Raw genomic sequence first — 144,179 nt, forward strand, 5'->3', positions numbered from 1 at the left:
GAATACCACAATGATGTTTAAAAATAATGGGTAATAATGCTAATTAGTGGTAAAAATTTCACTTTTCCAGTCACATAAAACCTAACCATTATTTTTTCAGTAATGCTCTGTTAAAGAAATGTGTGTCAGAGTTTTAGTTGCTAGGGAAACCATCTTCTATGAAACTGAATATAAAATATAAAGTTTTGGAAAGTTATCCAAAGGGCACAATGAATATTTTGTATTAGTTTATTTTGAGTTTGTTGTTGGTATTGGTGTTTTTTGGGATAAACTTTTAATAGAAGTTCCAAAAATTTTTATCTATAGCACTAAAAGCATGTAGTAGGATTTAAAATTTTGCTAGTATAATGGATATGAACCTAAAGATATTTTGTGAAACAAATGTTTTTAAACATTGTGAATTTAATTGTGGCAAAGTATGCTAGGACAAAGTTCTTGTAGAAGAGTTTATAATATTTCTGCATTTTCTGTTCTTTATAATACTAACTTCCTTAAAATTAGTACTCCTATTTATTCATGTCATTTATATTCTGAGTTTCATGTCTAAATACATCATAATTATTATTTAAGTAAAGACGAGACTAACATTAAATTGAAGGCACAACTTTGGGTTTAATCTTTTTGAAATTGCAATTGATTTGTGAACACGTTTTTTATTCTTTTTTCCTGGAGACTATAACTATAATGAAATAGATAAGGCTAAAAAAGCCTTCAATTTACTGTTAGTCTCATCTTTACTTAAATAATAATTATGATATATTTAGACATGAAACTCAGAATATAAATGACATGAATAAATAAGGCTATCAATTTAAAGAAAGTTTGTATTAGAACAGAAAATGTAGGGATATTATATTTTGTCCTTAAAATTTTAATATTTTGTTTAAAAAGTGCACATATAAAAATATATTACTTTGTAAAAGAACTCAACAGTGTGAGTAAAGATATATTGCTCCTTCTTGACTAGCCCAATATAATAATAATTACAATAATCATATTGTTATAATACAACATAGTAATAGAAGTAGTAGCCTAAAGTGTTTGCTAGTAACAAAGCTCATAGCATTTCATATATAATTATATTCACAAAATTCCATTAGAGAAGATGAAACATAGATTATCCTATAGAGGCTGAGAGAGGTAACAGCTGGCCAACCCCTTAGTTTTGTTCCAGGAAGACTCATTTCATAATTTTGACCTTCATTATTTATCTATATCTACACATATATATTGTATATACATAGTCACATTTTATGTTATGGCTACATATATATATATATATATATATAAACATCTTTTTAGATATACATGTTATATATTATCACTATTTTTATATGTTATATATATGATCACAATTTTTATCCATTTATCTGTCAATAGGTACTTAGATTGTTTTCCTGCCTTGGCTATTGAGAATTATGCTGCAAAGAACATGGGGATGCAAATGTAAATTAGTGCAAATTAGTACTACTCAGTACTAATTTTATTTCCTTTTGATACATACCCAGAAGTGGAATAGCTGAATCATGTGGTAATTCTATTCTTAATTTGTTAAGGAATTCCATTTTGTTTTCCATAACAGCGGTATCAACTTACATTCCCATCAACAGTGTATAAGAGTTCCCTTTTCTTTGCACCCTCACCAACACTTGTTATCTATTCCTTTTTTGGTAACAGCCATCCTGGTGTGAGGTGATATCTCATTGTGATTTTGATTGTCATTTCCGTGATGATTGAAAAGAAGGCAATCTTGTCATGGATCAACCTGTAGTATATTATGCTAAGTTAAATAAATCAGACACAGAAGGATAAATACTGCATGATCCAACTTATATGTGAAATCTAAAAAAGTTTAATGTGTAGAAACAGAAAATACAATGGTTATCAGGAGCAATGCAAGGGGTGTTACAAAGAAATATTTGTCAAAGGGTACAAAGTTGCTTTATACAGGAAGAATAACTCTAGAGGTCTGCTATACAGCATAGTGACTACAGTTAATATTTTATTGTATACTGGAAATTTTAAAAGACAGATTTTAAACTTTCAGATGTGCTTACTACACATATTCACACACAGACACACACATGCAAGTAACCATATAGGGGATGTATATGTTAATTGCTTTACTCTAGTAATAATTTCACTATTTATATGTATGTATATTAAAATATCATGATGCACACCTAAAATATATATAATTGAAAATATTCTGACATTCAGATCTGTACAGTAATCAGTATGTGTTGTTTTAGCCTACAGAATTTGTGGAAATTTGTTACAAAAGCAATAAGAAACTAACTCACTACTTTCAATATTGTTACATTATATTGCAGTGTTCATATGCTCCATAAACCATTTTTAAAATTTGCTCATGTCTAGTTAATGCTTCCTAATTATTAAATCTTGGGAAAATCCAACAGACACTTCATAGTTCAGAATAATTTAACAGTAAAATGATGCTTTCCTTGGAAATTAGATAGAAATTTGTAAAAGCATTTAGACTTGGTGTCCCGTGAAGAACAAATAATTTTGATGATCATTTCTTCTTTTTTTAAATATAAACCTTTCACTTGAAGCAGTTTTAGATTTCCAAAATTGATACAAAATACTTCAAAAAAATTTCATACCTCCCACAACCAGTTTGCCTTATTATTGAAATCCCACTATGATACATTTGTAACATTTGATGAACAAACATTGACACATTATTATTAATGAAAATCCATACTCTATGATGATTTTCTTAATTTTTCACTAATATCCTTTTTATGTTCCAAGATCCCATCCAAAATGCCACATGACATTTATTTGTCATGTGTGCTTAGGCACTACTAGGGTGGAACAGTTTTTCTAACTTACCTTGCTTTTGATCAACTTGACAGTTTTTTTATTTATTGATCAGATGTTTTAAGAAGTCCAACAATTGATATTTTCTAATATTATTCTCGTGATTAGATTGAGGTTATGTGTTTTGGGAGAATGAGTACAGTGATAAAGTACCCTGTTTATCACATCGTATCAAGAGTGTACACTATTAACATTTCTTGATCTTGATCTCCTGGATAAAGTAGCATTTGGCAGTTTTCTCCACTGTTACTCCCCCATTCCCCTTTCTGTGCTATACTCTTTGGAAGGAAGTCATTCTGTGCAGTTGTCTCCTATATCCCTTTAATATATTCTCATCATTATGAGTTGTTTGCTTCTTGTTGTTGTTTTTTTTTTTCTTTTTGAGCACTTTCGCAGTTTGTGGCATAATAAGATGCTTCTCCATATAAATGTTTATCTTGTATATTGCCTAATGCAGTTTTAGAATTAGCAATTTCTCTAAGAAATTCTGGTTTTATCCATTGGAAAATGGTATTAAAAACTCCAAGATCTGGGTACATCTATTGAGGAATTGTTCCATTCCAGTATATGCTTATAGTGGTCCCAGAATTAACTCACACCCTCCTGGCAAACATCTTTTCACCTAGGGTAGATTTCTTATGTGCAGTTTCTATTGCATTTGTTGTTACAGACTTTAATCATATCCAAGGTTATTTGGGTCAATACCTTTAGCCTTTGCCCCCTTCTAATAACAGTTTGATTATTCTGACAATTTCTACCTTTTATTCTGTGAAACCCCAGCTTCCTAAATGAACTGTTGAATTTTTGCCTGTCCTAAAGTTTAATGTCTGTGCTGAAGATTCTTTGGGTTTTTGCAAATAAAGAGTCATTATTCACCATTACAGTCTCATATAAAATTGTTTCACTGTCCTAGCATATTCCTATACTTCATATATTCAACTATTTGCCTTCACCACAAATACCTGGTAACAAGTGATACTCTTATCATCTCTACAGTTTAGCCTCTTTCAGAAAGCCATATATAATTGAAATCATGGAAGATGTAGGCTTCCAGACTGGTTTTCTTCACCGAACAATTTGAATTTGAGATTTGACTGTCTTTTCATAGCTTAAAATAATTTATAAATAATCATCCATTTTATGAATATATCATGGCTTATCCCTTCACCTGTCTAAGAATATGTTGGTTACTTAAGTTTTGGGTGATTTTGTATGACACTAGCACCAAAACAGGAGTTAAGAAGACATTAACTTAGGCAGATGGTGAGGGTAGAGGAGTCCTCAGTAAGGGTTTTCTTTTTAATGAAAAGCAGCCCCAAATTATTTTTTAACAAAGAGCAGCCTGTAAAATCGAGCTGCAGACATAAACAAACAAGCTAGAAGCTTGCACAGGTGAATGCCCATAGGCAAGAACTACCTGGGACTAGGCATGTTCAAAATGGTGGCTCTATCTTCCATGTGTACAGTAAGGAGCAGACAAGATGGAGCTGGTCCAGTGGAAAGCCCATTTGCAGAATAAAATTAGGGTGGGGTGGCCAGACTTCTTCTCACGCAATGTAAACATCACACCTGGTCAAATCAACCTATGGCCTTACATAAATCAGACACCACCTCCTCTAGCCTGTCTATACAATCTACTGTGGTCCACCACCTTCCACTCCTTAACCCACTCACATGTTTCTGTGTCCTGAATTATTTATCTCTCTCTTGCAAGGAATTACTGTCCTCTCTCCTTTCTTCTATTAAGCTTTCCACTCTTTAACCCACCCACATGTTTCTGTGTCCAGAATTCTTTCTCAGAGCCAGAAAACAAACATGGGTAAATCCCCAGACAACAAAATTGTTTCTATGTTAACATTCATGTGCAGGGTTTTAGGTGGAAAGAATTTTTACAATAACTGAATAACTAGGCATATTTATATAAAGATATGGCATCATATCATTATAGGTCATATGGTGGGACTATGTAGAATTCATAGGAAACTGCCAAAATCTCCTTCAAAGTGGTTGCACCACTTTGCACTCAACCAGCAATAAATATGAGTTTGTGTTGTTTTGCATCCTCACTAATAATTGATGTCAATATTTTAGATTTGACATTTTTAATAGGTGTGTAGAAATATCTGATTGTTGTTTTATTTCAAAAATCTTTACTGAAAAACACTGTTGAGCATCATTTCAAATGCTTATTTGCAACCTATCATCTTTGGTGTGGTGTCTTTTCAAATCTTTGGCTCATTTTTTAACTGTTCTGTTTTTTTTTTCTCCTCATTGAGTTTTAAGTGTTCTTTGTGTATTTACATGAGAATCATTTGTTAGGTATTTATTTTGAAAATATCTTATCCTAGTATAATGTTGGTCTTTTGATCTTCTTGACAGTATTTCCATAGGGCAGAAGTCTTAATTTTAATAAAATCCAACTTATCATCTTGTTTATTTTATTGATCATGCTTTTGGTGTTGCATCTGAAAACATTCTCAAAACTGAGGTCATGCATTTTTCTCCTACATTCTCTTTAGGAAGTTTTAAAGTTTTGTATTTTATATTTAGGTTTATAATTTCTATTGATTTAATTTGTAAATGATATAAGGTCTGCATCTAGGTTCACTTTTTTGCATAAGTAATACCAATTGTTGCTTTTGTTGAAAGACTATTCTTTCTTTTCAGAATTTGTGTTGCTACTTTGTCAATATCAGCTAACAATATTTTGTAGTTCTATCTCTGAACTCTAATATATTCCATTGATCTATGTGCCTAATATTTCACCAGTTTCATGCTGCAGTGATTACTGTAGCTTTATAATACATCTTGAGGTTTGGTATTGCACACCTTCCTTCTTTGTTGTTCAATATCATGTGAGCTATTCTAGGTCTTTTGCCTTTTCAAATGAACTTTGGAGTTGATTTGAGAATAACTACAAAATGGCTGGCTAAGATTTTGATTGGGATTGTGTTCAATCTATAGATCTATTTGGGAAGAAATTCCATATTAATATTGAATTGAATTAACATGAAATATGCCTTCACATATTTAGATCTTTAATTTCATTCATAATTTTGTACTTTCCAGCATATGTATATTTTATTTATTTTATTTATTTTATAACTGTTTTCATTTTTGCATGTCATTTATTATTTAAGTTTTAAATTCTAGATGTTCATTTGCTGACTCATAAGCAAACAAATGACTTTTGTATACTATTCTTGTGTTCTCCAAACTTGCTTCTTAATTTCAGGAGTTTTTTGTTTAATTTTTTACGGAAACACCAGGAGTTCAATAACTTTTTAGACCCAGGAGTCAAAGCCCTATAACAACAGCCCAAGGATTAGTTAATAACATATTTATACTACAGAAAGTCCTATCATTCTAACATGTCACAAGTTAAAACACTGTGATATAATGTCCAGTAATTACTTCCTGCAACACTGCAAACATTGTGTTAGCTAGGTTACTCATTGCATATGTGTAATTGCTAGCTTTCTAGTGACAGAACTGTGACCAAAGCATCAAAAAGTGATAGATCATATGCCAAACTTATCACAGAAAGACAACTAACTTTTCTTTCCATCAAAAAAATGGTAAATGCAAATGTCAGTTTTGGAAATTCAATATAAGGATAAATAATCTTCTTTCACTTAAATATACCACAAAGCATGGGCAAAGTAAGAACAAGTATACAGTAGTTCTTTTTCAGTTATTTAAAAGAGCATCATCACACATTTCCAAGATTTGTTTCTAGATATGTACTGACAATTGATTAGGTTAACTTTTACCACTAAAATCTTTGAACCAGCAAAACAGTTGTACATATTTTGTTTTCAAGTATACACGTGAAGGCCCATCAGTGATAAACAGCTTTAAATCAAGAATCATTAGAAAGTCTCACCTTTTAAAGATTACTATTTAATCCTAGTGAATGCCTCTTAATTTTGTTAATGGTCAACACAACTCAATTTGAGAGAAATCCCACCAATATAATTAGGTTAATGCAAGGCATTGGACGTTGGAAGTTATACCCATATCAAACTTTCACCTCCTTAAAGGAAAAAAAATCTGAAACCAACTCAAATTATCAATGTAATTGAAATACCTTGAAAATAAATACTATTTAAACATTTCTACTCTCATATACTTTTCCAAAAAAACAAAACAATTAATGTACTATTTCTGCTTCACCAGTGATAAATATGAGTTTTTGTTTTTTTGCATCCTCTCTAATAATTGATACTGCCAGTATTTTAGATTTGGCATTTTTAATAGGTGTGTTGAAATAGCTCATTGTTTTAATTTAAATTATTTAGTGACAAATGCTGTTGAGCATAATTTCATATTTTTAATTGCAACATATCACCTTTGCAATATATCTATAAAAATAAGTCTTTTGTTTTACCCAAGAATATTAAAGCTCTTATAGTTCTCTAGATAAGAGGTCTACAGCATTACCCAGAGCCGTAAGGAAATACATGATAAATATTTTATTATGATGTACAATTTAATATGTTCAAGTCCACCGATATCACTATACATTTTGTGAAATTAAAAATTCTCTTTAGGTATGTGACCAGTATTAGTGCTAGGACTATCTATGAAGAATAGCAAATAGAATGTGAAAATGTAAGCATGTATGTGAAATTTGGCTCCATGCTAAATCTGCTTTCATGCTTGGCTATATTTAAAAAAATATCAAACTGCCAATGTATTTCTTTACAATTCTTCTTAGTTTACCTTAATCAAGACTAAGAACTTAAACTATGAGCAATGTTAATTAGCCAAATTTCTCCAATTTTGTATTAAGTTTTAAAGAATATTTTATTATCTGAATGTGTTCAATGTTCTATTTTCTTTGTATGTGCATGAAGATAGACACATTAACAGGAGAAAACTACATATGATTTACAGAGACCATCTATGACGTGCTTGAACTTTCTGTTTTGTCCTACTAAAAACAGTCATTTTACTTTGGGACAAAAATTTACCATAAAAGATCCTTTCTCATACAAAATTATTATCTTTTCTTTATAACCTTCCTTACCAAAAATACATCTTTATAACCATAAATTTCTTCACATCTCTCTCCTTTACTTACTGGTTCCTTACTACCTTGTTTCATGAACAATCTTTTCAAGTTCATAATTTGGATTAAATATTAGATAACTTCTGAATTAGAATTTTTTTTCAATAAGAATACATCTTCTTTGGCATACTTTCTAAACAGAATTATTATTAACTAGAATCTTATCCTTAAATTTTAGTAACCTTAAATTTTAGTGAAAACCTGAGAAGCAAGAAATCCTGAGCTGCCTATGAGATATCAGCATGTTATAGATGAAAACCATTCCACATTTTTTAGAAATATTTTCACCATGTCATAACCCTTTATTAATTGGAAATGATACAGATATTCAATAAGCATATTTTAAATTGCACAAAAATTTCACTTACAGCTCTAATACATTCACATTTTATTTATTTTTGGCAATTTATCTAGATTATTTATATATCACATTCTTGTTAACCATTTTATAACCTGTGAATATCAGGTGTTCATCTAAGTAAGAACCTTAAAAGTTAAATATATAAGTATTTCAGCCAATAATTCAAAAGTTTTAACTAGCAACATTAAATAAATCTCATTTGTAAAAGAAGGCACACAAACCAAGATCATTTCGCTTTAGCTGGATTTATAGTTTTATTTATAATATTAATGGTTTTTTAAGCATTTTCCATATATTAATGAATGTAGCATTACTTTTTTATTGATAAATCTTGTCACTTTTTAAAATAAAAAGTAAAATATAGAAAAAACTTTGAAACAATTTATCACAGGATCACTATAATGCTATTACCAATAATTTACAATATTGCACTATATTTACTTTACCACATATCTATTCATCTGTGTAGTTTTTCATCCATCCATCAATCAATTCATCTTAGATACACATCAACATAAACTGAAGAAATCAGTAAACTTCACCCCTAAACTGATAAGCATGCTTATTATTGATAGTAGTTTAATGTTTCTTTACAGTTTCCCTGGGGAAAATTTACGTAAAGAGAAATCCAGGAAACTTGTCTATACCCTTTGTTGAGTTTTTACAAATTTGTACATCTGTTAACACAAATAACTATCAAGATATATGACTTAAATCATCCCAGAAATTTCCCTCATGTGGATTCCCAGATAATCCTTCTTTTTCTGGACCAACCTGTGTACTTTTTGTTATGCCATAGATTAATTTTGCCTCTTTGGAATTTAATAAAATGTTAAAATGGAATTTAATAAAAATATTAATATTAGGTATATGTCATTTTATGTTTCAGAATTGCTCATATTGGTGAATGAATCAATTTTTATTTATTTGGCTTTTTTTTTTCAGTTGCTGGCTAGAATTTTATTTTGTGATTTTACTACTGTGTGTTTATCCAGACTCTTGTTAATTAACATTTGGATGATTTCCAGATTATAAATAAAGCTGCTAAAATCCTTCTTGTGAAAACATTGTTACAATTTTATATTTTGATTTCTTTTTTATAAACATTTGTTTTTATTTTTTGGTAAATACCTAGAACTGGAATAATTTTGTCATAGGACACTTTGAAAATTGCTAGGTGTTTTTTCACAGGATGTTTAAAAATGTGTGCATCTTACCAGTTTTTTTACAGCTTCATAAATACTAGTGTTGTAAGATTTTATAGTTTATATGTAGCATCTCAATGTAGTTTTAATTTGCATTTCTCTGGCTACTTGTGATGTTTCAATATGCCTTTGACCATTTGTATATTATTTTGTGAGGTATAAGCTCAAGTCTGCTCATTTGTTTTTTTTTTGAAATCGACTGTTTATGTTTTTGTTACTATTATAACTTAATATAGTCTGGATCCAAGTAATTCATCAAATATGTGTCACAACCACTGTATTCTTACCTGAGTCTTGATATTTCATAATCCTAATGGTTTGTATGTAAGGCCAATCCATCAGGTTATTTGCTTATTTTGGTTTTGTTCTATTTTGTGTTAGCACTTTTTGTATCCTATCTAAAATAATATTTGTCTATCTTCAGTTCATGAAAATGTTTTTCATGTTTGTTGTACTTTCCTTTGTGACATTTATATTTGAGTCTATAATCTGTCATGCACCAGTTTTTTTTGTTGTTTGTTTCAAGATAAAGATGATGTTCTATTTATATTTTTCAACAGATATTCCACTTTTCCATCACGAATGGTAAAAAGTTTTTTTCTTTCCTCATTTACTTTCTTTCACATTTTTATAACAAACCAAGATAGCATATGTGTGAGCCTATTTCTGATCACCTGTTCTATTCCGTTTATCTGTTTTTTTCCTAATGTTAATCTTGTTGTCATCCTTTATGCTAATCTCGTGTTATTTTATTTACTTCAGTTTTACATTGTATCTTGAAATCAAAGATTTTACTGGTTCTGCCATGTCCTTTAAATTTCCATTTAATTTTATGATTAGAGTATTAATGTCTACAAAATTTTGCGAGGGTTATGATTAGGGTTGTAGTGAATCTGAAGATTAATTTAGTTAAGAATTGACATTTTTAAACAATGAAAACTTTAATTCTACAAATAATGCTGTATACTATATATATATTTATTGTTCTTTAATTTCTCAATATTTTGTAATGATCAGAATCGAGGTTATAAAAAAATTTGTTAAATTTATTTCTAAACTATTTGTGTTTAATGCTAATTTAAATGGCATTGTTTTCATATCTTATTGTATTTTTCAAGTGTTAGTTTTTAGGATGTGGAAGTACATTTTTTGCATAATCACCTTGATTCTGTGATGTTACTAATTTATTAATTATAGTAATTTTTCTACACATAGTTTTGGATTTTCTACTTACATTCTCTCTCATCATTTTTCTTGGCTTTCTCTCACTATATATAGTGGCTATGATGTCTAGCATAATGTTAAATAGAGGTGGTGAGTTTAGACACCTTGATCTTATAGGAAAATATACGGTACTTCACCAGTAAGTATGATGCTATTTATAGTATTTTTTAAAACATTCTCACCTTCCTATTTCAATATTTCTGCTATACATATTTTTATCATGATGTGTGTTGAATTTTGTCAGTGTTTTTCCTGTGTCTGTTGATAAGATCATATTTTTCATTATTCTGCTAATATTGTAATTTAATTATTTTTAATATTAAATTAATATTGCTAAAATACCACAAAGTGATTACATTATTAAAACAGACTCACATCAATCATGGATTATTTCTAGTTTTAGAAAATAGTCAAAGAATTAAACACCATAGAAGCACCAACTCTAACATTTCTTTCTGGAGAAGGCAAACACATCCAAAACAACTTTCTAAGTGTTCTTTTCTCCAATATTGGAATGATAGAAACATGCAAACTTAACTATGTCTGCATGAAATTTTGTTACAAAAAACTGATTTTAGTACATTTACTCCATATGCTTGACAAACTTTCATTCTCCAGCTGGCTATGTTCCATAAATCCTTAAATTCCGGGTTTATTTTTAATAAGAGTCAGACAGCCATGTTGTTTCTTACCAAAATGAATTTATTTATAAGAACTTCCAATTATATTTTCATTAGTAAATGATATTAGCTTATTTACAAGGGTATGTGGTCTAGTTCAGTATTGCCTCTGAAATGCCCAGGTAGGAGAAAATAACTCATAACCTAACTTGTAGCTTTCCTTCCTAATCCACTCTCTGATTTTGATCAATATCTTCTTGCCAAATATTTCTAGGTGTCTTTTTATAATTTGTCTTAAAATAAATGTCTTAAAAATATTTCTTCCAATATTTTATTCAAAGATAATCGTAAATATTCCAATGACCCACAGAATTTGAGCCATCTAATAGAAAGTGTAAATTATTCTTTTTATAAATTACATTAGTAATGACTATATCTCTGTCCAAGCCATTTGATATTTTTCATCAGTTTAATTATTACATTTATCTGTAATCAAGAATTATTTAGACATATTTATTTATGTTTATTTTGATGCATTTGTGAATTTTCTCAAACCTCCTTCTTCTGGCCAATCTATATTCATATATACAAAATTAATTGAGGGCTTCAAATAGTCTCCCAAAATATTTTCTTAGTCTGATTGTAACAAAATATTGATTTTCATTTAATACTAAAGTAAACACAGTAAGTTAGAGATTTCAACATAACGATTAACACACTATACATAAGTTAAAATTATATACATTTACATATGTACAAAATGGTACACTTTTCCTTTCATACACTTATTTTATGTACACATGATTCCAGAGGCAGTAACTAGAGGCTATTTTTCCAAAAAAAGCTAGAGATTCCAGAGGCAGTAACTAGAGGCTATTTTTCCAAAAAAAACTAGAGATTCCATCTGGTCTTTGGACATAATCATAACTATATTTCTCATACTATGCTACACGTTCTTATTGACACAGACTTTCAGGTAACGCTATATAATACAACCTGTATTTCCCCACTAGAGATGACATGGGTTGATGTTTAATTCTGCTTTTAATTCTGCCTCTTTGAAATATGAGGGACATAATTTCACTTTTTATGTTTAATATTTGGATAATTAGAGAGCAATAAAAAAGGCTACACTGTCAGATATTGTTTTCTCTCAGCTTGGAATTGTAATATTGTTTCCACAAATGCATCTCCTTGGCATACACTTCTAACACTTCTGGCCACTGACCTTTAAGGAGATGAGAATCCCAGGTAATTACATTATCCAATCATCTGACCTGACTCATGATACAAAATTTTCCTAATATTGTTAACGTATGTGATGATCCATAAGCTAAGTGGCTTCTCTGGTTTACTCACAAATCTCCATCCTCTGGAGCTAACTCCTATTTCCAAACAATCTTTGAGAAAAGTATTCCTTTTATCATCCACATTTAGTTTAACAGTTATTTTCATCGTGACAGTGAGCCTACAGGAATATTATTACTACTTGATCTAAGTTTACAGTGTACTTTTTTCTTTCAGCACTACACACACACACACACATACACACACACACACAATTATTTCTGGCTAAATTGTTTTTGCTGAATGATAATTTTTTTTATTGTTCCTCTAAATTTAAAATTTATTTTTTCTCTGTCTTTGTAAGATGTTCTATCTAGGGGTTTTCAGAAGTTTTACCGTGAGGTTTCTAAGTTTTTCTTGTCAGTTATTCTGTTTTTCATTCACTGAGCTGAACTTCTTGGAGATGTTAATTGTGATTTTTAGACTAATTTGAAAAGTTTTCATCTATAATATGTTCAAAAAGTTTGCTTCCTTCTTTTCTATCCATCCATTTATTTTGGACTTTATTAATATTATGCCACTTGTTAGTGCCTAAAAAGTAATTGATGCTTTGCTTTTTATTTTCTTTTCTCTTTGTATTATCTATTGATAATTCCTATTGATTTTTACTTAAGTTTTCTATTTCTTATTTTTATAAGTACATCCAATAAATTTCTGATTTCAGTTACTTTATTTTTCAGTAGTTTACACTGCTTTTTAATTTAATAATTGTTTTATTTTTAGAGGATACATTGTTCCCCTAAAATGTTCCCAATCCTTCACGTTTTATATCTTCCTTCTTCAATTAATTTGTTAATACATTAATAATTTGTAAATATTTGTTTTGTAGTCCTCATCTAATACCTGCAATATCATAGTCATTTTTATATCTGTTTCTGTTGACTGTTTTGTTTTGATGGTGTATCATATTTTCCTGTTTCTTTGTATACACAATATTTTAACATTTTTCATATATTGGGTACAATGAAATCTAAACCTATAACTTTTGTGTTCTTGTTTATTACAGAACATAAGGGTCCTTCTTCTCTTTGGTAGCTAGGTTTAGGTGTTGATCACTCTGATTCTACCTTAAGTGGAATAAAGCTGGGGCTATGCCACAGCTTTAATTATAATAAATTCATCTATGGTTAGTCCAATCACAAACTTCCCAAGATGCCACCATTAAGGTCCTTAACTCTTCTAATTTGTTAGTCTTTGAGCTCAGGTGATTTGGATCTCTGCTTTTGATAGTTTTGATTCATCTTTGTATTAAACTGTAGTAGGGCCCAGATCCCATGGTCAGAGGTCCTTTGTAGCTTTTCCTTCACTACTGCTTTGTAAGCATATTTTTTAAAGCGGGGGCCGGGGGGAGTGGGTGGGGGGTTGGGAGGAATGGGATCGTCAAGACAAATGATTTATTTTTGTTTTTTGACCTTTCCATATTCCATCTTATCTCTCCAGCCTGTCATAAAGAGCTCATCGGGTTTCTCAGCTGTTCAATATTTCTCCGTCTATGGCAGGACCTCATTTTACCTGCCTATATCCAGTAATGGCACTTGTGCCTGTGATAGATGCTGATGTGTTTCTATGCTTACCTGTGAAATGCAGAATCCAAATTACAGATGGCTTCTTCAATGGCCACATAGAAAACGATGAATTTATTTATTTATTTTTTATTTTGTTATTATTGGGAGTGGAGGTCTTTAACATTCCAAACCACTCTAGCTTCAATAAGAAGTCTTCTCTGTTACTATATTGATTATTGCTAAGGAGAGGGTTTTCTCAAATATGGCTAATAATGGGAAACATTTTACATAAGGACAAGTATGAATATATATTAAAAAGTTGTCAATAGACATCTCCCCCTAAAAATGTAAAATTTTTTTCCTATCACAGTGGTACACATTTCTTTAAGATAATTAGAAACTAAGACAAATTATAGGCTTTCATGAACTACAAATTAAGAGTTAACTTTGAGATTAATGTTTTGTGGTCAATGTAACATCAGACATAGAAATATTTGAGGCTTTATACAAGCTTTTATTACTCACATAGCAAAAGTAAACTAAATCATATTTCTATAGGTGGTATAAAGCTTAGATGACTATCATTTATAAAGACAGGATCCTAAGAGAGCTTCGTGAGAAAATTAATTAGTTGATAATTTTCTGGAGGTTTTAAAAGGAGAATCCCAAGATATCGAGTCTGAATTGATGCTTCTTATTTATTGAAGGTACTCGATATAAAAAAATTATCACAAAAAGCCAACATTTCCTGATGAAATACCTCAATGATTTGACAGATACATATAAAAACCTTCTATACAACAGGATACATAATACTTGGAGACAAAAAAAAACAAAACAAAACACAAAAGTACAACGTAAACAAAAACCGTTCTGATGATAAGCTCATGAAATAAAAACCATTTAAGTAAATATATCACCATGAAAAATAAAGACAAAGTAAACAATAAAAATTAAGAGGGAGGCAGAGCAAGATGACCAAATAGAAGCCTCTACCAATTGTCCTATCTGCAGGAACACAAAATTTGACAACTAGCTATATAAAAAAGCACTTTCATAAGAAACAAATATCAGGTAAGCAAACACAGTACCTGGTTTTAACTTTATATTGCTCAAAGATGCACTGAAGAGGGTAGGAAAGACAGTCTTGAATTGCTGAGGCCACATCCCTCAGAATTGGCCACATGGCGCTGAAAGATAATCTGTGTGTTTGGGGGAGGGAGAGTGCAGTGATTGTAGGACTTTGCATTGGAACTCAGTGCTGCCAACACCAGGCAGAACTCAGCCAGCATTAATGGAAGGAGCATGTAGACAGGTCCTAGCCAGAGGGAAATCATCCATCCCAGTGGCTGGAACTTGAGTTTGGCCAACTTCACCATGGAGGGATAAAGTGTTCTGGGGTTCTACATAAACTTGAAAGGCAGTCTATGCCACAAGGACTGCAACTCCTAGGCAAGTTCTAGTGCTACACTGGGCTCTGAGCCAGGGGACTTTGTGGGCATATGATCTAGAGAGACATCAGCAGTAGCATCTGAGGGAGTGCTTGCACCACTCCTTCCCCAAGTCCAGGCAGTGCAGCTTGCAGCTCGAAAAGAGACCCCTTCCTTTAGATTAAGGAGACCATAAAAAAGAGTACATAAGATTTTGTCTTGCATCTTCATACCAGCTATGCCACAGTAGTATAGGGCACCAGGCAGAGTCGTAAGGTTCCCATTCCATGGCCTAGTTTGTGGATGACATTTCAGGACACAATCTGTGTCAGAAGAGAACCTGCTGCCTTAAAGGGAATGATCTAGTCCTGGCAAGATTCATCACCTGCTGACAAAAAAACACTTGATCCCTGAATTATCAGCAGCAGTAACCAGGTAGCACATGCCATTGGCCTTGGGTGAGACTGAAACTTGCTGGTTTTAGTTGTGTCCCAGCACATTCCCAGCTGTGGTGATGATAAGGAGAAATTCCTTCTGACTGAGAAAAGCAGAGGGGAGAGTAAAGGAGACTTCATCTTAAAGCTTATGTACCATCTATACCACAGTGGAGTAGAGCAATAAGCAGGTTCTTGGAGTTTCCATTTCCAGGCCTTGGCTCTTGGATGGTATTTCTGCACCTCACTTGAGCCCAAGAAGAGCCCATTGCCTTGAAGGGTGTGTCCCAGACCTGGCAGAATTCAACACAAGCTGACTGAAGAGCCCTTGGGCCTTAAGAGAACATTGGCAATAGACTAGCAGTACTCCATGTGGACCTGTGGTAGTGATGGACAAAGGGAAATACTCCTCTGCCTGGGGAAAGGGGAGGGAAGAGTGGGAAGGAATTTGTCTTGTGTCAGCCACAATACAATACAGCATCAGGTAGACTGCTAGGGTTTCTGACTCCAGCTTCTGACATCTAGACAGCATATCTGGACTTGCTTGGGACCAGAGGAATTCATCACCCTAAAGGGAAAGACACAAGCCTGGCTGGCTTTGCCACCTATTGATCATACAGACCTAGGGCCTTGAGAGGACATAGGCAGTAGCTAAGTAGTGGCAGTGGGTACAATTGGCCTTGCATGAGACCCATTGTCATGCTGGCGTCAGATCTGACCTAGCACAGTCTTAGTGGTGGAGGGGTGCTTGTGTCACCCCTCCCTTAGCCCCAGTAAGCTCAATCCTTAAGAGATTCAATTTTTGGTTAAAAAGTAAGGTAAGAGAACCAGTGACTCTGCCCAGTGACCCAGATAATTTTTCCAGATCTCATCCAAGACCACCAAAGCAGTACCTCTATGAGTCCGCAAGAAGCACCGTTTTATTGTCTTTGGGGTGTCTGTTAATGCAGATATGGCTGCAGTGACTGAAAATTGAGATCACAATACCCAAGTCCCTTTGAATACCTGAAAAGTCTTTCCAAGAAAGATAGGTAAAAACAAGCCCAAAGTGCGAAGACTACAATAATTACTTAACTCTTCAATGTCCAGAAACTGATGAACATCTATAAGCATAAGTAACATCCAGGAAAAAAATATGTTACCAAACAAACTAAATAAGGCACCAGGGACCAATCCTAGAAAAGCAGAGATATGTGACCTTTCAGACAGATTATTCAAAGTACCATTTTGAGAAAACGCAAATAAATTCAGAATAACAAAGAGAAGGAATTTGGAATCCTCTTAGATAAATTTAACAAATAAGTGGAAATAATTAGAAATAATCAAGTGGAAATTTTGGAGTTGAAAAATGCAATTGACATACTGAAGAATACACCAGAGTCTCTTTTTAATTTTATTATTATTAACTTTTATTTTTTAGTTTATTTTTAATTACTTACTTATTTTGTAAAGACATGGTTTCACTATGTGGCCCAGGATGGTCTTGAAGTCCTGGGCTCAAGCCTTCCTCCCCCCTCAGCCTCCCAAAGTGCTGGGATTATAGGTATGAGCCACCACACCCAGCTAGAGTCTCTAATAGCAGAATAGATCAAGCAGAAGAAAGAATTAGTGAGCTTGAAGATAGGCCATTTAAAAATACACAGTCAAAGGAGATAAACTAAAAAAAATGAAAAAGAATAAACATGCATACAAGATCTGAAAAATCATCTTAAAAGGACAAGTCTAAGAGTTATTTGCCTTAAAGTGAAGGTATAGAGACAGATAGGGGTAGAAAGATTATTCACAGAAATAATAACAAAGAACTTCTCAAACTTAGATAAAGTTATCAATATTCAAGCACAAAAAGGTTATAGAACACACAGTAGATTTATCCCAAAGAAAACTACTTCAAGGCATTTAATAATCAAACTCCCAAAAGTCAAAAATGAAAGAAATCATCCTGAAAGCAAGAAGAGAAAAGAAATAAATAATATACAATGGAGCTCTAATATTTCTGGCTGCAGACTTTTCAGCAGAAACCTTGCAGGCAAGGAGAGAGTGCCATGACATATTTAAAGTGCTGAAGGAAAAACCTTTCCTAGAATATGATATGCAGTGAAAATAGCCTTCAAACATGAAGAAAAAATAAAGACTTTCCCAGATTAATGTAAGTTGAGGGATTTCTACACCAGACCTGTCCTACAAGACATGCTAAAGGAAATACTTCAGTCAGAAAGAAAAGAATGTTAATGAGCAATAAAATGTCATCTGAATGTACAAAACTCACTGGTAATAGTATGTAAATGGAAAAACTCAGAATATAATAGCACTGTAATTCTGGTGTGTACACAACTCATATCTTAGGTAGAAAGATTAAAAGAAGAATCAATCAAAAATAACTATGACTCTTCAAGGCATAGTTCAATACAATATAGGTAGAAAAATAAAAGGCAAAAAGCAAGGGGACCAATGTAAAGTGTAGAGTTTTATTAGTTTTCTTTGTGCTTCTTTATTTAGTTTGTTTATGCAATCAGTGTTAGGTTGTCATCAGTTTAAAATAATGGGTTATAAGATGTTATTCGCAAGCCTCGTTGTAACCTCAAGTCAAACACATACAGTGGATACAAAAAATAAAAAAGCAAGAAATTAAAACATACCACCAGAGAAAATTGTTTAACTAAAAAGAAGACAGGAATCAAAGAAAGAAGACCACAAAATAACCAGAAAATCAAATAACAAAATGGCAGTAGTGAGCTCTTACTCTTCAATAATAACATTGAATGTAAATGGACTAAACTCTTCAATCAATCAGAAGGCAGAGTCACCGAATGAATAAAAAAAGACCCAATGTCCTGTTGTCTATGAGAAACATACTTCCCCTAAAAGATACACATAGACTGAAAATAATAGAATGTAAAAAGATATTCCATGCCAAAAGAGAGCATGAATAGTTATATATGACAAAATAGATTTAAAGACAAAAAGTATCATAAGAGACTAAGCAAGTCATTACATAATAATAAAGTGGTAAATTAAACAGGAAGATATGGCAAGTGTTAGTATATATGAACCCAACACTGGAGCAGCTAGATGTTCAAATCAAATATTAATAGAGCTAAAGAGAGAAAAAAAAAACCAAATAAAATAACAGCTAGAGACTTCAACACTGACTTTCAGCATTAGACAGTTTATCCAGATAGTATTAATAAATCAAAAAAGAAGCACTGAACTTAATCTGCACTATACCAAATGGGACTAATAGATATTACAGAACATTTCATCCAATGGCTTCAGAATACACATTCTTCTCAACACATGGATTATTCCCAAAGATAAGCCAGCATTAGGCCACAAAACACATCTTAAAACATTCAAACAAGTTGAAATCATATCAAGCATCTTCTCTGAACATATTGGAATAAAAATAGAAATCAATAACAAGAGAAATTTTGGTAATTATGTAAATGAATGGAATTTAAGCAATATGCTTCTGAATGACCAGTGATTCATGAACAGATTAAGAAGAAAATTTAAAAACAATTTTGAAACAAATGATAATGGAAAGACAACATACCAAAACCTATGGGGTACAGCAAAAGCAGTACTAAGAGGGAAGTTTATAGCTGTAAGTGCCTAGATCTAAGAAGTAGAAAGACTTCAAACAAATCACCTAATGATGCATCTTAAAGAATGAGAAATAAGAGCAAATTAAACCCCAAATTAGTAGAAGACAATAAAAAATAAAGATCAGAGCAGAAATAAATGAAATTGAAAAGTAGAAAACAGTATAAAAGATCAACAAAACCAAAAGTTGCTTTTAAAAAAAAGATAAATAAAATTGACTAAATATGAAAAAAAGAAAGAAGACCCAAATACATAAAATTAGAGATGAAAAAGAAGACATTATTACCAATGTGGCAGAAATTCAAAGGACAATTAGAGGCAAATATGAATAACTATATGCCAATAAATTGGAAAACCCAGAAGGAATGGATAAGTTCCTTGACACATACAACCAATCAAAATTGAACTAGATTAGAGATAAATCTATAATCTGAACAGACCGGCAATGAGTAAAATGATTCAAGCCATAATAATAAGTCTTCCAGCAAAGAAAAGCCAGGGACCCAATGGCTTCACTACTGAATTTTACCAAACATTTAAAGAAGAATTGAGTAAGATTTATATTAACAAATTCTACTCTAGCTACTCAGAAAAATGGAGGAGGGAGTACTTCCAAATTCATTTTACAAAGCCAGAGTACCCTGACACCAAAACCAGACAAAGGCACATCAAAAACAAACAAAAAGAGCAAACAACAACAAAAAACTACAGGTCAATATGCCTAGTGAACATTAATGAAAACATCCTCAACAAAATACTAACAAACTAATTCCGAAAATACATTAAAATAATTATTGATTATGAACAAGTGCAATTTACCCCAGGGTTACAAAAATGATTAAGCATATGTAAATCAACAAATGTGATAGATCCTATCAACAGAATGAAGGACATAAACCAAATGGTCGTTTCAATTGATGCTGAAAAGGCATTTGATGAAATTCAGAATTCTTTATGATAAACATCCTCAAAGAACTGGGTATAGAAGGAAATACCTCCACATAATAAAAACCATATATAACAGACCCACAACTAGCATCATACTAAATGGGGAAAAATTGAACGCTTTTCTTCTAGGATCAGGAATGCAACAAGGATGCCCACTTTGACCACTGTTATTTTACATATTACTGGAAGTTCTATCTGGAGCAATGAGGCAAGAGAAAGAAATAAAGTTATCCCAGTTAGAAAGGAAGAAGTCAAAATTATTGTTTGCTGATGACATAATCTTATATTTGGGAAAAACTCCACCAAAAAAAAAAAAACTACTAGAACTGATAAGCAAATTCAGTAAAGTTTCAGGATGCACAATTAACATACAAATATCTATAACATTTCTATATGCCAACAGTGAACAACGTGAAAAAGAAATCAAGAAAGTAATCCTATTTACAATAGCTACAAATAAAATTAAATACCTAGGATTTAATTTAACCAAAGAAGTAAAAGACCTGTACATTAAAAACTATAAAGCATTGATTAAAGAAATTGAAGAGGACACACAAAAATGAAAAACTATTCCATGTTCATGGATGGGATAAATAAGTATTGTGAAAATGTCCATACTATCTAAAGCAATCTATAGATTCAATGCAATTCCTATCAAAATACCAATGACATTCTTTGCAGAAATAGAAAAATACTTCTAAAATTTATATGGAACCACAAAGGATCTAGACTAGCCAAATCTATATGCAGGAAAAATTTTTAAAAAACTGAGGAATCAGATTAAACTGACTTCAAATTACTTCAAATTGTACCACAGAGCTATAGTAACAAAAAGAGCATGGTACTGGTATCAAAGCAGACACATAGATCAATGGAACAGTATAGAGAACCCAGAAACAAATTCATACATCTATAGTAAACTCGTTTTCAGCAAAGATGCCAAGACCACGCATTGGGGAAAGATCAATCTCTTTAATAAATGATTCTGGGAATACTGGATATCTACATGCAAAAGAATAAAACTGGACCCTTATCTCTCACCATATACAAATTCAAATAAAAATAGATTAAATACTTAAACCTAAGACCTCATACTATTAAACTACTACAAGAAAATATTGGGGTAAATCTCCAGGACATTGATCTGGGCAGATTTCTTGAGTAATATCCCACAAGCACAGGCAACCAAACTAATAGATAAATGGCATCACATCAAGTTTAAAAATCTTTGGTTCCCTATAGAAACTAAAGATAATATCTCAATATATGTCCCTGAGTTATTTTTCAGAAACCTGGACCCCTATTACATGGTTCTACTTGTGTGTAGTCCTCAGATAAGGAGGAACTGAGGACTGAGCTCTGATTAGCTGTTCTTTGTTCTAAATTTCTTCCTGAGTGACCTGGAGGAGGTCACACCCATGAGCCAGAGCTCACATTCTTTTCTGCTGATCCCAAATGTTTAGACAAATCTTTGCCTTCTTAACCAATTGCAAATCAGAAACTCTTTAAATCCACCTATGACCTGTGGGCCCCTGGCTTTTTAGGTCAAACCAATGTATAGCCCCCATGTATTGATTTATGGCTTTGTCTATAACCTCTGCCTCCTCACCTTTAAAACCCTTACCTGTAAGCTGTCAGGGAGTCTGGGTCTTAAGCCTTAGCTGCCCAATTCTTCTTGCTTGGTGCCCTGCAATAAGTGTCTCACTTTCTGTCACTGCAATCCTGATGTCAGTGTCTGGCTTTGCTGCGCTGGGCAGGTAGACTGAAATTCAGTTTGGTAACACTGTGGGAACACACCTCAGGCACCCTGTGGGGAGACAAGGCTCTGCTGCTATGTCATGGGGACTATTTTCTAGTACCACAATGTCTTTGGTACAAATAGAACTGCCTGTTCGCCTAGTTCAATCATTATTCTGGCATTTAACCATCAAATTCTGGCCTGTGTGAATCTGGGAGAATGTTTACAGAGACCTCCTGAGAAAACTGTGGGTCCTAGAGCCAGCAATGTAAAGACCATTATTTTTCAGAGCCTAATACCAATTCTGCTAATAAAAGATATGGAAAAAAAAAATCTTCTGCACAGTTAAAGAAACAATCAACATAGTGAAGAGACAACCCGCAGAATGGGAGAAAATATTTTCAAACTATCCATATGACAAGGGATTAATAACCAGAATATGTAAGGAGCTGAAACTACCCTGTAGGAAGAAAACTAATAATCTAATTTTTAAATGGGCAAAAAACCCTAATAATCTAATTTTAAAATGGGCAAAATAGATATTTCTCACAGAAGACATATGAATGGCAAACAGGTATATGAAAGGTTCTCAAAATTATTGCTCATCAGATAAATGCAAATCAAAACTACAATGAGATATCATCTTACCACAGTTAAAATGGCTTTTATCCAGTGACAGGCAATAGTAAATGCTGGCAAGGATGTGGAGAAAGGCAACCCTTGTACAGTGTTGATGAAAATGGAAATTAGTACAACTACTATGGAGAAAGTTTGGCGGTTCCTTAAAACTAAATATAGAGCTGCCTTATGATCCAGCAATCTGACTGCTAGGTATATACCCAAAAGAAAAGAAATCAGTAAATCAAAGTGACAACTTCACTCCCATGTTTATTGGAGCACTATTCACAATAGTGCTGTAACAAACCAATAGCCAAGATTTGGAAACAACATAAGTATCCATCAACTGATAAATGATTTAAAAAATGTGGTACATATACACAATAGAGTACTATTCAGCCATTAAAAAGAATGAGATCCTGTCATTTGCAACAACGTAGACAGAACTGGAGAGCATTATGTAAAGTGAAATAATACAGGCACAGAAAGACAAACATCACATGTTCTCACATTTTGTTGAAGCTAAAAAATCAAAAAAATTGAACCCGTGGAGACAGAGAGTAGAATGATGGTTACCAGAGGCTGGGAAGTGTATTGGGTTATCAGAGTGGGGAGAATGTGATTGGTTAATGGGCACAAAAAAAATTAGAAAAAATGAGTAAATCTAGTATTTTATAGCATAGTAGGGTGACTATAGTAAACAATGATTTAATTATACATTCAAATATAACTAAAAGAGAATAATTAGATTATTTGTAACACAAAGGATAAATGCTTGAGGTGATGGATACCCCCATGTACCCTGATGTTCTTATTACACATTGTAGGCTTGTATCAAAATATTCCATATACCACATAAATATGTACACCTAGTATGTATTCACAAAAAATAAAAAAGAAAAAATTATAAAAGAAACACTGTTTGGACAGAATTCTTTAAATTGACTAGTCTATGTTAAAATACAGAGATTAAAAGGATAGTGCCTTGGAATATTATGAATAAGACTAACAACAAGAGACAGCAATATTTTAGAAAAGGTGTTTTGATGGAATCTTTGCAGTCTGTTTGGAAGATATTTTTTAATGTTTGGGTGTTATGGAAGGAGGAATGTGGCCCCCAATGATGAATTAAAATGTAGCATGGAAAAAACATATCTGAAAGATGATTTTACATAAAAGCACCAAGAATTGTGTGCGTGCATGTGTGTGTGTGTGTGTGTGTGTTCAAGATTTTCCTCAAAATGCATGTGGGGAAATTCTTCAAATAATATTGCTGGATCGTATGCAGATATATGGAATCCTGTTGGTCGGATTGGGTTGTGAAAATGATAGAGTCCACTAGTGACATTAGCAAGCGTGGATGCTAAAGATCTGCAATGCAGGGGCAGCCCTTCACCATCTAGAAATTCTCTCATCCAAATTGCCAATAGTGACGCCCTCCATTGAGAAGAATAATTTTATACAAGTGCTACACCCATATACTACCACACTTTCTTTAGGGTATGTTAACTACTGGGATCCATAAATATTTCTCTGGTTATAAGCATGCTATCGAAATTTTCCATTGCTAATAGTATCACTTTATTTAATTGACAGTTGTTTTTTCAGTAATCACATACAACCATTTCAAGGTCAGGAATATATTTATGTTGTATTCTAAAAATCTATTTCTTATTCTTAAAGCATATTTTTATAAGAAATAGCAAACAAAAAGAAGGGAGAAGCCAATAATAGTTATTGATAAATTACAGATATTTTAGTTTTAAATGAAAGTAGCTGTCCGTGGTGACTCTGGACCACATGGGTCTCACTAGTCTCTGGTTGACATTGCCTGTACTTTCTATTCCTAACAACACAGTACTTTATCATATTGTTTTGCTATTGTTTAACCCATTGAGGTGAGCACAATTCTCATATTTTCAACAAGAATATAATTTCCTTGAGAGGTAAAAACATATCTTGTGCAACTTTTGTATCCCTCACATCAGCTTGCACATAGTGTTTTCTTTTTAATTAAAAATAAATAATAGGCCAGGCATCGTGGCTCATGCCAGCACTTTGGGAGGCCGAGGTGGGCAGATCACCTGAGGTCGGGAGTTCAAAACTAGCCTGACTAACTCCATGAAACCCCATCTCTACTATAAATACAAAATTAGCCGGGCATGGTCGAGCATGCCTGTAATCCCAGCTACTCAGGAGGCTGAGGCAGGAGAATCACTTGAACCTGGGAGGCAGATGTTGCAGTGAGCCAAGATCGCGCCATTGCACTCCAGCCTCGGCAACAAGAGCAAAACTCTGTCTCAAACAAACAAACGAACAAACAGAAAGAGAAAAAATATTTGAAAGTGAAAGAAAATAGGATTTTTAACAAAATCAGTTGTTCTTATGTTTATTATTCATGATATATAATGTCATGCTTATTCCATTTAAATGTATAAATTTGATAGCATTCAAGTTTTTCCAATACATTAAAATAATGTTTGTCACATATTAAGTATCATAAAAGAAACTTAATATCAAGACTTTCTTTAATATGTCTTCTTTCATATTAAACATATTTTTCCTGGCCAGGCATGATGGCTTACACTTGTAAACCCAGCACTTTGAGAGGCCAAGGCTTGAGGATCACTTGAGCCCAGGAGTACAAGGAGCTAGGATCATGCCACTCTATTAGAGCCTGGGCAACGGAGAAGACCTTGTCTCTTAAAAAATTACATAAATGAATAAAATAAAATGTAGAAACATGTTTCCTAAATTTACACACACACACACACACACACACACACACACACAGTGAAGTAAGAACAGTCACACTTATAAGAATGAAGGGATTAAGAATTCAAAAGGTTACATAACTCGTCAAATAGGAAACATCTAATAACCACCATAGCCAATTATCTCTGATTCTAGAACACAAACGTTATGTAGGAACTTTCATAGTTTTCAAAGAATGATTAATAAGAATCTTTAGTAAGAATGCGGCCAGGCGCAGTGGCTCACGCCTGTAATCCCAGCACTTTGGGAGGCCGAGGTGGTTGGATCACCTGAGGTCAGGAGTTCAAGACCAGCCTGGCCAACACGGTGAAACCCCGTCTCTACTAAAAATACAAAAATTAGCAGGGAGTGGTGGTGGGCGCCTGTAATCCCAGCTACTCAGGAGACTGAGGTAGGAGAATTGCTTGAACCCAAGAGGCGGAGGCAGCAGTGAGCTGAGATCATGCCACTGCACTCCAGCCTGGGCAACAGAGTGGGACTCCATCTCAAAAAAAAAGAAAAAAAAATATTTAGTAAGAATGATGTAATCGTGTCTACTCTTGAATACACTAAGTAAATCTAACTGAGATTTAAATAACCTGAGATTTAAATAATATTATTAAATAATATTATTAAAATCTAACTGAGATTTAAGTAATAATAATAAATAATAAATAAGTTAAATTATTTATTTCTACCACAGTCTTTCTTGTATGGATTTGCACTTCTGGCTCCTGACTTATAGATAAACACATAAGTGTTTCATTAGGTACCACAGACTAAATGCATATCTGTTGAAAGTTTTGGGAATTCTCTAAAATGTCTTCACAAAGACAATTTAAAAGTGAAACATTGTCTGAAATCCATTTAGTGCCCTTTAGGGATTTTTAAAATACTTTGAAACTTACTGTAAATTTTTTCGTATTTGAAACTAAGCAGATCTTCATTTATTTTCTCTCAACCGATGTTTTTACTTTGTCTGACAAACACACACCGGTTTTTTGCTTTGGCTAGAATTAAACAAACACAGGTGTTAAAATTTTCAGTTTCCTCATATTTTTTCTACTTACTTGTGCTATGGAAAGTCATTATGCTTCTGTAAAAGACACATTTTCCCAATTCATTACACCTAAAGGAACTGCCAGGCAAAATCTGCCTCCAGTATATGAGCCATTGCAGACTTTCCCATATGTATTTTGCAAGCAGGTGTTTCATTTGCAGTTTTCCAGAAGCAAACTGTTTTTCAGGTAAATAGAGAATATCATGTTTGTATAAAAAAGGAACAGTAATAAATACTCCTGGTAGAGCCTTGTTCAATATGAGGGCAATGTAAAGTTGTTGAATAAAGCGTTGAATTGAGCATATAATGTTTAGAACAGCCTAAGTGCACCCATCCAGTCAGGCACCATGTTAATTAGTCACCCCAGAATGGATGAAGATAAAACACGAGCACAGAGCCAGAAGATGGGGGTTAACACTGGTAAAATACCTTTTATTTAAAAAACACAGTACTTTACCACATCCCTGTGAATTAAGCTCTATTATATCCACTCAAGAAATACAAAATCATGAATAAAATTTTATGCAACTTTCTCAATGTCACACAGTTAATCAGGATTGTGCCAGAATTCAAACCCACATCAGTATAATAAGAAAGCCTAATTTTAAGTACCAAAATTCCGCTTTGGTTTCTGGTCTCTTATCTTGTTCCTGGAAGCTATACTCATATAGAATACTTCATATGAAATCCAAATAGTGAATACGACTGTGCCACTGTATGGAAAGACCGGCAAAAAAATGGCCATTTGCCTTTCTACTTTCCCAATACTTTGGATTAGAGACCAAATCATTCAGATACTGTGTCTTTGTTCATTTCATTTTTCCTTTCTTGCTAACCATGACCTTACAGCTAGGTTTATTTCATAGTTCCTATGGTAGCATAGAGTCTAATGGAAACTTATATATGGTTTTTGTTCTAAATATATGCATATTTCCATTAATAATTGTTATATTTTACAGAGGCTTTCAAGATACCAGTTAAATTATCTTAACCAAAAGTAGATTATTATTGTACCTATCTACAAGAAAAAGGCATTATAGTAGAACAATTTAGGACAAATTTCTGATTAAATGGACCTAATTTTTAACCCAACTCTACCACTAACTGGTAGTGAACATGACAAAATTACTTAATATTTTTATGTTTATTTTCATTTCCTATTTAGTGAAACTGAGTCAACCATTTTGGGCTCTTTTGAACATTAATGATATAATATATCTAAATAACTGATGAGACTACATCTTACTGGCTAGTATATAATGATGCTAATAAATGTTCATCATTTTTATTATAATTAGAATTTATATATTTAGATTTTATCTGCATTCTTGAGCAATATTAACAAAACCATGAGAAAAAACTGATAAAACTTAAATATTCAAATTTCTCAGTTTACCTCTCTGTATAACACTTCACAAATCTTTATCATTTAATATGGATTGTCAGTTTAAAAAATAAAATAAAAGGAAGTTTCTAAATGCCAAATTGAAACTGATGAGCCTTCTGTAAATACTATGTTCACAGTATCTGCCTCATTATTTAGGCTTGTGTTTTCCCAGATTCACAAAGTTGAAACTAGCAACCCAGGACAGAATACTTTTAGGTCCCCTAAGTCAGTTTTATTTTGGATTACCATTTTCCATAGAAATGAGAAACTTAATACTGCATAGTCCTGTTTAACACTTTTCTACTTTTTGTATTACTTTCTTCTTATAGTCTACTTGTCAATATTTTGCAAATTCCATAATAATTGTTATTTGCATCAAAAATCAATGTACATACATGCGTTTAAAACATAATAATGTTTATATTAGCCCACACATTTAGCATTTTCTTGCTCTTCATCTTTTTTCTATGAATCTGGGCTGTCCTCTGAAGTAATTTCCTTTAAGTTTAACTAATTTTCTTTAGTCAATTATTCATTTTGTCTTTTTCTCTTTTGAATTTTTTAGTTCTAGAATTGCCTTTGGTTTTTATTTGAAAAGAGCTGATTTGGCTCTCAACTTTATTGTTGGTATATGAGAATGCTAGTGATTTTTGTACATTGATTTTGTATCCTACAACTTTACTGAAGTTGCTTATCAGTTGAAGGAGCTTTTGAGTCAAAACTATGGGATTTTCTAGATACAGAATCATGTCTGCAAACACGGTTAGTTTGACTTCTTGTCTTCCTATTTGGATGCTCTTTATTTCTTTTTCTTATCTGATTGCTCTGGCTGAAACTTCCAATACTATGTTGAATAGGAGTGGTGAGAGAGAGCATCCTTGTTTTCTGCCAGTTTTCAAAAGGAATACTTCCAAAGCTTTTCCCCATTTAGTATGAGGTTGGCTATGGGTCACAGATGGCTCTTATTATTTTGAGGTATGTTCCTTCAATACCTAGTTTACTGAGAGTTTTTAACACAAAGGGATGCTGAATTGTATTACAAGCCTTCTGCATCTATTGAGATAATCATATGTTTTATTCCTTTAGTTCTGTTTATGTGATAAATTACATTTATTGATTTGTACATGTTGAACCAACCTTGCATCCCAGGAAGCCTACTTGATCATGGTGGTTTAGCTTTTTGATGTATTGCTGGATTCGGTTTGCAAGTATTTTATTGAGGATTTTTGCATCAATATTCATCCAGGATATTGGCCTGAAGTTATATTTGTTATGCATGTGTCTCTTCCAGGTTTTAGTATCAGGATGATACTGGCCTCATAGAATGAGCTAGGGAGGAATCCCTCTTCCTCAATTTTTTGAAATAGTTTCAGTATGAATGGTACCAGATCTTCTTTGTACATCTGGAAGAATTTGGCTGTGACTCTATCTGGCCTTATGCTTTTTTTGGTTGGTAGGCTATTTATTACTAGTTCAATTTCAGGGCTTGTTGCTAGTCTGTTTAGGGAAACTTTTTCTGGTTCGGTCTTGTGAGGGTGTATGTGTCCAGGAATTTATCCATCTTTTTTAGGTTTTCCAGTTTGTGTGCAAATACGTGATTGTAGTAGTTTCTGGTTGTTATTTTTATTTCTGTGGGGTCAGTGTTAACATTACTTTTGTCATTTCTAATTGTGTTTATTTGCATCTTCTCTCTTTTCTTCTTCATTAGTCTAGCTAGCAGCCTATGTATTGTATTAATTTTTTAAAAAAAAAAACAACTTCTGGATTCATTGCTCTTTTGAATGGTCTCAATTTTCATGCCTCAATTTTCTCCAGTTCAGCTCTGATTTTGCTTATTTCTTGTCTTCTGCTAGCTTTGAGGCCGGTTTGCTCTTGCTCCTCTAGTTCTTTAAGTTGTAATGTTATTATAGGTTGTTAATTTGAGGTGTTTGTAACTTTTTTGTTGTTGGTGTTTAGTTAAACTTCCATCTTAACACAGCCTTAGCTGTGTCCCAGAGATTCCAATTTGTTGTATTTTTGTTCTCATTAGTTTCAAAGAACTTCTTAATTTCTGCCTTAATTTCACTATTTCTCCAAAGGCAATTCAGGAGTATGTTGTTTGAATTTCATGTAATTAATTTTCATGTTGTAATGTTCATGTAATTGCATGGTTTTGATTCTTTAGTCTTGACTTCTATTTTAATTGGGTTGTGGTCCAAGAGTGTGTTTGGTATGGTTTCATTGTGTTGCATTTGCTGAGGATTATTTTATGTTGGATTATGTGGTCAGTTTTGGAGTATGTGCCATGTGGTGATAAGAAGAATGTATATTCTGTTGTTTTGGAGTGGAGAGTTCTGTAGAGTTCTATCAGATCCATTTGGTCCAATGTTGAGTTTAGGTCCTGAATATCTTTGTTTATTTGTTTTTTTGAGATGGAGTTTTGTTCTTGTTCCCCAGGCTGGATTGCAATGGCACGATCTCGGCTCACTGCAACCTCTGTCTCCTGGGTTCAAGAGATCCTCCTGCCTCAGCCTCCCGAGTAGCTGCGATTACAGGTGCCCAAGACCACGCCCGGCTAATTTTTTTGTATTTTTAGTAGAGATGGGGTTTCACCATGTTGGCCAGGCTAGTCTCAAACTCCTGACCTCAGATGATCCACCTGCCTAAGGCTCCAAAGTGCTGGGATTACAGAAGTGAACCACTGTTCCCGGCCAAAGTCTTGAATATCTTCATTAATTTTCTGCCTTGATAATCTGAGTAATACTGTCAGCAGACTGTTGTAGTCTCCACCTATTATTGTATGAGAGTTGAAGTCTCCAAAGTTATAAAAACAAGCAATGGTGAAAGGACTCCCTGTTCAATAAATGGTACTGGGAAAACTGGTTAGCCATATGCAGAAGATTGAAACCAGGACCCTTCCATTTACCATTTACAAAAATAAACTCAAGATGGATTAAAGATTAAAATGTAAACCCCAAAACTATGAAAACCCTGGAAGACAATTTAGGCAATGCCATTCTGGACATAGGAACTCAAAGATTTCATGACAAAGATGCCAGAAGCAACCACAACAACAGCAAAAATTGATAAATGAAATCTAATTATGTGTAAAAGTTTCTGCACAGAAAAAAAAAAAAAAACTATCAACAAAGTGAACAGACAACCTAAATAATGGGAGACATATTCCCAAAGTATGCATCTGACAAAGGTCTAATATACAGCTTCTACAAAGAACTTAAATTTACAAGAAAAAAAACTCCATTAAAAAGTTGGCAAAGGACATGAACACTTTTCAAAAGAAGACATACATGTGGCCAACAAGCATATGAAAAATAGCTCAATATCACTGGTCATTAGAGAAGTGCAAATCAAAATCACAATGTGATACCATCTCACACCAGTCAGAATGGTGATTATTAAAAAGTCCAAAATAACAGATGTTGGTGAAGTTGCTGAGAAAAGGGAATACTTATTTAGTTCAACCATTTTGGAAAACAGTGTGGTGGTTCCTCAAAGCGCTAAAAAGAAAACTAACATCCAATCCAGCAATCCCATTACTGGTTGTAGAACCGGAAAAATATAAAGAATTCTACCATAAAAAATGAATGTGAATGTTCATTGCAGCAGTATACACAATTAAAATCTCGGTATTGGTCCATATGTTCTCCATTTTAGTTCTCCTAAAGTATTAATGACAGTCCTCTGTGTATACATTGCAATTTTTCTTCTGCCGTATTCTAAGTAAAGTCAGTCAGAGAGCAGTAGCAGAGAAAAAAGCAGGAGAGATGAGGATGAAGCACAAAGGAATGTCAGCGAGATTTGAGGTATGAGGATTTGACCTGTCCTTGCTGGCTTTAACTATGACGCAGGAGACTATGAGCTGAACAATTCTAGCAGCCTCTGGAAGCTGAAAATAACCTATGTCAACAGCTACCAAGGAACCAGTGACCTGAGTCTTGCAACCACACAAAACTAAATTTTGCTAAAAAGCCAGATAAGCCTGGAAGCAGATTCTGCCCCAGACCCTCCTGATAAGATTCCAGTTTTGTGGGACTCACAGCAGAGAAACTAATGGTGGAGCTGACTGGATTTCTGCTCTACAGAAATGTGAGGTAGTAAATTTGCGTGGTTTGAGCCACTAAATTTGTGGTAATTTATTATGACAGTGACTTTTATGGGACAAAAAATAATTTGCGTATTTTTGTGGAGTAAAAACTTTGAAGGAAAAATAGGACTAAGTGGAAGAGGATAATTTATTATAGGATAATATATGTTACTGATGGTTTCTCCTTATTTGTACAAGAGCTATAGAAACAGAGAATGGGCTAATTGGAAATAATAAAAGGTATACTCAGAGAGTAAACTCAGCATTTAAGATAAGACCTCAAAGATTTTGAATAATAGCAATATACTATGATGCTTCAAAGAGAGAATGACTGAGGTGCAAATGAAAGTTACTCTAGTTTAGAAAGTCAAGAAAATATGAGACTAGATAAGTAGGTGAACTCAAAGGCTTGAACAGTGAAATACTCTTGATGTTGGGATAGAGAGGAAATTCTGAGATACTTGGCAAAGCCTCAACAAATATGTTGGAATGACAATTTTGGTAGAAAGAATCAGGAAGTCAGTGGTTGTAAAGTCAAATGATAAAATTCACAGAAGAGAAGAGTGATATTTACACCAGAGAGGATTTTTGTTATGATTTTTAACATTTACCATGTTTTAGCATGCTGTTGGCATTTTAAAAAATGTTTCCTAACTTCTACTTTATAAAATTTTTCAGTAGAAGAATAGATTTTTTTTACATCTTCCTATGTTAGTTTAAATTAAGTGATATATGCAGCAGACATATATTACTAGATATAAATATACTTTATAAAGACTTTAATATGGAGATTTTTACATTTATACAATTTTTAAAAGGAGGAAAAGTACAAATTCCAGGTCTTTCCTAACTGAACTTCAAGGTTCTATTTACCAGCTTCAATCCAAAGATTAGGAAACTACTATTAGCACCTAGAGGCCAGCAAAATGCAAAAAAGCACTGCTAACATCACAACTGCCTATAACTAATGAGCAGACAATGGAAAAATGGAAAATGGCCCTTACTAAATCTCATGCCCCTTCTATCTAATCCCCTTCTATCTTCACAAGTTTGTGTATGTACCTCAGGGACACATCCCCAACTATATCCAAAATCCCAGAAAAAAAAATTCTCCCATTGCTTCTCCAGTGTGATACAGTGGAGAGGAAACAACAGATGATGACAATGACAGTTAAGTGCCAAAAACCATGGTTATTAACCACCTCACACATTTAAATGCTTCTGTGATATATTTACTTGAGTTTTCAATAGGCAGATAAAATATGGCAAATTAAAAACAAAAACAAAAAACTTAACTTGTTTTCTTTGTTGTTCCCCAAAAATGCTCCACTTTTGAGTCATTTTTATCTTTGAATTTTTCCCTGCCAATGACATTTCAAGTTCATAATTTGTCACATTTCCTTTAAAATATAATAAACCATACTCTACTTGATATTCATTTAATATTTTCAACACTTCCATCAATCTATCCTCTACAATGATACCAGTATTATTTTTCTATAGCTTTTATTGCTCTCAGAATGCATTCAAACTTTTTTTTTGGCAGGGAGGGATGAATGGATGGATCAAGGTCTCGCTTTGTCACCCAGGCTGGAGTACAGTGGTGCAATCATAACTCGCTGCTGCCTCAACCTCCTTGCTCAGGTGATCCTCCTGCCTCAGCCTCCTGTGTGGCTGAGACCACAGGCACAAGAAACCACACTCAGCTATTTTTAGAATTATCTGTAGGGACAAGGTCTCCTTAACTTTGCCCAGGCTGGTTTTGAATTCCTGGGCTCAAGCAATCATCCTGCCTTGACCTCCCAAGGTGCTCAGATTATAAACATGAGCCACTGCACTTGGTCCAGACTTTTTAATTTAATTTTATTTTTTGTCATGAATAAACCTTCGTGATTTGGCTCTTGGTAACCTGCCAAATTTTATCTTTTGCCTCTCTTGTGCATCTTTCTATGCTGCATTCATATTAAAATACTTGAATATTCTCAAATAAGCATATCCTATATAATTATTTCTTGTGTTACCATGTGGCTTTCTCACATTCTGGTTGCTCTGGTTGTCCTGAGACCGTATCAGCATGGGTAACTCCCAAGCATCATTCAATAGTCATTAAATGAACCATCTTATCTGGGATATTTTTCTGTCTAGCCAAGTCTAGATTTCCTGCCCTTACTCTAGATATCTAGAGTTTCCCAACCACAACATCTACCTTATTATTTACAGGTTACTTTTTAAAATTCTGTTTATAAGCTCCATCTTCTTATAAAATTCTAGATATCTGCATCTCTAAAATTCATAGGATACTTCATGTTCCAGGCATATTCAAGTATGTCAACAAATAAAAAATATTTATTTACAATGATATCTGAAAACCTACAAATGTGGAAATACATAAACACTCATGAACATACACAAATGATTATTGAGACTGCTAAAATTGTTAAGATAGACAGCAATATCAAGTTTAGAATACGGAAGATAATGTGTCTAGATATGTTCTACTGCTAGAAAAAGAGAGATATAAACGCTGACATAGGTAACCTAAGTTTACATTATTAGCCATGGTGAACGTTAGTTAAAATTAAGAGAAAACATAATGTCCAGTCATTTACTGTGTCTGTAAAAAGTTTTGCCAATGTTGTGGCAAAGGACTGCTTCAGACTCTTGTGTCCACATGGGATTGAGGAAGAGGGATAAACATTGGTTGGTGATGATAGAATGGAATGGCCACTTGACATCAAAACATATATTATGAATTTGGCTATTTCATGGCTGCAGATGAATTGGCTCTCAGTTTTATTTCAAACATACAGTGTAGGACATTGATTTTAGCAATATGATTTTTAATGAAACTTACCCTCTAAATTAAATATCAACCCTGCATGTATTCTTTATGATATCCAAACTAGGTTTTACAAATACAAGTCTTAAAAAGGCCATTCAACATTAAGGAATAGTGACCACTGACAAACATTCTATTGATTAACAATTTTAAACGCTAAATTCCAATTTGCTTAAATATAACTCAAAAATGAATATAAGTGCTAATTATGGCAAAGCTACTTCAATTGCAGAGTAGTGCATAATAGAATTGCACCAATAAGTACACACAAGAGAAAAAATGGTTTATACCAAAGCTATAAAATTAAAATTTAATTAATTGTTTTGTACCATTCTATAAACTGCTGATCTAAAGTTAGGCATTGAAATACATTATATTATTATTCTTTAAAACCAATCAGAGCCAAGTGAAGTCAATAAAGAAATAACAAATAATATCACAGTTTTAATAAAAATTTCTAACTTTTAAAAATTTTCTATTGTATAATGAGAATATATTTAAATGGATTCTAAAATAAAATTTGATAGTATCAATATTTATGGAAAAAGAAAATAAAATGTGTATTTCCATTTATGTCAAATATTTTTGCAACCATTGCTAATCACCATAATGATAGCATTGGACCTCAGGAATCTGCATCTTCATGGATAGAGTGGAAATGATACTTTACATAAATCAAGTCCCTTAATTCAGGGAGTACACCAAGCGTAGTTATCAATGCCTAAAACTTTAAAACATAATATATTCAGATGTTGTAATTATCTATTATAAGTTCCTAATAACTTGTCAGCTTAAGCTGCATTTGATTTACATTTATTCACTGAAAAGCATTATCTTTTGCATAAATATTTCTGATCCTAATATTTTGATGGGCTTTCAGTTATCATACATTAATATTTATTATTCTTTATATGTGGGAATAGTTACACAGTCATTTTTTAATAAGTAAAGAAATGATTGACTATAGTCTCTTAACTTGGCATACATAGAAATATGCACATGCACACACACATACACAGACACACACACACAGAGCATATGTATGCCAAGAAATACTCATAAAGCAGAGGTTTAACAGATTGTGTTGTATCTTGCTTTTATTTACATCAGCAAATAGAAAGGTATGTGGGGTAAAATATTTAAAGAGTTTTAGGACTACATTACTTTGAGACTGAATTGTCAAAACATTCTCAAATAGGAGACATATAAGTATCATCTTTAACTAGATGGAAATTTGCTTGCAGTTAAAAGCACTAGAAAGTAGAAAGGTGTTTAAGACAATTTTAGGAGATAAATATGCCTGAAAATTAGATTTAGAGAGAAATGCAATCTTAAGATACTTAGAAGAACGCGTGTAATTGATTATAAAGTTTACATTTCAGCTATAGAAAACTATAAGCTAAGAGGTGACAAGTATATGCATATTTGTATGTTAGTTCACATTATAGGCCTCAGAGATTAACTTATTTTCCTAGCTATAATGGAGAATATTTTATACTAAACATAAATTTAATAAGTTGTTTTAAAAAGTAAATTTAGATTTTTTTTATTTGGAAAATGGACAAGTAAATATCTGAAATATATGTATGGCCCAATCGAATGAGGCAAGAATATCATGCAGTGTTCTTTTCTTATAATAAGGCACATTACTCTTGAATTCCAATCAAATTCAAACAACTATATGCAGATACAACTATATGAAAAAATTCAATATTAGTAATATTATAGTAATTATATTAGTAACAAGTTTCATTATTGACATGTATAACTATTATAAAATTGTGTATGATACCACTATTTCACATACGTATGTATATGTATATCTATCTATACCTTATAGACAGAAAAACCCAGTAATTTACTGATGTACCCAGTATATCCTATGTGTGTGTGTATATGTGTGTGTATATGTACATACATATGCATATTTATATAGCTACATACATATATTACTAAGAGGAAACTCTGCAATTATATATATATATAGATGCTTATATAGAGAAATTATATACTATTGACTATATGACTTCCTAATACATGCACACACATAAACAGGGAAATCCAGTTAACACATTCCACCAGTCTCAATATCAATTTTGAAATGACTGCTCGAAAAATTTCACAATACTCTACTTGATACTAGTGACACTGACCTGGACATTATCAGACTCATAATAGAGAAGGCCTAAGATCCTTCTTTGGTGTCTCCAAAAATACCTCTCCTTGACATCACTGTTCTTAGACAAAACATGACAGTATGCCTGAAAATATATCATCTAGGCTAATTCCCTACATTTCTGTAAATATCAGTCAAATAAAAGAGCTCCCAAATCCCAGACCCTCCCTCCTCTAATATTACTCCATACCCATGGAAACATAACATATAAAGAACACCAATCATATGTCCTCATCCGCTTCAACAATCATTCACACTGCCCAATTGAACTCTTGCTGTCTTTCAGTAGACCACCTTGTAAGTTCAACAATGTTCTCTCAAGGGGTTTGTTACTCTCTGCTATAACTGAAATCAGATGCTCCCCTAAGATAGTGTTTTTCATGTTTTTCTTCTTCTGCAGTTCTCTTAAGCAGACGTTATTTCATCCACTATGCCTCTTTTTCCAGTGGTTCTGATCTATGCATCCCTTGCTCTTCATTGTCATCTCCAAGCCATTTTCTTCTTCTCTCTTTTGGTATGTATTTATTTTGTCTTCCTTCCATTGTTACATTTTTTTTTCCCCTTCAGAATACTGTATGTGTCTGTTATACCTCCAAGTTTCTCATCTTTCATTTGAGGTAGTTTTTTTTTTTTTTTTTTTTTTTTCCATATAAGACTTTATTAAAGGAAAACAATATGTTACTGCAGGAGAAAGAAAACACAAGCAAGTATTAGGGCTTTGAGAGACTTACAGAAACGGCATCCTAAAGTGTATGCTTTGTCTGGAGTAGGATAATATAATACATATGAGAAATCTTGTTTGTAGAACTCCTACAAAAGTTTTCAATGGGGTCTTTTATGTCTCTCAAGTCAGGGAGTCAGGCCTGTCTAACAGATTACAGCAGGTAAAAGTCAGCAACGAACAAGGTCATCAGAGAAGGCTAAAACTTTAAACAACACAGTATAAGTTATTAGTTAGCTGACTCATCCTTATTTTGTCAAGAATCAGTATTAGATCCAGTCAGCACTATAGGTAAGCATATAGCTTTTCAAGGTCTGCTATCAAATAACTTGATTTTATACACTATCACATAGTAGGCACTCAATAAATATTTGTTAAATGCCTGAAATAGTGTAGAGCCTCACCAAGCAGAAACCATAGCCCCAATAGGTAAAATACATGCTTTGAGGCAAGTTAACTTTAATGCTCAAAAAAATCCCATTCTTCATTTTAACGTTTACTGTTTTTAAGTTCATAATTTTTTTCAAAACTCTTTACGTTTTAAATTTCATACAAAAGGCCTATATTCTATGAGCTGTTTCAGAAGCAAAGTTGAAAGTGTTGTTTCTATTTACAGAGGTTCGTTGTTTTCTTTTGTCTTTTTGTTCGTTGTTTTTTTGTTGTCTATTTACAGAGATTCGTTGTTTCTTTTCTTTTTGATACGTACTTAGCTGGGAACAGAAGAACATCTTTATTGACCACATCAAACCCCAAGAATTTGATACATCCATATGTACATCCATATACATCCATATACAAAAGTATGGATACATATGGATAGTCTTAAAGTTTTAAGGACTCTTAGTTTTATAGTCTCCTTCACCAGATATTCATTTTGCATTTAAATTTAACTGTGTTCCTGGTGGTTCAAAATGATTCTCTCCTATTTGAGTCACTTCAGAAGGTCAGTTATTATTCAATTTAGCTCTTTGAGGCTCAAGTATAGTTATTATTATACTCCTATTAGTAGGATTCCTGCAGGTGATTAAAAAAAAAAACAGTCATTCTTGGTTTGTGGCTTAAGACTTAAGTGTCAGCTATCAGTCCTCTTCAAAGAGATCTGCATGAAACAGTTCTGATCTCTCATCTCCTTGCAGATTCCCACTCTAATAGACCTGAAGATCCAGACCCCCAATGAGCTCTACCTGGCATTCATGGGTCACAAAGCTCTGATGTAATCGTACAGAGTTGACATAAGAATCATCCCTTGAAGTACGTATCCCGCAAATCTCAGACACCACCCAGGACACATTTTTTTTCCTTTTATTCTCTACTCAAGGTTCTGAAGACACACTCTTACTGATTTTCTAAGCCACGGGGGAAGTGCATTAATTCAGTTCTATAAATGTAATCTCCAAGGAGCTAAATGTGTCAATACCTATTTCTCCAGAGATCACAGCTGTCTGAATTAAGGAAGTCAAGTAATTCAGAGTTGGCGACATAGGACAAGGAAGTGATGCTCAGGTGAAATGTGATCAGGACTCTCAGATTATTGACTCTTACTTAATTTTGTGTTTTACTCATATAACATCTCTCAAGAATAACTGTTGACATTTGCACTTAGTATTTTAACTGTATTATCAAAAGTATTTCTCTTTGTATCTATGTTTTATTGCTTCAAATAGTAGCAGAAATTTGATAAAGTGATTTCTGTGATCTCGATTCTTGGGGTTTGTTGTAGTCAATACAGAAATTCTTCTGTCTTCAACTAAGTATGTATCAAGACAAGAAGAAAGGAGAGAACTGGGATAAACAGAAACAACAATTTCAGCTTTACTTCTGTGACAGCTCATAACATAGGCCTTTTGTCTGGAATCACAACAGGTTCCTAATACTGAACTTCAAAAGTAGACAGACTGATCCACATTGTCAGTGTATTTGTCAGGGTTATCTAGAGGGACAGGACTATTAGGACAGATGTATATTTGAAAGGGAGTTTATTAAGTAATAGTGACTCACATGATCACAAGATGAAATCCCACAGTAAGCCATCTGCAAGCTGAGGAGCAAGGAAGCCAGTCCAACTCCCAAAACCTCAAAAGTAGGGAAGCTGACAATGCAGCCTGCAATATGTGTCCGACAGCCCGAGAGCTCCTGGCAAACTACTGGTGTAGGTTCCAGAGTCCAAAAGCTTGAAGATTTTGGAGTCTGATGTTCAAGGGCAGGAAGCATCCAGCTCAGGAGAAAGACGGAGGTCAAAAGACTTAGCCAGTTTAGTCCTTCCAGGTTTTTCTGCCTGCTTTTATCCTAGCGATGCTGGCAGCTGATTAGACGGTGCCCACCCAGACTGAGGGTTGGTCTGCCTCTCTTAGTCCACTGACTTAAATGTTAATCTCCTTCTGCAACACCCTCTTAGACACAACCAGGAACAATACTTGGCATCCTTCAATCCAATCAAGTTGACAATGAATATTAACCATCACAGTCAGGCAGCACTGCAAAGCCACAATCTCCCTCCAGGAATCAGAATCTTATTGCTAAATTTACTGCATGCCCTAAAACAGAGGAAGAACACACTCTTTCTGCACGAAGAACCAGAGAAAAAGAAAAGGAGAGACAGGCCAGGTATGGTGGCTCACGCCTGTAATCCCAGCACTTTGGGAGGCCGAGGTGGGTGGATCACTTGAGGTCAGGAGTTCGAGCCCTGTTTGGCCAATATGGTGAAATCCCGTCTCTACTAAAAACACAAAAAATCAGCCGGATGTGGTAGCGGGCACCTGTAATCCCAGCTACTTGGGAAGCTGAGGCAGGAGAATTGCTTGAACCCAGGAGGCAAAGGTTGCAGTGAGCCGAATCACGCCACTACTCTCCAGCCTTGGCAACACAGTGAGACTCCGTCTCAAAAAATAAATAAATAAAATAAATAGGAAGAAAAGGAGAGAGAGAGGGAGAGAGAGAGAGAGAAAGAGAGAGAAAGAGAGATGAGCTTTACATAAACTGCTCTTTCTCTGGAAATCAATCTTGGTACAGAATTGGTAAGAGTGACAGAGAGGTCAAGAATGCAACCAGATCTGAAGCCCCTTCACAGTAAAAATATTGGCCAAGGGAACAAATACTTGGGTAAATTTTAAAATCTATATTATTGTCTTGGCAAACTTCTGTAGAACTGTGTAGTGACAAAGGACATTAATGTGCATTCAGGAAGTCTGGGTTCAGGTTCTGTCTCTGCCACTGACTAACTTGAGGACTTTGGATAGGTTATTGGAACTCACATGTCTCAGTTTTCTCATTGCAGTCACAGAAAGCAGAGCACAATTATGAGCAGCTAATTTGTAAACATTCATGAAGTCACAAATAACTAAGATGCTCATAAACTCATAAATGTTTATTCTTTCTCTCTCTTAGCATCAATGTTCTGCAGACAATTGAGTCTCTTAGCATCAATGTTCTGCAGACAACTGAGCTTATTGATTGTTTCCTCTATGAAGCAGCTTAATTTTAATAGTGGGTACTTTATATAATTGTTTTTGTCAATATAAGTTAAATGAATTACCAGACATGTCTAAATGTGTGTTAATTTTTATATTTTATTGAAAAATATTGTTACGTAATGTAAACATTCAGATACAAATGACACAACTACCCCATTTTGATTAATATTCAAAAGTTTATGTACTGTTGCTTTCCATTTGTAATGGGCGTTTCTTTGGTGATATCAAGCATCTCAAGTGCAGAATGACTTAAAGGCATGAATCAAGTATAAATTTGGAGAAATAATCTTCCAGACAGTGGATCCAAATGCAAAGGTTCTAAGGAAATGATGTGCTTGATGTGTTTAAGGAACAACAGAAAAATAAACATGGGTGGAGTAGAAAGAGAAGACTATTTTGGTAGCTGATCAGAATGTAGTAGGGCTGTTTCACCTCAGGCCCTCTAGGCCAGTGTAATGACTTCGGGTTTGTTTATAATGCGATGAAAAACCTTGGTAGTTTTTGAACGGCAGGATTATATAATCTGATTTCCATGTGGCTGCTATGTGGAGAATTAACTGTAGAATTGCACAAGTTAGAGTAATACATCCTGATTTCTCCTGATGCTTCCATTTTACATATTGTGTAATTATTAACAATGCTCATTTACTCTCAAAAGAGTCATGGTTTAGATGTTAAGTTATATGGTGACTCTGGCAAGAGTAGAGAGGCAAGAGGGTTAGTAGGTGACTATTAAAGAAGTCCAGGGAAGAGATGATGTGTGTTAATGTGTGGAAATGGAAGTGTTGGTGGGGGTAGGGGAGGATAGAAAGAAAGGTAGCTATGTTCTGTGACTCTGAAGAAGTTGCCTCTAGTAGATACGTATACAGTGAGTGTTCTCACATGTACAAATACGCATATGTGTGTGCATAATATTTGATAATACTTCTGCATATGCCTTTACTGTACCACTTTGTGTGTGAATACATACATACATATATATGTACATACATTTGTTTGCTTGTGTGTGCGCATGTAGAGTGAGCACATATGCATATAATGTACATGTATATATTATAATAATAATAAATGACATTTATTTTGTAGATTATGTGTTATATATTATTGTTTTTAAATGTTTGATTATAATTTCTTTTGTTATTAAAATTTTTAGGTCAAATATTATATGACATCTAATAATAGCTTTGACCTTTATAGAAATGTGAAAAAATTAACATTTACTTTGAATAATATTTGAGATAAAACAAGGATAATTTATTTGGATTGTAAAGCTTTACTGCTTAAGTATATTTAATCCTTAAATAAGTGTTGTTCTAAATTCTACTTTTGACTTCCTAAAAATAGTTTAATATTTCTTTAAATCAACATGTGTTAAATTTTTTTACTTTATTCTTACAATCAATTGCTATATAACATCAATCAAATCTTATAGAGCAGAAAACTTCTGACAGTATAAAGCTATTCTATACCTTGTATGGTAGTGCAAAATATGACTTATTACTACAAATTTAATTTCAGTAGAATTTGATTATTTTTTAGAAAAATACTGTTTTAGCCTTTTAATAATTATATATGAATGGTTAAATTAATATTATCAATTACATGTATTAAAGTATTTGCCTAAACTTAAAAAAGTGCTGTTAGAATAAGTAATCAACACATTAAACATTCATATTAAAAGTAATAATGAACTGTTTATTGATTATCTGCTATTTTAAATAATTATTCATGTATAGTTTTAAAATGCAGAAAATCATTTTTATTGACAATGATCAAATACTATAATGTCTAATTATTGCAATTAAAATTATTCACATTTTACAATTTAAATTTGAAAAATGGTTAACTTTGTAGGTTGCAATAGGATTACCTATATATTTTACAGAGGAGAAAACAAAAAGAATCAGCTTAATATTGAGAATTAAATATTGGTATCTCCTTTTTCTCCACAACTTATATGTTAGGGTTCCTTAACATTTTATCGCAGGTTTTTCTTCTTAGCTTCTACTTTCTTTAAAGTGCACTTATTTTAAAAGCTTTAATTAACACCAATATTTTCATGGCTCATAAATGTTATCTCCAGCCTTGAACTTTCCTCTGATCTACAGTTCATTCAATAGGAATTCTTAGGGGTTTCAAACATTTCTCAAGCTCAACCTGTGTGAGATAACAAGTCAATAATACTCCTTTTTTCCTACCAGGAAATCAGCCTTCATTTATTATTCTTTGTTTCAGTAAATGACACCATCATTTACCCCCAAGAAAACCTTGAAATTTCAGAGTCATCCCTAATTTATTTCTCTTTCTACATCTCCATATTCAATCCATCACCAATCCAAATCCAAGTGACCTTCTAAATATCTTTTGAATGTATTGATTTTTTTAATCTTGCTTGCCTTAACTTTGCCTTGCTCAGGCTTCAGCAAAGCATGCTTTAATTGATCTGTTCAATCCTCAGTAGCTGAAGTTATATTTTTGAAATCCAAATCATATTTTTCTCTCATCAGAAACCACTACCACCAACAACCCCTTTTGACTCCATCACATACTGAACTTTCTGAACTTGAAACCCTTTTATATCTTCATATTATTCTTTTAACAATGTACAAATAATGCAAACAAGCAACAGGGCCTTAAATAATCTCACTCCAACCTAATTCTATAGCTTAACATCTTTCCAAATTGCTCTTTCATCCCTTTGCTCAGATCAACTGACATCTTCATGCATCTTTAATTTAACATTCTTCTTCCCATCATAAAGCCTGAGCAGATACCATTTCTTCAGTCTGAATGGTTTTCTTTTTCATCTTACTATTCTTAAACTCTTAATTCTTTTTATATTTGCAATATACCTCCTCAAGAAAACATTTCTTAACTTCTTATTAAATTCTTTATGATAAATTCTTCAAGAACCATCAATTCTTTGCACGTTAGTTCAAATATTCATATATTTGCATGAATTGCATTTTTGGCAAGACATAAATCCTGTAAGAACAGGAAACAAATATCTTTTTACTCACAATTTCATTCCATGTGCCAAGAACACTATCTGCATTCAGCATGTCATTACAACGTATATGAATAAATATCTCCACTATAGCACTATTAAGTTCAAATATATACTTTGAGGAGAAATTGTTTGTTGAAGAAGCACTCATGGAATTCTTTGCGAAGGAAATACAAAGATAAATAAGAAACTTTGAATATTTTCTGATGATATTAATTATATCGACAAATAATTTTGAATACTATTGTTCAAGGATCATATTGGGTGTAAATTGGGTCCATTAGTGCAGAGAAGAACACAGTCATTGCTTATGTTTCAGTCAAGAACAAAGACGAATGAGCATTAATTTTAGAATAGATGTTAAGAGTTTTAGTAGTGTACTATAAAATTAAATAGGAAAAGAGTATCATATTATTTTGAAATCAGAGAAACTATCCTAGAGAAGGTGTTTTCAATATAAAACCTATGCAAAGAGAGAAAAATAAAGCAAGGGAAAGAGAGAAAGACTTCCTGGCAGAGAGAAGAGGACGTGTAGACTCTGCACATCAGAGAGAGTAAGAGACTTTTGAAAAAACTGAAGGAAATTTACTGAAACTGAGAAGAGATTATAGAAACAAACTGAGACTGAAGGGAAAAACAAAGCCTCAACATTGTCTGAAGATTAGAATGTGTCTCCATAGTATACTGCTGATGGTTGAATCTGGCCACCAAAGTTTCTATAATATTTGGATGAATATTTATTTATGCATTTGTTCATAAATGTCATTTGTATTACAGACCAAAATACAGTAGGATAATATATAGAGAGACAGATGAATACATTGAGTTGGAAAAGAAAAAAATAATACATTTGGAAAACTTCTAATTCTTATAAATGTAAAAAGACAAATAAAACATGAAAAGTACAAATTAACTAGTTGTGAAGGTTAGTAAGGCAGCATTGATTAAATAAATTCCATGAGATAAAATTATATTGGCAATTATGGGGATTTTAAAAAACTTTTTAACCTGAATTAACCCTGTGAATGAGCAAATGCTTGTCTAATTCTGCGGACAATGTTAGTTTCAGGACAGTATATAATTTTTTGCATGGTTTTAACATAAAATTAATGAGGTTGTCTATTTTCAAGTTTTCACCAAATAGAAACCAAATTATTTCAGATTGCTTACCAGCAGGCATGTTTAGCTTCATTTCTTATAAAAGGTTAAAATATTTAAAAGAAAATTAAATTAGTGATTTGTAATTATTGGCTAAGTAAATTTAATTCTAATATGCAAAACACGGTGATATTATAAGCAAACCTGAATTATACATAATACAATTTTAATGATTCTTAGCAAACCTTAGCCAACTGAGTTATGAATAATTAAAACTTATACTCCTAAGTAGCCTTTAGGTGTATAATGGTAACAAAAATAAATTGAAACATCTTTATTCTGTCACAAAATTTATTAATCTTTAAATGTCCATGTTCCACCTGAAAACTTTTTGATTTTCATGCTTTCATAATTTTCATGAATTCTTATATTTTATTGCAGTGATATATTGGAGTAGAAAATGGCTTCCACTTTGCATATGACCTTTTCTCTTTATTATCCTGGAAGATCCTCTGGCTCTCCTTGTGCAAATATCCAATCACACCAAATTATGTTAGGGTATATTTTCTTTAGTTTTGTGAGTACTAATTTCCCTGGTATAGACAAAAGCTAGACATAGAATATACCAGTAATAGTTCATGATTCTAGGAACCATTTATTCAAGAACTTAGAATCTAGAGGAGAAGGTAGACAAAAAGTCAATCTCTGCTTCATATATTAATGTAGAAAAATACAGTGTATTGGAGGGGCTTCCGGCTATGGTGAAGTGAAGTCAGGCATACATAGCCCAGCACTATTTATGTAAGTTTAAAAAAATGCAAATGCCGTATACAACAGTACACGTCTTAACAATTACAAAAAACAAGAAGTTTAGAAAAGTATTTCAAAACAAGCTTTTGATGGGGAAAGAGATGAGAGTGGTGAATGTATTAAATGTGAATAAATGAGGAAATGAGCCCAAGCCATGGGCTTGCTGAAGAACAACTATGAAAAGTTCAGTGAACTAAAGGATATGATTAAATCGACTTTCTGGATCTGAGGTCAGGAAATAATCAAAATAATTGCTTCTATTCTGGTTGAGTTTGTTTCACCCCTGATTACATCATTAATGTAACTGATGTTCACTTTATTTCTATCAGTAAGAACTTACTGAATTTCTACATGTACATAGTATTTTACTTTAACAGAACTGCTGATTCTTGCTATTACAAAATATCATGCACAACATTATTTTAAAAAAATGTTCTATTGACTAAAAAATTTATTAGCCAAAATGTTACATCGTCTAAGCAAAAGTCAATTTTCAAGTAAATGCAAGTTAGAGGAGTTTATTGATAAGAGAGGGCTATATTATAAATTTACACTGAAAATGAAAAAATTTACAGTATTAGAACAACAAATATATGTGTGCTGTACCCTGTACACACTTAATGAAAATTTAGTAAAGAATATACAAATAAAAAGCCATCATAGGGTTCACAACTTGGAAACAGTTATTAGTATGAACCCTATAAAATTACTGAACTTGAAGTTTAGAAATAATTGAGTATAACAGTGTCATAAGACTTAACACATTCTTTTAGGAAGAGTTCTAATGAACCAGAGAGTATTAAGACTGAAAAGCAAATAGCACAAAGATAGGTCAGGAAAACAGTAAAATGTGATCTGAACTGCTTGTGAGGATCTGTAATCATAATTAACAGAAAAGAAAACAATTAAATGAAAATCTTACTCCTCTACTTTAGGCAGATTTATCATCCTGACATAAGTCAGGTCACCAAAATGAAAAATACAGATACTCTTCTGCCTAACTCCCTGTTAAAATGACTTTGTTAAATTACAATGTAAAAATATGTAGTTGACATTGTATAATTCAAGAAAACAATTGGTATGTTGAAAAACAAATAGTATACACACACTTTAAAAAACCTTTCATGAATTTATTATATTAAATATTTACTTTAGAATTTTCTAAAATTTTGAACTGCTTTTATCCCTCAGTTTGTTTTGGGGACTTTAATTAGAGTCCTTTCCTTTAATTAGAGTCCATTCCTAAGTTGACTATTACCTTTATTCTTGCAATTACGGCTTTTCACCCCAGAAAACTTGGTGTGTGGTAAATATATTGAAAAATAATACCTAGAAAAATGACCTGCAAATACAAGATACTCAATAAAAGATAAATAAATCATCTTTGTAATAATCACCACATACATTTAAAAATATTTAACCCTAAATGAAGAAACAATTCTTGTTTCACAGGAAAATTTCAGTAAGATTTATAAATAGATTACATGTTCCACCATTGAATATACTGCTTTTCAGATCTGAGGTTTCAATAGAAGGTTTTCTGCAGTCTTACACTACTTTTTTATTTTTAATTGACAATAAGTGTATATATTTACTGGGTACAATATAATGTTTTGTTATGTATACATTGTAGAAATATTAAATCAAGCTAATTAACATATCCACTACCTCACTTACATTTTGTGGTGAGAATATTTAACATTTATTCTTTTAGCAATATGGAAATACTATATATATATATATATAAAATTAATATATATAATTTTTAACAATGGTCACCATGATGTGCAATAGATCTCTAAAACTCATTCTTCATTTCTAACTTGAACTTTGTACCCTATGAGCAACATCTCCTCTTTCCTTGATCCCCCCACATGTATACTCCGACTCTCTGGTGATCACCATTACATTCTCAAGAGAAGGTTTTGACATAGAGTTGAGACACAGGCCAATCCATTAATCAAATACGTTTCTGTACTTTGTAAACTTGTAAGAAATTAAGAATTGTGTAAAGATTACTTGCAAATTTTAAAGAGAAATTAGCAATGAAATATAACATTTAAGTAAGACACAATCTTATATTTGTGAGAATAAATAATGAATAAAGATGGATGAATATATGCATTATAAAATTGACAGTCTTATAGGCAATAATGATTGGCTATTTTTATTTAAATTATAATTTTCAATATTTAAGTAAATTGAAAGATTTACTACTTGATATCACACAAGTTAAAATCAGAGTACCTTAGCTTGATGGTAGTTTGCTTAGATGTTATCTTCATAGGACCTAAAATAACTTTTTTTCTGAAGGATTTTATACAAAATGATAAAAACCTGCATATGAATTACCAAAAATTTTGAATATGATAATGTTATGGAAAGTCTTCAAAGAAATATTGAATGACAAACATCAATTATCTTTAAATGAAGAAACTGACATTTAAAAAGTCATTTTCAAGTAACTCCAGGGACAGATGTGCTTTTCACATATCCATTGTTTTAAAACTCATAATAGTAGTACAACAAGTTAAATATGATAAAGAAAATCACAAATTTGGCAGAGTTTGGATGAGAATCTTCTAAGTTTAAAATATACAGCTATGAAAAAAAGATGGTAATAATGACATTTGATGAAATATCTTCTATGAAAGATATGTATGTTAGTGAAACCAGCCTCATTGTCCGGGGTGCCACCCAAAGTTCTTGGTCTCAGGACATAGGAAATCAGGGATGTGGACACTCCAAGGGTGAGGTTAGAGTAGAAGTTTAATAAGCAAAAGAAAGGAAGAAAGCTCTCTGGTGGAGAGAGGGGTCTCGAAAAAATGGGTTGCAGAACTGCAGTAAAATGCAAGGTTTTTATAGAAGAGCTATTGGGGGTCAGTGTCTGATTTACGTAGGGCATGTAATACTGGTTAGGGCTGGGTGTGTCATTTGCATAAGGTGAGAATTTTTGGCAGTCCCCACCCCAAACTTTTAGTGCACATGTGGGCTCCTTAACCTAAGTTACTCCATGTTGCTTATCTCTTCCTACTGCACATGTGTTAAGGGCCAGGGGCAGGACCCTCCAAGGTAGACATGCCTGTTCCAGGGTAGCTCTTCTACCTGTACCCCACTGTGCTACCCTGGAACTACAAGTACCCCACTGTGCAAGCCTCCTCATCTGAGTATTTCCAAGAAGAGAATGGAATGTGCTCACTAGGCCCCCTGTATGTCAGTGAAACACGTTGATTATACAGGAGGCCCCTTTCCATGTTAGAACTCACCTTCCTTATCTGTGTTTGAAGCCTGAACCTTCAACCTGCCTTTGTTAGAAAGAAATGCTTTGAGAGGCCGAGGCAGGTGGATCACCTGAGGTCCAGAGTTTGAGACCAACCTGGGCAACATGGTGAAACCCTGTCTCTACTAAAAATACAAAAATTAGTGGGGCGTTGTGGCAGGTGCCTGTAATCGCAGCTACTCAGAAGGCTGAGGCAGGATAATTGCTTGAACCCGGTAGACGGAGGTTGCAGTGAGCCGAGATCATGCCATTGTACTCCAGCATGGGTGACAAAGTGAGACTCTTTCTCAGAAAATAAATATGTAAGTAAATATTAAATAATAAAATAAAAATTGAAAATAAAAGAAATGGCTTATTGGGCTGTTTTTTGTTAAAAGAGAATTCTGCCAAAGATTCTTGCCCTGTCTGCTTGGTTGATTTATTTATTTCTCCTCTTTCATTAGTGCAGTAAAGGTAAAAATTTTCTTCTTTTTTTTTAAATTTATTTATTTATTTATTTATTATTATTATACTTTAGGTTTTAGGGTACATGTGCGCAATGTGCAGGTTAGTTACATATGTATACATGTGCCATGCTGGTGCGCTGCACCCACTAACTCGTCATCTAGCATTAGGTATATCTCCCAATGCTATCCCTCCCCCCTCCCCCCACCCCACAACAGTCCCCAGAGTGTGATGTTCCCCTTCCTGTGTCCATATGTTCTCATTGTTCAATTCCCACCTATGAGTGAGAATATGAGGTTTTTGGTTTTTTGTTCTTGTGATAGTTTACTGAGAATGATGATTTCCAATTTCATCCATGTCCCTACAAAGGACATGAACTCATCATTTTTTATGGCTGCATAGTATTCCATGGTGTATATGTGCCACATTTTCTTAATCCAGTCTATCATTGTTGGACATTTGGGTTGGTTCCAAGTCTTTGCTATTGTGAATAATGCCACAATAAACATATGTGTGCATGTGTCTTTATAACAGCATGATTTATAGTCCTTTGGGTATATACCCAGTAATGGGATGGTGGGGTCAAATGGAATTTCTAGTTCTAGATCCCTGAGGAATCGCCACACTGACTTCCACAAGGGTTGGAAAAAACTACTTTAAAGTTCATATGGAACTAAAAAAGAGCCCGCATTGCCAAGTCAATCCTAAGCCAAAAGAACAAAGCTGGAGGCATCACACTACCTGACTTCAAACTATACTACAAGGCTACAGTAACCAAAAAAGCATGGTACTGGTACCAAAACAGAGATATAGATCAATGGAACAGAACATAGCCCTCAGAAATAATGCCACATATCTACAACTATCTGATCTTTGACAAACCTGAGAAAAACAAGCAATGGGGAAAGGATTCCCTATTTAATAAATGGTGCTGGGAAAACTGGCTAGCCATATGTAGAAAGCTGAAACTGTATCCCTTCCTTACACCTTATACAAAAATCAATTCAAGATGGATTAAAGACTCAAATGTTAGACCTAAAACCATAAAAACCCTAGAAGAAAACCTAGGCATTACCATTCAGAACATAGGCATGGGCAAGGACTTCATGTCTAAAACACCAAAAGCAATGGCAACAAAAGCCAAAATTGACAAATGGGATCTAATTAAACTAAAGAGCTTCTGCACAGCAAAAGAAACTACCATCAGAGTGAACAGGCAACCTACAAAATGGGAGAAAATTTTCGCAACCTACTCATCTGACAAAGGGCTAATATCCAGCATCTACAATGAACTCAAACAAATTTACAAGAAAAAAACAAACAACCCCATCAAAAAGTGGGCGAAGGACATGAACAGACACTTCTCAAAAGAAGACATTTATGCAGCCAAAAAACACATGAAAAAATGCTCACCATCACTGGCCATCAGAGAAATGCAAACCAAAACCACAATGAGATACCATCTCACACCAGTTAGAATGGCAATCATTAAAAAAATCAGGAAACAACAGGTGCTGGAGAGGATGTGGAGAAATAGGAACACTTTTACACTGTTGGTGGGACTGTAAAAAAAAGTAAAAATTTTCATGACTGAAATTACAAATTCAGAATTAGAGTAACAAATACTTTTAAAATGTCTGATTCATTTTGTCTAAGATTACTATAATTAATAAACCTTAAGCATTTAAATTTAATACAATTTATTTTCAACTCATTGCCCAAGTCCATATTACTGAATTTTATATCAAAATACATCAAGAATACCAGACGTTTTTATATTTTTTCACTCTCCAATCTTTTTCTTTGGGAAACTGCCCTGCCCATAGCAACCAGTCTTGGTGAGGCTGCCAGTTGGCCCAAGGATGGGAGATGGAATTGTGAGCAAGCTAAAAGATGCAAGTGACACAGGATTGGGAAAAGTCAGAGTTGCTTCCATTTGGGGACGCATCCTGTGGAACTCTTTCAATATTGTGAGGTTTCTAGATTTCCAGAACTGCCTGGGTCCCATCCTTGCAGAGGTCTACATATGCATCTTTACCTTTGAACTTTGTGAATTCCTCTAAATCTATGAATAAGTTCCTTTTTTCTTTAAGTTAATCATATTTGTTTTATTTTTCTGGCACTGAAAGTAGCCTACCAATATAAAAATCTTTGCAAGCATTACATCTGTTAGAACTACATTGCTAAATATAAAACAATTAAAATAAAATGCAGTTTCACATTTTCATATCAAAGTTTTATAAGTTTCTCATTCTAATAGCTGTTATCAATATATCTAAATAACACTAAAATATGTGTGTTTTCTTATATAAATTATTCTAAAATATGCATATATTATCTCACAAAATGTCATTAAATATGAATAATGTTTTAAGTCTCAAACCTAATTATTATAAAACAACACAAAATTCTTTACATGTGTGCAGTTTTATTTGGCTAGCCTCACTTAATATTTGATATATTTGTTTTTTAGATTTTAAAAATATTATATTTAAAGTTATATAAACTGTTTCTTCATACTTTCCATCATGCATCAGCTGCTGAGGACTGAAATTTTATCACACAGATAGACCTTTTTCATCTAAGGGCAGGCAAGACTTAAGTTTGAAAACTTTAATAATGGCTCAACATTATTTAGTGAGTAAATGTATCATTAAACCTCTTCTTAATACTGTTTTCAATGGCATAGCTTCTTTTTTATTATATCTGAATGAGGTAGAAAGAAATTAATAAATACAAATTAAACAGCACTTTCTAAGAAAAGTAAAGTGTAAAGAAAGAAACATTGCTGTAAATTTTAATATAACATAATTATAGAAGTCTCTTTACCCTTTTCCTTTGAGGGGATCATTTTAAAAATGTATCTGGATATGTGACGAGGATTGCCTTTTTTCATATATGCTTGGTTTAGAAATTGCTTTTCCCCTCACCAGCTGACTTCAACTATATTTATATTCACCAGAAAGAAGTTTTGGAATACAGCCCATGAACTAACATTGAAATATTGCCTCTAAAAGCACAATTCTAGTAGGAGGGACAAATCTGATAAATGAATGACAGTTACATAGTTATACAAGTTGGATTTCGGTAATTGCAAACTAGAAATATTGAAATACTTAACAGATATCACAGAAAAACAGAGGTTTGAAAGTCTATGGACAACCATGCAGCAATTTCATTTAACAGAACAATTTGTCGTAAGTTATTTAGGAAAATTACTGCTGAAAGTGAATTGAGAGAATGCTTTCAGTGCATACTTAAGACAATGTCTGTATATAGTAATAAACTAGCAAACATTACAATTTGAAGAAAGTGGAAAGGACTGTTATTTGACTGACTCATATATTTAGTTTCTATTAAATATATATTAAATACCAAAGAATATCATTTTTATAAGAAAGGTGAAAATGAGTTGATTTTAATTGCAACTGCAATTAAATGAACATACAGGTACATATAATGCTGTCAGTGTATAATCATATTTTATTGAAATGCATGTTACAAAAATACTAATTTTCCTTCATCAAGTTTATGAAAATATGTATGATACTTAAAATATGTAACATACTTTCCTATAAAATACAATGCATTTTTATAATTATAAATTAAAAATGCAATAATTTAAAAATTAATCAATAGAAAACAATTTTCCTATACATATATTTTAATTCTATAGCATTATTAACATAATGATAGAATTTAGTGTAAAAAGCATTAAAAGAAATATAAAGTGATATGCCTTAGTAATGTTATTGTGATGAAAGAAATAAAAATGAAAACACAATATATCAAAACATATCAATTTCGATGAAGTAGTAGGCAATGGGAAGTTTATAGACAACTTTGCAATTTATAACCTGTTTAATATATGGAAATTTGAAAAACAGTGCACTAAGCTTCCAAATAAAAATGAAAATATTAAGTAACAAATTTATAAAAGTAAAAACCAAACAATGAAAAGGTATAATTTTAAAAAATTAAAGTCCAAAGTTTATGCTTAAAAATAAAAATAAAATAGACCAACTTTGGCAAGTAAGCTCAAAGAGAAGAGATAGATAGAATGTACTAATAAGTAGCTTCAGAAATGTTTTAAAAGAGTATCTAATTGCATATATAAAGGAAGCCAAAATCATTAAAAATACATTTTGAATAATTTTAGACCAAAAGAATTGAAGGCCTATATGAAATTGGAAATGTTATGGGAAAAAATAAAGAAGTATCAAAATTATTGAAAGAGATAGGAAACATTCATAATAAAACAAGATTGCAATGTAACTAAATTATCTATCCTACCAAACAAGTTACCAATCTCAATCAGATCAAAATGAACATGAAAAATGTACACTGAAGAAAATGGGAGTTTACCACCATCTGAGCAAAGTTTCACATTTTACAAGAGGAAAATAGGTTTATGCAGTGAAGTTAGCTGTCATTTTTTCTACATCATCCATTCATAGCATAAAATGCTTATAAAAACTCAAAACAAAAACTCTTGCCTTGGGCTGCTGTGTAACAATAAATTGTAGAGTGGCAACTATACATGCAGGGCAGCAGGTTAGAAGGACTCAAGGCAGAGTGTTCATTGAGGAGTTTTAATTCTATTTGTTCTTTCTTGCAAGCCTTTGAGAAAACGTTATTTTGTCAACGATGCCCTCATTGGCCACCATACTTAATTTTGCAACCTGCATCTCCCACACCATGATCATACAAACCCCTTATCCTCAGATACTGTCTCTTTCTAACATACAAAACACTTCCTTTGTTTATATTTTTTTCCTTTAGATATTCTGCTATTTACATTTAGTGTAGTTTCTGTGACATCAAGGATCATTTTCTGTTCTATTTACAAATACTTCTTGTTGAATAAAGACTACATTTGTATATCTCTATTTTTTCTTTTTCTAGATATTTCCATTTTTGCTGAAGTAAATCGTATTGAATATATCATAGTTAAAGCTAAGTCCTGTTTTGATTTTGCCTTCCTTTTACCTTCTGCCAATTTTCAAATAAGTGAATCTATATATGGGAGAAGAAAAACATATACAAATTCTAAATTTGAAATATAGTTTTATTGGATGACTCTAACAATGCAAAATATACAAGATGGGTTAAGAATAGTTAAGCAGAAGATATATTGAATGAACAACTGCTATTTATGTGCCAGATTGAAAAAATATAATAATTTATTTCAGCTACAGCTTTCAACATAGTCCAAATTATTGACATTTTAAGAAATAGTGTAAGTAGAAATTTAATTTCTAAGGAGTTAATAGCTCAGAATAAAATTTGTCTTTTTCTCTCCAAAGTTAGAAAAACACTGATGAGCATCCAGATGCCTCATCGCAGGCTAGATATTTCCTAGTTCTTATTTAGTGCCAGTAATATTCAAAACTGGTTGTAAAACTGGCAGAGGCTGATCTTACAAATTATGGACTCAGCACCTGCAGGAGATGAAACCTGAGCAGAAAGAACAGTGATTATTACTATGACATTAATCATTATGTATTTATATATCTTTACAATTTTTTAAAACATGTTTGTGTTGAATATTTATATCTGAACTAATTTATAAATCAGTTCCAACGCTTAAATAAAATTTTGATTGGTTAGAAAATATAAATTAATATATTAATATAGTAACTCTGTCCTCTGTTCAAGGATTGTAATAAAAAGTGATATATTTTCAAAAGATTAAAATATTTCTCAGATAGTTCCACTGCTTCTCATTTTATGGATTTCTTATTTCATGGTGTTTAATATACATTTAGAGCCATATGTCTCATCTGATTTGAAAGTCAGATGGAAAGAGTTGAATAAAAAGGCATTGGCATTTAGATGGTTATCTGCATATAAATTAATGTGTTAATTACACTTTCCCGAATCACATAGAAAGGCATTTGCACAGAAGAGTCAATGTTAATTTTGGAGAGTTGGATACATAATTATTGAGTATTAGAATCATACCTGAGTATATCTGTGAGAATTGTTTTTGAACGTGCACATTAAAATAGTTCAAATTTTCAAATGATTCCTGGCCAGAGCCACTGTCTGTGTAGAGTATGCATGTTCTCTCCATCTTTGTGTGGGTTTTCTCTGAGTACTCCTGTTTTCTCCCACTCTTCAAATTTGTGCATGATAGGTTCTTTGGCATGTCTACATTTGTTCTAGTCTGAGTTGGTATGGGTGTGTGAAGTGTGCCCTGCAGTGGAATGGTGGCCTGTTCAGGACCGGTTCCTGCTTTGCTCCCTGAGCTATGGGATGGGCTTGAGCCACCTGTGACCTTGAACTGGAATAAGCAGTTTGAAAAATTAATGAATGGATGAAAACACATTATTGTCACAAAAATTCATAAAGCATATGATAATCATACAGTTACATGATAATAAATTATGCAATAAGAAAGCACTCATTAAGCTTGCCATATATGTTACTGTTTCTGTTTGAACTCACGGTGGTAGGATGAGCTCCTTACAATTTTTGCTTTACAAACATTTATTCCTTGATTTACCGTGCCACCCTTTCAACCACTATTATTCACTTATTTACTAAAAATTGGGTAAGTCATGATTTTACTTGTTTTTATTACTCTTTCCTAAAAGTATATTTAGCTCACATTTACATCAGTGTTTAACATTAGAAATGTTTTGTTCTTTATTTAGAAGTTTGTTGATTGTTTTGTGACCAGGAATATGGCCTTAAGAAATTAACTCTTGTTTATATCAATTAGCCTACAGTAAAATTGGTTTCTTATACATTCTTTTGCTTTAAGTCACAGTTTTTAAGAATCTAACAGTGATGTTAAGTGAGGGCTTACTGAACTAAGTTTGATGAAGAGTAAACGTAGTGGGAAAATGTGATAGTTAAAAGGGGTATAAGCAACGAGTAGTAAACTGGGAGAAACTTAGCAAAGCCTATTGGGCTGCCTCTAGGCCTTTCTCCATCTTCAGAGATAAGGATGCTTCTTTCTTCTGGGTATAGCAAGGGAATATCTCACGTGAGCACTTATGACCTATTCAAGGAAAAGTCAGAGAGTCGTTCCTGCACCTGCCACTTATCAATTCGGTAGGCCTAGGCACAATATTTTGGTTTAGCATGTTCTGAACTGAATCAAGTTTAAGGACTAAATTTTAAACAAGATATTATTGATTTCTTTTTATGTGAAATTATAAATAAGAATAGTGCCCTAGAGTATAAATATTATATTTATAATAATCAATTATTGCATTACATAGGTAATTTAAATATAATCACAATACTTTTAAAATCATAATTGGAAGAATTATGACATGTTACATTAATTCGCATCTGGAACATAACATGCTATCTTTCTGAAAGTCCATGATAGGAGGTAAAGTATCTAAAAAATTGAACTTAGATCTTTTATTTTTCAAGTAATATATTACAAATACCCATAATTTAAAGTAAAAGCAAAAACTAAATTAAATTAAAAGAAATATGGTTTTATCAAGACACTGCTTTTACTGTTTATAAATATTGTATATTACTATGTACCATAAAGAACTTGTTGAGATTTTTGTTGTTGTTGTTTAAAAAGGTACTATTTACCCTATATATTGTTAAAATTATTTTCTATTTCTGACTTTAATATTCTTATTGCTAATTTTCTTACCATTCAATAAGAAGTTGAATTTGAGAATGCATTGGCTCTGTTGTGTAGAGTTAATGACTATTTTCCCAGAGGAATGTTTTCATGTTACTTATTTAATGTATTTTGTTTTTGATTTTTACTTATTTAAAAACCACTGATTTTTAAAACAAGAAAATACATCTGAATTTTGATGTGCATTGATATCTTCAAGCATTGTATCCAAATGTTATTTTAAAATTTGAATGTAGGCTCTTTTTAAAAATTCAGTTTCATAAGTTCCTTTTAGTTAAGGTGACACTAAATACCAGTTTAGAAGTATTGAATTTTCAGGAGTTCATTTTTTCATCGATTTACTTTTTAAGATTTTATCTTCTCCTCATATTTTATAAATCAAAGATTAATCTGGCATATCTCCCAACTAACTTCAATAACACTATGTGGTATTTAAAACTTATTAGCATATAAATGCCATCTGTTTTCAATTTAAGTATCACACATTGAGATTTCTAAACTTGTACATTTCAGGTTATCCTTCTTTAATTTTTTTTCTAGAATTTTCTTTATGTTCTTACAATTGCCTAAACATAATACAAGGATTCTATATTTCAGATCTGAGCTGTAATCTAAGTGAAAGTATATTATGAATATGGGACAATATGAATGCGGTGGTACTGTGAATAGAGTGAAGATTGGAGTCATGTAGAATTTGAAGTTTGAATCTTGACTCTGTCACTTACAGTTATCTGATTAGACACACACACACACACACACACACTTTCTGAATATGACAGTAAGTTACATATATCATTGATTATTAAGTGAAGGTATTTCATCTGCTTCACAACATTTGCAATGAAGAAAATAACTGGCAAGGTTGCTGTGTGGATTAATTATAATGAAATAATAATACTAATTAAAATTATTATTATTCCTAGCATCCTAATGTTTTACATTTCTTGACTTTTTTTTTATAACACCTCAAGGAGAATGATAACAATTATTTCCATTCCATAGATGACAAAACGAAGCAAAAAGAAGTAAACAACCACCGAATGTGACATAGCTAGTTAGTGACAGAAAGGATTCAAAGACAGATAATCTGGATTCTGGGTTCCGTTATCACGTTGTCTCTCAGTTTAGAGAAGAAATTATATTCCAATTAATGGCTTCTTAGTGCTTTACACGCTTTTCATTGTTTGGTACCTAGTATTATTTAAATTATTTATAAAGAATAACAACTATTACATTAAATTCAATATTACAGAATTGTATGTACTGTAATAATGAAAACTGAGTATTTACATTCTAAAACTAACTTTAATATAAAATCTAACATTACAATTTTAGCTTTTCTGCCATCACGTAATTGTTCTCGTGTTTCAAGACAATCACAAAAAAATTTTTTTGGATTTAAGATTCTCTTAAATTGATAAAATTTAAGTGAAAAGTTGTTTTATAAAAGCAAAAACATAAAAATTAAAAGACATAAATTTAGCATATGTAAACCCCAGGGTGGTTTTTGGGCTGAAATTTTGGCACAGAATGCCACCACTCCCACCATTTTGTTTTCATTTCCGATAAACATTGTAATGTTACTTAACTTTACTGAGAAACTGGAACAAATGAAAAACTGGCTCTGCCAGACACAGTGGCTGATGCCTGTATTCCCAGCACTCTGGGAGCCCGAGATGGATCGCTTGAGCTCAAGAGTTCAGGACCAGCCTGGGCAATATAAAGAGACTCCTGTCTCTAATAAAAATACAAAACCGTTAGCTAGGCCTGGTGGCCCGTGCCTGTGATACCAGCTACTTGCCTGGCTAAGGCAGGAGGATCTCTTGAATGCAGAGCGTTGTGGCTGCAGTGAGCCAAGATTGTGCCACTGCCCTCCAGCCTAGGTGTCAAAGTGAGATCCTGTCAGAAAAAGAAAGGAAGAAAGAAAAAGAAAGAAAGAAAGAAAGAAGGAAAGAGAGAGAGAAAGAGGGAGGGAGGGAGGAAGAAGAAGAAGAGGAAGAAGAAGAAGCAGAAGAAGAAGAAGAGGAAGAAGAAGGAGGAGGAAGGAAGAAGGAAGAAGAAGAAGAAGGAGGAAGAAGGAAGAAGAAGAAGGAGAAGGAGAAGAAAAGGGAGGGAGGGAGGGAGGAAGGAAGGAAGGAAGGAACGAAGGAAGGAAGGAACGAAGGAAGGGGTCTACGTAACAATGACCAGAAAAACAAAATCAGGCTCTATGTTGTGCTCGTTGTTTGCCAATCAATGAGCTATAGCCATGCCTTTTCCAACAGGGACTGGATTTCATTCCTGGGTGAAGTGGGTGAAACCTCTTCGATGTGTACTTTATTTCAGCAGTGGGCTGCTCCTTACATCTAAATCCCTACATTCTTTAGAGGTCTTTTTTTTTTTTTCCTTTGTGCTAGTCAATTCATTGCTACTCCAATCTCCTTTTATAGTTAATAATTGGTAAAGTTGAATTTTCTCTATTCATGTTACAGTGTGATTTCTGTTGTCTTCCTAGAGGCCTTTTCTAACCGTATTATATAAAATACCAATCTCTGTGGTTTTTACCCAATCTTTCCTGCTTTATTTGTCTCCAAGACAATTGCAACCATCTGATATTCTATATATCCATTTATTGTTTGCCTCCTTTCCCACATAGTAGAAAGCCTATGAGGCGTAAGTAGTTTGTTATTTTAATTTTTGCATCTACTGTACCTAGAACAGTAAATGATATTTAATAGGAATTCAAGATATATTTAGATAATGAATGAGTGAATATTGTGTAAGAATAACAATTGGAGAAATACTCAAAGCAGATACATCATAGCTCCATTCTGATAAGCGTTAAAGATTATGACAAATAAATAAATATTATAGTTTTTTAAAATCTATAGTTATTAAATATATTTTGTGTGTGCAAGTTTTCCTTAGTGTATAATAAGGTAATTACTGTGAAGTGGGAATAATTTTAATTTTTGATTAGCAAGTTTGATATATTAATAGAAATTGAAAAAGATTGGAAAAAAAATAACTTCCTGATGGAAACATATTTAGCCTATAGAATACATCGAGATACCAACTTTTCCTTTTCAAACTAAGAACAAAACTTAAGTTTGTTGAATGCTTACTTTTTCAAGGATTTGTGCTGATTTTCATTACAAGAAAGAGTTAACTAAGAAAAGATGTCTTTGGGGTCACCATAATTTTACATCAGGTTGTTAACATAAGACAAACACTTCATAGAAAATTTGGTTATACTGAGATCTTCAAGTGGGATGACAGAAAGATTTTACTGAGAGTTTCAAACTCTTCATGAGTTTTCTATTTTGTTCCATTGGTCTATGTGTCTGCTTTTGTACCAGTTCCATGCTGTTTTGGTTACTGTAGCCTTATAGTTTTAAGCTGGATAGTGTGATACCTCCAGCTTTGTTCTTTTTGCTTAGGATTGCTTTGGCTATTTGGGCTCCTTTTTGGTTCCACATTAATTTTAGACTAGTTTTTCTAATTCTGTGAAGAATGACATTGGTAAGTTCGATAGGAATAGTGTGGAATCTGTAAATTTCTTTGAACAGTATGGCCATTTTAATGATATTGAGTCTTTCAACCCATGAGCATGGAATATAGTTCCCTTTATTTGTGTCATCTCTGATCTCATTCAGCAGTGTTTTGTAGTTGTCCTTGTAGAGATCTTTCACCTACCCAATCATCTGATCTTCAACAAGGCTAAAAAAACAAGAAATGAAGAAAGGACTCCCTATTTGATAAATGGTGCTGGAACAACTGGCTAGCCATATGAAGAAGGATACTGGACCCTTACATTTCTCTATATAAAAAAATTACTCAAGGTAGATTAAAGATTTAAATGTAAGACCTCAAGCTATAAGAAAACTTAGTAAATACCATTGTGGACATGGGCCTTGGCAAAGAATTGTTTGCTAAGTCCCCAAAAGCAATTGCAGCAAAAACAAAAATTGACAGTCAGAACCTTAACTAAACTAAACAGCTTCTGCACAAAAAAAGAAAGTATTAACAGAGTAAACAGACAATGTACAGAATGGGAGAAAAATATTGCAAACTATGTATCCAACAAAGATCTAAAATCTGGAATCTATAAGGAACTTAAACAAATCAACAAGCAGGTCCAGTTGAATGGTGGAATGAGTAACTTATCAAGTCAAAAGAGGAGTCCAGACGTGGAAGCTCAATTTTTTATACCACTGACTGAGGAAGAAACCATATGGTGACTCAAGGATATACCAAAAACTGTATAAGACATTTACTACTATACCACATTTACAAATTTCCATGTTCTAGGTATAAAAAAATCTCCAGGCATTTTTCTTTTTCTTTTTCTTTTTCTTTTTTTTTGCTGAGTAATGAACTAAAATTAAAAGAAACTTAAAGAGGATCCGTGTCTTTAAAATAATCATTTTTAAGTTGATGAAAACTGAGGGAAAGACTTGATTATGGCAAGGTTCTAGTGTGTAAGCATAGTCCACTCCCAATATGTCTAACAAATATTTTGAGAAGTTCTGGTTAAGAGCTGTAAGCTAGACTCTTGTGACTATATCATGTAACTATTATAAATTTATTTTGATAAAGAAGATATGCCTAATTACACTGTTAGATTTTCTGGCTGTTGAATAGTTATCATAAAATTTCACCCTTTACCTTTCCTTTTACCCCCCTACATTCAAAGATAACTCTTTATGACCAATTTTAGCTTAAATATATTACATATTTTAAATATAAGTAGTCATGAAGGCTTCAAACGAATACGTGAAGTTGGCAGCAGCGGCTAGAAAGTGAATAAGAATTCTTCCAAAGCCTGCCGCGAACCATCTTGCACAGTACCAGTTAGTTGAGAGCTTAAATAAGAAGAGTTATTTTAATAATGTTAAAATAGAAAGTCACAATATTTTATTAAAGGAGCAATTATACTTATAACAAGCCAGTATCATTTGCAACAACATGGATGGGCTGGAGGTCATGATCCTATGTGAGTTAATGCAGAAATTGAAAACCAAAGACTGCATATTTTCACTTGCAAGTAGGAGCTAAACATTGAGCATACATGAAAAGAAACATGGGAACAACAAAAACTGGGGACTACTGGAGGTGAGAAGGAGGAAGTGTGATGTGGGTTGAAGAACTACCTATTAGGTATTATGCTCGCTACCTGTATGCAATATACCCAGGTAACAAACCAGCATATGTACCCTCTGTGTGTAAAATAAAATTTGAAATTAAAAAAAAATCTTTAAAAGAAACTTAAAAAAAACTCTTAAAATTAATCTTCATGATTGGCACTGGTAAAAAAATTCTGATTATCAATTTAAATTTAGCCAGATCTGTCATTTGTATGGAAAATGTCCCTTCCTTATCCTATATGTTTAACAAAAAAATTTAGAAAGCACTGTATATTTTTATCATGTACAACTTTATATTTTGAAGTATAAATTCATTGTGGAATGGTCAAATCTAACTAATTAACAAATGCATCACCTCACATACTCATTATTTTTGTGGTGAAAACACATAACATCCACTTTATTTACATGTTTTAAGAATATAATCAATAATATAATGTATCGTCATTAACTATAGTCATTCTGCTGGACAGTAGATCTCTTGAAAGGTATTCCTCCTATCTGACTATAATTATTCATCTTTGACAAATATCTCCCCATTCCCCACGTTCTCCTAAACACCCCAGTCTCTGGTAACCACTGTCATACGCTTCACTCTTATGAGATCAACTTTTTTATATTTCACATATGAGGGAGATCGTGAGGTGTCTGTGTTTCTGTGCCTGACATTTTACTTAACATAATGTTCTCCAAGTTCATCCGTATTGTTACCAATGGCAGGATTTCATTCTTTTTTTAACGGTTTAATAGTATTCCATTATGGATATATAGCACATTTTCTTTATCCATTCATCCATTGACAAACGTTAGATAATTCTATATTATGGCTATTGTGAATAATGCTGCAATAAACATGAGAGTGCAGATATCGCTTTATCATATTTATTTCTTTATCTCTCTGGATATATACCCAGTAGTGGTGTTACTGGATTATATATTATAAAATTGTAGGTATAATTTTAATTTTTTGAACAACTTCCTTACCATTTTTATTTTCCTTTTTTTCTTGAGACAGAGTTTTGCCCTTGTTGCCCAGGCTAGAGTGCAGTGGCACAATCTGGGCTCACTGCAACCTCTGCTTCCTGGGCTTAAGCAATTCCCCTGCCTCAGCGTCCAGAGTAGCTGGGATTACAGGCATGAGCCACCACACCTGGCTAATTCTGTATTTTTAGTAGAGACGGGGTTTCACCATGTTGGTCAGTCTAGTCTCAAATTCCTGATCTCAGGTGATCCTCCCACCACGGCCTCCCAAAGTGCTGGGATTACAGGCGTGAGCCACTGAGCCCAGCCTCCTTACCTTTTTTCATAATAACTTATTCCCATTTACTCTCCCACCAACAGTGTGTAAGGATTCCCTTTTCTCTACATCTTCACCAATACTTGGCTTCCTTTCACATATCTACATATAAGAGATCACATGAACAGTTTAATATACATAAAATCTTCTAAAATATAAACAATAAATAACCCATTTTTCTTATTTTCAGCCTCATTTAATATTTTTCAAAGATATTATTTTGTTTATATAGCATCAAAGAATTGAGTTTTTAAAATTCCTAGATTATTGTTTTATGTTTTTTTATTTCTCTGACACTGTGTAGAAAGAAATTGAGAAGTCAGTTGTTTTTGAGGATTCGTAGTATATCTCTATGCACAGCATTGATGAGCTGAATCACCCCACAAGAATACAGAAACGCCTATTTATTTCTGACACTTCTGGCTTACGAAGTTTAAGTCTAAAGCTTAAAAATAAATTAACTTTCAAAGTGTCAAAGGGAGAATGACATTCATTTTCACTCTACTGAACCTACATCAGTAGTAATTGAAGAAGAAAATTGTAATGCAGGTGTCAAGGCCCTCCGAGCAATAAGGATTCAGCAGACTACTTAGTGGAAAAAGACTATTGGGTCATAACTTTAATAACTCACACATATCTGGTTTTAATTAGTCTTTGGCAGATTGGATAACCTCTATAAAGCACTCAAGGAATATTTCCATGTTGTCAGGCCATTGAATAATACCCATGAGTGACACACCACTGCTCCTTTACCAAGAAAAACAAAATGTATTCTGGGATGTACAGGTAAAAGCCAAATTAATATCTGACCCTGGTACTTGTAGGCCTTATCCAACTAACTCAAGTTGAGGTACTTCTAAGTAAATCATCTATATCTTCATTACCACAGTTTCTAAATTGTAATTTCAACACAGGTCAATTTGTTAATCTAGATTTTCTCTCACCGCAGAAATAATACAATTATTATTACTATCTTTTATTATATGATATTGCTGTCTTTAACACATTAACTTTAAAAATTTATGTTATTAAATTTATTTAAAATATATCTGGGTTTTAATTTGTGTGGAATGGATTCTTTATAACATTATTTGTCATAAGTTTGCAATAGTGATACTAGTTTTATGTTTATATGTTTCATGATTATAATTACTACCCATGCCAAGTCTATGTTCAATTCAATGATATTTATCTCTTCACTATTTCCAAAAAGAAGTTCATACGATTTCTAAAAAACAAACGAAACAAGCACAAATAATACAAATAAGTAAGAAGAATTATAGAAAAATAACTTGTGACTCTCTTTTACTAAAAATTATCTTGGTGTAATTTCTAATACTTTTTTCAAGCTCTATACTGTAAGAAAAGTATCTGAAGTTACTATAAATTTTACAGGAAAAAAATTTCCTTGAAATCTTTTAAAATAAGTATGTACTTCTAAAACAATTCATGTTTTCTGAATAGATGCTTTAATTAGGTGGCTGCTTGATTCTTCCCTTTTATCTCCACATGCAGCTTGGGTTTTCAAGAGTGCTGCCTGCTGATTTTTTCTTTACAGTACATTCTGTTCTCTTTAATTCGTTTCCACAGACATGAAGTGCAAAAGGGAGAGTATTTTTTAAGAAAATGGGTATTTTTGTGAATATCAGAAAAAGTGAAGTAAAAAAGAACATAAGTGTTCAGCAAAACATTAACATCAAGCACTTCTTACTAATAGTGAATGGTCACATGATATTAACAAGTCTATGGTGTTTCTCACTCTATTTGCTATGTACTGACATGAATATTACACATCTATACCTGTCTATTATAATGATTCCTTTGTCTCTGCATTGAAAAATTAAAACTGTCATTTTAATCTAGTCAACCTCACACATCAAGTTTCATTTAACATGGGTAGATATATAGTACACATTTCTACTGATAATATATGCCAAATGACCATTGGGTAAAACTGACTACACACACACACACACAAACACAGAGAGAGAGAGAGAAAGAGAGACATATACATATATGTAAACTTTCTATGAAAATGTTTTCATCAAAGTGTACTTGATATTTTGTTTTGTTTTGATTTATTGCTAATATTATATAGATCAATCTGTAAATAATAAATAAAGGAATTCATGGAATAACTGATATAAGAAAGCCAGAATAGTGCCAGGCATGGTGGCTCACGCCTGTAATCCCAGCACTTTGGGAGGCTGAGGCAGGCAGATCACAAGGTCATGAGTTCGAGACCAGCCTGGTCAATATGGTGTAATCCCGTCTCTACTGAAAATTCTAAAATTAGCCGGGCATGGTGGCGCGCGCCTGTAGTCCCAGCTGCTCGGGAGGCTGAGGCAGAAGAATCGCTTGAACTCAGGAGGTAGAGGCTGCAGTGATCCGAGATCTCGCCACTGCACTCCAGCCTGGATGACAGTGCAAGAATCTGCCAAAAAAAAAAAAAAAAAAAAAAAAAGAAGCCATAATTTTAGAGTCATACAAATCTGTGGTATCTAGAAAACAGGTTTACAACATATGGAGTTCACACACACACACACAAAACCACATTTACAACACTTATAATTTTATATTCCTATGCAAGTCTACAAAATAGAAAATCAACTTTGTTAGAAATGTCAAGTCTGTCATGAAAGATTGCACAAAGGATGTTTCATATGCATACATATCCTTTTCTTTCTGTAAGTTCATATCAGCATGACTGGAATTACATACTAAAGAATAACTGAGCATCAGCAACAAAGCCCAGAAGAATATTAAATATTTTGGCTATATACAAACCCTATTTTCTAAGGCTATTTTGGTCTATGGTTCCAATTTTATAGAACTGTAGAATAAATCAGTAAAAATAGAAGATTGCTCATAACAAAGACATGAATGCTTTGTATGACTTTTTTAAGTTATAAGAGTTTAGTGACAAGGGGATTTTAATTTAACTAAATGGTCAGAGTTAATTCTTTGAAAATAAAAATTAAGAACTGAAACTTGAAAATGATCAAGAAGGAGGAACAACATCTCAGAGAACTGAACAAGAATGTGTATTCATTCTTTGTAGGAGATATGTCTGCAGCAAAGTCACTGCATCTGCTTATGAAAGTACTTTCCAGCCCTACCCAGCAGCTACCTTTTTACATAGGAAACTCTGGTAATAATTTCAGCTAAAAAGGCCATTTCCAGGTCTCTAAACAGACAGGTAATGAAGAAACATGTTTCAGACTTCTTCTTAAACACTAATAGTTTTACATCCTGTAACTTTTCTTCTCTTAAAACTCAGGACAGGCATGACACTTTGGTTTTAGTAGTTGCTAAATATTTTTTATCCAGTAAAGAAGATCCCTGACTCTTCTGAGGTGCTAATCAGTGATGATACTGTTCATAATAGTAATGATAATACTAATAATAATCACATAATGAGAAAGAAGAGAAGGATGAGGAAGGAAAAAGAGGAGATATGAAGGAAAACAAATAAGAAATGAAAAGTGCCAAGATTACTATGTGTAGCACATTCTACTAGATATCTACAAAAATGATTAATTCTCCCAGATCCTATGAAGAAAATTATAAAACTATCCTTTTTGACCAATTAATAAGTCAAGATAGCATTTTAAAGTAATCTGAGTGAGTTAAAATCCTTGAAACAGAATGTCTGCTTTCACCCACCCTTTTTGCCCCTAATAATCACACTCTTCATTTTTTGTAGAATATAATTATATGTTCAGTAAGAAACATAACCTTAAATTTTTTTTCTGATTTCCTAAATCTATTTAAATTGGTGGAAATGTAATTGGGTTTTTTGCCATTGAAAGTAACGGCAAAAATCACTATTACTTTTGCCCAACCTAATAAAACAAACTGAAGCCATAGAAATAAAGAATAAATACATTGAAATTGTCTTCTATCCAACAAAATTGTTTAAGAAAAAGCAAATATTTCCTCAGAAAATAAAGTGAAAATATGACCTTAAAATACATAAGTAAGTACCACAGAAGGTCAATTTAAACAAAACAGAAGGCTACATTATAAAAATGTATGATGACCAACTGTGATAATGAATTTTAATAGAAAAATATTCAGGGAGGTAGAGGTGTGACTACCACTAGAAGTTAGATGAAACAAGATAGGAATTATTTTCTGAATGGAAAGATAAAATAAAGGTAAGCTTTTGGACTTTGATGAAGGCACTTGTTCCAGAATATTGAGGTTCTTACAAATGAAAAAGCAGAAAAATGAAAAATAAAAAAACCTACATATAATGAAAGAATTAAAGCAGCATTGATAGGAATAAAGCTTTATTATTCAACCAGAAAAAAGTAATATTTAATACAGCTATGGTGCTTACTTCAAATTTCAATGACTAGTAATGAGCTTCTGAGATAATTCTATTGACATAGTTTTCTCTATTTCTTTCTTATTGTTAGTATGTTAAATTACTTAATAAATGCATTTCTTTCATTTGCAATTTTTTGGCTCATATTGTAAGTATGTGAGATAAATTAAAATATTGATTCAATAAAAGTAAATACCAAATACTAATAAATACCAAATCTACCACTTTCAAAGTATAACAGAAATATAAGGTAATAATTAAAAAAACAGCAGTAGATAATCAGTGACACAATACATACTTCCTAAAACAAATTGCTGAATTTGTATCCCAATAAACCCTTTAGCTGTCTTGTTAAAGTGTAGTCTATATTTTTACACTAGATGAGAGAAAGAATTATAGATACAAATATCTTACTATATCTCTCAAAACTTTTCAACATAACGATAAGTTTCTTGGATTAAAATAATTTTGAGTTGCAGAATTAACACATGTTGATTAGGTTAATTTAAACCTGTCACTAAGTCTTGGTGTCTTTATTCTGATAGACTGATAATAAAACATTATGCAGGTCATTTAATTCTGGTAGCACCTATTACAGCATATTCCTCATTGCAGTTAATTTTCTTCATTCTCCTGAAATCTCTGAAAGAAATTGAAATGGGCATATGTTATGCATAAGAAGAAGCAGCAGCAAAAAGCTTCTATTGAATAAAATTACTTTTATCATGATTTGAGAAAGTATTTATTCCCAAATTTGGCAGTTGTAAATGTAGAGTCTAATATGATTGTGTTTCTATTGTAGAAGAAGCTCATATTTACTGAATGATATTCAAAAATATCCAGTTTTTCTACTTTATTTTTCTTCACACACTTGCCACTACTTGACATTATGTATCTCCTATGTCCCTCTTCCTACCCTAGAATCTAAGCTCTGTGAGGGATGGGACTTTGTTTGCTGCTGTGAGCCAGTACCTCAAATAGTAGCTCAGGTCAAATAAGCATTCAATCACTATTTTATATTAAAATGATATTTCATTTGTTTCTGATGATCACTGTCATAAATAATAACATAGCAACCATCATTTTCTAAAACTCTTTCTAAAACTCAGGTGATTTGCTCAGGATGAATTTCTAAAAGAGCAAATATTATGCCAATATATTTAAACAATGTATGTGCGTGTGTGTGTGTGTGTGTGTGTGTGTGTGTATTTGCTTTAAGGTTTTTAAATTGATACTGTATGTAAAATGTGTTATTTTTCTTGGTGGCTGTAATATTAAATTTTTAGGCTAGATTCTGACAACTGTGCATTAAGAGAAGAATAAAGTAAACATTGCATGCAAGTTATTTTCTTCTGACAAGATATTATAATATATGTAAAAAGTAAATAAATAATAATTTATCTCTATATTATTATTTGGTATAATATCAATGAAGATGAGTTCAGGAAACAAGTTACTGCTTTTTCCTTTGTAGTTTGCATAATGTGCTCTTCTAAATATCTATTTGCAAGATGATAAATTACAAATAATATAAAATACTGAAAATAGCACAGTTATAGACTCTGATACAAATAAAAGACAAGGGAACATAAGGCACAGTGAAGGAAAAAACTCAGGCAGAGAAACAAAATTAGCTTTGAACCATTGACCTTCAAATGGCATAACTGAATGAATCCTAGCAAGTCACAGAACTAGTGTGTCAACATATGCAAACACATTGCAAAGGTGCAGGTGCGAGTCTTACATTCATAATTCATTCAGTCCAGAGTGAATTTAGTATTGCATGCTTGGCTTTTCCCTGCCCCACTCATCAATATAAAGTATCAATGTAGAAGATTATCTGAATATCTGACAGGACCATATCAAATGATTCTTTAATCCTCTCTTATTACAAATTCAATTCTTCTTCCTTTTACTCTTGTGATTATTTTAGGAAGAGAGAGGTAACAAACCTTCCTCAAAGCTCAGCATATAAATCCTTCCATCACTAGGAAGGATTTATGTAGGTCAAGGGCCCATTCCTGGATTAATTAACAGTTACCAGGGATTCCATAAACTGGTTGGCTTGGTCTAATCAGAATCTGGAGGTGTGTATGGGTGGATTCTTACAGGAAGGATTATGTGGGCAATGAATACCAGGTAAGCAAACTACCTCACACTCCATTTACTCTGAGCTGAAGGAGGACCGTAATTCCTCCCTTTCCTCAATAATAAGAGATGCCCTCTACAGATTCTCAGAGTAAATATCACTTCAGAAGAGCCCTTACTAAAACTTTTGTCTAAGATAATATTACCCTCTCACAGGACCTCATGGTTTTCTATCTTAAAGCACAGCTGATTTAAAATTTCATGATGATGTGTTTAATGTTTTCTCTCGTTCAGTATATTATAAGCCTCATAATAGCAGACATGTTGCCTCTTTTGCTCACTACTGTAGTCACAGTTTTTACGGTTTAGTACTTAGTGTTTAAAAATTATTTTTTGAGGCCAGGTGTGGTGGCTCACACCTGTAATCCCAGCTCTTTGGAAGGCCAAGGCAGGCAGATCACAAGGTCAGGAGTTCGAGACCAGCCTGGCCAATATGGTGAAACAGAGTCTCTAAGAAAAATATAAAAATTAGCCGGGTGTGGTGGCATGCACCTGTGGTCCGAGCTACTCGGGAGGCTGAGGCAGGATAATCGCTTGAACTGGGGAGGTGGAGGTTGCAGTGAGCCGAGATCTCGCCACTGCACTCCAGCCTATACAACAGAGTGAGACTCTGTCTCTCTCTCTCTCTCTCTCTCTATATATATATATATTTGTTGAATGAATAAACAAATAACTAATAGCTGAATAAATATATTCAATGATTTTGTATCTAGTATGCAACTAAATATTGTAATGAGTTATCTATTGCTCTGATAGTACCTCAGCAAAACAGTCAAAACTCAGTAACTTAAAACAATTATTTTTTTCATAGATCTTGGGATTGACTGGTCAGGGTTGAGCATATCGGATTCAAACAATGGCATCTGGAATGACGATGATTTGTATGCAGACCAATAGACTGATCAGCTGAGAGAACTCTATTCTTGAATTTGATGTTCATCCCAAAGGGGCAGAAGCTTTTTAGGCCACTCTTTGCAATGTATTAAGTGCAAGAGACCAAGCTCCATTTGCATAAACACACATAAAGCTCCGGTTTATGGCATGTCTATTAGTACCCTATGGACCAAAACCAGACAAATGGCCAAGCCAAATCAAAAAGGTGGAGAAAATTCTCTTTATTGTTTTTGGAAGAAACTGGAAAATCACATGGTCAAATATGTGTGGATATAGGGTAAGGTCAAGAATTTGGAGAAATTACTCAATCTGTCACTAACTATTCTATCATACAATCAATGTTATCTCTATATTATCCAGGGTCTTGGTTTCCACTCAATCTGTCATAATAGCATCCACTCTATCTAGTTTATGGAGAAAGAGGTTTATGGAGAATAACAAGGAACTTCAACATTTCTAGAAAAACCAGGACACAGACATGGATGCTGTATGACTTTTAACAACATAGTCTAGAAAAAGACTCAGTTTACTTCTAACAAAAAGCCCACTGCCAATGCCACCTACCACTGAGCACCTATGATAAAATGGTCTAGGAAGAACAGCCTCTATTATAGCTGTCCCAAAGAAGAGTATTTCTCCGTTACATATTACTTCTTCCCAGTCGTGGTTGCCAACTCACATCGTTCCCTCTGCACTATGGGTCTCTTGCTGGTGATCCTTCTTGGCAGAACATTAACTATATGCGAGAAGTCTAAGAAATATAGTTTCCAGCTTTCTATCCTCTTGGAAGAATCTCTAGAAGGGAGCTTCAGTGGTTACCAATAATTCAAAGTGCTTTTTATGCCTCAAGGCATTGTTAAATTCTCCCTTTTCCTCATACACTGAAATCTAATTCATTTGTAAAAGCTGTCAGTTATATCTACAAAATATATCTTGAGAGAATATAAAAAAAGTTCTACCACTTCCATTGCTAATGCTTATCCATTCACAGATATTTAACACCAAAATTACTTTAATATTTTTCTAAATAGTCTTACACTTTCGCCCTTTGCATCCATTCTCCATTTGGCAGTCAGAACATTTTCTTAAAATGTTTAAATCATGGTAGAGAATATGATTGTGGTCATAGTAACATTTCTCAAAACTTCTTGAATTTAACATTTAAAATTGATGAATTTTATTATGTATAAAATACCTCAATACATGTGATTTAAATACATGAGTCAATAAGATATCATTCTCCCATGCTTAAAACTTTGAAGGACCTCTGATTTTAGATGGGTCAAATTCAAAATTTTTGCCCTACCCTTTGGAGTAATACCTGCTCAGTATTTTCCTATTAGGATTCATAGCCCTGTTCCCCACTGAGGTCTTTTCTGGCCACTCATCTGCATTAACACTTTTACTCTCCTTCCTCAGGCAATTAACAGTTATCAGTGTGCTTATCACCATCTTGTTTATTCACTTGCATCCTCCTTTGTTATCTGTCTTTCCTTCACACAAACAAAAAATAAATTTCTCCAACGCTCTTTGTTTTGTTGACTACTACTGCATCTGTATAACCTAGAAGAGCTTATGGTATATGGTAGGTTCTGAGTAAGAATTTCTTGGGGGAAAAAAAATGACTCATGGGAGTGGAGCAGGCAAAGGTAACTTTCCCAAAGGAAGGAAATCATCTGCTGCACATCTACTTTGTTTAGGAGGCAAATATTAATTCTTTCTGTTTTTGGAAAACTCAGACCAGCTTCATCCTTGCCCAAGAGAAAGTGATTAAGGAATGCGATATATCTTAGATAAAATAAAAGTATTATATTTTACATTAAATTTAATTGCCTGAATATACATATATATTTATGAAATATTTTCAACAATTTTGTAAGAAATATAACATGTTTGTATGGATAGCTTCATTTTTGGAATGTTTGGTTAAATTCGTTCATGAGTCATTTCCTAGGATACATATATTATGCTACTAAGTTTCTGCACTATCATAGCCATCTCTAACAAGGACAGTGTTTCCTCTTCTGCTCAGATAACTGTTCTTACTACACTGGAAGAGTAGAGCTAGTAGTTTATTTTAATAATTCAGGTAGCATATATTCTGACACATTATAAATTCATGAGACAGCCACATGAATGTCCTAAGTATTTTTTAGATGACTTTCATTTCAACTGGTGTGTTTATAATGCGCTTGGACTAATAACTTGAGCGGTGCATTACTTAAAGGTTAGAAATCCCTTTAAATATGTCCTTGGTTGAGATATTTTTGAGATTAATGAATAAGAACAGTATAATACTGTATTTGAAGATTACAAGCATCTTGATCACTGGAAAAAAATAAAAAAATATTTAAACGTCAAATTTGATATTGAAGAGCTTTATTTTTTAAGATGACTAACAAATTTATGTTTTGAATCAATAAGATATCAAAATATGAATATAGATAAAGAAACAGATATAGCTCTGTGTGTGTGTGTATATGTGTGTGTATGTGTGTGTCTAGCAAACCGATGAAATAATTGAAGCCAAGTGATAAGCTCAGGTAAAAAAATTTATCAAATGGACTCAACATAATTTGTAAAATCTCTTATTTTGTAAACAAATTAATGTTATTTGATAATAAAATGGTTTTGTTAGTAGCTTGCAAACTTATTTGCACAATGAAAAGTTATAATATATTGTACATTTCTTTTTTCTTTATTTTTATTTATTTATTTATTTATATTTTTATTATATTTTAAGTTCTGGGATATATGTGCAGAACGTGCAGGTTTGTTACATAGGTATACATGTGCCATGGTGGGTTTGCTGCAACAATCAACCTGTCATCTAGGTTTTAAGCCCTGCATGCATTAGGTATTTGTCCTAATGCTATCTATCCCCTTGCCCCCCATCCCCCAACAGGTCCTGGTGTGTGATGTTCCCCTCCCTGTGTCCATGTATTTTGATTGTTCAGCTGCCACTTATGAGTGAGAACATTCACTGTTTGGTTTTCTGTTCCTGTGTTCGTTTGCTGAGAATAATGGTTTCCAGCTTCATCCACGTCCTGGAAATGGACATGAACTCATTCTTTTTTTATGGCTGCATACTATTCTATGGTGTATATATGCCACAATTTCTCTATCCAGTCTATCATTGATGGGCATTTGGGTTGATTCCAAGTCTTCGCTATTATAAATAGTGCTGCAATAAACATACGTATGCATGTGTCTTTATAGTAGAATGATTTATAATCCTTTGGGTATATACCCAGTAATGGGATTGCTGTATATTTCTTAAATATTCAGTATTTATATTAAACCATTTTTTTGTTAAAATGACCATTCAAATGCATTGAGACTTGTCAGGTAAAAATTAATATTTGTTTTCACATAACTTTACTCATGCTACTATAGTTTTCCTAAACGAATGCATTTACAGGCCAGGCACGGCGGCTCCTGCCTGTAATCCCAGCACTTTGGGAGGCTGAGGAAGGTGGATCATGAGGTCAGGAAATCGAGACCATCCTGGCCAACATGGTGAAACCCTGTCTCTACTAAAAATACAAAAATTAGCTGGGCAAGGTGGTGCGTGCCTGTAATCCCAGCTCCTTGGCAGGTGATGCAGGAGTTTCGCTTGAACCAAGGAGTTGGAGGTTGCAGTGAGCCAAGATTGCGCCACTGCACTCCAGCCTGGCAACAGAGCCAAACTCCGTCAAAAAAAAAAAAAATGCATTTACAGATTTACAATAAGTTAGAATAATTCACACAATAATAGAAGATGAAATTGACATCATACTGTTTCAAAATTAAAGATGATCTAGTCTAGCTTCCTCTTCATGGGATTATAAAGTGATTTCTGGGAATTCTCCTTGTGGTGGCAGAGAAATAAATACGTACAACTTTATGTCCTCTTCAGCTAGAAATATAAAACAGCTCTTTTATTTTTAAAATCTGTTTTAGATATTTTTCCTCTATCTATGTGTACAATTTCTTATAAGCAACAAAGGTAAGGACAAGGAAAAAAATGAAAGCATTCTAATCATTCAATGGACTTCAAATATTCTGAGGATATCAAACTTCTGAGATATTGAGTAATTTCTCCAAAAATCAGATAGCTCATCAAACTTCGGATTACAAAGCTTTCTACGAAGTTGAATGCCTTATATAATTTTTTAAAATATAGTTTAGTCTTTAGAACTCTAGCCTTCTTTCAATAAATTAATCCACATATTTTTGGCTTTCCGTACAAGTTTAGTGATATCAAGAACAATGAAAGGTCCAAAATCTTGCCCCACTTGTAAACTAACCTCTCAGTTTGCCACGATTTCAGGGATGCTGGTAGAAGAAACAAGACAACTGGATCAGAGACAAAAGACAGGTTGTTACTCACAGTAATAGTTATAACAAAAGTATCAGGTTATTTTGCTGGATATTAAAGCCTAAATTCTCAGTGTGATGAGAAGAAGGACAGATAAACAAGCATAGATAGAGGGATGTATTACGGAAAAGGCATCTGAATTAACAGAAACTGAGTTTTCTATTATAATGGGCCTATGTAACCTTTGTCCTAATCTTTATTATATTGTACAATCAGCATACTTAACACTTTTCCCTGGGGAGAGTGACAATGTCTACCAAGTTGTTTGCTATATAAACATATTTGAAAAGGTACCTCTCCTCACAAGAAAATATGCCAGAGATTCATAGATATTTGTCTCACTGCACATGGTTGCAGTTTTGTACATAATGATTCAATAGCCTTTTAGAATTGATGTTATAATTTTAATTTCAAGAAATATGAAGTTATACAGACTTCTACAGTGGTGAATTCTGCAAAAATGCTTTCCTGAACATTAAAGTGATAGTTTCAATTCTTAACAAGAACAGGCTTGAAGAAACAGATAAGTCCATTACATAATTTGCTTGCTTTCATATAAATATTTTAAACAGCTTGATTGGCTGGGTGTGGTGACTCACGCCTGTAATCCCAGCACTTTGGGAGGTCGAAGTGGGAAGATAGCTTTAGGTCGGAAGTTCAAGACCAGCCTGGACAACAGCATGAAATCCCATTTGTACTGAAAATATAAAAAATTAGCCAGGTGCAGTGATGCGTGCCTGTAGTCCCAGCTGCTCAGGAGGCTGAGGTGGGAGAATCACCTGAGCCTGGGAGGTCCAGGCTGCAGTGAGCCTTGATTGTGCTACTACACTCCAGCTTGGATGACTGGGTGCGGCCCTGTCTCAAAACAAAAACCAAGCAAACAAAACAAATGAACAAACAAACAAAAACAGTTTGGTTAAGGTGTATTGATATACAACAAACTGCATATATTGAAAGTGTATAATTTGATGAGTTTTATTGCATGTATACAACTGTGAATCTGTCACCACAATCAAAATAATACACAGATCCAAGTAGGGAGCATTTGATGGGTATACATTTAATTTCAATTTTATTTTATTTTGTTTTAGGCCACATCCCTTCTTTGTTTCTTACATGTTTAATTTCTTAATGTAGTTAAATTTATTATTTTTTTCCTTTGTGGTTAATGTTCTTTTCTTTTTTTTTTTAACTTATTCTAACTTCAGTGGTACAAGTGCAGGTTTTTTACATAGGTAAACTTGTGTCAAAGGGGTTTGTTGTGTAGATTAATTCATGGCCCAGGTATTAAGCCTGGTACCCATTAGTTATTTTTTCTGATCCTCTTTCTTCTCCCACCTCCAAAAGCCCAAACTCCAAAAAGCGTGTGTTGTTCCCCTCTTTGTGTCCATGTGTTCTCAATATTTAGCTCCCTCTTATAAGTGAGAACATGTGGTATTTGGTTTTCTTTTCCTGTGTTAGTCTGCTAAGGACAATGGCCTCCAGCTCCATCCATGTTCTTGCAAAGGATATGATCTCATTCTTTTTATGGCTGTATAGTATTCCATGGTATACATGTACCACAGTTTCCAAGGCAGTTGTACCATTTAAATTTACACAACTATGTAGGAAAGTTCCAGTTTCTTCATTAGATTATCAATATTTACTGTGGTTAGGCTTTTTAATTCTAGTCATTCTAAAAGTGTCTGGCTTTATACCTCACTGGAGTTTTAATTAGGAGTCTAAAGGTGTATGTGAGTGTGTGTTTGTGTGTTCAGTTTGGGTAAAGGTTTATCAATATTATTGATCTTAGCAAACAAACAGCTCTTGCTTTTAGATAGTTTGACTTTATATTTTATTGATTTCCTCTCTGATATTTATTATTGATGTATTATTTTCTTTCAACTACTTATTTTTGGCTTAGGATGTTTTATTTTCCATGATTTGAAAATGAAGACATTAATGTGAGACTTTTCTACACTTATTATGCAGGCATTAAATATGCATAATTTTCCTTTTCATTTTTTTTCTTTTAGTCATGTGGTATTTAGAGGGTTTTAGTTTCCAAATAATTGTGGATTTTATGGAAAATTTTATTTTAATACACTTAGATTGTAATTGGAAAAATTTTGTATGCCATACTTTGAAATTGTTTTTGTCCTAGAATATGGTCTATCTGGTTAAATTGTTCCATCTACTCATTTTCAACAAAAATTTTGATGTAATTCATATTTTAGAACTTCTGTAAATAACATCTTCTTTTCTGTGCCCTTTTTAAAAGTTATGTTTCTCCTATAACTGCTTTTGTACTATTTGATTATGGTGTTCCTTGTGGTTTTCTCTTCATTTTTCTTATGCTGGAGATTGCTAAAATTCTGAAATCTTATTGTGTATAGATTTCATCACATTTGGAGACAGGTTTAAGTGATAATTTCTTCAACGTTGTTTGGATTCTAACCTCGCATTTCTCGTTTCAGGACTGCATATTTACCAGCTTCCTTAAAGTTATCACCTACCTCAATAATATCCTGTTGCTTTGTTTTCTTTTTTTAATTTTCTTCTCTCACTGTGTTTATTTTGGAGAGTTTCTATTGCTATGTCTTCAGTTGCATGAATGCTTTTCTACAATGTGTAATCTGTCTTTCATCATATCCAATGTATTTTCATCGCAGACATTGTAATTTTCATCTCTAGAAGTTTGAAAGTTTAATTTGCATTATTTAATGTCATCTTTGTTCTAATTTTGAACACACGCAATTGAGTTAAGTCTTTTAATGTCTGTTTGTCCTACTTTAAATACTTGCTTCTTACTTTTTATTGGTTTTCAGACATTGTGAAGTTTACATGGTTCTGTCCACAGATATGTATTTATATAAATATTCCTGTACTCTATTTTGAGATTTATTTGAATTATTTGGAAATTTTTTGATCCTCTGTGTCTTCTTTTTAAGATTTATTAATGGGAACTTCTTCAATACTCTGCGTAATTATTTTCCACCACTGAGGCAATACTCTTCTGTATACAATACCAATGTCTCATAAATACTGATATTTTTTAGTTTGGATGATGAGAACATTAACCTATACTGACCCTGCATAAGTGACATGCTTTGTTAAATCTGATCCTTCTGATGTTTTTTTTCCCTGGCCTTAAGTGGTTACCTCCCACCCATGCACTGATCACTACTTACCTGAATGCTTGAAGGCACCTTCTGCAGATCTCTGGAATTCTCTTTGTGCAACACCTCTCTCTGATCCCCTGACCTATGGACATTAATCTTGGTCTCCCTGAACTCTCAGTTATACCTTTTCAACCCGTGCTCAGCTCACTGAGAGTCGAGATTAACTCTAACATGCCCAGCAATGCATTATCTAATGTAAAATTGGGTTTAAACATTAATTTACAATACAAATACTTACATATTTTAATAACACACAATGTATAGTATGTTCATAACACAATTTTTGCCCAATAACCAAGTCATTTCATATCATTTCTGGAGTAATTGTAAACATGTTAAATACTGTCTGCACTTCAGTAAGACTTCTATCTATGTAAGACATGGAATAACTTTCTTACGCATACATACAAACAAAAATGTATTTATCCTTTTTCTTGGATATATTTTATATAGTACATAAATTCTTTTTATTTTTATTTTTATTTTATTTGAGACTGAGTCTCGCTGTGTCGCCCAGGCTGGAGTGCAGTGGCGCGATCTTGGCTCACTGCAAACTCCGCCTCCCGGGTTCACCCCATTCTCCCGCCTCAGCCTCCGGAGTACCTGGGACTACAGGCTCCTGCCACCTCGCCCGGCTAATTTTTTTGTATTTTTAGTAGAGACGGGGTTTCACTGTGTTAGCCAGAATGGTCTCAATCTCCTGACCTCGCGATCCGCCCGCCTCGGCCTCCCAAAGTTCTGGGATTACAGGTGTGAGCCACCATGCCTGGCCATACATAAGTTTAAATATAAGATAACTGTGTCAATCTTTTGATCTTTATTAATCTCACCCTTTTCAATAAGATATATATATTTATCAATTGTTGTAATTAATTGCTTATTTCTAGTTTGAGTATATGTACTTAAACTAGAGATTTTAAGGTTCTTCTCCCACTGTGTTTATTTTAGAGAGTTTCTATTGCTATCCTTCATGTTCATGAATGCTTTTTTACAATGTGTAAGTATTTATACTTAAACTAGAAATAAGCAATTAATTACAACAATTGATAAAATGCTAATCTCAGGAAAATTAAAGTTTCTTTTTAAAAGGCATTTCCTCATCCCCTCTTTCAACACAAAAATTAGGTAATTTTATATTTAGGTCAGGTTCAAGATCAAAACTTTCAAGCATTTAGCCAGAGGATGTTCACTACCTTTTACATAAACTCCCTTTCATTCCCACAGGTGGTTCTGTACTGAAACCATTCTTTTGTTCCAATCTCAGAGTCAATTAACATATTAGAAAAATCTTGTAAACTGTATATCTTATTATTTCATAGTTCATGCTAGGGACACTACAAGTATTTCTGTAACCATTTAAAAACATAAGGCCTCGACCCAAGGATGGGAAAATTCCCAGAATCTTCAGTGAAAAGATTGATGCAATGACATATCACTTATTGAGAAGCTATCATGCAGCAGGCTCTCAGCTTATTTACACATCACAACAGCCCTGAAAAGCATACATGATTTTTTTTTCTATTTTACACATGAAGAACTGCAGATTAAAAGAAAGTAAGTAGCCTACTTTGGTAAGCAAGCTAACAAATACATTGCAGGCATTTTAATCCAGCTGTATTTTGAAGTTTGCAATTGTGTCTGATTTATTGTTTGAAGCTGTTTTAGGTTGATAGAAATTTTGACCAAAGTAATCCTCTAGCAGGAAGACAAATGTTACTGCCATGTCATCTGTCTCTCAACTACATGATACTTAAATTAACTCATATAAGGAAATTCAATAAAAAGTACCTGACAGTTTTTGCTTTCTGTTTTATTTTTTATATAACAAGATATTAAATATTTTATTGTTCAAAGCAGTGTGCTAAAGTATTTTAACAAATACACTACTCTTCTTATGGTTTGCTCTATACTTCTTATATTCTCCATGTATTCATTTAAATTCATAATCTGGTATTTGTATAATTTGTTCTTATTTCAGCATCAGACATAAGCCATTATTCTTAAAGCAATAATAGTTAAAAATTGGCCCCAAGTTACAATAAAATAGAAAACACAAAACTCTCTGCCCTTGATCTTTAGGAAAAGTTAAAAAGCTTTGAGAATAAATCTGAATGTCAGTATCAAAAGAATGTCATTTTGATAAAATATTTACATCAGTGTACTTAATCTAGTATTAAGGTACTTCTGATTTTCTCTTTTAATATAATGTTTCTAATTATCAATAATTTAAACTAATTTTAGTACACAGCTATTATTTAAAAAGATAAATGCTTAGCATGAAAAATGGCATGATCTTTTCATTATTGCTTTGTCAGGCCATTTCTTTAGAGATATTTATTCATTTCCAAAGCTCTCTGTGTCTTCAAAGAGCTCAGCAAAGTATAGTTTGTTCTTGGTGTGACTCCAAGCTTATGCATTAAAAAGGAAGATTTATGATGTAGGATATTGTGATGTGAGTTACATAACAAAGTAGAATTTTTTTTGTAGAAAGACAAATTGTACACATTTGAGAAATGTCCATTAAAGACAGGAAGAATTGTGTTTATGTGCAGTGATAATTTGGGATTTTATCCTGCTAAATACTCTCTGACTTGTTTATAGGCTTTAGAACTCATGAGATGAAATGTCCTTACTAAAATATTCACATTGAATATGACTAGATGATTCCATGTAGCACAAAAAAAATGGAAAGGTATGTTTGAAATTGATCATTACATCCCTAAGAATAATTGCTTAACTTATTGTCTTCTTGACTTAAACCTCAGGCATATAGAGGTAGATAGTGCCACTCGGGCATATTTAGGCCCTTCGACTAACCTTTTTTGCTCAAGTCATTATAATCTACTCTGTGATGATATTTTAACAAAATAAAAACTATGAAAAAATAGAGTGATTAATCAGAATGATTTGAATTCTTTATAAGATTATATGAAAGAGTACTTATATTCCTACCCAGGAGTGGTTATCAACTCAAATCTTTACGTGCAGTAATTATGGAACGATTATCTTGAATGGGAGAGAAGCAGATTGGCAAAAAAGTACATTGTATTACCTTGTGTTTATTTGTAGACACTGCTCTTTAACAATTTTTAACACAATAACACCAAAAAAACACAATTAGCGATAATGAAAACAGAAACTGAGTACCTGAAGCCTCATTAAAAGAAGGCTGTCTAATCAATGTAATCATATATAATGGCAGACTTCATTGCACAAATTTAATATAAAAAAGTTAGTTGTGGGGTTTCTCTTCTTTCTCCGATCTCTATTTCAACCACAGAACTACTATTCTCTCGGGGCTTTGTGTTAGCTTTGCCTGCCAATGGTGATTATCCAAAACCCAGCATCTAGGGCAGGGCCCTGAGATCTGGATTTCCAGCATCCCCCTTTCCCATGGGCCTTGCTTACTACATTTTAAAATATTAGACTGTTCTAATTTCAATACCAGGTAGTTTTATGCTTTCCTACAAAGTTAAAACACTGAGTATATGTTACTGCTATTAGAAAAAGGCTTAACAATACTATATATGATATGGTGACATTTATGAAAATGAAAAGATATGCATAATAAGTTATTTGTGGAAACACATAGGAAAAGGTCTAAAAGAACACACAAGACTCAAGGAATATTCTTAACAGAGAAGTGAAATCTAATGGGGTGAAATGGATTTTTTTTCCTCCTAAGTATGTATTTTCTAAATTAAAACATATATATGCAATTTTAAATTAAAATATGTAAAGCAAAAGCTATGCAAAAATCAAATGCCATAAAAACAAAAGTAATGTTTTAATTTTAGTTATAAAATGTGTCTTTAAACATCAGAAACTCTTAAAATACACCATGCCTATTTGTACACTTAGGTATGATTGCTATTTTAACACGCTCTCTAAAAATTTAAGAATTGCCATATAGTGTTATGAATGTTTTATCTCTCAGATATAAGTGTAGGTGATATCATTAAACAAATCAAATTCAGTGCTAATAAACTATATTTATTTCAGAATTATAAAATGCTTTAATCTTTTAAAGCAAAATCAATACGAGAACTGTAAAAATCAACCTGGATTCTGATGTTAAGTATACACAGCTGGAAACACTAAAAATAAAAATAGTGGCCTGAAGCATTTTTGTAGGATCCATTTTTCTGAGCTTCTGGCCAAAAGAAAATACTTTTTTACCTTATTACTGAAAGCAATAAAGTTCCCAGGAAAATGGAGGAATGCTATTAGGTAGATTTTAATTTTCTTTAGAGGAAGGCTTCTGGTATGCTTTTTCTTGTTGTTGTTTAATTTCCAAAAATACAATGATTTTTAAAGGAGATTTATTTTCATTCAATTGTTTATTACTGAGTGTTATATTATTGAATGGGTCCTAAATGTCACTTAGTTTTTTGGAGTGATGGAGCTGTGCAAAAATTCTTACTCAAGCCACACTATTTATTTTTAATACATGGAAGATTACCAAAAGACAACAAACTCTATTTTAAAGTTAACCATAAAATTCTCATCTTAAATAAAATTAGCTGCTTAAAAAAATATATATAGATGTATTCATCTTTACACATTAACATGTACAAAATATATATGTGTATCTTAGAATTTCTATATCTACTTCTAAATCTGTGTTCATTTCGTTACATGTCCCAAACAGGGGGAAAAAAATGGATGTAGGCATGTAAAGTTACTGTTAACTGTACGTAATATTAGGAATTTATTAACAGCCTTAACATTTACCCATGTGCTGGGAAAACAGGAATTTCCTATTTTAGACACACATTCATTTAATTAAAAATCACTGTTACATAGAGAGAGACTTGATATATAGACATTTTTTTAAGGTCAGCTTTTATCATGCACCCCTTTTTAAGGTCAGCTTTTATCATGTACCCTTTGGTATGAAGAGTTTGGGGCTCTATCTTAAAGGTTAAAACAGAAAGATAATTCCAATGTCCAGAGAAGTATAAGAAGTAAAGTCACCAAGGCAAGAAAAGAAAATAAGATGAGGATATTCGAGGTTTCAAAGCATATTTTGAGGAGTAATCCTATTATAAATTTTTAATGTTGCTCTAAATAGTTAAGAATTATCTTTCTGAAAGAAGAGAATTTCAACAGCACTATAGCTTAATTATGAGTCAATTTTGTAATCATTTTACACTGCTGCTATCATACTTTGTTTTTACCAGAAGAGTTATAAGAAATTTTTTGCAAGAATTATTTTTATTTTAATCCAAAGAGGGAATAAAGGTAATTTAACGCAATGCAGAGTGGACAATAATTCAAGGAGAAGAAACTGAACACAAGCCTCCTTGGGTAATTTCTGTTCTCTATGTATTCCGTATTCTTACCTCTATCTTTAGCCTTAGACCTATGTTCGATTTCATACATATTGTGGTATAGTGGAAGGAACGTGTACATTGGAGTCTGAAAGTAAGTAAATTCAGTTATATTATTTAATAGCTCTGTGATTTTTATGGACTTAATTGTGCCCCCCATATAAGTCATATGGTGAAGTCCTAACCCACAATACCTTAGAATGTGACTGTGTTTGGACAGTGGTCCTTTAAAAAAGTAATTAAGGGGTAAATGAGGTAGTATGGGGAGCCTTAATCCATCCTGACTGGTGTACTTATAAGAAGAGAAAGAGACACCAGGAAGGTGAACACACACACCTTAAAGGCCATGTGAGGATACAAATAAAGCAGTCAACTCCAAGCCAAGAAGAGAGGCCTCAGGAGAAACCAACCCTACTGACACCTTGATCTTGGACTCTCAACCTCTAGACTGTGAGAACAAAAATGATTAAGCCACCCAGTCTGGTATTTTGTTATGGCAGCATTAGCATGCTGAGAGAGTGACCTTGAAGAAGGTCATATTACACTATTGAGTCTTAATTCCCTTAGCTATTTATGAATTGTGTAGGATAATTGATCGTATTAATGAAAATAGAAATAATCTAAAGGATGGAATGTGCAGTGGCGCGATCTCGGCTCACTGCAAGCTCTGCCTCCCGGGTTCACGCCATTCTCCTGCCTCAGCCTTCCAAGTAGCTGGGACTACAGGCACGCGCCACTACGCCCGGCTAATTTTTTGCATTTTTAGTAGAGATGGGGTTTCACCGTGTTAGCCAGGATGGTCTCAATCTCCTGACCTCCTGATCTGCCCGCCATGGCCTCCGTATGTTTATGCTCTCATTTCCACCTCCAATTATTACTCATTAAACTCATTCACCCCAATTGTTCATTGTATGAAACTAAGAAAGGGCAGAGAAAGTGGGAGTAGGATAAAAAGTTAACGGGCAAGAGCATCTACAGAAATTTTGTTTGCATAGAAGTCACAAAATATTTTCCAAATAATATGTTATTTTGTTTCTATTTTACTCAAGTTCCGATAATCGTATTCTTGGTGAAAGAATGATTTATTTTTCTCTTAAAACAAAAAAATTAGGCTGGGTGTGGTGGCTATCCCAGCACTTAGGACACTGAGGCAGGTATATTAAAAATTATAATTAAGTCCTCTGTTTCTTTCACTTCCCACATCCATTCCATAACAATCTCCTGATATTACTAGCTTAACCTTCAGAATTTGACCACTGTTCACCACTCCACCTCTGCTAGGTCTAGTGCTACTCTTTCCTGAACTATTTAAATAGCATTTATTACTCTCTTTCTCTCTCTCTCTCTATATATATGTATATATATGTGTGTGTGTATATATGTGAATAATATATAATATACAAAATGTATTTTATATATTATGTGAATGAGCTTTCATAAAATTAATTTAAAAAATAAAAACTAATTATAACAATTCTATCGATGTATACTTATACGTTTAACTGCTTCCCTTGGTTTAAAAATGAATGAAACTGTTTTATCCAGATGAAGGACTAAAGAGTTTACTATGGGCCAGATACTGTTATCATTATTTTATGACATATCTTAATTATAGTAACAAATCTAAATGGTAGATGATATTATTATCTCTATTTTACCTGTCAAGTTACTGAAGCACATATTGAATAGTTACCCTATTTTTTCTTATGTAGTAAGTAGTATATTTGAAGTTTGAGTCTACAAAATTTGTTTCTAGGACCAAAGCACTTAGCTGCTAGACTATGTCTAAATTTCCAACAAAATGGATTAGATTTGGGTTCTAATCAAAGTAAAAATGAAATACTAAAAATATATTTTTGTTAAAATAATAATTAATTAAGCTCCAAAATAAATAATTAAGCTCCAAAACACACCAAAAAACTGGAGAAGATATAGAGCAATAGAAATTCTCATTCATTGCTTTGGGAAAGCAAAATGATACAACCACTTTGCCAGATAATTTGGCTGTTTCTGACAGAGATAAACATAGGCTTACCATATGATCTGGAACTCTCACTATTAGTTTTTTACCTAAATGAGTTGAAAACATCAAAATCTGCATACAAATAAACTTGAAGCTTTATTCAAATTGACAAAAATTGAGCTCAATCAAGATGTCTTCCATAGATGAATGGCTAAAATACAACTGTGGGTACATTTATACAATGTAATATTATACAGCAACCAAAAGGTATAAGCTATCAAGCCGTAAAAAGATTTTTAAAAACCCTTAATTATATGTTATTATGTACGATAAAACATTACTGAAAGCCTTCATACTGTATACTTTTAACTATATGATATTCCGAGAAAAGCAAATAAGATAGTTGCTGTCAGGGAGTTGGTGGGTGGGGCAGAAAGTGGGATGTTCAGGGTAGGGAAACTACCCTGTATGATTCTGTAATGGTGCATACATGGTATTAAGTATTGGTAAAACCCATGGAACTGTAAAAAAAAGTTTAAATGTTAACATAACTATGGACCTTAGTTAATAATAATGCAACAATATTCATTCATCATTGCAAGGAATGCACCGTACTAATGCAATATGTTAATTATAGTCTAAACTCAAGGAGGTGGGCACGGAAGATATAGAGGGGCAGAATGTACATAGGAACTCTGTGTTTTTATGCAATTGTTGTATGCCTAAAACAGCAATAAAATAGTCTATTGATTAAAATATGAAAATTGTATTTCACTGGTGAATTTCAAAGATAATTTCTAATATCACATATTAATTTTTGCACAGAAATTCAACAAAAATGTATTTCGTATTTTGGACACTTGATTTTTTTTATGTCTAGGCCAATGTATTTATTTGGTAGGCTACTGGAGACATTTGATTTTGTGATTATTTTTCTAGAAAAGATTATGTTATGTTTAAAATAAAATTATGAATCTTCAAAGTTATCTCGGCAAGTTTGTAAGCTGTACACTTCCAAAGGAATAATAACTACCCCAACACTGGAGCTGACTTGCTCCAAATCTCTCCTTCTGTCTGTGGACTATGCTTCCTACATGTGAGCTTGTTAGGTTATGAAAAGCTTAAGTTCATGAAAAGTTACTCATCAAATTACAATGGGGTCACATCTCAGTAAACTCATCATAAATTGAAAAATTGTAAGTCGAACCATCATTAACTTAGAGATCCTTTTATATGTAAAATAAAACAATTGCTTTCACATGGAAAGGTTTGACATTTGTAGTTCTAGATGTCTATACTTGAAAAGAAAATATAATATTGTCTGCATGGTTAGTAGCAACAAAATTTCCAGACTGATGTGTATGTGTACTCACTGATATACCGAAATGCCAGTCCAGCATAATTAAATGTTCACTTGTTTTCAAATGCATTTTTTGCCATTGAATATGCAAATAAATTATATATATATATATATGCTGTATGATTGATTTTTATACTTATTTAATTTGGGTATTTATTTTATGTTTATTTCTGAATATGTATGTTTTTACATAAAATACAAGAAAATTATTTTTATAAAAGATGAAAGGATTTTAGTTATATACATGACTAGGTTTAATGATACTGTAAATTGTCTTATGTTTTTATAATAATTTAATACAAAAATTAACGCATTTTGATTTGCATTTCTCTGATGGCCAGTGATGGTGAGCATTTTTTCATGTGTTTTTTGGCTGCATAAATGTCTTCTTTTGAGAAGTGTCTGTTCATGTCCTTCGCCCACTTTTTGATGGGGTTGTTTGTTTTTTTCTTGTAAATTTGTTGGAGTTCATTGTAGATTCTGGATATTAGCCCTTTGTCAGATGAGTAGGTTGCGAAAATTTTCTCCCATTTTGTAGGTTGCCTGTTCACTCTGATGGTAGTTTCCTTTGCTGTGCAGAAGCTCTTTAGTTTAATTAGATCCCATTTGTCAATTTTGGCTTTTGTTGCCATTGCTTTTGGTGTTTTAGACATGAAGTCCTTGCCCATGCCTATGTCCTGAATGGTAATGCCTAGGTTTTCTTCTAGGGTTTTTATGGTTTTAGGTCTAACATTTAAGTCTTTAATCCATCTTGAATTGATTTTTGTATAAGGTGTAAGGAAGGGATCCAGTTTCAGCTTTCTACATATGGCTAGCCAGTTTTCCCAGCACCATTTATTAAATAGGGAATCCTTTCCCCATTTCTTGTTTTTCTCAGGTTTGTCAAAGATCAGATGGTTGTAGATATGTGGCATTATTTCTGACGGCTCTGTTCTGTTCCATTGATCTATATCTCTGTTTTGGTACCAGTACCATGCTGTTTTGGTTACTGTAGCCTTGTAGTATAGTTTGAAGTCAGGTAGCGTGATGCCTCCAGCTTTGTTCTTTTGGCTTAGGATTGACTTGGCGATGCGGGCTCTTTTTTGGTTCCATATGAACTTTAAAGTAGTTTTTTCCAATTCTGTGAAGAAAGTCATTGGTAGCTGGATGGGGATGGCATTGAATCTGTAAATTACCTTGGGGAGGATGGCCATTTTCATGATATTGATTCTTCCTACCCATGAGCATGGAATGTTCTTCCATTTGTTTGTATCCTCTTTTATTTCCTTGAGCAGTGGTTTGTAGTTCTCCTTGAAGAGGTCTTTCACATCCCTTGTAAGTTGGATTCCTAGGTATTTTATTCTCTTTGAAGCAATTGTGAATGGGAGTTCACTCATGATTTGGCTCTCTGTTTGTCTGTTATTGATGTATAAGAATGCTTGTGATTTTTGCACATTGATTTTGTATCCTGAGACTTTGCTGAAGTTGCTTATCAGCTTAAGGAGATTTTGGGCTGAGACAATGGGGTTTTCTAGATATACTATCATGTCATCTGCAAACAGGGACAATTTGACTTCCTCTTTTCCTAATTGAATACCCTTGATTTCCTTCTCCTGCCTAATTGCCCTGGCCAGAACTTCCAACACTATGTTGAATAGAAGTGGTGAGAGAGGGCATCCCTGTCTTGTGCCAGTTTTCAAAGGGAATGCTTCCAGTTTTTGCCCATTCAGTATGATATTGGCTGTGGGTTTGTCATAAATAGCTCTTATTATTTTGAGATACGTCCCATCAATTCCTAATTTATTGAGAGTTTTTAGCATGAAGGGTTGTTGAATTTTGTCAAAGGCCTTTTCTGCATCTATTGAGATAATCATGTGGTTTTTGTCTTTGGTTCTGTTTATATGCTGGATTACATTTATTGATTTGCGTATATTGAACCAGCCTTGCATCCCAGGGATGAAGCCCACTTGATCATGGTGGATAAGCTTTTTGATGTGCTGCTGGATTCTGTTTGCCAGTATTTTATTGAGGATTTTTGCATCAATGTTCATCAAGGATATTGGTCTAAAATTCTCTTTTTTTGTTGTGTCTCTGCCAGTCTTTGGTATCAGGATGATGCTGGCCTCATAAAATGAGTTAGGGAGGATTCCCTCTTTTTCTATTGATTGGAATAGTTTCAGAAGGAATGGTACCAGCTCCTCCTTGTACCTCTGGTAGAATTCGGCTGTGAACCCATCTGGTCCTGGACTTTTTTTGGTTGGTAAGCTATTGATTATTGCCACAATTTCAGCTCCTGTTATTGGTCTATTCAGAGATTCAACTTCTTCTTGGTTTAGTCTTGGGAGGGTGTATGTGTTGAGGAATTTATCCATTTCTTCTAGATTTTCTAGTTTATTTGCATAGAGGTACCATCTCACACCAGTTAGAATGGCAATCATTAAAAAGTCAGGAAACAACAGGTGCTGGAGAGGATGTGGAGAAATAGGAACACTTTTACACTGTTGGTGGGACTGTAAACTAGTTCAAACCTTGTGGAAGTCAGTGTGGCGATTCCTCAGGGATCTAGAACTAGAAATTCCATTCGACCCAGCCATCCCATTACTGGGTATATACCCAAAGGACTACAAATCATGCTGCTATAAAGACACATGCACACGTATGTTTATTGCCGCATTATTCACAATAGCAAAGACTTGGAACCAACCCAAATGTCCAACAATGATAGACTGGATTAAGAAAATGTGGCACATATACACCATGGAATACTATGCAGCCATAAAAAATGATGAGTTCACGTCCTTTGTAGGGACATGGATGAAATTGGAAATCATCATTCTCAGTAAACTATCGCAAGAACAAAAAACCAAACACCGCATATTCTCACTCATAGGTGGGAATTGAACAATGAGAACACATGGACACAGGAAGGGGAACATCACACTTTGGGGACTGTTGTGGGGTGGGGGGAGGGGGGAGGGATAGCATTGGGAGATATACCTAATGCTAGATGACGAGTTGGTGGGTGCAGCGCACCAGCATGGCACATGTATACATATGTAACTTACCTGCACATTGGGCACATGTACCATAAAACCTAAAGTATAATAATAATAATAATAATAATAATAATAATAATAATAATAAAAGAAAAAAAAATAAAGTGATGGGGAAAGAAAAAAAAAATTAACGCATTTTAATTCTCCACCTATTTACAGTTATAGAGTTTCTTTTCATTTCACTGCCTCCCTTATTCCACAGATATCAAGGCCTTTATTATCATATTGTCAGTTATACTTTTTTTCTTGGCAAAATATGTGTAAACTACCTATTTTGTTCCACAGTTGCTGTTAATTGTCTGAGTTTGCAAAATCTACTCAATTGCTGAAAATAATTTAGCAATAAAGGTAGCTTTAGAGATTAATGTAACTTCCATCCTTTTTTTCCACTTACGTCATATTTTAGTAGGAAGTATAGAAACTGCATCAGGCACCTCTAGTTAGATACCATTAAATATATATCTTCACATATATTTGTCTGTGTGTGTGTGTGCATTTTAAGTAAAAGAAGTCATAATGTACAATAATATAATTTAGAAATAGTAAAAGAAAAAATACAAAATGATGTGTTTGTCATTGCAATTTGTTAATGTAAAACAACAGGAAATTATTTTAACAAAATTTCAAAAACAATCATAGAAATATTTTCCACTTAAACAATTGTCTTGGATTGCTGCACTTTCAATCCTTGGAGGTCCATTTTGAAAATCTCAAATTACCTCTGTGTGTGATGCGATTGGCTTCCAGGCACAGTATATTAGGATAAGGTCTTAACACTATAGAACAAACATTAAATTAATTTAGCTCACATACTTTTGAGCCATTACTTTGTGGTAGCTTTGCACAATGTGGAATAATTTAAAAATATATTATTTGTTGTCACACTCAAATACTGGGTAAACTAATAGAGACTCAGACATGTAAACCAATGACTGTAAGTACTAACCTGGAGGTTAGAAAATTGTCACCTATGTAATATACTCCATTTCTTTAAACCCAATCTAAGCAAGTGATGCATTATCTATCTTCCCATAATAATTTCCCCTACCTCATTTACATATATAATTATCCCTGTCTTCATTTTCTTTTTAGCAGCATGGACTGGGTTTCAATCTACCTAATTCTACTATTTCAAGCCCTGTTTTACCAAGAAAACCCTTGCCTTCCCCCAAAGAAAATAATTCATTATCACTGTTCAATATAGTCTCAGTTTCTGCCCTTAGAATGTTTTGCTTCCTTCAACCTTAATATGATTTTGTATGAAATGAACATTTTTAACATGCAGGAAGTTATGAAGATGGTATTTGCATGAATTATTTCGTACCAGAGTTGAATGTTATGATTCATTGTTCAGTTAGAGTGTAACTGAAAAAGTTCCCAGTTTAGAATTAGGCAATCTTAGCTTGAAGACTGGCTGTGACAGTAACTAGCTTTCTGTAAGAAAGGTAAATTCCCTAAGTTTCAGTTTATTCATAAAAGGAAATAATGGCATCAACTACTTAGTGTTAGGATGAAGATCAAGTAGTAGAATCATACATTAGTAAGGTTAAAATTTTAATTTATATATATTTGTAAAATTTTATTATTATGAAATATTCAGCAATACTAAAGTTTCTGTAAGTGCAATTGAAGACCAGATCAACAGCTGACAAATCACTGTGTCTATTTTAAAAATGAAACAGGCAACATTATTTACTGGTGCTAAGCATGACAAGTATAATACTTGACTAATTAATCCTCATAACAATCCTTAGCAGATTTGTTTAAATTTTTTATTTTTAATTGTTGTGGCTACATAGTAGATTGTTTAAATTTTTTACTTTTAATTGTTGTGGGTACATAGTAGGTATATATATTTATGGGGTACTTGACATATTTTGATACAGGCATGCACTGCATCATAATCACGTTATAGAAAACAGGGTATATCCATTCTCTCAGGCGTTTATCCTTTGTGCTACAAACTCTCCAGTTATACTTTTTTTAGTTATTTTAAAATGTATAATTACATTATTTTGACAATAGCCACCCTACTGTGCTATCACATACTAAGTATTATCAATTCTATCAAACTTTTTTTGTATCCAATAACCATCCCTACCTCACCCCCACCCCCACTACCCTTCCCAGCCTCTGGTAACCATCCTTCTACTCTATGTCTCCATGTGTTTAATTGTTTTGATTTTTAGATCCCACAAAATAAGTGAGACAGTCAATGCCTTTCTTTCTGGGCCTGGCTTATTTTACTTAATATAAAGACCTCCAATTACATGTATAAGTTAACTTTTGCTACAGAATAAATGATTCCAAAGCTTAATGGCAAAATACAACTGTTTTCTTAGATCATAATTCTAGGGAATGATAATTTAGGCTTTGATTATCTGGGACAATCTGCTGTTTCATGTGAGCTCATGAGTATGTCTATAATAATCTACTGCTCAGTGGCTCTGTTTAATTTTTAAACAGTTTCATTGAAATATTATCCATATATCTTACAATTTATGCATTTAAAGTATATAACACAATCGTCCTTGGGATGTTCACAGAGTTTCACAACCATCATCACAGTCAATTTTAGAACATTTTTATCACACAAAGAAGAAACTCCATAACCATTCATAATAATTTCCTATTTCCCCCTTCCCATGACACCATCCTCTTCTCTTCCATCCCCAGACCCAAGCAATCACTTATCAACTATTTTTAATACGCAGTATACTGAGCTATTCTGGACACATTTTAAAATGTTTATCCTATATATTTGTGATTATATATCCTTTTGCCAACATTTCCTATTACCCCCTCCTCTCTAACCATTTATGACTCTGATAGTCACCATTCTACTCTCTGCTTCTATGAAATCAACTTTTTTAGATTTTGCATTGGCAAACTATATATTTGATAAGGGGTTAATATCTAAAATGTACAAAGAACTCAAACAACTCAATAGCAACCAAACAGAGAACCATACAAAAATGGGCTAAAGATATGAATAGACAATTCTCAAAAGAAGACATACAAATGGCCAACAGTCATATGAAAAAAGCTCAACATCACTAATCATCAGGAAAATTCAAATAAAAACCACAGTAAGATATCACTTTGGATATGTTAGAATGACTATTATCAAAAAGACAAAAAATAACAAGTATTCATGAAGTTGTACTTACACACTGTTGATGGGAATATAAATAAATAGAGCCATTATGGAAAACAATATGGAGGTTCCTCAAAAAACTTAAAAATAGAACTACCATATGATGCAGCAATTCTACTACTTGGTATATATCCAAAGGAATGAAATCAAGGTTATCAATATTTCAGAGAGATATCTGTTCACCCATGTTCGCTGAAGCATTAGTCATTAGAGCCAATAAGTGAAATCAATCTAAGTGTTCATCAACAGATAAATGGATAAACAAAATGTAGTATATAAACACAATGGAATACTATTCAGCCATAAAGAAGAAAAACAATTTGTTATTTTTGACAGCATGGATGAACCTGGAGAACATTATGTTAAATGAAAGAAACCAAACACAGAAAGATATATACTGCAGTGGCTCTGTATTTTAATTTGGCTGGTTCCTGGTTTTGGTGACAGAAATTATAGGACCAAATGTCATCCATCTTTCAATAGGCTAACTGAAGTTTTTTCATATAGTGGCAGTGGCGGAGGTCTCAAAGGGAACACATTTACACCAAAGTGGAAGTCATTTTCATGTATCTTCATAGAACACATTTGCAAACTCTTCCAATAAACAGAGCAATTTACAAGGTCAGCCCAAATTTAAGTAGCGGAGAAAGAATCTACTTTCTAATAAGAGGAGCTACAACATAATGTAGTCATCTTGTGGTCTGTGAAATTATTATCCCTTTCCTATTGATGAGAATACTGAAGTTTAGAGAGATTACATAATTCGAGTATATGCCTAGTTAGTGGTAGAACCAGTATTCACACTTAGTTTTTATTGTCTTTAAATTTTGTGTTCCCAGTAATCAAGAAGAACAAATTATTTGCCATTCTTCTGTCACTTTCTTAATTATGGAAGAAAACAATTGTTAATATGTCAATTTTTTAGAAAATTGATGAAATGCATATCACATAATTTAGATATTAGGGTAACAGTTAACTATTGTAATATTTCTACATATATTCATGTTAGGCTATATAGAAACATAAAATTAGTAAGGAAATAAAATATAATTGCTATTTAGCTCTTGTAAATACATTATATATATAATTATATATATGTATTACACTGGATATGTTTACACAATGGAGGACTCACAAAACAAGCAGAAGTTGTCAAGGAGCACAAGAAGAGATAATCATGATTACGCTGGCAAATTATGCATGAGCATGAGCTGAAGTTTGTAGTCTCTGAATGCAGGAAGGGCCTCCTCTCTTTTAACATTTTTTCTGATTAATTAAATCAGACCCACTCAGGATGGTATATCTTTCTAAAGACTTAAAGTAAACTAAGTAAGAACTTTAGTTAGAGCTGAAAAATTCCTTCACAGCAGCACCTAGATTAGTGTATGATTGAATCACTGGGAGGTGTCTATATGGTTGTTTTGTAGCCTTTTCCAATTCTCACAAGAGTGTATCTCTTGTGACCTCCCTTATGTGAAAACGCAGTAGAAAGAGAATTCTGAAAGACGTAGTGTAGCCTACCCGACTTGGTCATCACAAAGCTTACACATTTCACATTGGGGCAAATTGGCATTCATGCGCATCGCCTTAAAGCATACTCAATTTCTAAATAAAGACAACAATAAAGTCTTACTTCTGTAAGCACCACACAACTACCCCATTTAAAACCTAAAACACCTGAACACCTTTCTCATAGAAATAAAAACATACAAAGCATTTCATTTTAATACACTATAATTCAAACACTAATATATAATGTCAATCGTTAATAATACATTTTATATTAGATAATAGATCCAAAAAGTATTTAACCACACATATGTAAATGGAAATACACAGAACTAATCACACACATTTATATTAAAATAAAGAATAAATAAACATAATTATTGTACTATGCATTCTGCAATGGGTTACATGGTCATAGTTGTTATCCATTGCTTTTTTTTCCCTGTAACACATTTCATATCTTACTTCCCATTAGTAAGCATCTCAGCATGCTGTTCTCTGCCTGAAGAAGCTATTCAAACCTTCATTCTTGAAAGATCTGGATTACTGGCAGTCCTGAATAGTTTTTAGAGTTTCCATTGATTTTAATCACAGGACAGGGTAGTAATACCAGATACCACAACAGATCTTTTGTATTCCAGACATTCTCTAAAGTTTCTCAAATGCATAGTAAAAAACTGAATTTCTCCTTAGAAATATGTATTAATCACCCCAGCCAGTATAGTATACTCTTTCTTTACTTGTCTATTCAGAGGGATGTGGAGACCAAAAGGACCAGGTTTCAGTCACAATTTTTAATCAAACAGAATCATTCTTCCAACTAAGTCCTCTAATCAGTAGGGCCTAAAATCACATGGACAGGAAGTAAATTTTTGCTGGTGAAATACTAGCAATAATAGTGAGAGGAGCCACTCCCATTTTCAACTCTTGATTCCTGGTCCCATGAATCTTTGCTGTGGGAGAAAAAGCATCTTATATTGGATGATAATTTAGAGAATTTACTGCTTACTGGAAGATACTGCCCCAGCCACAAAAGATTTTGCCATGTACTTTAAATATCCCCAACATTTTTGCCCCCAGGGACCAGTTTCCTGGACAATGTTTCCACAGACAGTGTTGGGAGAGTGGAGGGCTGATGGGGGGATGCAGTGGGGAGGAATGGTTTCAGGATAAAACTGTTCCACCTAAGATCATCCGGATATTAGTTAGATTGTCATAAGGAGTTTGCAACCTAGATCCCTCTCATGCACAGTTCACAATAGGGTTTGTGCTCCCATGAGAATCCACTGCCAGAGCTGATCTGACAGGAGGCAGAGCTCAGGAGGTAATGCTTACTCACCCACTGCTCACCTCCTGCTGTGCTGCCCCGTTCCTAACAGGCCATGGACTATTAGCGGAACGCAGCCCAGGGATTGGGGACACCTGAGCTCGTTGATTTCAAAAAGCTGTTTCACTATTCTGGCAAACTAGGTGTTTCAGGATGGTGAGAAGCACGATAAGAATAACAAATTCCATGAGCATGAGCCCATTGTCACCCTCCATTTCTTGTGAAGTGATTTACTTGGTCAGAATCAGTACTATGTGAAATATCATGACATTGGGTATGACAGTCATGGGAGTTTGGGCAGAATTGATTTCTAGAGTAAGTGTTTATTCCAATAAAAACAAAATTCTGGCTGTGTGTGGTGGGTCACACCTGTAATCCCAGTACTTTGGGAGGCTGAGTCGGGCAGATTGTCTGAATTCAGGAGTTCAAGGCCTGCCTGGGCAACATGTTGAAACCCCACCTCTACTAAAAATGAAAATACAAAAAATTAGCTGGGCATGGTGGCACGTGACTGTAATCCTAGCTACTCAGGAGGCTGTGGCAGAAAAATCACTTGAACCTGGGAGATGGAGGTTGCAGTGTGCTGAGATCACACCACTGCACTCTAGCTTGGGCAACGGAATGAGACTCTGTCTCAAAATTAAAAACAAAATGCTGCCCAACATCTAATGAAAGTGCTGTAATGTAATCAACCTGCCATCTGATATTTGTCTAATCACTCCACGGATTGTAGTACAACAGGACTCACCATCAGTCTCTCTTGTTGGAGAGACTGTAATAGCAACAGAGGCTATTGCTAGATCAGCCTTGACAAGTGGCTAGGTCAGCCTTGGAAGTCAATTTTACTAAGCCGTGCTGAGCTTCCAGCTTTACTACCATTGCCACTTTGTTCATGAATCAATGGGCAATGACAGAAATGGTTGAAAGATGCTGACTAGTATCCATAGAATGGTTCATCGCATCCACTTGGTTATTAAAACTCACCTCTTCTTAAATCATCTTCTTGTGATAATTCACAAGGAACACAAATATATTCATATCCTGAGTCCATTCAAAGAGATCTATCTACATATCTTCCCCAAAACCATTTTTTTCACCAACATTCTGTGTGCTTTTCAATTCCCTGAGTATTCAGCCAAACTATTGGCCATACCCCATGAATTGATATAAACTTGGACATTTGGCTATTTCTCCTTCTAGACAACAATGAACATAGAAGTTGTGCTTACTTAATTCTGCACACTTGGATAATTTTTCTTCATCATTGTCCTTCAGAGATGTGGTGGCAAGGGGCTGTAGTGCTGCAGCTGTCATATTTGGTGTGGTGCCTGTATATTATGCAGAATTTTCTATAGATTTGGCTGAAGATTTTTGTTGTTGCTCTTTCTCTGTCAATTTATTATAAGGATGTTACCACGGTGCCATAGGTTCAAGCTGAGAGAAAGGAGATAATGCATTAGTCGTAGGAGCTATGGACATTTGGACCATGGCCTCATATAGCTTACATTTTTTCCTTCAGTTTCTGCTCAGACCCCATCTCATACATACCTCTTCTATTTTATAATAGACTGCTGTAATGTATGTTCAACTCTATGCCTTGGTGGGTCAGAAAAATCCCACTTCATGACACACAGTTTAGATTGCAGGATAGCTTGATGACCTATAATTAAGCATTAGGTTTTTACTGAGGCCCAGTAGCATGCCATAAGTTAACTCTCAAAAGGAGCCTACTTATCTCCATACCATAATTGGGCTTTACTCCAAAACCCCGAGGGTCTGAGATGCAATGTATCTATAGGAAATCTGCCAATGGCTCCAAACAATGGTGCTATATGGCAATGATACTTAAAGTACCATTAGGTTTGCTGGCTTATATGGCTCAAGTGGCAAACAGCTTCAGCTAGTGCCCATGGGGTTCAATTTGCTTATGATCTTCCCTTCCTGAATGCCTGCCTGTAGACAGGAAGCTTCAGCCCAATGATGAGTAGTTGTTTGACATTAACACATAATGTCTTATCGATGTAAACAGAAATAAAATATTTAAATCTTTTTACGTGTAATCATTATTACATATTTATCTGTTCCTGTCCTCAAGCAAACTTGATGCTCCTAGAGTGCAAAGGATGGTTCCTTATTACTTATAGCTTAACAACATCTAACATTAATGCCTAGTGTATAGTAGATATTTCAATAAATTTGCTGAATTAATCTGAGTTTAGTATATATTTCTGCTAATAGTAACTATCCACATACATAGATTGCCCAGGTATACATGCACATATGAACACACACAAAAACACAAAGTAATTCACAAAGAAAAAAAGGATAATTGAGGTGATAGATACCCATTTACTCCGATGTGATTATTATGCACTGTATGCCAGCATCAAAATATTTTGTGAATCTCATACGCCCTGTACTATGTACTCACAAAAATAAATAAAATAAAATAAATAAAATCCTGAAGAAAAATATTGAGTGATCTTTACATTTAATGTCTCCAAAGGTTTGTCAAGTATTCTCAATTTTGGCCAAGTTCCTGAAAACTGAAAATATTTTAAATCATATTAACTAACTCAATTTCAGTTGTATATCTGCTATTTAATCTATATCTGTTTTTTTAAATCTTACTCTGTCTACTTATCAAAAGCCACAGGCAGTAAATCATACATGGACACCATGTCCTAATTGAGCTAAGGTCATGTCAAAACCACAAGGTTATACATTAGCAGTTTCTCATGAACATATTTTAGATGATTAATATAATTAGTCTGAGTAATTATGGGATTGATACATTCACAGATTGGTCTAATTAGCCTTTGAACAGACTGATGCCTCAATTGAAGAGCTAATAAATTCTCTGACTGTTCTCCATTCACCTTTTATGCTTGGTTTCATTAATATCCAAGCTTTTGGCAAAGTAACCAGGCATAAGGTTAAAGCTTAGCCTATCAATTCTCAATAATTGCATTGCCTTAATGGAAGTTTATTTTTCCTGAGTGCTTGATTCTTTTTGTTTAAATATATATTTTGTTAGCTTATGACAATGATCAGAATTTTCTCATGTATTTGACAGAAATTAGTACCATTAGAAGTCTGCTGAAACTGCCTCTGCATTATAAATGAGTAATTCCAGAAATCCTAGAAATATGATATAAAATACATGAAATAAAGCAATAATTTTAGTTTTCTGTCATCTAGCAATTTCATGTATAATTTACCAACAAAATTCCTTTGATTTTATATTATTGACTTTTCCAAAATCTTCATATTTGTCTAATTCTTTTCATGGGCAGCATAACAGATAAAAGATTATCTCAGTTATTTTCATGTCTTTGTAAGTAAATCGAAATACTTTCAATCAAATAATACTAGTTAAAATATTAATGTAAGTGTACAAATTCTGGTATTGTTTACATTTCTCAGAAAAAAAATCAACATATATTGTATTTAGGTTTGTTTACTTTTTTTTTTTTTTTTTTTTTGAGACAGAGTCTCCCTTTGTCGCCCAGGCTGGAGTGAGGTGGCGCTATCTCGGCTCACTGCAGGCTCTGCCTCTCGGGTTCACACCATTCTCCTGCTTCACCCTCCCGAGTAGCTGGGACTACAGGCGCCCGCCACCACGCCCAGCTAATTTTTTGTATTTTTAGTAGAGACGGGGTTTCACTGTGTTAGCCAGGATGGTCTCGATATCCTGACCTCGTGATCCGCCCGCCTCGGCCTCCCAAAGTGCTGGTATTACACGCGTGAGCCACCCCACCCGGCCAGGTTTGTTTACATTTTTAACATTTTAGTTATATATGGAAATCTCCTTGACACTAACGTAAGTCCATTTACTATGAGAAATCTAATGATGCACAGTGCTGAGCTCAAGCAGTAAATGAAAACTATTAAAGTGTAACTTTCTAATTATAATGCAAATCTGATGTATTATCAGAGTTTATTCACTATGTTGTGAGTAATACAGATTTTTATTCATTCCTATATTTCCTTAAACCAGACTAAACTTGTACTTATTCTTAGGATACCTTCTCATGAAAACGTACATAAACTCTTGAATTATAAAATTTAATTTCAGAAGATATTGATTATAAATCATACATTGATTTTATAATCAGAAAAAAGTTTTTAATTTAATGCTAAATGAGTTTGTCTCTTCAATTGCAGAAGTAAATTTCAGTAGCTCAATAGCATGTTTAATAGAATTCTCATTAGAAAATTTGTAACTTGCTTTTCTCATGGATACAGTATAAAACCCAAAACCTTAATTTTGCCCATCACACACACATAAAACATGACTTTCTTTTCTTTCACAACTTCCAAACTTCTCTTTTATTCCAATATTTTCTGCAACTTCTCTTACTTAAACCATAACAATATTTTGAATACTGGCCAATAATATTATATTTGGACTAATGTGATCATAGCATATCAGTTTCACATCATTTTATTAATCTTCAAATTTGTGAACCTTCTTTTTTATTTTAAAAAATCCAATATGTCAGACATATTTGAGTCAAATATTATTACAGAGTGATAAAGACAAGCAGCATCATCATGCCTCTTTACCCATAAAACAGGACTTTCAATGTTTTAGCATTTTCTTTTGATAATTATCTATATTCCTAAGTTATATGCTAGTATTGCTTTTTATTTTTATTTTTAATTTTTATACTTTATTGAGATAGGATATTACTATGTTGCCCAAGCTAGATTCAGACTCCTGGCTTCAAGCAGTCCTCCCATCTTGGCCTCCCAATGTGGTAGGATTACAGGCATGAGCCACTTTGCCTGGGCTTTCTTGCTTTTATAACACTGAGAATGTCAGACAATTTGTGTGAACTTCCTTTCACCATATTTGAGTATCCTTCTAAAAAATTCCATCTTGCCTAAGCTCCCAGGATATTTATCACACAGTTACCACAATGTTTTGACTTTGCAAATTGTACTGCTTATCCATGTTTTTCACCAGAAATCTTCCTTTTAATACTTGTTTGTTTTGACTTAAAGGTTGCCTTTCCTTCTTTTTGCAATGTACCTAGTAATTCTTCCCTAAACATTCAAATAATACTAAATACTCTTTCATATGTTGTCACACATACCAGCTTCATTTAATTTATTATTTCATCTACTGGATACATTCCTCCTTCTTGCTCCTTTAGTATAGGTTAGCTGCATTCCCAAACCTCTGCATAGATTTTTAGATTTCCATTCACTGTGATCTTGGGAACCTTTAAATCTCCTGTTTCTGGTGCCCCGTTAACAACATGCTATGCCTTTCTTTTCCATACTTTACTACCGACTTTATGAGAGCACAATCTTAACTATCTTTTTGGAAAAATGCAAAAAGAGGTACACTATTTTAGGCTTTATGTGTTTTAAAAAGATGTTTCCTATTCCAATATTTAAAATCTACTTTAGGTTGTAATTCATTTTTTTCTCATAAAATTGAAAGCATTATTTCATTGCACTCCAGTTTTTGTTTTGTTCTGATTTTTTGAGATGGAGTCTTGCTCTGTTGCCCAGGCTAGAGTGCAGTGGCACGATCTCGGCTCACTGCAACTTTTGCCTCCCGAGTTCAAATGATTCTCCTGCTTCAGCCTCCCAAGTAGCTGGGATTATAGGTGCCTGCCATCACGCTAGACTAATTTTTGTACTTTTAGTAGAGAAAGAGTTTCTCCAGTTTGGCCATGCTGGTCTCGAACTCCTGACTTCGATTATCTGCTCACCTCAGCCTTCAAAAGTGCTGAGATTACAAGTGTGAGCCACCGCACGTGGCTATTTTATTCCAGTTTAATAGATTCTGTTGATAATACTGTAGTTATCAATAACTGTTGATAATTAATGTAGTTATTATTAATCAATAGGTTGACTTTTTGATTTTCTATGTGATTAACTGTGTTTAATCCCAGAAACTGTATAGTGGGAGTTATGTCTGGATGTTTTATTTCATCATAGTCAGAAGCAAAATTCTAGTTTATAAATTCTCATTGGTACATTAATTCCAAAAAAGAATTATCTTGCCATTTTTCTCTTAAACTCACTGATAATTATTAGGTAGTTCAGTAGTTTAGTAAATCTGCATTTATGTTAATAATGCACTTTGATTGACTTCAAATCCATGGTTTACTTTTCTAAATATATTTGCACAAAAGTAGATATCATCTGTACATAAACACTGTTAATAAAATATAAAGCAAACACTTTCCATGAATTATTTGACATTTAATACTCTTTTCTATACTTGCTTGATACTGTGAGAAGCATTTAACTCTGATTCTTGACATTTAACACAAAGTACAACATCTGTAACTGGAAAAAAATAGATACATATTTAACTTTCAATATGTTGTTTCAGACCATATGCTTATTTTAAGAACCAAAGAACATTTGTTTTATTTTGTTTTGTATGTTATTTTAATGAAGAAACTAGTAAAAACTCTATTTGTGATATGGAAGAATTTTTTAAAGTGTGAACTCTGGAATTAGATTGCTTGATTTTGAACCCCTACTCTACCATTTAATAGCTCTGTGATTCAGAAATGATTAAATTTTCCGTAACTTGTCTGCATAATGAGAGTAATAACAATATCTGTTTCATAGAATTGTTGTAAAGAATAAATTATATATGTATATAAAATATTTAAAATGGTACATCCAACAAGCTATGAAATTAATATTAATATTATTATTACTTTATTATTATTACAAGCGAAAATATAAAGGAGAAACAGCACAGGATTAAGGAGTCAATCTAGAAAACATGTAAAAGTAACTTTTTAAGTATAATTAAATCTATGTTTATAATACAAATAAAGTAATTGATGAGAAATTGTAACAATTCTGTTGATAAACCAGGTTTTCAATCAATTGAAATAAGACAAAGGTGTCACCAAGTAGAAGAACGAAACATCAATTCTATCACTCTACAGAAGCTAGTTGGTGTATATTTATTATGACAGTCCAAACAAGTGAGGGGGCTTCTGTGCCCATATAGACCTTATAAAAGTCTATCCAGTGTTGTAGATCTGGGTTAATGCCTCACACTTATCCAGATAGAGAAGGAAAGAGAGACATCAAGTGCTCATATTTAGTAATATTGATTGGTAAATTAGCCACACACTTAAGAAAAGGTAACCCATGGGAACTCTCCAGGAAAAGGTAAAGAATGGGGTGTGGGGGGGGAACCGTAAGTTTTTAGGAAAAGATATCTCATTCTTATAAAAAGTATGGTAAAATATGGAAACTTTCCCACTTACAAAACACATAATGTGCTATTAATAGTCACTAGTTCTGGTTTCCATCTGGGATCCTTTTTGTTGTTATTTTTGTTATTTTACATGTCACCTCTTGCATTTTATTCTTAAGTGATTATGAATTTTAAAAATTATATTCATTACATTAGAATTTGAGTTAGGTGGAAAGAAGTCAGTGTGTTTAATCTGCCACCTTTAAGTGGAAGTCTTATGCATATTTACTATTGTGATACATATAAAAAGTCCAGGCTGGGCGCGGTGGCTCACGCCTGTAATCCCAGCACTTTGGGAGGCCGAAGCGGGTGGATCACGAGGTCAGGAGATCAAGACTAGCTTGGCCAACATAGTGAAAACCTGTCTCTACTAAAAATACAAAAATAAAATAAAATAAAATAAAATAAAAAAATTAGCCTGGCATGGTGGCGCGCACCTGTAGTCCCAGCTACTCGGGAGGCTGAGGCAGGAGAATTGCTTGAACCCAGGAAGTAGAGGCTACAGTGAGCCGAGATCCTGCCACTGCACTCCAGCCTGGGCGACAGAGTGGGATTTCGTCTGGGGAAAAAAAAAATTTCAGGTTAAGCCTTCAATAAAGAACATTTTTATAATGTAGAAAATAACTATTTTATGGAATTTAAAAAATCATTTCTGGCCGGGTGCGGTGGCTCACGCCTGTAATCCTAGCAATTTGGGACGCCGAGGCGGGCGGATCATGAGGTTAGGAGATCAAGACCATCCTGGCTAACAAGGCGAAACTCCGTGTCTACTAAAAATACAAAAAATATTAGCTGGGTGTGGTGGCGAGCGCCTATAGTCCCAGCTACTCGAGAGGCTGAGCAGGAGAATGGCGTGAACCCGGGAGACAGAGCTTGCAGTGAGCTGAGATCACGCCACTGCACTCCAGCCTGGGGGACAGAGTGAGACTCTGTCTCAAAAAAAAAAAAAAAAAAAAAAAATCGTTTCTTTTTAAAGTCACATAGCCCAATCAAAATATAATACATTGTTCCTCACTTCTCCATACTTTGGCTACACATCTTTATCCTATTTGATTTGCCTAACAAGGTTAAAAGTTGCTATTCAGAAGACTTCATGACTGACATTAGTTCATAATGGTGAGGTAGCAGAATATGTAATTTGTTTTGCATAGGCCAAGCATTGTTGTGAATAATGAAGAATTATGTTAACAGCAAAGTCAGCAAAACTAACATCGCAGTCAAAGAGTGAAGGAATTTATGTATCATCAAACCATCATTTTGATAAAGTATATTTTCCTACCAGAGTCATTTAAGTGCCATAGTAAAATAGGACACTGAAGCAGCCATTATATACCTAGTTTTTACTGAATTATGTTTTCTCAAAATTGAGGTATCTAATAAAAGTAATCCAATACAGTGTACAATATTTTGTGAGCAATAACCAGGTTTTAAAAACTAAAAAAAAAACAAATTTATTTAATATTGGACTATAAATTAAAAATGCTAGTACAGACATTTTACAGTGTATTTACAATGTTTAATGCAACAAATTGTACCACTTTACTTACAAATCTTTATTTAGTGAGATTTAGTAATAAATTTCCATTTGCTACAAAAGCTTGCAAATATATATCACAAATATGCTCCTTGTTTTTCTAATTTCTAAGATAAGGCATTTAAACTAGATAATACTTATTAATAAACAAATACTTCAGAATTCATAAGTAATTGAATGCAATTATAAAATGAACACAAATGGTACCAAAAAACTTGATTGTCAAGAATAGTTTCTTCTTATTTAAATTTTCAACGGTGTTGTTATGGGCCAAAGTGAGAGTCACCACTTTTCTGGCTCCTATTAGGCTTTATGCAAAAGTAAAATGTTTTTATCTGACTTGCTGTTACTTCTCTCATTAAGAGGAAAGCAATGAAACACATGTAATAGAAATAGTATAAAGGATGAAAGTGATAATTCAGTATACATATAAGTATATAAGATTAAAGCCTTTTAAAGGCTTTAAATAACTGTGATAAAGATATTCCAAGTTACAACTGAAATCCAAACTTTATTTTTAAGGGCAATAAATTATGAAACAACATACGGTGAAACTGAACATTAATATAAGTGCAAATTCTAAAATATGTAGAAATTCTGGTAGTAAAAAATATAGTCACTGAAGGAAAGTAAACACAAAACTCAAAAAACAAGAAGTCAATTAATGAAAGGGATGATATAGTGTTTATAAATGTTTTGATAAGAAAATAAAGTACTTTAAAATGTCAAGGGTATGATACACACAAAATTGTGAAGAGGAGACCACTCTGAAAAGTGAAGTGAGAATATAAATTATGCTAGAGCAGACATCTGGACGTAATAGAGTGGTACTAGTGTGGTTCCTGAAAGTAATGGTAAATTGTTTACTTTCTAAATATGCTTCAAAATTAATTTATATGAAAATATTGCAAAGTAAGAAAACAGTATAACAATAAATCCTAGATAAGTTTTATTCATAAATTATTTTATAGCTATTCATTAACCAATAGATTAAGCTTATTAAAAGTTTACTAGGTTAGTTCTCCATAACTTCTGAATTAAAACAATGGAAAAAAGAAGTGGGGAAATTATGGGAAATTATAAAGAAAACATTAAAGGCAAATGGAAAGAGTGGAAAGACACTAATGCCAAAACAGAAGTATAATTTATGATAAAGGACACATTAATCAGTAGAGACATGGGAGACACTGAATTACAACCTTTCAAAAAATTGGATTCCTAATAAACAAGGAAGACAATTATACATTAAAGTGAATTAAATTGTTAAAAATAAAAATCTTCAATTTAAGCTTTTACAAGTTATAAGATAATACAGTTATGATCTATGTAGAGGAAAGAATGACTAGAAAAATCAGAAAAGTTTTCAAAATTATATAAAGGACAATTAATAAATAAATATGGCTATATTATAATTTAAAATATTTTGTGAAAAACAAATTATAGAAAAAATACTTTAGAAAGACTACAAAAATATTTTCAATGTATGTAACCAAAAATATTAGTTCCAAAGATATATATTAAATATATACACATAAATTTAAAGAAATCAATAACCCAACTGAAAAAATTTTTGAGCTGTCGGAAAGTCCACAGAAGAGATAAGCTCAATAGTCAGAAAACAGATAAAAGGATAATCAATCTCAATGATAATCAGGAAAGTTTAAATTAAAAGCATTACATGATACCATTACATACCTACAATACTGAATTTAAATAAAAGCCTGATGATAGAAATTTCCAATGAAACGTAAAGCAAAGGAGACTCCCATACACTGTCGGCATATAAATAGAAAAATGTTATAGTACTTTTTGATTATACTTAGGCAGTACCTAGTAAGGTTGAAGATTCCCTTGATAATGTCCCAAAATTTATACTCCCAGGCGGTATACCCTATAATTACTCTTATACAAAGAGATATGTATAACAATGTTCTTAAAAGTAACTTACAGGAAACAAACAACTTAAATGCATGTCAGCATTAAAATGCATATCTAACTGAATATGCATTAAATAGAACATTATAGAGAGCTTACTCTGGCCTTTTGTTTCTCTCGGCTGCCTAGGATCAATCATCACTTTCTTCTTTTTCTTCCAAATTGATGGTGACAGCTGGTCTATGTATCCACAGGGCAATATCAAAACAGATGCATATTGGTGTGGACTAATCTGCTGCCGCTGGGCACTCTCTTATCTTCTATTCTCTCAATATCCCCATTAATTAAATACATCTCCAATCATTAATAATGGAGTTTCCCTGTAGGTAATGGAGCATAGAAGTAAATAGCAATACTTTTGTGGGCTGTCTTTAAATAATAGGAACATTTTTTTCAATCGACCTTTCATTTTTACATAAACTAGAAATGACACAAGCAAAGGACTTGCCTGCAAATGTTTCTTCCCCTACAATTTCAGGCAACAGTGCTGATATTTCCCGAGGTGGCATGACATTAAATACTATAACTATTTAAAAAACTTTTTTTAAAAACAATTATCTAATACATGAATATAAAAATGCTCCAACTTTTTGAAGCATGTATGTACCTAAGATGATAAAGAACCATATTGGATATATCAAACAAGTGTAAAAAGTAAGTAATCAAGAGAAAAATAAAATTTTGAAAAGCTAATTTAAATAATGATAAAAGATAAATTTCTTACTTGAAAGATCAAACAGAAGTATTCTAACAGAGGAAGCAAAAAGTGATACATAGAGAAAGATAGGAAAAATAAACAAAATATTGATAAGGAATATACTTAATACATTAGTAGATATTAAAAATTGTGGTTGTAGGAGCTCTGGAAGGAAAGTCTTGATAGATAAATGAAAATATTTACCCAGTATTAGGGAAAGATTTTAAAAACCACATTGAAAATATGCATAGAGTGCCAAAATGAAAACACAAAAGAAAAACGACAAATAAATAAAAAGCAAACAAAATACAGATTAAAATTTGAGCAAACAAAAAGTATGCTGTAAATGCTGGTTTCTACAAAGAGAGAGGAGATTATCTACAAAGAAACATAAATCACACTGTCATCAGTTTTATATAAAAATATTTGATATGTGGATACAATACATCAATGTATTTAACAAAAATAACTTTGAACTATAATTCAACTAGATTGGATTGTCCTCAAATATGCTGGATTATATGGTATTCTCAGACACTGTCTTCCTCAGGAGGGGTACCACATAAGTTTTCACATTTACATATTTTTGGGGGGAATAATGAAAGGAACAGCTACACAAATACACCAATGGTATAAAATACATGAGATTAGGAAAATGGAAATCCAAACCACAATGAAATTCCATCTCACACCACTTAGAATGGCTATTATTAAAACGTCAAAAAATAACAGATGTTGGCAAGGCTGAGGAGAAAAAGATACACTTTTACACTGCTGGTAGGAGTGTAAATTAGTTCAGCCATGTGGAAAGCAGTGTGCCAGTTCCTCAAATAACTTACAACAGAATTACCATTTGAGTCAGCAATCCCATTTTGGGGTATATACTCAAAGGAATACAAATCATTCTATTATAAAGACATGCACACATGCGTTCACTGCAGCACTATTCACAACAACAAATGCATGAAATCAACTGAAATTCTCATCAATGGTAGACTGGATAAAGAAAATATGGTACATACACACCATAGAATACTATGCAGCCATAACAAGAATGAGATTATGTTCTTTGCAGCAACATGGATAGAGCTGGAGGCCATTATCCTTAGCAAACTAACCCAAGAACAGAAAACCAAATACTGCATGTTATCACTTATAAGAGGGAGCTAAACAACAAGAGCACATGGATACTAGAAGGAGAACAAGACACACTGGGGGCTACTTGAGGTTGAAAGGTGGGAGAAGGGAGAGAGTGTCAGAAAAAATGCATAACGGATCCTATGCTTATTACCTGGGTGATGAAATTATCTGTAAACCAAACTCCCGTGACATGCAGTTTACCTATATAACATCCTGCACATGTACTTCTGAACCTAAAATAAAAGCAAAAAAAGAGATTAAATATATGAGAAGTAAATGTGTATTTAACATTTTGTTTTCTTGAAAAATTAACCCAGAAAGAGACAAAATAGAAAGCATATGACAGAAGTGGAAATAGACCTCTAAAGATAGCAATTTGGAATTGGTTTACTGATTTGTTTAGATTATGAGAGTAACGGTTTTAATTTTCATAGAGCTAGGATACTAGAAGTAATTGGATGGAAAACAATGGTAAAATTAAGTATTTATTGATAACACACATTTAGCAAGCTAATAGCTGGTGTAACATATTTTGTCAAAATTGTAGACTACAATGATTATTGAGCCAGATGATTATTCCTTACTAACCTGAAGATATCAAAGTGAAGAAAATTAAAAATTCAGTATGAGCAAAAAAAACCACAGGACTTCTATGAATTCTGTAAGAAAAATCTCTTATTTTTTGGAAATGCAGAAAATATATATCTGAAATTAAGAAATAAAGTTTGATCATAAGGCAGGTGGTAAAATTATAATGTAATTTGAAATATGCTATTGTATTAAATGTGTAATGTTGATTGTAAAATAGTAGAATCTGAGAATTAGAATAATGACCAGTGTCACAGGATCCTTAGGGTGTTGCTTTTCAAACCATAAACCTCTGTGGTCAGTGGCACTTTGCTGGAGTTTTGCTTAGGCCCATTGGCCTCATTGCACCCACTCAGCCCAGCAGGCTGTGCTCGGCTCATGTTACCAGCCCAAATCCCATACCTGCCAAGGGTGAGCATGGCACAAAATGGTGAGGAGTGTGTGAGCGAGCATGGGGTCTGGCCACTGTGCACAGCCAGGTGTACTGGCTATGGTAGGGAAGGCAGTTCTAGGCATTGGTACAGTTGCCAGTTCCATGCGAGGCTGCAGCTGGATGAGGAGTACTGCAAACAGCCCCCACTGTGGGCACTGGGGAACATGGTAGAGCCCAGAAGCTTGGAGCTGCCAGGAACTGCAGAGCCCCAAAGTGAGTGTCACAGCCCTGGCTTGGAAAGCCCCTAGCTATGGGCTCCTGGAACGGCCGCCGCTCTTCTCTCCTTCTCATCACCCACAACATGGCGACTGGGGAGTGTGTTTCAGCCTTGTTTGTGTTATAGCTTTTGCAGTTTCACCATTTATGTGGTCCCAAGTTCTTGTCCCACATCCAGGAAGAATGATGTATGTGGACAACTGGAGGGTGAGTGGGGCAGAGGAGCTGCATTGAGTGACAAAATAACTGTCAGGAGACCCGAAGTGGGTAACTCCTTTCCACAGGCAGTTTGTCCTGATGAGTCTAGGAGACCCGAAGTGGATAACTCCTTCCTGCAGCTGGTAGTCCTGATGTCTGTGTGAGTCTGGCTGAGCCTGGGGTTTTTATGGGCTCAGAAGGAAGTGCATGCTAATTGGTCCAGGGGTGGCCATGGGCAGGCCCAGGAAAAGCACCACAAGTTCTCTCTCTGAGCCACAGGCTCCATCTGGAACTGGCATCCTGGCCCCCTAGCTTCAGGCCATCCCTGGCTTGAAAGTGAGATTTCACCAGGTTCCTGCCGCTTTCTGCCCAGGAGCCTGTCTGCCTCCTACCATCAATATGCTGTCAATGGCACCCAGGCTATTTGTGCCAAGGGGTGACTGCAGGCTTGTGCCAAACTGGCCTCAGTTCCCCTCAGACTCCCTCCCACACTCATTGGTGCCTGAAGTCCAGAGGGGGCTGAGGTGCCAGGGAGCTTGTGTGTCAGTACCTCCTCAAGTGTGCACACACCTGGCTAGGTAGCAATAGCACCTGGGCTTGGCCACAACTTTGCTCCACACCAGAGCAGGGAGAAGCCAGACAGAGGAAGCAGGCAATTCCAAGCCTGGAGGGGCAGGAGCTTCCCAGGCCCCTGAGAATACAGGGATGCCTGGGTCCAGAGCCATAGCTGGGTGGCTACAGCTGCCCCCAGGAGCATGGGGCCCCCACCCTGCCAACTCCGTCGGGGAAAGGGGTCCTGCCTGTTCCAGGCTCCCACCGGCATTGCAGAACTTGCAACCCCAGCTGCACCTCTGCTACTGCAGCCAGTATCTTTGTAGCAGCCACTCCAGACGGTCCCCTGCTGTCATCACTAGTAGGTTACACTTAATCTGTGAACATTCCACAAGGCTTTCTTACACACCATTTCCTTCCTTTGGGGAAATGAGATGGCCCTTGCTTGAAAAGTCTGTAATGAATTCATTTTGGCAGTTCTTTGCAAGAGAATATTGAGGCAGTATTTTCCAGGGGATGTCAATTGTGTTAGGAAACACTGGCTCTCATTATACTTAAGGCTAGAACAAGATTCCAGTGGAATGCAAAATATTTAATAGAAAGCTTAACCCAGAAAAAGATATTATATATACTTTAAGAATGTTAACATTTTGTAAACCAAGCCTATAAATGAGATGCGCTATTTGAACACATGACTTCACTCCAAATGTTGGATAGTTCCAGGCATCAGTATTTCTAAATCTGAAGAACTTGACAAGTGCTGAGGGAGAAACTGAGTCTGTACAAGGAGACAGGATTGTAGGCTCTGTAAAATTTATTGTGCCATAAGTTATCTTGGCTCTATTTCTATTCTCTTTGAGTACTTGGAAAACAGCATGTTGTCTCCAGTGCAAAGAAAACTATGCTTTTAATTGTCTGGAAGTGTGTGTGTGTGAGGGTGTGTGTGTGTGTTTAATCTGATAAGATTGCATATACTGTAGAGAAATAGATATGCATCTGTCCTTTTTCCTCTACCTGCATGTCTCTATGTCTGAACCCCAAGATTGTCTCCTTTCCTATCTCTACTCAATAAAGGAGAGAAGGTTGTATGCTTGTGGTGTGTGTGTGTGTGTGTGTGTGTGTGTGTGTGTAGGAGTTTAAAAACACATCACAATTTTAGCAGCTTCCATTTTTCCTATCTATGCCAACTACTTCAGACCTTAACCAATTCTTAAATTTCTTCTAAATATTCCCACCACCAGAACTCCCATATATATGTTTCTTTTAATCACTTCATATAGAGAACTTTTGCTCATGAAAAATATAAAAACTATACCATTTTCTACAATGTTTTTTCTTGTATTTTTCTAGTTTCAGTTCTATTTTTGTTATGTCTCAATAACAATCTGACATTGCCTTTCTAATCCTTCTATTACAGTTTTATAGGTGCAATCCCTTCCCTCAACCTCCCTTTGCTCTGGTCCCTTATACAATTTGACTCACCTATGGGTTAAAAACATTTATTTCTGGATAGTTATAAGATCTAAATAATTGGGCACCTGTTACATTTACTATATGCTTTTCTACCTTATAGAGATATGAATAAAAAATAATTAAAAGAATAACCAAGTCATCTACATTTAATCTAAACAAAAAAATAAAATCAATTAAGGGCTGTGACTTAATCCTTTTAATTTTTCATTAATATTCCATAATTTAGGAGAAAGAGGAAAAAATATTTTATTATTCTTTCACAAAATGAATCTCAACAGAGAAGTAGCATAGTAAGCTTTGATGTTTTACGGTCATATCATGTACAGGTAGGGAGAAAGTTTTAAATGTTGAAAATGTGTTCCATCTATCATTGAAAAATTTGATATACAGTGACCTAACTATATTTTATTGACTATTATTAATATGTAACCATTAAATATGTTAGAAGCTGAAATTTTAAAATGCTTACTTGCTTTTAAAAACTCCCATCTTTTAAAAGTAATGGAAATTATGTCCAATATTTATTGGAGACTTAATTTCTACATATTTCATTAACCTAGTCCTATTTCTTTTAACTCTATGGTATTTCTTATCATGGTGATTTTAAATAGTATATAAACTTATTGTTTTCTGGGTGTGAAACCAAGTAAAGATATAGATCACATTAAGTTTTTAATTAAAAAGAAAGATAAAAAGCACATCTGGTAGGCAATGGTAGCCAAAAGCAAGAAACTAGAGCATGATATAATAAGCAGTAAAATCCCACCTGGTTATGATTTCTGATTCTTTCTCTCTCAGTAGTGTCATAGCAAATTAAAGAGTTTTTGGAAAAGCATTATTTTTGTGTATGCTAGTTTAGCTGTATCACCCTGGTGTATGTCAAATATATTCATTAAAAATTATGTTTAAATAATTTTCTAGGTACATAAAAGTTCATTAAATGCCTTGTAAGTGGTAATATGTAAATACCTGAAATCTGTTAGAATTTTTAAAAATAATATATTGTTAACATACTTAAAAATCATTAAATATTTATGAGTAATTTTCTTATGATATTAAATTATTTTTTAAATAATATCACAGGTGAATGTAAAGCATTTGGTGAGATTAAAGTTCAGGGAAAATTTCCTCAGCGTCTTAAAAACTGCTAATGTGAGCCATGTTTTTTTTACAGAGCATAAACATATTGTCCAGTTTCATATGAAGTTTATATCTATAACAACTATCCCTGGACACATGAATCATGAAAGGTAAAAACAGTAGAACATATGGTAGCTTCTGCATATTTTCTCTAGAGAGCTCTTTCTAAAGTTTTTGAGAATTTTTCTTAAATTTAACAGAATTTACTCATCTACTTTTCCTAAAGAAGATAAAATATCACTTTTTAAAAAAAGGAGAGGAAAACAACAAAGGTAAATTTTCTTATATACAATTTAGGAATATCAACATATGTTTGTATAGCACTTTATAGTTTACCAAGAAATATACATACATTATCTCAATCTCTGATAAAACCATAGGATGAGGTAGAGTTCAGTTTATTTTAAAGATTAGTAAACATAATTTGGGCACTAGGGGTTGCCTTAGGTTTAGGTTACATGAAGATTGACCCCTTAACATGGTACGAACAAGTCACAATACTCTTCATTGAGTTCACAGTGTCTCAGATATTCAGGATGAGAAAAAAATATCTTATTTTAATAAGCTACATAGATGTATAATACTTTTAACAATAGTCACTGGGGTCTTCTTATGTTCCTGACAGTAACCTAAGCCTATTATCACTATTTCAGTCATCAGAATGCATTAGGAGGTAGATTATATCATCATCCCAATACACAATTGGAAATAAAGAAATTAAATTATTTGCTAATAGTAATCTAATATAGTGCAAGGGTTAGGTCTAAAACAACAATCCGACAAAAGAGTTTAAGAGTCCCTGGTAAAAGATTCTTGGTTTGTGTTGAAATTGCTGTTGTGCTGGGAAATGTGGAAGGTAAATATAAGAATTATGAGTGAACCATAAACTGATTTTTAAAGTATATCCAATGATTCCATACGCATGAAAAGAGGAAGGATATTGCCAAACAAAAGAAAAGCAATTACTGTAAATAAAAGCTCTTGAATAAATATGGTGTATTTGGAGTTTATTTATTCTGGATGTTGGTAAAGTAAATTACATCGACAATATGTAGAGTGGTGAAAATGAGAATGTTACAAGTTAGAGTAAGAGTTATACATACACACAAGTTAGAGTAAACCAACTTGTATGAATGAAAAATGAGGACAACACAGTTTGTTTACAAGCAGTATAAAACAGAACTTGGTGACTAATATAAGAAAGGTGAAATATCTTGAAGTTTTTGATTTTTTAATTGTCCACGTTTATCTAATTATAAAAGTGACACAGAAAATATTTTCAGTTAATATTAATGTGCTTATTGACTATTGAAATACTCATAATATTTTAACATACAATAAGATATACATATATGCTAGTTTTGATATATTAAACAGGTGTTTAGTATAAATTTAAAGTATGTCTGATGTGAACAGGGCTTCAAGTGTCCTTTCTAGCTATGAGAAACAATCTATACTTCCTTTTGCCCTGTGCCCCAAGTCTAGAAACAGACAATTTCTCAAAGATGTGAATCAAAAGGCATGTTGGTGATTTTGGTAGTAAGCAATGTAACTGTAACTGAGCTCTCCTCAGACAGATGTGAGATGTTGCAGGAACTCCCTAGCTGTTATTCTGAAGATAATGTCAATAAATAAGTCATGTGTAAGTGGATAGATCTGGGATAATTGTTAACCACTCCTACATTTGACCCAGTTATATAGTATGACCCAGGGCACTGTATTTTCAGTGATTTATTTTCACTTGGAAAGCTTTCTCACCCTGAAGTTGTTTACTATTATTTCTTCGTGTTAGTGTTGAAAACAAAATTAGATAGGGCAAAATTGACTTTAAGGCGAAAAAGTATTAAAAGTGAGGTAGTCACTATTTAATAACAAAGTGTTTACTAGGATGATAAATTAGTTTCTCCACTTAATAACATAAGGTAAAATTACATGAATTGTTTTTTATAACAATTAGTAGTATCACCATCATCTAATTCCAGATATCAAGCCTGTAATGAACTGCTAATAAATAAGACAGTGATGCATGAAGACAAGAATAGAAAAAATGACCAATGAAATAAAATAACAGTAAAACAAGACAGACACCCATTATATGGGTACCCTATATACAACAAATCGGACAATGCAATAAAGTGAGAAGAAAAAAAGTGTTATTTTTAAAGGAATGCTGCTGGTTCATTTAAATAAACACATGGAAAAATATATTGTGATCCATACCTCACAACAAACACAAAAATGTATTCCAGGTAGGTTACAGATCTAAGTGTGAAAGAACAAACACATCCTTTAGAAGATAAAACATAGGAAAATATCTTCCAAATATTAAAGTAAGAATTATTTTTTAATCCAGTTTGAAAAGCAATGACCATACAGGAATACACAGAAAATTGGACTATATTCATGATAAGGACTTCTGCTCATTAAAGACATTTTGTAAGAGTAAATACCCAGGTCAAAGTTTGAATAAAGTTAATTAAAAGTATATATAATATATAACATATATCATATATATTACTCATGTCCCCAAATATAAAGATTCCCAACATATTAATAGGAAAAGGCAAATAACCCAACCAAAAGTAGCAGAACAAAGGAATGACAATAAACCTGTATGTCTAACATCATTACTCATTAGGAAATATGTATATTAAAACCAAATTGAGAGTCATTACATACACAATACAATGGCTAAAATTTAAAAACACAGAAAATATCAAGAGGTAGTTAATGTGTTAAGCAACTTGAATACTCAACTTCTGTTTGGAGTGTAAATTGTTAGAACCTATGCACCCCTATAGCATAACAATTTCCTAGAAAAATTGTGTGCACACGCCTTCAGGTGCCTCATTTGTAACAGTTAATGGCTGGAAACTATCCAAACATCTCTCTTAAGAGTAGAATAGAGGAACCAGTTTTATATTTTTTAGATAATAGAATACTATACATCAATAAGATTGTACACACTAAAGTGCATGCAAAAATATAGATGAAACTCGATAGCATAATATTGAGTAAAACAAGACACACACATATTATTTATTATTCTGTTTAAAGTTCAAGCATAGGCAAAATAAATTTATGTGGGTAGAATTCAGAATAGCGGTTTTTCTTGGAAGGTACTCACTTGCAGGTGAGAGTAATGATCTTTTAGAATGTGGTAATATTTGATTCTTTATCTGAATGCTGTTGGATGCATGGATGGGTTCCCTTGGTGAAACTTCAGCATGGTGTGATTACACTGGAGTGTGCACTTTTTGAATTAATGAGTCTCAGAAAATATTGAAAGGAGTTATTTTATTATCATGTTAGTAGATTTTCTTCTTGTAATGATTATTTTCTCAAAAAATCACATTATCCTTTTCATAATTTGTCCTTTTTTATACATGTTTATAAAATCAAGATGTTAAATGCTTGCTTTAACGAAGACACATCAGCATTAATTCAGTTAATCAAAAATGAGAATTCTAGTATATCGCCTGTATAGAGAGGTTACCAATACTTTAGTTGGTTAATTTATCAATAATAATACACAGTTTATGCTTGCAGCCAATATGTCTTTTGATTTCAGTTAATGAAAACAAAGTAACAAATGACAAAATCTATCATTGGGGCATATGCAGAAAAACTAAAAATTATGCTTTTATCTAGTAACAAGCTTTTACTTGAATTGATGATTTAATCTTATTTATCATATATACTTGCCTCTGTGAAAAGATGATGTGTAGCCCACGCTATCTTTTAGTGATGTAATATTTATTCTGGGCTTTGTAATTAAAAATATCCCATCACTTTGGGAGGCCAAGGCGGGGGGATCACTTGAGGTCAGCGGTTCAAGACCAGCCTGACCAACATGGTGAAACCCCGTCTCTACCAAAAATATAAAAAATTAGTCGGATGTGATGGTGTGCACCTGTAATCCCAGCTACTTGGGAGCCAGAGGCAGGAGAATCGCTTGAATCCAGGAGGCGGAGGTTGCAGTGAGCTGAGATTGTGCCACTGCATTCTAGCCTGGGAGACAGAGTGAGCTCCATCTCAAAAAAAAAAAAAAAAAATCAAAGAAATATAATTTCGACCTTCGACCTTTATAGTGCTTACAATATAATTGTAAAAGAAACAGTGAAAAAGTAAGCAGTGAATAGCATATATATGATTTTAATGGCAAATTATAGTTGCAAAGAACAGTGTAAGCAGTCAAAATTGCAAAAAAAGAAAAGAAGACATATTCAAATTGAAGCTAGAATGATATGTATGTTTTAAATAAATACAGAGGTTAGCATGTATTTTTTATAAGGTCAAATAGTAAATTATTTTAGGTCATACAACTTCTACCACAACTACTAAAATACACAGTTGTAGCACAAAGGGAGCCATGGACAATATATAAACAGTCATGCAGGACTGTGTTCCAATAAAACTTTATATTAAACAAATGGCAGGTAGGTTTTGGAATACAGGTCTTAGTTTGCAAACTCCTGAAATAGAATATTATGAAACATGATTCTAACTTTTTCCATTTTGATATAAAGTCCTATTTTTATTAAAAATTTCTTCAACCCCAAACTCTTTTGAATCTATAAATGTATTCATTTTAACAGAAGTAATTTCATTCTATAGCAATTTTCCAATTTAGAGAATTAAGCTGATACACCACGATTCATAGCTGGCATTAATCCTTAGCACGTTTTCTCTTCAAGCTAGTCAGGAAAATAAAACAAAAATCAGTTTTGTGCCATTCTTATATGCCATTTCTATTGACTAAATGGATAATAACTACATACAAAAATCTGTTGGCAGAAAATCTAAGATGGATTTAAAAATGAATACTCTTGTGTATTTTGCTTGACATGAAGTTCCCCTTAAACAAATGCAAATCTGTTTTTGGCTTGTTGTTGTTGTTTTCATAACACTAGTGAATTTGAATATAGGCTTCTCTCCCTTCTATTAGAATGGTTTATTTCCCCTTTCCTTTGCTACACTTCCCTTTTCCTTCTTGTTCTCTTCTCCTTCCACCTTCTCTTCTTCCAATATTCTTGGAATTAACCATATGTGATCTTTAACAGTTTTTATCATATGACAAAGCCCCGAAATATTTCTTCCATGCCACTTGATACAAATTAACAAATAAAAATTCTATCTATATATCAACAAAAAGTGTATGTAAGGATGGATAGTAAAGTGGGAGTTTTATAAGGATTTACACCAAATCCAAACCACTATTTCAAGAAGAAAGACATAAGCAGTTTATTTTCTTTCCTCACTTCTGTTCATACTTACGATATATTACAATCATCCTCCATACCCTTGAATAAGGGCAAATCTGTATTTCTATTTGAAAATGGCCACATTCCTAGCTGAGGAGCATTTTTCAACTTACTGATAAGCTCATATAAAATGTTTTTGCTTCTGAAGAGTTATTAATTATAAAGTTGCCTATTATTAATGAAGACAAACATATTGATAACAAAAGGATACATTTATTGAATCATCAAACTATTAAAAAGACCACAGGCATAATCTCCAAATAAAACAAAAGTGAATCACTTTTTGAAATTTAATTTGTCAAACAAGATCTCCTAAGCATCTTTGAGCTCATATAAATTATAACTACTTTGGAGCACACTTGGCACTTCAGAAACAGTAAATATTTATTTGTAATTTATTTTCTCTTACCTGCAAAGGACATAAAGATAATTCATATCCTGAAAACTTGTTAGATTAAATAATATATAGATAAAACATTTTGAAAAAGTGCTAAACTATGAGGAATATTGTAAAATTATGTAAACCTTTAGTTATATTTAAGAGTTGATAAATGACTTCTATAGCAACTTTTAAAATAAGCTTTAATATTTCCAATTTTTAAGCTGTGAATAAAAGGGTTTCATTTTATTTTATTAATATCTATCAATTTTGATATTTCCTATTTGCCTTATAATATTAACAATACAAATAGACAACATGGTATGTGGGTATTTGTTTCAGGAATTAGAAGATATCAGGAAAGAACCTCTCTGTGGGCCAGTGGTTTTTTGCCAATATACTTTTTTCAGAACAGAAGGTGAGAATGATCCACGAGGACAACTGCCAGTAATGAAGAAGCTGGGAGTAGGATTGGATCAAGGCACAATGAAGTATGACATACCAGGAGAGAAAAAGATAAGGCATTCATGCAATTGATCAGAGCACATACCAAGCAGGGCTGACTGCTCAATAATCAAATCCCACTGAGAAGTAGAAAATTGTCTAGCAAGATGCCAAACATCAATGACAAAACATGTATAAACAGAGATAAGACTTTTAATTTGTCCAATATATGGCTTTTGCAAAAAGGGATTCTATCACTGATTTTAAAAAATTGAAAAAACGAACAAAAACCTTCCAAAACTGTGTCTGCATTAATTAATAACACTCATTCCCAGATACTGCTTTTTTATGTATCTGCACACATACATTGCATTATTAAGAGCTTACAGTAGTGAACTGGTCATTTTGCTCAGTACTATAATCATCATCATCTCGAGTTACTTATAGTATTAGTCAATACATTAAAGCATAATTTTTAAGACTTTAATAAATATAATGCAAAAATTGTTCACAATTTTTTCAACAAAAAAATTTTGTGTATTTTGAAATTCTTTTGTGAAAACACCTTGCCCATATCAGCCTGGATAGCAAGGTGACATTACAATTAGTGGTAAAGAAATTTGGAAATCACTTTGTTACACCTGACAAAGTTAAAGTTTATTGCTGTCAGTCATGCAAGTTAGGTATTAATATTTAATATATATTCTTTAAAACAGAAGAAACAAAGTCAGAGTCTGATCACAAGTTTATAAATTTTTGTACTTGGGATTAGATTTCAAACATTGTTAATGGGCAAAAATTTTCTTTGTACTAAACTCCACAACGTTATAGATTTATTCTTTGGCCAAATATAATTTTCTTTGTGCTTTTGCACAGAAATTCATCCTTTCACACATGCAAACTCTTTCTTGGCCTTTTTGCTTCGTAAGTATGCATTAGAACCCTGATACTTCCAACTCTTCCACTAACACAGAAACAAATTTTTCTTGTAATCAAATTATCTTTATTATGATTGTTTTTACATTTTTTATATGTGCCCCAATCAGTAACATTCTGAGTTGTTCACAGTTACAGAAAATAGCAACTTTAGGTTGAAAAAACTAATTGAAACTTGAGAGTGAAGGAATTTCATGAACTGATTTCTAGTTACAGTAAATTATGTTTACACATGCACATGTATGTTTATTGCAGAACTGTTCACAATAGCAAAGACTTGGAACCAACCCAAATGCCCATCAATGATAGACTGGTTAAAGAAAATGTGGCACATACACAACATGAAATACTCTGCAGACATAAAAAGGATGAGTTCATGTCTTTTGCAGGGACATGGATGAATCTGGAAACTATCATTCTCAGCAAACTAACACAGGAACAGAAAACCAAACACCACATGTTCTCACTTGTAAGTGGGAGTTGAACAATGAGAACACATGGACACGGGGAGGGGAACATCACACACCAGGGCCTGTTAGAGGAGGTATAGCATTAGGAGAAATACCTAATATAGATGACAGGTTGATGGGTGCAGCAAACTACCATGGCACGTGTATACCTATGTAACAAACCTGCACATTCTCCACATGTATCCCAGAACTTGAAGTATAATAAGAATAACAAAAAATCAAAGAACGATATGTGTCTTGAGAATTTTCCTGTCTTCGAAGAAGTTAATATCTAGTTAGGAGAAATGGCATATTATCTAACATCTACAGCCTGAGATAAAATGTAGTGAGACAAAATATTAGGTAATATAACTTAAGATATTACTTAAGTGTTTTTTATGATTATACAATGAGATGAAAAAGGTCTGTTACACCACAGATAAGTCAAAGAGTAAGTAAATTTCAATGTTTTGAGTTTTTGCCAACAGAGAGAAATGGAGAAAATCGATCTGAGTAGTTATTACTTGAATTTTTCTTATTATGACTGGATTTATCTTTTCATATACTTAAAAGCAATTATCTTTCACTTTTTGAGGACTATTTTTATATTTGTTTACATTTTTTCTGCTAGATCGTGTCTCCCCTCTTATTAGAAGTTTTGAAATATAAGAATAATTTTATTGTCTATATTTCTGCATTTTGCTACAGTTTGTCTTTACTTTTACTCAGATTTTTTTATGATGTTTTATGTAGAAGTACTTATTTTTTACATAGTTTTGTCCTTTTTCTTTTACACTTTCTGGATTTTGAGTCGTATTTACCTTATATTTAAGTGAAAATTTCAAGCCAAGATAGTGAATAAATTCACCTACATATTATTTTAATATTTGTGTGATTTACATTTAAAATCACTCATCACTTTGGGGGTTTTTTCTGGTTTATGTTGTGAAATATGGATACAAGTTTACTTTTTTCTCTTTTTTTCTCTTTCCTGCTTCCCTCCCTTCTTTCTTCTTTCCTTCCTTCCTTTCTTTATTCTCTCTTCTCTCCTTCCCTCTCTCCCTTCCTCCCTCTCTTTCTTCCTTTCTCTCTTATTTCCTTCCTTTCTTCCAATGGCTATGCCTTCCTTTTTGTTTTCCTTTCTGTTTTCTTCTTCTTTTAACATCTTTCTTTTTATATAGTTAAGCCAGTCTATGTAATTGGTTAGGTCAGTGAAAAATGTCAGGGAATCAACTGATCCTGGGGATTATCAGATTTTTGGACTTTAAACCACACATCAAAATCTCCTTATTTTGGCCAACAGTTAAAGACAAATTTCCCCAGAAATAAATATAGAGTTTGCGGGGCTCTGTATAAATCAGCTATATTCTCCACAGAAAAGAGAGAGAGAGAGATAGAACTATACTGCTATGATGTTTCTAGTAAAACTAGAACCTAATATGTATATTTTAAATTTTTATATAGTCAGACTATGTGCCAAAGCAGTGTGTTAATTGTACTCCCATCAATAATGTGTGCTTCTTTCTCCACATCTCTACCATCACTGTTTGTTATTAAGCTTTAAAATTTTTGTTCATATAATGTACTTATCTCATAAACATTTAATTTATATTCATCTTAACATCCACTTGTACTCCCTTATTTAGTGCCTGTTAATTCTATTTTCTTTATTATCACATTTATTTATTTTGAAAGTATTTCAAGTATTTTTCCAGATTTTCATTGTATTTTTATTTTATTACAGTGACTTTTATTTATAGCATGCAAAATAATTTGTTTTATTTTCAAATAATTAAAATATAAATATTTTTATTTGTTAATACTGCCTGAGAAAGGAAAGGAAGAAGGATATTATTAATATTCATATTAAGGGTGAAATACTTTTCTAAGAGAAGATTGTACTAATGGGGAAAGAATTACAGGTGTTTCAAGACAAACATTTTTGTTAAATAATTTTCACTATTTCTGAAATGGTATACCAGCTGAGATTAATCATTTTTTTAGAATAATGATAAAACTTCTTTCATAAAAATAGTACGTGAGTCAGAAATATTCTAATACATTAATAAGATTAGTTGAGTGGCTTATAAAGCACATGATGTAATTATCCATAATGCTTAAAACATTTGTGAAGTGATAATGATGGTGCATGAGTGATTCATTCATTTGATTAGATTATTGATGAGTCTATTCATCTAATAATGAACTTGTAGGTGTTAGCTGAGGAAAGGAGGAGTATACTCAACAAATGTTAGTTAAAAGAACTTGGAATTAATATGTGATTAAGATAAATTTGTAAATGTCTGATTGTTTATTTTAATAGTGGAGAATCAACTGTATTTTTAACATTAATCCAATTTGCCAAAAAGATTGATAGGAGTTTTTGACCTAATGACATGCTGGTTTTCTAAAATTCTTCTTATACTTGATTTAAGAAGTTGTGCTTTCTTTGAAATTTGGTGATTTAAAAAAAATAATTTGCATAAATTATGTAAAAATATCAATATAAAGCCAACTGGGAGACCATCACTTTGTTAAATATGTAATACTCTAAACTTCTAACTGAAACTTGCTAACCACAAATAGCATCAACTATCTGCTATTACGGATTTTGAGAGTAAAATTTCTTTCTTTTTAAAATTATTTTTAAAATAAAAGAGTCACACATCTTTCAAAGAAAAAAGGCACAGTAAAACAGGCAAGAAATTATTTAAGGCTATTACAAATAGGGGTCAAGACTATTGCAAGAAGAGAGAGATTGAACTCAACTCTGCTGAAACAGAAGTTTTCAGATTTGAGGAGATTTTGAAGCAGGAGGATTTTTGTACACTGGATTGAGTTAATGAAAAAGCACTGCAGGATGTAAATGAAGAGGTTGATCAATGTGATTAGACCATCTGAGTTTGCAAATTGTCACTTAGGGAAGTGAGACTCCCACCCTCCCACAGAAATGTAGAGGGTAGGGGCGCTGTGTTTCCTAATGACTTGGGAATCAAAGAACTGACTCCCAAGTCCTTGAGAAAGACTGTCTAGGTTATAGATGATTTACATCTCAGAAGATCACAGAAATAACTTAAATTGCTGGTTTCCTGAAGTATGTGCTGTAAGAAAAAAGTAAAGAAGAAAATTGTCAGAATTTTAGTCAAGCTAAGGAGAATGTTAAGGCCTTCTTGGTCAAGTCCTTGTTTTTACTTACAGATATTTGCGAGAAAGGCAAAACCTAAAGAAATCATATCTTGAGCTGATACAAAAATGTACTGTTGATAATTTTACCTTATGTTTTATCCAGGAAGAAAATATGCATTTATGAGATAGCAAAAATAATCCCTAGACATTCCCCATAAAACTTTCATATTAGGCTGGGTGTGGTGGCTCACGCCTGTCATCCCAGCACTTTGGGAGGCCGAGGTGGGTGGATCACCTGAAGTCGAGAGTTTGAGACCAGCCTGACCAACACGGAGAAACCCGGTCTCTACTGAAAATATAAAATTAGCTGGACGTGGTGGCACATGCCTGTAATCCCAGCTACTCGGGAGGCTGAGGCAGCAGAATCACTTCAACCCCGGAGACGGAGGTTACGGTGAGTTGACATCACACCTTTGCACTCCAACCTGAGCAACAGGAGTGAAACTCTATCTCAAAAACAAACAAACAAACAAACAAACAAAAAAAACCTTTCATATTAATACATGACTTATAGTTCTATACTTTTACAAAGTAAAATAATGAAGAAAATAACAGCTAATATTTTAAGATGTTAGAGCAACTATTCTTGTAATAGTGACAGCATGAGGAGCACGGAATAATATTTAGACATGTCAGACTAATTCTACTGGCTTGAGATTGCATCCAGACACCAGGGATAATTATTCTTCAAACACATATTCTATTCTACTTATTTTCAAGACTATTGACCTAGTTAAACTTTAAGAAAGGTTATTAAAGTATAATTGTATATGTTATATGGCATTATGATCATAACTTTTCTAAATCCAGTAATAGAATTACTAAAATGTCACATTTTTCACAAATTTATTTGAATTTATTTTTTAATTTAATTTTATTTTAGATTCGGGGGTACAGGTGCATGTGTATGACATGTATGCTGGTGGAGATTGAGCATCTAGTTTACCTGGTTTATTTGGATAATTATTATAGAACCTAATTTAGTTTACCTGGCTAATTTGGATAATTATTATAGAACCAAATTTACTAGCTAGGATAATTTAATAAAAAAATCTTTTGGTCTTAGTTTCAGGTCCAAAATAATTAGTCACTGTCTGATACTGTATAGACTATTTAACCCTTCTATGCATGAATGTAAGTAAAATTGAGTTAATCATGTCACCTACTTTCATAAATGTTGTGTTAAAAGATATTTTATATACATGCTAATCACAATGGTAATGCACATTAGACGTTGCTCAATATAAAAAAGTTAGTACTAGTTGAAATGACAGTCTTAAGAGCAGCAACAATACTAGTAGGAATAATATCTCAATAATGTTTTTTACACTACATTTTGATATTGGAATTAGATAACTAATTGTTTGATTGCCTGTTTCAAAGAAGTTGCCTTCACATGTATTCTGGTGAAAGTCTTTAAAGTTTTGTCGTATCTGTAACTTCCATAGATAATCTTTCCTAGACTGAGGAAAGACTTGCATTTCCCTTCTTGACTAGCAAATAATATGCCATTTCTCAGACAGCTTGTGAATTCATTATCTTTTTTATAAGATGTGAAATCAGAGAAAATTTTTGTTAGAACCATCTATATCAAATAACTCACTTGTAGATACACATTATTCTCCTTTGGGGGGCATGATTGACTACAGTCATTTTAGAAGTATTTGATATAAAGGAAGAAATGGGAAAGCATGAAACACAGACCTGGGATTATAAAAACCCTTTAACTTATGACTTTGATAATTATTTAATAGTATTGATGAGAAAAATAATGTTATCAGGATCAAGGAAATCAATGTAGAATAAATATTACTAGCCAACCTAATACTATAGATTAATAGGCCAAAAAGACAGCATTTGATTTTCAAAATTAACTTACTACACAGAGAGAGAGAGAGAAGTAAGTAGATAAATCAATAGATAGGTAAGTATGAGTAAAGTTATAGGATCTATATCCTAAAGAAAATGGACACTTATTAAAGCATTTGTATTAATAAAGTTGCATAAAAGTGAATGACTAATATATGAATAGCTTCCCTTGATAAATAGTGCTCTGCTTAACAGCTAGAAGACCATATTCTATTTTTATTTATTTTTATTTTTTAATCTAATTTTGTAATTATACTTTAAGTTCTACGGTACATGTTCACAACGTACAGGTTTGTTACATATGTATACATGTGCCATGTTGGTGTGCTGCAGCCATTAACTCGTCATTTACATTAGGTATATCTCCTAATGCTATCCCTCCACCCTCCCCCCACCCCACGACAGGCCCTGGTGTGTGATGTTCCCCATCGTGTGTCCAGGTGTTCTCATTGTTCAATTCCCACCTATGAGTGAGAATATGCAGTGTTTGGTTTTTTGTCCTTGTGATAGTTTGCTGAGAATGATGGTTTCTAGCTTCATCCATGTCCCTACAAAGGACATGAACTCATCATTTTTTATGGCTGCATAGTATTCCATGGTGTATATGTGCCACATATTCTTAATCCAGTCTATCATTGATGGACATTTGGGTTGGTTCCAAGTATTTGCTATTGTGAATAGTGCTGCAATAAACATACATGTGCATGTGTCTTTATGGCAGCATGATTTATAATCCTTTGGGTATATACCCAGTAATGGAATGGCTGGGTCAAATGGTATTTCTAGTTCTAGATCCTTGAGGAATCGCCACACTGACTTCCACAATGGTTGAACTAGTTTACAGCCCCACCAACAGGGTAAAAGTGTTCCTATTTCTCCACATCCTCTCCAACTATTTTTAAAAAGTGAAAATAGCAGAAAATGAATAATCAGCTTTTTATTTAAAATTTCAAAACATGAGATTTTACTATAGGTTTTTGTTTGTTTGCTTTTTTTACTGTCAGTCATTAGCTTGGTCAACATATTTATTCTCTAAATATTTAACCAACATAATGAAGTACACTTCAACACATTTATAGGTCCAATATGATCTATGCTCCTCGAAAAGAATTAGTATTGAAAACAAAATGGAAAAGCATAGCTTGCAAATTGATACAAATTTGAATACTAGCTATTGTGAATTGATACAAATTCGAATACTAGCTCTATAGTAATAGTGGTAAAAACTTGGGCAAGTCTCTTAATTAATCAGAATCTCAATTTTCACATAAATGAATTTGAAATAACAACATGAAATGTAGTGTGGTTATTGGCATTAAATGTGAAAATTTTATAAATTGTGACAACTTTCTAAAGAAAAGCAAATTGCATTATATTTTAATGAAAAAATAATAATTCTTATTTTAGTTAGTTTGCTTTTTGGGTTTCTTTTTGATTTTTTGTTTGTTTGTTTTGAGACAAAGTCTGGCTCCATCATGCAGCCTGGAGTGCAGTGGTATGATCTCAGCTCACTTCAACCTCTGCCCCGTCAGTCTCAAGTGATCCTGCCACCTCAGCCTCCTGAGTAGCTGGGACCACAAGCGTGCACCACCATGCCAGTCTAATTTATATATATATATTTTTTGTAGAGATGGGTTTCATCATGTTACCTAGGCTGGTCTAGAATTCGTGACCTCAAGCAATCTGCCCACCTTGGCCCCCCAATGTGCTGGGATTACAAGTGTAATCCATAGCTCCTGGCTATTATTTATTTTTGAGGTAGATATTAGCTTGGTGACTTTTATTTAGGACATAAACAATAGAATATGCCCAAATGGCATCTGTTGCAGAAAGTTCTGCCATCAATTTACACTAGTTATATTTTAAGACTATGATATTTCAAAGCTAATGGAGTCCTTATTAGTACATATTCTTTCTGAGGTGTTTATGAACCATCAAAATTTTTATTTTCTTTTGTTTTATCTATCATTAAACATTGCCAGTCTATGAAGAGAAAAATAAAATATTTAATTAATAAGAATACCCAAATTCAAACTTTACACATAATAAATCACTGTATACACTCAGTATAATTAATATTTTAATTCATTTAATCTTTTCATATTTAAGTTTTAAAATATAATGGTTGTGCCATTGGTAAAAATCAGTTAACAGAGGAAAATATTTATTTTGACACTATCTCAGTGTCATATGTGTTAATTACAAATATTGAAGAGAAATTGATATAAATCTGGAGAAACCACAATCAACTTTTACTTTTTTACAAAGAACTGTTGTTATTTTGAGTTTGTCATTCCTCTGGTAATATAAAAAGTTAATGGGAATATGTATGTAATGGGAATATGTGTATTTATGCAGACAACTGTTTTTGATAAAAACACTGCTTTTATTTATCCTTTACTCTTACTTTTTCATTTATACACACACAAATGTTTAAATATTGTGATATTCATAAAACTATACAAAAAAGAAACATTAAAAAGAAAATATAATCTAAATGGCAAACAACCTCTTACATCTAATCGTTTTACAATATTTGCTAATGTTAAATTTAATCCAACAGAAATTATTTAACAGACAAAAAAGATGTGAATGAGATTTTCTTTTGCTGCAAACACTATTATAACTTTACTATGAGAAAAATTAAGAAAACAGACTTTTAATTATGTGGTTATAAAAATGTTCCAATTCTGAAAACGTATTTATGTTACTCAATGCAATTAACATAATTATAAACACATATTTATATTAGAATGAGTAGAGGCTCAATATGTCTTTAATTTAGTAGACATAATTTAGGGAAATTTTATTAAAATATACAATATTTTCTTTGTTGTTACCACAAATACTGTAATACTTTCAGTAATATTTTATATACATAACTACTTACTAAAATATAGGCATATTGATTATACAAGTTTATCTCATTAATAACTAGGTATAATATTGAAATGGCATGGTAAAGTATAAAATTTACTGAATTGGTACTGAAATGGTAAGGTATAGTCATACTAAAATGGTAAAAGTATACGCATAGGTGTGGATTTTTTATCTTACATCATTTGTAAAATTTGAGGCTATTCCAAATAAATTCTCAAAATATCTGTGACCCAAGTATAAAAAAATATATAATTCAGAGTTTAGGTTAAAGGCTTATAGTCCTGCAATGAGTAATTTTTAATGATACAAAAATACTCCCCAAAACTATAAGTACTGTCACAGAATCCTTTGGGTGTCACTTCGCCAGCCGGAAACCTCTGTGGCCCGAGGCACCTGCTTGAGTTTGGCTTGCTTCCGCTAGGTTCATTCTGCCCACTCGGCCCAGCAGGCTGCACTCGGCTCACATTATCAGCCCAGATCCCATTCCTGTTGAGGGTGATTCAGGTGTGTGGAATGGCAAGGGGTGCGTAAGTTAGTGAGCTCGGCACGCTGGCTGCTGCAATAGGGTGGGCAGTTCCAGGTGCCGACACAGGTGCTGGCTTCCTGTGAGGCTGCAGCTAGACCACGCATACTGCATGTGGCTTCCTCTGTGGGCACTGGTTTCTTGACGAGGGGAACGCAGTGGCGTCCAATAACTCAGAGACACTGGCAACCGCAAAGCCCCAAGGAGTGAGTGCGGGGTGTGCTACAGCATTCTCATTCCCGCTGCCCACTGCACGGAGAACAGGGTGGCGGGCATGTTTTCAGCTCATTCAGTCCCGTTGCCTAGCTCCTGCCTGCAGCTCCCGGCCTGGCCCGGCCTGGCCCGGCCCTGCCCCTGCTTCTCGTCATGTGAGATGGCCACCTCACACTGGTGGAGGGCAGGAGGGCTATAGTGTTACTACTCTGGCTTGGAAAATCCCCAGGTCTGGGCCCCCAGAAGGGTTTCTACTCTTCACTCCCGCAGTCCAGCAAATGGGAGCATATCACCGCCTGCAGTGTTACAGCTCCTTTGGCTCCCACCTGCAGCTCAGTGAGTTGGCCAGGAAATTGTTACAGCCCTTTTCTTGCTGCCATTTGGTGGGTCCCGAGTTCTTGTCCCACATCCAGGAAGAATGAGGCTACATGGACAACTGGAGGGTAAGCAAGGCAGAGAAGAATTTTATTGAGCAACAAAACAGCTCTCAGCAAAGAGGAGACCCGAAGTGTGTAGCTCCTACCTACAGGTGGGTAGTCCCAAGGTGTGGCTGAATCTGGGATTTCTATGGGTTCAGACTGGAGGAGGTGCATGCCGATTGGTTCATGGGCGGGAGGAAATGTGTGCTGATTAGTCCATGGGCAGGCCTGGAAAAAAAACACCATTTGATTGGCTGAAAGACATCAAGGAAATTTTTACTCAGGGTCGTGGATTCTACCTAGAACTGGCAGCCTGGTTTTCAGGCTTCAGGTTGTCTTCTGCTAGAAGGTTGGGTTTTACCAGGACAAGCCCCTATCTGCCTAGGAATTTATTTGCCTCCTGCTGCTATCAGTGCCAATATAAAATGATAACACCATCTTTTATCACTGTATGTTATTTGCTGATTTTTGTAAAGTAAAAGTTCCTATTTGTGGTCTAACTTTGGCTTCTGTATGATCAAAATGAGAATGTATCTGTTTTTACATTTACTAATGGCCATTTAAAGGGGTTTTTATTCATTTTTTATACTTTAATTATTTTTGTTTTGAGACAGGATCTCACTTTGTCACCAAGCTTGGAGTGCAGTGGCACGATCTCAGCTCAATGCAGCCTGGACCTCCTGGGTTCCAGAGATCCTCCTGCCTAAGACCTCCAAGTAGCTGGGACTATAGTTTTGTGCCACCATACCTGGCTAATTTTTTTGTGTGTTTTTTTGTAGACACGGGGTTTCGCCATGTTTCCCAGGCTGGTCTTGAGCTCAAGCGATCCTCAGCCTCCCAAAGTGCTGGGATTACAAGCATGAGTCACTGTGCTCAGCTATATTTTAATTTCATTCTATTTTATTACAATGTCAGAGAAATTGCACAATACTCCAGGACAGCTAGCATTTTCATGGTATTGAGCTTTTTAGGTTTAGGGAGAGACTAGACCTTGCAATGTGAAGAGCTGGCTTCAGTATGTACTGCTCTTCTTTCTCTTACACTGTTTCCTTAAGACTCTTCAAATCATGGCTGTTGGAATGCAACCAGAGTTGCCTTGATCATGTAAGCTTCAGCAAGATTTATTTTGTTGTTGTTGTTCTTTCACCTTTTATTTTAGATACATGGAGTATATGTGCAGGTTTGTTACATGGTTTGTTACTCCAGTAGTGAGCATGGTATCTAATAGGCAGTTCTTCAACCCATGCCCCACTCCCTCTCTCCATCCTCTAGCAGTCTTCAGTGTCTATTGTTCCCATAACACTCAAAGTTTAGCTCCCACTTATAAGTAAGAACATGTGGTGTTTGCTTTTCTGTTCCTGTGTTAGTTTGCTTAGGTTAATGGCCTCCAGCTCCACCCGTGTTGCTTCAAAGGACAGGATTTTTTTTATATAGCTGCATAATACTCCATGGTGCATATGTACCACATTTTCTTTATCAAATCCACCATTGATGGGCACCTAGGCTGATCACTTGTCTTTGCTATTATGAATAGTGTGGTGATAGACATATGAGTGCATGTCTTTTTTTGGTATGTTGATTTATTTTCCTTTGGAAAAATACCCAGTAATGGAATTGCTAGGTCAAATGGTAGCTTTGTTTTAAGTTCCTTGAAAAATCTCCAGACTGATTTTCACAGTGGCTGAACTAGTTTACATTTCCACCAGCAGTTGGTAAGCATTCCCTTTTCTCTACAGCCTTGACAGCATGTGTTGTTTTTTGACTTTTAATGATAGCTATTCTGACTGGTGTGAGATAGTATCTCACTAGTTTTGATTTCTCTAATGATTAGTGATGATGGGTGATATGGCTTGGCTCTGTCCCTACTCGAATCTCACCCAGTGGGAGATAATTGAATCATGGGGGCAGGTTTTTCCCATGCTGTTTTTGTGATAATGAATAAGTCTCACAAGATCTGATGGTTTTATAAATGGGAGCATCTCTGCATATACTCTCCTCTCTTGTCTACTGCCATGTGAGATATGCCTTTCATCTTCTGCCAATATCATGAGGCCTCCCCAGCCACGTGGAATTGTGAATCCAATAAACCTCTTTCTTTTATAAATTGCTCAGTCTCTGGTATGTCTTTATCAGCATCATAAAAACAAACTAATACAATGAGTATTTTTTCATGGACCGGTTTCATGTCCATTTTCATGGACATGTTTTTCATGTTTGCTACATGCTTATATGTCTTTTTTCATTCAGTTATCCTAGCACCATTTATTGAATAAGAGGTCCTTTTCCCATTGTGTGTTTTTGTCAGACTTGTGGAAAACCAGATGTTAGTAAGTGTGTAGCTTTATTTATGAGTTTTCTATTCTGTTTCACTTGCCTTTGTTTCTATTTTTGTAGGAGAACCATGCTGTTTTGGTTACTATAGCCTAATAGTATAGTTTGAATTTAGTGTGATGTTTCTGGCTTTGTTACTTTTGCTTAGGATTACTTTGGCAATTTTTGCTATTTTTTGCCTCCATATGAATGTTAGAAAAGTCTTTTTTTCTAATTTTGTAAAGAATGATTTTGGTAGTTTGATAGGAATAGCATAGAATCTGTAAAATATTTGGAAAGTATAGCCATTTTAGTGATATTGTATCTTTCAATCCATGAGCATGGGATGTATTTCTGTTTTTCATTTCTTGTTTTTGTCATCTCAGATTTCTTTCAGCAGCATTTTGTAGTTCTCGTTGTAGAGTTATTTCACCTCCTTGGTGAGTTGTATTCCTGGATATTTGTGTGTGTGTGTGTGTGTGTGTGTGTGTGTTGGAGTGGGGGGCTATCGTAAATGAGATTGTGCTTTTGATTTGATTCTCAGCCTGGTCTTTATTGGTGTATCAAAATGTTACTGATTTTTGCACACTGATTTTGTATTTGAAGCATTACTAAAATAGTTTATCGGTTGAGTAGCCCTTTGGTGGAATTTTTAGGATTTTCTAGGTATGGAATCATGTTGTCAGTAAAGAGAGATATTTTAACTTCTCCTTTTCCTATTTGGGTGCCTTTTATTTTTTTGTCTTGCCAGATTGCTCTGGCTGGGATTTTCAATACTATGTTGAATAGAAATAGTGAGAGTAGGCAACCTTGCCTTCTTCCAGTTCTCAAGGGGAATGGTTCCAGCTTTTTCCTGATCAGTATGATGTTGACTATGGGTTTTTGATAGATGGCTCTTATTATTTTGGGATATGTACATTCAATGCCTGGTGGGCTGAAGATATTTATCATGAAGGGACTTTGAGTTTTATCTAATATTTTTCCATGTCTATTGAGATAACTATATGGGTGTTAGTTTTAATTCTTTTTTTTTTTTCTTTTTTATTATTATTATTATTATTATTATTATTATTATTATTATACTTTAGGCTCTATGGTACATGTGCGCAATGTGCAGGTAAGTTACATATGTATACATGTGCCATGCTGGTGCGCTGCACCCACCAACTCGTCATCTAGCATTAGGTATATCTCCCAATGCTATCCCTCCCCCCTCCCCCCACCCCACAACAGTCCCCGAAGTGTGATGTTCCCCTTCCTGTGTCCATGTGTTCTCATTGTTCGATTCTCACCTATGAGTGAGAATATGCGGTGTTTGGTTTTTTGTTCTTGCGATAGTTTACTGAGAATGATGATTTCCAATTTCATCCATGTCCCTACAAAGGACGTGAACTCATCATTTTTTATGGCTGCATAGTATTCCATGGTGTATATGTGCCACATTTTCTTAATCCAGTCTATCATTGTTGGACATTTGGGTTGGTTCCAAGTCTTTGCTATTGTGAATAATGCCGCAATAAACATACGTGTGCATGTGTCTTTATAGCAGCATGATTTATAGTCCTTTGGGTATATACCCAGTAATGGGATGGCTGGGTCAAATGGAATTTCTAGTTCTAGATCCCTGAGGAATCGCCACACTGACTTCCACAAGGGTTGAACTAGTTTACAGTCCCACCAACAGTGTAAAAGTGTTCCTATTTCTCCACATCCTCTCCAGCACCTGTTGTTTCCTGACTTTTTAATGATTGCCATTCTAACTGGTGTGAGATGGTATCTCATTGTGGTTTTGATTTGCATTTCTCTGATGGCCAGTGATGGTGAGCATTTTTTCATGTGTTTTTTGGCTGCATAAATGTCTTCTTTTGAGAAGTGTCTGTTCATGTCCTTTGCCCACTTTTTGATGGGGTTGTTTGTTTTTTTCTTGTAAATTTGTTGGAGTTCATTGTAGATTCTTGATACTAGCCCTTTGTCAGATGAGTAGGTTGCGAAAATTTTCTCCCATTTTGTAGGTTGCCTGCTCACTCTGATGGTAGTTTCCTTTGCTGTGCAGAAGCTCTTTAGTTTAATTAGATCCCATTTGTCAATTTTGGCTTTTGTTGCCATTGCTTTTGGAGTTTTAGGCATGAAGTCCTTGCCCATGCCTATGTCCTGAATGGTATTGCCTAGGTTTTCTTCTAGGGTTTTTATGGTTTTAGGTCTAACATTTAAGTCTTTAATCCATCTTGAATTAATTTTTGTATAAGGTGTAAGGAAGGGATCCAGTTTCAGCTTTCTACATATGGCTAGCCAGTTTTCCCAGCACCATTTATTAAATAGGGAATCCTTTCCCCATTGCTTGTTTTTGTCAGGTTTGTCAAAGATCAGATAGTTGTAGATATGTGGCGTTATTTCTGAGGGCTCTGTTCTGTTCCATTGATCTATATCTCTGTTTTGGTACCAGTGCCATGCTGTTTTGGTTACTGTAGCCTTGTAGTATAGTTTGAAGTCAGGTAGTGTGATGCCTCCAGCTTTGTTCTTTTGGCTTAGGATTGACTTGGCAATGCGGGCTCTTTTTTGGTTCCATATGAACTTTAAAGTAGTTTTTTCCAATTCTGTGAAGAAAGTCATTGGTAACTTGATGGGGATGGCATTGAATCTGTAAATTACCTTGGGAAGGATGGCCATTTTCATGATATTGATTCTTCCTACCCATGAGCATGGAATGTTCTTCCATTTGTTTGTATCCTCTTTTATTTCCTTGAGCAGTGGTTTGTAGTTCTCCTTGAAGAGGTCCTTCACATCCCTTGTAAGTTGGATTCCTAGATATTTTATTCTCTTTGAAGCAATTGTGAATGGGAGTTCACTCATGATTTGGCTCTCTGTTTGTCTGTTATTGATGTATAAGAATGCTTGTGATTTTTGTACATTGATTTTGTATCCTGAGACTTTGCTGAAGTTGCTTATCAGCTTAAGGAGATTTTGGGCTGAGACAATGGGGTTTTCTAGATATACTATCATGTCATCTGCAAACAGGGACAATTTGACTTCCTCTTTTCCTAATTGAATACCCTTGATTTCCTTCTCTTGCCTAATTGCCCTGGCCAGAACTTCCAACACTATGTTGAATAGAAGTGGTGAGAGAGGGCATCCCTGTCTTGTGCCAGTTTTCAAAGGGAATGCTTCCAGTTTTTGCCCATTCAGTATGATATTGGCTGTGGGTTTGTCATAAATAGCTCTTATTATTTTGAGATACGTCCCATCAATACCTAATTTATTGAGAGTTTTTAGCATGAAGGGTTGTTGAATTTTGTCAAAGGCCTTTTCTGCATCTATTGAGATAATCATGTGGTTTTTGACTTTGGTTCTGTTTATATGCTGGATTACATTTATTGATTTGCGTATATTGAACCAGCCTTGCATCCCAGGGATGAAGCCCACTTGATCACGGTGGATAAGCTTTTTGATGTGCTGCTGGATTCTGTTTGCCAGTATTTTATTGAGGATTTTTGCATCAATGTTCATCAAGGATATTGGTCTAAAATTCTCTTTTTTTGTTGTGTCTCTGCCAGGCTTTGGTATCAGGATGATGCTGGCCTCATAAAATGAGTTAGGGAGGATTCCCTCTTTTTCTATTGATTGGAATAGTTTCAGAAGGAATGGTACCAGCTCCTCCTTGTACCTCTGGTAGAATTCGGCTGTGAACCCATCTGGTCCTGGACTTTTTTTGGTTGGTAAGCTATTGATTATTGCCACAATTTCAGATCCTGTTATTGGTCTATTCAGAGATTCAATTTCTTCCTGGTTTAGTCTTGGGAGGGTGTATGTGTTGAGGAATTTATCCATTTCTTCTAGATTTTCTAGTTTATTTGCATGGAGGTGTTTGTAATATTCTCTGATGGTAGTTTGTATTTCTGTGGGATCAGTGGTGATATCCCCTTTATCATTTTTTATTGCATCTATTTGATTCTTCTCTCTTTTTTTCTTTATTAATCTTGCTAGTGGTCTATCAATTTTGTTGATCCTCTCAAAAAAACAGCTCCTGGATTCATTTATTTTTTGAAGGGTTTTTTGTGTCTCTATTTCCTTCAGTTCTGCTCTGATTTTAGTTATTTCTTGCCTTCTGCTAGCTTTTGAATGTGTTTGCTCTTGCTTTTCTAGTTCTTTTAATTGTGATGTTAGGGTGTCAATTTTGGATCTTTCCTGCTTTCTCTTGTGGGCATTTAGTGCTATAAATTTCCCTCTACACACTGCTTTGAATGCATCCCAGAGATTCTGGTATGTTGTGTCTTGGTTCTCGTTGGTTTCAAAGAACATCTTTATTTCTGCCTTCATTTCGTTATGTACCCAGTAGTCATTCAGTAGCAGGTTGTTCAGTTTCCACGTAGTTGAGCGGTTTTGAGTGAGATTCTTAATCCTGAGTTCTAGCTTGATTGCACTGTGATCTGAGAGATAGTTTGTTATAATTTCTGTTCTTTTACATTTATTGAGGAGAGCTTTACTTCCAAGTATATGGTCAATTTTGGAATAGGTGTGGTGTGGTGCTGAAAAAAATGTATATTCTGTTGATTTGGGGTGGAGAGTTCTGTAGATGTCTATTAGGTCTGCTTGGTGCAGAGCTGAGTTCAATTCCTGGGTATCCTTGTTGATTTTCTGTCTCGTTGATCTGTCTAATGTTGACAGTGGGGTGTTAAAGTCTCCCATTATTAATGTGTGTGAGTCTAAGTCTCTTTGTAGGTCACTCAGGACTTGCTTTATGAATCTGGGTGCTCCTGTATTGGGTGCATATATATTTAGGATAGTTAGCTCTTCTTGTTGAATTAATCCCTTTACCATTATGTAATGGCCTTCTTTGTCTCTTTTGATCTTTGTTGGTTTAAAGTCTGTTTTATCAGAGACTAGGATTGCAACCCCTGCCTTTTTTTGTTTTCCATTTGCTTGGTAGATCTTCCTCCATCCTTTTATTTTGAGCCTATGTGTGTCTCTGCACGTGAGATGGGTTTCCTGAATACAGCACACTGATGGGTCTTGAGTCTTTATCCAATTTGCCAGTCTGTGTCTTTTAATTGGAGCATTTAGTCCATTTACATTTAAAGTTAATATTGTTATGTGTGAATCTGATCCTGTCATTATGACGTTAGCTGGTTATTTTGCTCGTTAGTTGATGCAGTCCCTTCCTAGTCTCGATGGTCTTTACAATTTGGTATGATTTTGCAGTGGCTGGTACCGGTTGTGCCTTTCCATGTTTAGCGCTTCCTTCAGGAGCTCTTTTAGGGCAGGCCTGGTGGTGACAAAATCTCTTAGCATTTGCTTGTCTGTAAAGTATTTTATTTCTCCTTCACTTATGAAGCTTAGTTTGGCAGGATATGAAATTCTGGGTTGAAAATTCTTTTCTTTAAGAATGTTGAATATTGGCCCCCACTCTCTTCTGGCTTGTAGGGTTTCTGCCGAGAGATCCACTGTTAGTCTGATGGGCTTCCCTTTGATGGTAACCCGACCTTTCTCTCTGGCTGCCCTTAACATTTTTTCCTTCATTTCAACTTTGGTGAATCTGACAATTATGTGTCTTGGAGTTGCTCTTCTCGAGGAGTATCTCTGTGGCGTTCTCTGTATTTCCTGAATCTGAATGTTGGCCTGCCTTGCTAGATTGGGGAAGTTCTCCTGGATAATATCCTGCAGAATGTTTTCCAACTTGTTTCCATTCTCCCCGTCACTTTCAGGTACACCAATCAGACGTAGATTTGGTCTTTTCACATAGTCCCACATTTCTTGGAGGCTTTGTTCATTTCTTTTTATTCTTTTTTCTTTAAACTTCCCTTCTCGCTTCATTTCATTCATTTCATCTTCCAGGGCTGATACCCTTTCTTCCATTTGATCGCATCGGCTCCTGAGGCTTCTGCATTCTTCACGTAGTTCTCGAGCCTTGGTTTTCAGCTCCATCAGCTCCTTTAAGCACTTCTCTGTATTGGTTATTCTAGTTATACATTCTTCTAAATTTTTTTCAAAGTTTTCAACTTCTTTGCCTTTGGTTTGAATATCCTCCCGTAGCTCGGAGTAATTTGATCCTCTGAAGCCTTCTTCTCTCAGCTCGTCAAAGTCATTCTCCGTCCAGCTTTGTTCCATTGCTGGTGAGGAACTGCGTTCCTTTGGAGGAGGAGAGGTGCTCTGCATTTTAGAGTTTCCAGTTTTTCTGCTCTGTTTTTTCCCCATCTTTGTGGTTTTATCTACTTTTGGTCTTTGATGATGGTGATGTACAGATGGGTTTTTGGTGTGGATGTCCTTTCTGCTAGTTTTCCTTCTAACAGACAGGACCCTCAGCTGCAGGTCTGTTGGAGTACCTGGCCGGCTGTGTGAGGTGTCAGTCTGCCCCTGCTGGGGGGTGCCTCCCAGTTAGGCTGCTCGGGGGTCAGGGGTCAGGGACCCACTTGAGGAGGCAGTCAGCCCGTTCTCAGATCTCCAGCTGCGTGCTGGGAGAACCACTGCTCTCCTCAAAGCTGTCAGACAGGGACATTTAAGTCTGCAGAGGTTACTGCTGTCTTTTTGTTTGTCTGTGCCCTGCCCCCAGAGGTGGAGCCTACAGAGGCAGGCAGGCCTCCTTGAGCTGTGGTGGGCTCCACCCAGTTCAAGCTTCCAGGCTGCTTTGTTTACCTAAGCGAGCCTGGGCAATGGCGGGCGCCCCTCCCCCAGCCTCGCTGCCGACTTGCTGTTTGGTCTCTGACTGCTGTGCTAGCAATCAGTGAGACTCCGTGGGCATAGGACCCTCTGAGCCAGGTGCGGGTTATACTCTCCTGGGGCACCGTTTCCTAAGCCCGTCGGAAAAACATAGTATTCAGGTGGGAGTGGCCCGACTTTCCAGGTGCCGTCTGTCACCCCTGGAAAGGGAACTCCCTGACCCCTTGCGCTTCCCGAGTGAGGCAATGCCTCGCCCCTGCTTCGGCTGGCGCACGGTGCACTCACCCACTGACCTGTGCCCACTGTCTGGCACTCCCTAGTGAGATGAACACGGTACCTCAGATGGAAATGCAGAAATCACCCGTCTTCTGCGTCGCTCGCGCTGGGAGCTGTAGACCCGAGCTGTTCCTATTCGGCCATCTTGGCTCCTCCCCCCTTTAATTCTTTTTATGTTGTGAATCACTTTATTGATTTGGGTATGTTGAACCAACCTTGCATCCCAGGAATAAAGTATACTTGGTCATTTTGAATTAACTTTTGTGCTGCTGGATTCAATTTGCTAGTGTTTCACTGTGGACTTACTTTGTATCTACATTCATCAGAGATACTGGTCTGAATTTTTATTTTTACTTTTTGTCTCTTCCAGATATTGATATTAGTGAAATCTGGCTTCATAGAATGAGTAAGGGAGGATCCTTTCCTCTTCAATTTTTTGTACTAGTTTCAAAAGGATTCATTCCATTCTTTTTGTATTTATGCTAGAATTCAGCCATGAATCCACCTGGTCCATGACTTTTATTGATGAGTAGTTTGTTCTTATTACTAATTCAATTTCAGAGCTCAATATTGGTCAATTCAGGGTTCAGTCTCTTCCTGATTCATTGTTGGGAGATTGAGTGTCTCCAGGAATTTTTTTATTTCCTATAGATTTTCTAATTTTGATAAATAGAGTTGTTCATAGTATTCTCTGAGTATCTTTTGTATTTCTGTGGAATCAGATGTAATGTCATCTTTATAATTTCTGATTGTACTTATTTGCAAAATCCCTTTTTTCTTTGTTAATTAATCTAGCTTGTGTTCTCTCAATCTCTTTTTTGTTCTTTCTTTCTTTTTTTTGTATAACCAAACTTTGGTTTCATTTATCTTTTTTATGGAGTTTTCAACTCAATCTCATTAAGTTTTCTAATTTCAGTTACTTTTTTTTCTTCTGCTAGATTTGGGGTTGGTTTACTCTTTTTTTACTGATTCCTTCAGAAGCAAAGTTAGATTGTTAATTTGAGATCTTTTAACTTTTTGACAAAGGCATTTAGCACTATAAACTTTCCCTTTAACAACACTGTTTTACCTGCATCCCAGAGATTTGGTAAGTTTTTTCCCTATTTTCATTAATTTCAATTTTTTTTATTTCTGCCTGTTTACCTATCAGTTATTCATGAGCAAGTTATTTAATTTCTATTAATTTGTATAGTTTTGAGAAGTGTCCTTCCTTCCTTCCTTTCTTCCTTCCTTCCTTCCTTCCTTCTTTCCTTCCTTTCTTCCTTCCTTCCTTCCTTCTTTCCTTCCTTCCTTCCTGTCTCTTTCTTTCTTTTTTAACCTGATCTGATATTGTGCTTGGTATGATTTCAATTTCTTTTGAATTTATTGCTGCTTGCTTTATGGCTGACCACATGGCGGATCTTAAAATATGTTCCATGTGCAGCTGAAAAGAATGTATATTCTGTGGTCATTGGGTGAAGTGGTCTGTAGATGTTTATTAGGTACAATTGGCCAAGTGTCAAGTTTAAGTCTAGTTTCTTTGTCAGTTTACTACCTTGATGATCTAATGCTGTCAGTAGGGTGTTGACATCGCCCACTATTATTATGTGGTTCTCTAAGTCTTTTTGTATGAAAAGAAGAACTTGTTTTATAAATCTGGGTGCTTCAATGTAGGGTGTATATATATTTAGGACAGTTAAGCCTTCTTGTTGGATTGTATCCTTTATCGTTATGTAATGTTCTGCTTTGTCTTTCTTAAATTGTATTGCTTAAAATCTGTTTTATCCAATATAAGAATAGTTATTCCTGTACTTTTTTGTTTTCCATTTACATAATATATCTTTCTCTATCGCTTTATTTTGAGACTGTGGGTGTCATTACATGTGACATGGGTCTTTTGAAGACAGCAGATGGTTGAGTCTTGTCTTTTTATCCAGCTTGCCACTCTATGTCATTTAGGCAGAGCATTTAGCCCATTTACATTCAGGGTTAGTATTGATACATTAGATTTTCACTGTGTCATCATGTTGCTACCTAGTTGTTATGTAGACTTGACTGTGTGATTGCTTTAAAATACCTGTGGGCTATGTGCCTAAGTGTATTTTTGTGGTAGCAGGTGTCATTGTTTTCAATTCCATGTTTAGTACTCCTTTAAGGACCTCTGATAAGGCTGGTTTGAATCTCACCTCTGGCTTTCCCAGTGAATCACTGTGAAAGATTACAATTCTTCCACTGGTAGTTATTGAGGAACTTTTTGTTTGTCCAGTGTAAGTCGCTCAGGGATTTGCTAATTAGAAACCATTACCATTCAGGACATAGGCATGGGCAAGGACTTCATGCCTAAAACACCAAAAGCAATGGCAACAAAAGCCAAAATTGACAAATGGGAGCTAATTAAACTAAAGAGCTTCTGCACAGCAAAAGAAACTACCATCAGAGTAAACAGGTAACCTACAAAATGGGAGAAAATTTTCTCAACCTACTCATCTGACAAAGGGCTAATATCCAGAATCTACAATGAACTCTAACAAATTTACAAGAAAACAACAAACAACTCCATCAAAAAGTGGGCAAAGGATATGAACAGACACTTCTCAAAAGAAGACATTTATGCAGCCAAAAGACATATGAAAAAATGCTCATCATCACTGGCCATCAGAGAAATGCAAATCAAAGCCACAATGAGATACCATCTCACACCAGTTAGAATGGCAATCATTAAAAAGTCAGGAAACAACAGGTGCTGGAGAGGATGTGGAGAAATAGGAACACTTTTACACTGTTGGTGGGACTGTAAACTAGTTCAACCCTTGTGGAAGTCAGTGTGGCGATTCCTCAGGGATCTAGAACTAGAAATATCATTTGACCCAGCCATCCCATTACTGGGTATATACCCAAAGGACTATAAATCATGCTGCTATAAAGACACATGCACACGTATGTTTATTGCGGCACTATTCACAATAGCAAAGACTTGGAACCAACCCAAATGTCCAACAATGATAGACTGGATTAAGAAAACGTGGCAAATATACACCATGGAATACTATGCAGCCATAAAAAATGATGAGTTCATGTCCTTTGTAGGGACATGGATGAAATTGGAAATCATCATTCTCAGTAAACTATCGCAAGAACAAAAAACCAAACACTGCATGTTCTCACTCATAGATGGGAATTGAACAATGAGAACACATGGACACAGGAAGGGGAACATCACACTCTGGGGACTGTTGTGGGGTGGGGGTAGGGGGGAGGGATAGCATTAGAAGATATACCTAATGCTAAATGAGGAGTTAATGGGTGCAGCACACCAGCATGGCACATGTATGCATATGTAACTAACCTGCACATTGTACACATGTACCCTAAAACTTAAAATATAATAATAATAATAAAAAAAGAAACCTCAGCTTGCCAAATGCACAGTTGACAGTTTCAGTACAATCAATGTTTACAGAAGTATTGTAAGCTACAGAAATAAAAAATTAATCATGATTTTAAAGATCATGTTTATGTGTTTCACTATATTTTTTGAAAACTAAATTTTTTTCCAGTGAAACATAAATGTGTTAATAGTAAATATTCAGATACAGATATTTTATTCTCATATGTAATTCAAAAACATATGCATGAAACTAATACAGATTATAGAAATATTACTGCCCCACATTCAGAATTTCACACTGTACCAGTTGCTAGAGAAAAAGATTTTGGTTTAGTTAATGGTACACTGGCTACCTGCATCAGTTAGTATTTACTCTGGAAGAGAGATGTAGTAAAGGTTTTTCAAGAACAAAGGTATAAAAGACAGGGAATCAGGCACTTATAAAATTGCTTAGGGACTAATGAAGTGAAAGTCATGAGGAGATATTGTAGCTTTCAGATTTTACTCATCAATTTTTATTTAGAGAAGGAGGCAATTGGTGTTCCTCCTCTTTTATCAGATCAAGAGAGTGTCACCAATTAATAGTCCTTCCATGTAGCATCAAGGCAACTGAATGACAGATGAACAGATGAATGACCTCAGGTTGATGACCAAACAAATAAACAACCATCATCAACAACAAAACATTCAATTTTACAAAAGCACACACTTCTGCTCATTACCAATGATGAAGGTTAATATGGCATTCCCTGTCTACCACTTTCTGAACCTCATGCAAGTTTATCTCATTGGTGTACTGTAAGTTCCATCGAGAAATCAGGAGGCAAGGGAATTGAAATATCTAATTCCTTGGCTGACAATACTTAGACCACTAGGGAGAGCACAGATAATTTAGGAATTGACGCTCATTGCCAAAAGGCAATTCTCTCCAACAGTTCAACCCATAGCTTATATTTAAATTTGTGAACAATGGCAAAATCAATAATAGCACGCTTTGACCTAACATAATGCAAGCCATTACTTGTATAAGTGAAGGCATTCTGAAGCTTTCTCTTCAAGGGAAAGATCTAAAGTTTGATCAGTCACTCTATCCATCTCTGAGTGATTATGCTTTTTTTAATAGTCAAAATACACTCTTCCATGATAATGA

Source organism: Pongo abelii, chromosome 1 (assembly GCF_028885655.2).
Source record: "Pongo abelii isolate AG06213 chromosome 1, NHGRI_mPonAbe1-v2.0_pri, whole genome shotgun sequence".
Classification (NCBI taxonomy): Eukaryota; Metazoa; Chordata; class Mammalia; order Primates; family Hominidae; genus Pongo; species Pongo abelii.